Source organism: Ostrea edulis, chromosome 5, assembly GCF_947568905.1.
Source record: "Ostrea edulis chromosome 5, xbOstEdul1.1, whole genome shotgun sequence".
In the NCBI taxonomy this organism is placed as follows: Eukaryota; Metazoa; Mollusca; class Bivalvia; order Ostreida; family Ostreidae; genus Ostrea; species Ostrea edulis.
The window spans coordinates 838,478-940,977 of NC_079168.1; the positions used below are offsets into that span (position 1 = coordinate 838,478).

Below are 102,500 nucleotides of genomic sequence, written 5' to 3' on the forward strand. Positions count from 1 at the left end.
TAACAACAACACGGTATTTAGCAATGACATGGTTTGTAACAATGACACGGTATGTAAAAACAACACGGTATGTAACAATGACACGGTATGTAACAACGACACGGTATGTAACAACGAAACGGTATGTAACAATGACACGGTATGTAACAATGACAAGGTAAGTAACAATGACACGGTATGTAACAACGACACGGTATGTAACAACGACACGGTATGTAACAATGACACGGTATGTAACAAGGACACGGTATGTAACAATGACACGGTATGTAACAACGACATGGTATGTAACAATGACACGGTATGTAACAACGAGGTGAATGGCTATGCAACACTACAGTCCACTCCACTTATATTGAAGTCGGTTATATTGAAATATCTGTTATATGGAAGTTAAAATAAATCCCCCAGTAGCAATATTTGTGTAGATCAGCATTGGTTATATTGATCTTTGGATATAATGAACAATTTAGGTCGGTCTCATGGATTTCATTATATTCGAAGTAGACTGTATTTAATTTTTATTTTTTGGCATAGTGTGGTCATTTGTATCTACGCTTTGTAACAAATTGTTACAAACCGAGCGTGGACTGCACCTTTTATGTAAAAATTAATTTTAAAAAACACGCATGCATACCTACTCACAAACACAATGAATAAAATAAATCTACAAAACTGGTGTCGGTCAGAATCACCCGAGTTTTTTTTTCTTTGCGCATGCTCGACATGTAAGGTTGTGTTTTTCGATCGAGCGATAGTTTTTCACCAAAAACTTGGATTATAGAATTCACAAGACTCAATATGTGGTAGGATATGTTTTAGAAATTACTTTCCTTCAGTGTTATGCGAATTTAAAGTGAATAAAGTTGTATCTTTGAACAATTTAATCAGAATACACAACAGTGCCTGAGTGATTTGACTGTGAACGATACTCATGTAGTAATATTCGATGTTATTAAGATCGGGCTCGACATTCCCCATTCTGATCAGCTGTCAGGTTAGTTGTATTCAAGTCACAGACCAGACCAGACCTTTAGAGACCATCATCTCGGAGATCTATACAACTCAGCCTATGGTGAGCGACTTATGTAGTTACTACACTAACTGGGCACTCTTTATTATATTTATACCACGTAATTCACAACATTGGTGTCAGAAGTCGGTTTTATAAAATCACGCCGATCGTTTACTTTGGCGCCAAATTTGAATTTCTTTATCGAGAAGTTCCTTGTCTTGGTGTAAAACGTTGCACTGGGATATCTTATTCTTGGTGTAAACCATACACTGGGAATTATTTAATACAATTACGTGGTATTTTGCATTTTTGTGTGTGTATTTTTTGTATTTATTACTTTCTTTGTGTATTTTTTGTCATTGTTCTAGTCTACATAAAACATATTTTTTACATGCATACACTTGATTTTGTCGTCGGAGTTTCTGATGATACAATCAATACACATTTGAATTAGGATATGTTTCCTGTTTTTATGTAGACTTAGGCGGTAAAAGAGCAAGATCAGGACTACCCCTAATATTATTTTTGTGTATGATTAGGAGGTAACAGAGCTAGACCAGACTACCTCTAATAATTTGCACCATATTGTATATGCTTAAATGGTGGGTAAAAAAAAAAAATCAAGACTACCCCTATTGTTTAATGTTTTTGCTTAAGGTGGTAAAAGATCACAACCATGACTACCCCTATTAGTACACCCATCAATAAAACAATGTGTGCGGATTTATTGACATCTTATGCCATTGTAGAACCATGCAACATCAAAGGGAAACAGACTATAGAAGATCTGGAAACTGATGCAAACGTACCAAGTTCAATGTGTAAACCTTTGGTAGAAATAGGTGATGTTGAAATAGACTCTTGCTTAGAAACAGATGAAGCAAATACAGAACATGCCATGATACAAGATATGTGGTTAAAATTATAAATAAGAATATTACAGGGTAAATTAAGAATCAAAGATCATGTGTTAGATGTATAAAGAGATAAAATCAGAAAACAAGAAGAAATGATAAGGGAGATGAAGGTAGAGATTAAGGAGAGATATATAGTTATAGAAGGCGTAAACAGTGAGTGTGCAGTATTAAGAAACAGTCTTAGGTTAGCTAAAGACACGGAAATGTTGATCAGAGAAATGGGTGGTAGAAAACGAGAGTTGAAGGAAAGAGAGGAACTGTTGAGTAAGAGCCGGGAAGAAATAGAACATGCACAAAATCATAATGCAGATAAAAAGCTCTTTAGTTCAAACTTAGAATCTGTTGACGAAAAAGATTGTTCACACAGTATCAGACAACATTTACAAAATATAAAACAATATAAAGGGGAAACAATTGATCAATTTGCAGAAAGAATTGAAATTTTGGCTAAAATTGGTTACAACAGTTTACCAGATTATTTCAAGAGCACAGTTACAATTGATGTATTTCTCCAGGGCTGTAATGACAGGAAAGCTGTGATTGCAACTTCAAATAAAGATCCTGAAACATTGCATGAAGCCATTAAACACATGAAGTGTGCCATTGCTGATCAGAATCTGGATACTGAAGCCAATAAGGAAGTGAAAAATGTTACCCTGGACTGTATTGATGAGCCTGTAGAAAGGAAGGATAAATTTGTAACAGAGGAACTAAATTCACCTGAAGAAATTTGTTCACTCCATCAAAATCAACAGAAACTTTAGAAAATAAACTGGCAACATTAGAGGATGAGCAGAAAGAGCACATAATATTAATCAAAGAAATATTTAAGAGATTATCTGAAGACAGACAACAAAGAGACAGATCACCAGAGACCAAACAACAAAGACATACATCTCCATTACCTTCAACATCCCAGAAACAGAGCGAAGGTTATCAATGTGGAAAAAATGGACATTGCGCAAGGAACTGTTCTCAGTCAAGATCAAGAACACCTTTCCTACATTCAATTACATTCAGAAATCGTGCTTTAAACTTTCAGTAGCTGAGGAAGTAGGCCATTCGTCAGCTAAGTCAAACACTCCAAGGCCCCAGCCACATGTAAAATTTAAAACAAATGTAACATTAAGTAACCAAACTCAAAACTAGCTAGTTCATATATTTTGTAGGCAGACACATTCACAAACTGTACTAATAGAGGAGCGTCGGATTGTCTGATACTTCCTTCAGTACATTATGAAATCTTTATCAAATGCATATGTAGGTAGGTAGAACCAACATCTGTTTACATAAGGTCACTTATTGTAAAATTGTTTAAGCTTTAACCTTTTTAGAGTGTCTTTTTGAACCGACGACGCCGTCATACCTGCACATGGCGAGGATCAACACTCAGGAAAAAAATATAACAGGAAAAAAAATATTTTATGGCATATCGGGTAATCATTCAATTTTTTTTAGGCTGTCTTGAAATGTAATGTTGAAATCCATATAATCACTAAATCAATTTGTTTTAATGCAATCATGAATATATATTTTAACCGTGATATTATTTAATCATGCTATATAAGATGGCATTAGTAAATATTTTATGCCTATTTTAAGCAGTTCGTGTGCTGTTTTCAGAATTTTAAATATAATTATTCATTTTTCAAACCATGTTATTCTCACTCAGTTTAATTGTTTTTGGTTTTTAGAAGCTTTAAACGGGAGGAGGGGGAAAGAAAGGAGTTATTAAAATGAAATTAAAATATCTTGGTAAAGATTACTTCATGTTTGTTATTGTCACCTAGCAACAAAATATTTTGAAGAATTCTTCAGATTCTATCTTTTACATTTATCTATACAGGGAAGAGTTTGTTTCTTCATGGTAAAAATTAAACATGTTGCTTTAGGGAAACATTCTCACTTACATTGATTTAAGTTATATTTTATACACACTTGTAGGATGTTGTACACAATCGGATTGTCTGATTGTTTTACAGCAGTTTTAATTACTGCGTGTCATTGCTCACTTTTATCAATGTTTTAAAAGCACAAAACATTTCAACAAGTTTTAGTAATGCAATAACTATAAATAAAATAGGGAGGAATGTATTATTGTGTAGACTTGTTTGGAGAAGATTGAGATGGGAGGAAGGGGAAAAGGAAAGGAATTCAATTAACACAGGTATCAGGAACTTTCTAGGTAAAGACAACTGTGTTTAACATTATAGAATTATGAGGAAGTCGTACTTGTTTGGAGATGATGGGGTTCACTTATCAGATGTAGGTAATGATTATTTATTAGAGGACTTCCGATTGAAAATTAAATAAAATGCATTATCTTGAGTTTAGGTTGATGTATTTTTATTCCAGTGGTTTTGTATCTATGTGTATGTATCTTTTAATCATATAAACACCTGTAGGCGATGCTGTTTACGGTCGGATTCTCTGATTGTTTACAGTTATGCAATATAAATAAGGTGTTTAATAAATAGTTTTAATCAGAGGAACAGTATTGGGCGATTCTATAATCCACACTCCTTTTAAATAAAACGGGGAGGAATGTAGTAATATTCGATGTTATTAAGATCGGGCTCGACATTCCCCATACTGATCAGCTGTCAGGTTAGTTGTATTCAAGTCACAGACCAGACCTTTAGAGACCATCATCTCGGAGATCTATACAACTCAGCCTATGGTGAGCGACTTGGGTAGTTATTACACTAACTGGGCACTCTTTATTATATTTATACCACGTAATTCACAACAGTACCACCGTGTATCCTAATGCAAAACAGTCAGAAATACACACAGTAATCACTACTACTGTCTCAGTCTGGACAGTTTTATATAGACACAACACCTGATTTAGGTGAAGCACTTACGGACGTAACTTTGAGGGTTTTTTTTATCGTGCCAAAGACTAGTTTGCATTGAGGGTTGTTTATCGTGCCAAAGATGAGGGTTGTTTATCGTGCCAAAGACTAGTTTACATTGAGGGTTGTTTATCGTGCCAAAGACTAGTTTGCATTGAGGGTTGTTTATCGTGCCAAAGATTAGTTTGCATTGAGGGTTGTTTATCGTGCCAAAGACTAGTTTGCATTGAGGGCTGTTTATCGTGCCAAAGACTAGTTTACATTGAGGGTTGTTTATCGTGCCAAAGACTATGCAGGCGCGACGTTGTAAATTTCTTCTCGCTATTATCTCGTGTAAAATTCCAAACAAACTTACATGTATGTGAGTGATGTGCGACTTTCACAGAAATAAACAAAGTCCCAATGAGCGTTTAGTTAAGGAACAATCACTACCTATATATTAAACAGTTTAGATTTGACGCGGTACTGAGATTTAAATCATTTGGTAAATGTAGCCAGTAAACAGTTTATCAGATTCTATACTCGGGAAATCATGGTAATGTTAATTTATTCCAAAACATTAAAGCGAAACATTGTTAACGTTTAGAGACAAAATCAAACGTCTGACAGCCCCGTATAGTAACATCAAATTAATTATCATTTACTCCCTGTATAGTAAATGAATAGAAATTAATTATACTGTCCTAATTCTACCCAATAGATAGATAGAGAGAAATAGACGGTTACATATTCCCAGGTCAATATGGTGTACAACATTGTACTATACAGGTAAATTATTCCCCGTGTGTGGGATAGATAATTGACTTTTAATTTCGAAAAAAATCCACGTACAAGTGTTTCTTTATAAATGATGACCTGGACTGTACCTCTCCCGTTAGACAGGTACAATACCTGTATCCCTCTGATCACCTGTAGTACCACAGTGGCGGATCTAGAGGGAGTTAACAGGTGGAAGTACCTACACAGTGGCGGATCTAGAGGGAGTTAACAGGTGGCAGTACCTACACAGTGGTGCATCTAGAGGGAGTTAACAGGTGGAAGTACCTACACAGTGGCGGATCTAGAGGGAGTTAACAGGTGGAAGTACCTACACAGTGGTGAATCTAGAGGGAGTTAACAGGTGGAAGTACCTAAACAGTGGTGAATCTAGAGGGAGTTAACAGGTGGAAGTACCTACACAGTGGCGGATCTAGAGGGAGTTAACAGGTGGAAGTACCTACACAGTGGCGAATCTAGAGGGAGTTAACAGGTGGAAGTACCTACACAGTGGTGAATCTAGAGGGAGTTAACAGGTGGAAGTACCTACACAGTGGCGGATCTAGAGGGAGTTAACAGGTGGAAGTACCTACACAGTGGTGAATCTAGAGGGAGTTAGCAGGTGGCAGTACCTACACAGTGGTGAATCTAGAGGGAGTTAACAGGTGGAAGTACCTACACAGTGGCGGATCTAGAGGGAGTTAACAAGTGGAAGTACCTACACAGTGGCGGATCTAGAGGGAGTTAACAGTTGGAAGTACCTACACAGTGGCGGAAGTAGAGGGAGTTGGATTTTTAGAGAGTAGAAACAGTCTGTATTATTGTGATAAACAGAAAACTACATACTATTACTGTAAATTGTGTAAAGCAATCAGAACTGTCTTTTCTGTATACTGACAATAAACTTAAAAAGCTTAGCAGAATTTTACAGACTTTTCTGTATACTGACAATAGACTTAACATGCTCAGCAGAATTTTACAAACTTTTGTGTATACTGACAATAAATTGAACACGCTAATCAGAATTTTATAGACTTTAGGAGATTCTCACATGTGTAGAGCTATAATACATTGGGTTAAATTCTGTCTCACTTGTTTCATACCGATTGTTAGGCCGTTCTTGGCACACTAATTTTGACTACGGATAACTCCGGGATATGGGGCTGACGGCGGATGTGACCGGTCGACAGGGGATGCTCACTCCTCCTAGTTACCTGATTTCATCTCTGGTATATCCAGGGGTCCGTGTTTGTACATCTCTCTATTTTCAATTTTGTATTGTTTGTATAGTGGTTATGAGATTGATTAGTATTCGCTGTCTTCACCTTTCACCTAGTTTTGGTTTTCCTGGGGGGAGGGGGTCCCTCTCGAGAATTTCTCACTCATATAGTATAGAGATATTACCATTGCCGACGAAGGGCAGCGAAATTTGGGCATATGCTCGGAGCTTATGGCATTTGAAAAGGGGGGGGGATCTTTGCTGTGACAGGGGCCTCATTTTTTGCGTTCTTATCCGAATAACCGCTTCATTTAGTCACCTCTTGCGCCAAGTAAGGGCTACTAGGGATCTATTCTATCTAGGATCCTCACGGACTGGGGTGTGTGTTGAAATTATATGCGACTGATTTCGGAAATGTAAATATAGAGCTAATTAGAAATGATCGGATACCATATATCCGGGATTGAAGTGTTCCTGTCGTTTTAATGGCACTCAAAGTTTGTTTTAAAATTCAACAATTTGAATCCACACGCCAGCTATTTCTTTTATCCGTGAATAAGATTACATTGCTTATTGAAATCATTGTCTTACCAGAGGGCTCGTCACTCAAGCTTTCACTTTCATATTATTCATTCCCTGTAAATGCGATACTTACCTGTGTACAGGTAAACAATAGGTAAATTACCTGTGTAGTTTTGAAGTGTGAGTGAAGCTTGCATCACGCGCCCTCTAGTGAGGAAATGACATGAAATACGTTACATGTTTTTGTATTATTACTCTTTTTTTCTGTTGTAGATTGAGTTGTGGAACAATGAACCTCCGGATATCTATGTACATTTACACGTGTAGGATTAAACTTCTGTTGTACTCGCGTATGCGAGCTTATCCTGTATTGGGTGTTTGAGTTTTACTTCATAAATAGTTTAGGAATATACTGTCCGCTCAATATCTTGAGAACCCTTTGCTTGACAGACATTAAACCTGGTACACTGGTACATCTTGATGAGAAGATGACCCCTATTGATTTTGAGGCTATATGGTCAAAGGTTAAGTGTCAAACTGGACATAGGAATATACTGTCAGCTCAATTTCTTGAGAATCCTTTAATTGACAGACATCAAACTTGGTACACTGTTACATTTTCAGAAGAAGATGACCCCAATTGAATTTGAGGTCACATGGTCAAGGGTCAAACTGGACACAGTAATATACTGACCACTTAATATCTTGAGAACCCTTTGCTTGACAGACATCAAACTTAGTACATTGGTAAATCTTCAGGAGAAGATGACCCGTATTGATTTTGAGGTCACGTGGTTAAAGGTCAATGGTTGAACTGGACATAGTAATATATTGACTCCTATATTTTCAGAATTATTTGCTTTATTGACACCAAACTTGGTTCATTGTTACAGCAAAAGGAGTAGATAACCCCTATTTATTATAAGGTCGCATGGTCAATCCACTCTTGACATAGGAATATATTGTCTGCTCAATATTTGGAATTGATGATACTATTGTCAATTATATGAGGTGTGTGTATAACTCTTTTCAATTTTGCACCATGGGGGCATATGTGTTTTACATATATCTCTTGTTTAGAATTTTCTTCAAGTGTAGACGAATACCATGGTTAATCCCTAGGTAGATCCCCCCCCCCCCCAAATGAAATAGGGTGGGGCCACAATAGGGACTAAAAGTTTTACGTGAGAATTATAGAGATGCACCGTTAAAAACAACAGACGGTCCATGATTAGTCGTGCTATATAAATATCTACAGGTGCTAAAAGTCAGGACCCGGGGTAGTTAAAAGTCGGGACCCGGGGAAGTTAAGAGTCAGGACCTGAGGTAGTTAATAGTCGGGACGTGGGGTAGTTAAAAGTTAGGACTCTGGACAATTAAGAGTCAGGACCCAGGGTAGTTAAAAGTCAGGACCAGGGTAGTTAAAAGTTAGGACCCGGGGTAGTTAAACGTTAGGACCCGGGATAATTAAAAATAAGGACCCGGGATAGTTAAGAGTCAGGACCATGGGTGTAAGGTGAGACAGTCAGAGACCACAATAAGAGGTAAGAGTTTTTCATGGGAATATTTAGAAAACTTCTATCAAGCCGCCTATGACTCAATAGTGTCATTGCTTTAGCCGCTGAAAAGTTACAGCGCTTTCGAGTTGAAAAAATGGAATTTTAAAAACGCATTCGCTCACAATTTTTTTTCCATTGTTATACATTATGTCACCTCACCCTGGGAAGTTCTCATAAAAGATGAGATATTTTGACCATTGAATTGAGAGCAGAAACAACTGAAAAACTACGAAGAATATTGGGTAAAATATTTCCAAAAGGTTTATAATCCTAACATTCTTTATTTTAAATCTATAGTTAGGTTTTGGTTCGAATTGAATGAAATAGTGGGTTGTCCTTAAGAAATAGCAGAGAGGGGTCATTTAAGGAGTGCTCTACATCGTCTTGATGGCTGACTTCCTTTTAAATATAAATATCAGCAATATTTGCCTATTCATTAAAAGAATCATTGCATAGCTCAGTAGATTAGCACGTCGACTGCTGAACTGTAGATTGCGGGTTCGAGTCCCGCAGGGTTCATAATTTTTTCTCAGTTTGGTATCAACTAAAACTGGATTGTTTGACTAAATAAAGTAGATTTCAAAGATTTTAATTTCAAAATAGTGTACATATCCTCCACTTTTCACCCACATCAAATTTCTCTGGTGCTGCAAAATTCCTTAACTATAGGCACATTAGAAAATCGGGAAATAATAGTTGTCGAAATGTAGGGGATACCCTCATCCCCTGATTCTACATGCCTGCTCTTAGGCAGATCCGTTCTGATACAATAGGGTATGTAAGAATGAACGGTATGTAACAACGAGACGGCATGTAACAATGACACGGTATGTAACAATGACACGGTATGTAACAATGAACGGTATGTAACAACGAGACGGCATGTAACAATGACACGGTATGTAACAATGACACGGTATGTAACTATGAACGGTATGTAACAATGAACGGTATGTAACAACGAGACGGCATGTAAGAATGACACGGTATGTAACAATGACATGGTATGTAACAATGAACGGTATGTAACAACGAGACGGCATGTAACAATGACACGGTATGTAACAATGAACGGTATGTAACAACGAGACGGTATGTAACAATGAACGGTATGTAACAATGACACGGTATGTAACAATGACACGGTATGTAACAATGAATGGTATGTAACAACGATACGGCATGTAACGATGACACGGTATGTAACGATGACACGGTATATAACAATGATACGGTATGTAACAATGACACGGTATGTAACAATGATACGGTATGTAACAATGACACGGTATGTAACAATGACACGGTATGTAACAATGACACGAAATGTAACAATGAAACGGTATGCAACAATGACACGTTATGTAACAATGATACGGTATGTAACAATGACACGGTATGTAACAATGACACGGTGTGTAACAATGGCACGGTGTGTAACAATGACATGGTATGTAACAATTACACGGTGTGTAACAATGACACGGTAAGTAACAATGACACGGTATGTAACAAGGAGACGGTGTGTAACTATGACACGGTGTGTAACTATGACACGGTAAGTAACAACGACACGGTTTGTATCAATGACACATTATGTAACAACAACACACCGCCGCGGTTGCCGAGAGGTTAGAGCGTTCGCTCCGCATGCGGTAGGCTGGGCTTCGAATCCCGGCCGCGACAGACCCAAGTCGTTAAAATGGGTAGTGATAGTTTCATAGTCAAACGCTCGGCATCAGGTGTGAATGTCACGGGTCCTCGGAGATGACCTTAAAAACGGATGTCCCGTGTCACAGTAGGTGTGGCACGCTAAAGAACCCTCACTGCTCAATGGCCGTAAGTGCCGAACATAGGCCTAAATTTGAAGCCCTTCACCGGCCTTGTTAAAGTCTTTATATGAGTGAAAAATTATCGAGCGAGATATTAAGGAAGATACAATCAATCAATGTAACAACGACTCGATATGTAACAACGAGATGATATGTAACAATGAGACGGTATGTAACAACGAGACGGTGTGTAACAATGACACGGTATGTAACAGCGACACAATATGTAACAAGGACACGATATGTAACAACGAAACGGTGTTTAACAATGACACGGTATGTAACAACGACACGGTATGTAACAATGACACGGTATGTAACAATGACACGGTGTGTAATAATGACATGTATGTAACAACGAGACGGTATGTAACAATGACACGGTATGTAACAATGACACGGTATGTAACAATGACACGGTATGTAACAATGACATGTATATAACAATGACACGGTATGTAACAATGACACGGTATGTAACAATGACACGGTATGTAACAACAACACGGTATGTAACAATGACACGTTATGTAACAATGGCACGGTGTGTAACAATGACACGGTATGTAACAATGACACGATGTGTAACAATGACACGGTATGTAACAATGACACGGTATGTAACAACGACACGGTATGTAACAATGACATGGTATGTAACAACGACACGGTATGTAAGATTGAGACATTATATAAGAGCGACACAATATGTAACAACGAGACGGTATGTAACAATGACACTGTATGTAACAATGAACGGTATGTAACAACATGATATGTAACAACAACACGATATGTAGCAACGACACGGTATGTAACAATGACACGGTATGTAACAATGACACGGTATGTAACGACGACATGGTATGTAACAATGACATGGTATGTAACTACGACACGGTATGTAAGATTGAGACATTATATAAGAGCGAGACGATATGTAGCAACGATACGGCATGTGACAGCGACACAATATGTACACGGTATGTAACAAGGACACGGTATGTAACAACGAGACGGTATGTGACAACGACAGGGTATGTAACAATGACACGGTATGTAACAATGACACTGTATGTAACAATGCCACGATATGTAACAACATGATATGTAACAACAACATGGTATATAACAATGACATGGTATGTAACAATGAGACGGTATACACAACGAGACGGTATGTAACAACAACAGGTATTTAACAAAGACACGGTATGTAACAACGACACGGTATGCAACAACGAGGTGAATGGCTATGCAACACTTTTTATTTTTTTTGGCATAGTGTGCTCATTTGTATCTACGCTTTGTTACAAACCGAGCGTGGACTGCACCTTTTATGTAAAAATTAATTTTAAAAACACACATGCATACCTACTCACAAACACAATGAATAAAATAAATCTACAAAACTGGTGTCGGTCAGAATCACCCGAAAAAAGGGTGCATTCCCCGCTCAGTATGTAACAATCTGTTACAAAGCGTAGCACAAATGACCGTTAACAAATTTTACGAGGGGTATCTTTTTCGGGTGAACACAGTTTTGTAGATTCCTTTTCATCAATGTGTTTGTGAGTATGTTTGTCTTTCGTGTAACTCCACACTCAACATGTTCAGGACGATACCTAAACCATAGAAATACTTAGATACCTCTTGGATGCGGAGGTTTTGTGGTCTGCGCTTACATACCATTAGTGTAGAGCAAAATTCGCATCTCATCTATCGCAAAATGATACTCAGTCTCTCTCTCTCTCTCTCTCTCTCTCTCTCTCTCTCTCTCTCTCTCTCTCTCTCTCTCTTAATATGCATCTTGTTAAATTGACTTGATTTAATATAGATATCAGTTCAGTGTCGATTATTAATTAATTGGATTTAATTTATTGCATAATTAATGGAAGCAAAATTACAAACCATCTTAATATTTCTATTTTACTAACTCAAATAGCGAATTTCGTTTGTGCGTGCGGACAATACGCTGTGCTTAATGCTGTTGGTGTAGTGAGGGTACATACATCGGTTGCGTAAAAAAATGTATTGGGCTTCCTCGCATCAGAGAATGAAAATCGGAGACAGACTGTTCTCATTACAGACATTCTCTCACCTTGCATACTCTCATTCTGTTGACCTATAATTCACAGCACGAGTTTTATACATTCCATCGTGGAAATACCACGGTGGAAAATCCACCCTGTTCCATGGTGTGTGTTATTTGCCAATACACATAGCTGCCGGTGGCTTTGCTGTGGCTATGGGCGCCTAGGAGGTGTGAAAATGTGCGGCAGGCAAAATAATCATGATAAATGTGGAATTCAAAAAATAAGAAATGACACCCCCTTCATATCTTTATTGTTTTTCGGCATTTGGAAACAAAATGTACAAGAACAAAACCCCACTATTTATTATGTTTTTGAGAAAACTTGGTCTCAGAAATTGTCCATTCATCCTTTCTTCATTACAATATTCTTAAAAACACTGCATAATGATAACGCGTACTGCAGACAATTCCTGTTTAGAATGAGAGTTAGTATACTCAGTAAATGAAAAGCGCACTACATGTAATAGGGATATTCAATAATTTACCGCTGTGCTCTCTCTTCTCTCTCTCTCTCTCTCTCTCTCTCTCTTTCTCTCTCTCTCTCTCTCTCTCTCTCTCTCTCTCTCTCTCTCTCTCTCTCTGTGTGTGTGTGTAATAATATACATCTTGCTAAATTGACTTGATTTAATATAAATACCAGTTCAGTGTCGATTATTGACAAATTGGATTTAATTTATTGCATAATTAATAGAAGCAAAATTGCAAACCATCGAAATATTCCTATTTTACTAAATCATGAGTTAATTACATTTGACCGACACTTATATTCAATGTACTTTGATAGGGAGTGTCTGAATAAAACAATGATCTATGTATAAGTATCCTCCATACATATCCCTTCCATCTTTGCCACAATAAAACTTAGTTACGGTTAGTTAGTTCGGGATTTAAAATTAACAGATGTTTTTGACTTCTTTCGAAAAGTGTGAAATGCATGGGGTCGGCGCGATATCTCAGCTAGTCTAAGATCATGGGTATCTCAAATCTAGGACATTAGAATGGGTAAAGATTGCTGCTTGGCGAAATGCTCGTTATTTAGAAGTGAGAATCTTCGCTGCTACGGCCGTGAGGGCTACGCATTGGAGTGAATTTGTGGTACTTGACCTGCAGCTGGTGTTGTCATCTCTATACTAATTTAGTCAGGTTTCAGGTAGTGTTTAGACTTTAGTCTTAACAGAACACACAGGTAGACAAACTCTAATCTAAACAGAACACACCGGTAGACAGACTGCAGTCCAAACAGAACACACAGTAGGCAGACTGCAGTCTAAACAGAACACACAGGTAGACAAACTCTAGTCTAAACAGAACACACAGTAGGCAGACTGCAGTCTAAACAGAACACACAGGTAGACAAACTCTAGTCTAAACAGAACACACAGTAGACAGACTGTAGTCTAAACAGAACACACAGTAGGAAGACTGTTGTCTAAACAGAACACACAGGTAGACAAACTCTAGTCTAAACAGAACACATAGTAGGCAGACTACAGTCTAAACAGAACACACAGGTAGACAGACTCTAGTCTAAACAGAACACACCGGTAGACAGACTCTAGTCTAAACAAAACTCACATTAGGCAAATTGTAGTCTAAACAGAACACACAGTAGACAGACTCTAGTCTAAACAAAACACACAGTAGGCAGATTGTAGTCTAAACAGAACACACAAGTAGACAGACTGTAGTCTAAACAGAACACACAGGTAGACAGACTCTAGTCTAAACAGAACACACAGAAGGGAGACTGCAGTCTAAACAGAACACACATTTAGACAAACTCTAGTCTAAATAGAACACATATTTAGACAGACTCTAGTCTAAACAGAACACATAGTAGACAGACTGCAGTCTAAACAGAACATACAAGTAGACAAACTCTAGTCTAAACAGAACACACCGGTAGACAGACTGCAGTCCAAACAGAACACACAGTAGACAGACTGTAGTTTAAACAGAACACACAGTAGACAGACTGTTGTCTAAACAGAACACACAGGTAGACAAACTCTAGTCTAAACAGAACACACCGGTAGACAGACTGCAGTCCAAACAGAACACACAGTGGACAGACTGTAGTCTAAACAGAACACACAGTAGACAGACTGTTGTCTAAACAGAACACACAGGTAGACAAACTCTAGTCTAAACAGAACACACAGTAGGCAGACTGCAGTCCAAACAGAACACACATTTAGACAAACTCTAATCTAAACAGAACACACATTTAGACAGACTCTAGTCTAAACAGAACACATAGTAGGCAGATTACAGTCTAAACAGAACACACAGGTAGACAGACTCTAGTCTAAACAAAACACACAGTAGGCAGACTGTAGTCTAAACAGAACTCACAGGTAGACAAACTCTAGTCTAAACAGAACACACAGGTAGACGGCCCCTAATCTAAATAGAACACACAGGTAGAGAAGAATTATTACATAATTCATATCGAAGAATTTTTAGTACCACCCCCCCCCCCCCCCCCCCACCCCCAATAAAAGAAAATCAAAGCGTGATTATTCCATTGATCTTATTGACAATATCTTTATGGTCTTTCGTGATCAGGTCTTCCAACAATCTGTTGCACTTCTCATGGGAACGAATTATGTTCCTTTCTTAGCTCACATGTTGCTATATTCATATGAAGCATAATTTATTCAAAAACTTCTACGTGAGCAGAAAATATCTCTTCCTGTGCCCTTTAATTCGACATTTAAATATATCGACGACGTTTTGTCTATTAAAAATAATAACTTTCATTCAGATGTCGATTCGATATATCCCTGTCATCTCGAAATAAGACACCACAGAGTCGTCCACTTCTACTTCATACTTAGGTATTTTATTGAATGTAGACATTAACAACAAACTGACAACTCAACTGTATGACAAACGGGATGATTTCAGCTTCTCCATCGTCAACTTCCCATATTTATGTAGCAATATTCCATTATCACCTGCATAGGATGTTTACATCTCTCAACCGATTTGATACGCAAGAGTTTGTTCTGCGTATGGTCAGTTTTTCAATCGAGTCAAAAATATTGGAAACAAATTAATGAAGTATATTGAAAAACATGGCCGGAATGGACCGAGCTCGACAAAAATACTGAGTATTTTCATTCGGTAAAGTTTCTGCAAATCTGTTAAACCGGGGCTATTAGAATATATAAAAAGATTGGAAATAAATTAATGAGGTATATTGAAAAACCTGGCCGAAATGGACCGATCTCGACAAAAATACTACTCTAAAACTGATGGAATAGACTCGTTGAACTGGAACTATCTCCTAAAATACTTTGAGTGTTTTCATTCGGTAAAGTTTCCGCACATCTGTAAAACCAGGGCTATTAGAATATATCAAAACATTGGAAATAAATTAATGAGGTATATTGAAAAACCTGGCCGAAATGGACCGATCTCGACGAAAATACTACTCTAAAACTGATAGAATAGACTCGTTGAACTGGCACTATCTCCTCAAATACTTTGAATATTTTCATTCGGTAATGTTTCCGAACATCTAATATACCAGGGCTATTAGAATATATAAAACTATTGCAAATAAATTAATGAGGTATATTGAAAAACCTGGCCGAAATGGACCGATCTCGACAAAAATACTACACTAAAACTGATGAAATAGACTCGTTGAACTGGCACTATCTCCTAAAATACTTTGAGTATTTTCATTCGGTAAAGTTTCCGCACATCTGTAAAACCAGGGCTATTACAATATATAAAAATATTGGAAATAAATTAATAATGTATATTGAAAAAACTGGCGGAAATGGACCGATCTCGACAAAAATACTACTCTAAAACTGACGGAATAGACTCGTTGAACTGGCACTATCTCCTAAAATACTTTGAGTATTTTCATTCGGTAATGTTTCAGCAGATGTGTGCAACCAGGGCTATTAGAATATATAAAAAGATTGGAAATGAATTAATGAGGTATATTGAAAAACCTGTCCGGAATGGACCGATCTCTACAAAAATACTACTCTAAAACTGATGAAATAGACTCGTTGAACTGGCACTATCTCCTAAAATACTTTGAGTATTTTCATTCGGTAATATTTCCGCACATCTGTGAAACCAGGGCTATTAGAATATATAAAAAGATTGGAAATAAATTAATGAGGGATATTGAAAAACCTGGCCGGAATGGAGAGATCTCGACGAAAATACTACTCTTAAACTGATGAAATAGACTCGTTGAACTGGCACTATCTCCTAAAATACTTTGAGTATTTTCATTCGGTAATGTTTCAGCAGATCTGTGACACCAGGGCTATTAGAATATGTAAAAAGATTGGAAATAAATTAATGAGGTATATTGAAAAAGCTGGCCAAAATGGACCGATCTCGACAAAAATACTACTCTAAAACTGACGGTATAGACTCGTTGAACTGGCATTATCTCCTAAAATACTTTTGAGTATTTTCATTCGGTAATGTTTCTGCACATCTGTGAAACCATGCAATTGTGTTAAGGAGGGCCATAGAAATATTTTAAAGGAAAAAAGCATTATAAACAGATCAATTTTTGACAAATTCAGTACACACAACCTTTTGATAGAAAAAAAATATGTATATATAATTAAGTGCATATTGACCTTCCATACATTTTTCACCAGACCGACAGTCTCTACATCAGCTGTATATCACGTGATCAAATATCAAGATAAAATCGTACCGTGCATGTAAATCGTTCCATTGGCACGATATCCAGATATCAATGCAAGTTGAAGTTAATATTACTTCAAAACATATTAATTTCTTAAGTTGAAAAGTGCTGAGAGCAAGTTTATCGTGACTTGTAACATGTCTAATTTTTTCATTGAACATGCAAGATGCGGCGATTTTTGCATATACGAAGTTGAATCTAGCCCGAAAAACATGTTTTCTGTTGAAGCCACAACTTGCTCCCCTAACTTTCCTTTTGCACTGAAGTTCACATAAATCAAACATCTTTCACTCAAAAACCTCGGGGTGTCGTGCCAATGATGAAATTTGTATGTACGGAAACCCTGTTTATGCAAATGAGTTCATTGTGAAAGTCACAATATACATGTAGATTAGGGGCGATATCAAGATCACAATATAATATGGATATTACTTTAGCATGTATGTTATATAAAGAAGAAATTGAAAACATTTCAATATCAAAGAGAATTAATATAACCCATTTGACAGAAACTTTTACACGATTGCGGTTTATTGTTTGACAGCGGTGGTAAATAACGAAAAATATATTTTGACATTTCCAACCGCAAAAGGAATGTAGATATGTACGTCATGACCTTCATCATGACGTATTTGTCATTGTGACGTCATGTAATGTGCCAGTGCGGTAAAGTACATGTTTTACAGCGCTGGTATTTATGAGGAAAGCCTTAACTCAGCCGCGCAGGGCTATTAGAATATATAAAAATATTGGAAATAAATTAATGAGGTATATTGAAAAACCTGGCCAAAATGGACCGATCTCGACAAAAATACTACTCTAAAACTGATGGAATAGACTCGTTGAACTGGAACTATCTCCTAAAAGACTGAATATTTTCATTCGGTAATGTTTTAGCAGATCTGTGTAACCAGGGCTATTAGAATATATAAAAAGATTGGACATAAATTAATAAGGTATATTGAAAAACCTGGCCGAAATGGACCGATCTCGACAAAAATACTACACTAAAACTGACGGAATAGACTCGTTGAACTGGCATTATCTCCTGAAATACTTTGAATATTTTCATTCGGTAATGTTTCTGCACATTTGTGAAACCAGGGCTATTAGAATATATAAAAAGATTGGAAATAAATTAATGAGGTATATTGAAAAACCTGGCCGAAATGGACCGATCTCGACAAAAATACTACTCTAAAACTGATGGAACAGACTCGTTGAAGTGGAACTATCTCCTAAAATACTTTGAGTATTTTCATTCGGTAATGTTTCCGCACATCTAATAAGCCAGGGTTATTAGAATATATAAAAAGATTGGGAATAAATTAATCAGGTATATTGAAAAAGCTTGCCGAAATGGACCGATCTCGACAAAAATTCTACTCTAAAACTGATGAAATAGACCCGTTGAACTGGCACTATCTCTTAAAATACTTTGAGTATTTTCATTCGGAAATGTTTCCGCACATCTGTGACACCAGGGCTATTAGAATATATAAAAATATTGGAAATAAATTAATGAGGTATATTGAAAAAGCTGGCCGAAATGGACCGATCTCGACAAAAATACTACTCTAAAACTGATGGAATAGACTCGTTGAACTGGCACTATCTCCTAAAATACTTTGAGTATTTTCATTCGGTAATGTTTCCGCACATCTATGAAACCAGGACTATTAGAACATATAAAAATATTGGAAATAAATTAATGAGGTATATTGAAAAACCTGGCCGAAATGGACCGATCTCGACAAAAATACTACACTAAAACTAACGGAATAGACTCGTTGAACTGGCATTATCTCCTGAAATACTTTGAGTATTTTCATTCGGTAATGTTTCTGCACATTTGTAAAACCAGGGCTATTAGAACATATAAAAATATTGGAAAAAAATTAATGAGGTATATTGAAAAACCTGACCGAAATGGACCGATCTCGACAAAAATACTACTCTAAAACTGATGAAATAGACTCGTTGAACTGGCACTATCTCCTAAAACACTTTGAGAATTTTCATTCGGTAATGTTTCAGCAGATCTGTGCAACCAGGGCTATTAGAATATATAAAAATATTGGTAATAAATTAATGAGGTATATTGAAAAACATGGCCGAAATGAAACGATCTCGACAAAAATACTACTCTAAAACTAACGGAATAGACTAGTTGAACTGGCATTATCTCCTGAAATACTTTTAGTATTTTCATTCGGTAATGTTTCTGCACATGTGTTAAACCAGGGCTATTAGAATATATAAAAAGATTGGAAATAAATTAATGAGGTATATTGAAAAAGTTGGCCGAAATGGACGGATCTCGTCAAAAATACTACACTAAAAGTGACAGAATAGACTCGTTGAACTGGCATTATCTCCTGAAATACTTTGAGTATTTTCATTCGGTAATGTTTCCGCACATCTAATAAACCAGGGCTATTAGAATATATAAAAAGATTGGAAATAAATTAATGAGGTATATTGAAAAACCTGGCCGAAATGGAATGATCTCGACAAAAATACTACTCTTAAACTGATGAAATAGACTCGTTGAACTGGCACTATCTCCTAAAATACTTTGAGTATTTTCATTCGGTAATGTTTCAGCAGATCTGTGCTACCAGGGCTATTACAATATATAAAAATATTGGAAATAAATTAATGAGGTATATTGAAAAACCTGGCCGAAATGGACCGATCTCGACAAAAATATTACACTAAAACTAACGGAATAGACTCGTTGAACTGGCATTATCTCCTGAAATACTTTGAGTATTTTTATTCGGTAATGTTTCAGCAGATGTGTGCAACCGGGGCTATTAGAATATATAAAAATATTGGAAATAAATTAATGAGGTATATTGAAAAACCTGGCCGAAAGGGACCGATCTTGACAAAAATACTACTCTAAAAATGATGGAATAGACTCGTTGAACTGGCACTATATCTCCTAAAAGACTTTGAGTATTTTCATTCGGTAATGTTTCCGCACATCTAATAAACCAGGGCTATTACAATATATAAAAAGATTGGAAATAAATTAATGAGGTATATTGAAAAACCTGGCCGAAATGGACCGATCTCGACAAAAATACTACTCTAAAACTGATGAAATAGACTCGTTGAACTGGCACTATCTCCTATAATACTTTGAGTATTTTCATTCGGTAAGATTTCAGCAGATCTTTGCAACCAGGACTATTAGAATATATAAAAAGATTGGAAATAAATTAATGAGGTATATTGAATAACCTGGCAGGAATGGACTGATCTCGACAAAAATACTACTCTTAAACTGATGAATTAAACTCGTTGAACTGGCACTATCTCCTCAAATACTTTGAGTATTTTCATTCGGTAATGTCTCTGCACATCTGTGAAACCAGGACTATTAGAATATTTAAAAATATTGGAAATAAATTAATGAGGTATATTGAAAAACCTGGGCGAAATGGACCGATCTCGACAAAAATACTACTCTAAAACTGATGAAACAGACTCGTTCAACTGGCACTATCTCCTAAAATACTTTGAGTATTTTCATTCGGTAATGTTTGAGCACATTTAATAAACCAGGGTTATTAGAATATATAAAAAGATTGGAAATAAATTAATGAGGTATATTGAAAAAGCTTGCCGAAATGGAGCGATCTCGACAAAAATACTACTCTAAAACTGATGAAATAGACCTGTTGAACTGGCACTATCTTTTAAAATACTTTGAGTATTTTCATTCGGTAATGTTTCCGCACATCTATGAAACCAGGGCTATTAGAACATATAAAAATATTGGAAATAAATTAATGAGGTATATTGAAAAACCTGGCCGAAAGGGACCGATCTTGACAAAAATACTACTCTAAAAATGATGGAATAGACTCGTTCAACTGGCACTATATCTCCTAAAAGACTTTGAGTATTTTCATTCGGTAATGTTTCCGCACATCTAATAAACCAGGGCTATTAGAATATATAAAAAGATTGGAAATAAATTAATAAGGTATATTGAAAAACCTGGCCGAAATGGACTGATCTCGTCAAAAATACTACTCTAAAACTGATGAAATAGACTCGTTGAACTGGAATTATCTCCTGAAATACTTTGAGTATTTTCATTCGGTAATGTTTCCGCACATCTGTAAAACCAGGGCTATTAGAATATGTAAAAAGATTGGAAATAAATTAATGAGGTATATTGAAAAAGCTGGCCAAAATGGACCGATCTCGACAAAAATACTACTCTAAAACTGACGGTATAGACTCGTTGAACTGGCATTATCTCCTAAAATACTTTTGAGTATTTTCATTCGGTAATGTTTCTGCACATCTGTGAAACCATGCAATTGTGTTAAGGAGGGCCATAGAAATATTTTAAAGGAAAAAAGCATTATAAACAGATCAATTTTTGACAAATTCAGTACACACAACCTTTTGATAGAAAAAAAATATGTATATATAATTAAGTGCATATTGACCTTCCATACATTTTTCACCAGACCGACAGTCTCTACATCAGCTGTATATCACGTGATCAAATATCAAGATAAAATCGTACCGTGCATGTAAATCGTTCCATTGGCACGATATCCAGATATCAATGCAAGTTGAAGTTAATATTACTTCAAAACATATTAATTTCTTAAGTTGAAAAGTGCTGAGAGCAAGTTTATCGTGACTTGTAACATGTCTAATTTTTTCATTGAACATGCAAGATGCGGCGATTTTTGCATATACGAAGTTGAATCTAGCCCGAAAAACATGTTTTCTGTTGAAGCCACAACTTGCTCCCCTAACTTTCCTTTTGCACTGAAGTTCACATAAATCAAACATCTTTCACTCAAAAACCTCGGGGTGTCGTGCCAATGATGAAATTTGTATGTACGGAAACCCTGTTTATGCAAATGAGTTCATTGTGAAAGTCACAATATACATGTAGATTAGGGGCGATATCAAGATCACAATATAATATGGATATTACTTTAGCATGTATGTTATATAAAGAAGAAATTGAAAACATTTCAATATCAAAGAGAATTAATATAACCCATTTGACAGAAACTTTTACACGATTGCGGTTTATTGTTTGACAGCGGTGGTAAATAACGAAAAATATATTTTGACATTTCCAACCGCAAAAGGAATGTAGATATGTACGTCATGACCTTCATCATGACGTATTTGTCATTGTGACGTCATGTAATGTGCCAGTGCGGTAAAGTACATGTTTTACAGCGCTGGTATTTATGAGGAAAGCCTTAACTCAGCCGCGCAGGGCTATTAGAATATATAAAAATATTGGAAATAAATTAATGAGGTATATTGAAAAACCTGGCCGAAATGGACCGATCTCGACAAAAATACTACTCTAAAACTGATGGAATAGACTCGTTGAACTGGAACTATCTCCTAAAAGACTGAATATTTTCATTCGGTAATGTTTTAGCAGATCTGTGTAACCAGGGCTATTAGAATATATAAAAAGATTGGACATAAATTAATAAGGTATATTGAAAAACCTGGCCGAAATGGACCGATCTCGACAAAAATACTACACTAAAACTGACGGAATAGACTCGTTGAACTGGCATTATCTCCTGAAATACTTTGAATATTTTCATTCGGTAATGTTTCTGCACATTTGTGAAACCAGGGCTATTAGAATATATAAAAAGATTGGAAATAAATTAATGAGGTATATTGAAAAACCTGGCCGAAATGGACCGATATCGACAAAAATACTACTCTAAAACTGATGGAACAGACTCGTTGAAGTGGAACTATCTCCTAAAATACTTTGAGTATTTTCATTCGGTAATGTTTCTGCACATCTAATAAGCCAGGGTTATTAGAATATATAAAAAGATTGGGAATAAATTAATCAGGTATATTGAAAAAGCTTGCCGAAATGGACCGATCTCGACAAAAATTCTACTCTAAAACTGATGAAATAGACCCGTTGAACTGGCACTATCTCTTAAAATACTTTGAGTATTTTCATTTGGAAATGTTTCCGCACATCTGTGACACCAGGGCTATTAGAATATATAAAAATATTGGAAATAAATTAATGATGTATATTGAAAAACCTGGCCGAAATGGACCGATCTCGACAAAAATACTACTCTAAAACTGATGGAATAGACTCGTTGAACTGGCACTATCTCCTAAAATACTTTGAGTATTTTCATTCTGTAATGTTTCCGCACATCTATGAAACCAGGACTATTAGAACATATAAAAATATTGGAAATAAATTAATGAGGTATATTGAAAAACCTAGCCGAAATGGACCGATCTCGACAAAAATACTACTCTAAAACTGATGAAATAGACTCGTTGAACTGGAACTATCTCCTAAAATACTTTGAGTATTTTCATTCGGTAATGTTTCAGCAGATCTTTGCAACCAGGGCTATTAAAATATATAAAAAGATTGGAAATAAATTAATGAGGTATATTGAAAAAGCTGGCCGAAATGGACCGATCTCGACAAAAATACTACACTAAAACTAACGGAATAGACTCGTTGAACTGGCATTATCTCCTGAAATACTTTGAGTATTTTCATTCGGTAATGTTTCTGCACATTTGTACAACCAGGGCTATTAAAATATATAAAAATATTGGAAATAAATTAATGAGGTATATTGAAAAACCTGGCCGAAATGGACCGATCTCGACAAAAATACTACTCTAAAACTGATGGAACACACTCGTTGAAGTGGAACTATCTCCTAAAATACTTTGAGTATTTTCATTCGGTAATGTTTCCGCACATCTATGAAACCAGGGCTATTAGAACATATAAAAATATTGGAAAAAAATTAATGAGGTATATTGAAAAACCTGACCGAAATGGACCGATCTCGACAAAAATACTACTCTAAAACTGATGAGATAGACTCGTTGAACTGGCACTATCTCCTAAAACACTTTGAGAATTTTCATTCGGTAATGTTTCAGCAGATCTGTGCAACCAGGGCTATTAGAATATATAAAAATATTGGTAATAAATTAATGAGGTATATTGAAAAACATGGCCGAAATGAAACGATCTCGACAAAAATACTACTCTAAAACTAACGGAATAGACTAGTTGAACTGGCATTATCTCCTGAAATACTTTGAGTATTTTCATTCGGTAATGTTTCTGCACATGTGTTAAACCAGGGCTATTAGAATATATAAAAAGATTGGAAATAAATTAATGAGGTATATTGAAAAAGTTGGCCGAAATGGACGGATCTCGTCAAAAATACTACACTAAAAGTGACAGAATAGACTCGTTGAACTGGCATTATCTCCTGAAATACTTTGAGTATTTTCATTCGGTAATGTTTCAGCAGATGTGTGCAACCGGGGCTATTAGAATATATAAAAATATTGGAAATAAATTAATGAGGTATATTGAAAAACCTGGCCGAAAGGGACCGATCTTGACAAAAATACTACTCTAAAAATGATGGAATAGACTCGTTGAACTGGCACTATATCTCCTAAAAGACTTTGAGTATTTTCATTCGGTAATGTTTCCGCACATCTAATAAACCAGGGCTATTACAATATATAAAAAGATTGGAAATAAATTAATGAGGTATATTGAAAAACCTGGCCGAAATGGACCGATCTCGACAAAAATACTACTCTAAAACTGATGAAATAGACTCGTTGAACTGGCACTATCTCCTATAATACTTTGAGTATTTTCATTCGGTAAGATTTCAGCAGATCTTTGCAACCAGGACTATTAGAATATATAAAAAGATTGAAAATAAATTAATGAGGTATATTGAATAACCTGGCAGGAATGGACTGATCTCGACAAAAATACTACTCTTAAACTGATGAATTAAACTCGTTGAACTAGCACTATCTCCTCAAATACTTTGAGTATTTTCATTCGGTAATGTCTCTGCACATGTGTGAAACCAGGACTATTAGAATATTTAAAAATATTGGAAATAAATTAATGAGGTATATTGAAAAACCTGGCCGAAATGGACCGATCTCGACAAAAATACTACTCTAAAACTGATGGAACAGACTCGTTGAACTGGCACTATCTCCTAAAATACTTTGAGTATTTTCATTCGGTAATGTTTGCGCACATTTAATAAACCAGGGTTATTAGAATATATAAAAAGATTGGGAATAAATTAATGAGGTATATTGAAAAAGCTTGCCCAAATGGAGCGATCTCGACAAAAATACTACTCTAAAACTGATGAAATAGACCTGTTGAACTGGCACTATCTCTTAAAATACTTTGAGTATTTTCATTCGGTAATGTTTCCGCACATCTATGAAACCAGGGCTATTAGAACATATAAAAATATTGGAAATAAATTAATGAGGTATATTGAAAAACCTGGCCGAAAGGGTCCGATCTCGACAAAAATACTACTTTAAAACTGATGGAACAGACTCGTTGAAGTGGAACTATCTCCTAAAATACTTTGAGTATTTTCATTCGGTAATGTTTCCGCACATCTATGAGACCAGGGCTATTAAAATATAGAAAAAGATTAAAAATAAATTAATGAGGTATATTGAAAAAACTGATCGAAATGGACCGATCTCGACAAAAATACTACTGTAAAAATGATGTAATAGACTCGTTGAACTGGAACTATCTCCTAAAAGACTGAGTATTTTCATTCGGTAATGTTTCCGCACATCTAATAAACCAGGGCTATTAGAATATATAAAAAGATTAAAAATAAATTAATGAGGTATATTGAAAAACCTAGCCGGAATGGACTGATCTCGACAAAAATACTACTCATAAACTGATGAAATAGACTCGTTGAACTGGCACTATCTCCTAAAATACTTTGAGTATTTTTATTGGGTAATGTTTCAGCAGATGTGTGCAACCGGGGTTATTAGAATATATAAAAATATTGGAAATAAATTAATGAGGTATATTGAAAAACCTGGCCGAAAGGGACCGATCTCGACAAAAATGCTACTCTAAAACTGATGGAATAGACTCGTTGAACTGGCATTATCTCCTGAAATACTTTGAGTATTTTCATTCGGTAATGTTTCCGCACATTTAATAAACCAGGGCTATTAGAATATATAAAAAGATTGGAAATAAATTAATGAGGTATATTGAATAACCTTGCAGGAATGGACTGATCTCGAAAAAAATACTACTCTTAAACTGATGTATTAGACTCGTTGAACTGGCATTATCTCCTGAAATACTTTGAGTATTTTCATTCGGTAATGTTTCCGCACATCTAATAAACCAGGGCTATTAGAATATATAAAAAGATTGGAAATAAATTAATGAGGTATATTGAAAAACCTAGACGGAATGGACTGATCTCGACAAAAATAGTACTCTTAAACTGATGAAATAGACTCGTTCAGCTGGCATTATCTCCTAAAATACTTTGAGTATTTTTATTCGGTAATGTTTCAGCAGATGTGTGCAACCGGGGTTATTAGAATATATAAAAATATTGGAAATAAATTAATGAGGTATATTGAAAAACCTGGCCGAAAGGGACCGATCTTGACAAAAATACTACTCTAAAAATGATGGAATAGACTCGTTCAACTGGCACTATATCTCCTCAAAGACTTTGAGTATTTTCATTCGGTAATGTTTCCGCACATCTAATAAACCAGGGCTATTAGAATATATAAAAAGATTGGAAATAAATTAATAAGGTATATTGAAAAACCTGGCCGAAATGGACTGATCTCGTCAAAAATACTACTCTAAAACTGATGAAATAGACTCGTTGAACTGGAATTATCTCCTGAAATACTTTGAGTATTTTCATTCGGTAATGTTTCCGCACATCTGTAATACCAGGGCTATTAGAATATATCAAAAGATTGGAAATAAATTAATGAGGTATATTGAATAACCTGGCAGGAATGGACTGATCTCGACAAAAATACTACTCTTAAACTGATGAATTAGACTCGTTGAACTGGCACTATCTCCTGAAATACTTTGAGTATTTTCATTCGCTAATGTCTCTGCACATGTGTGAAACCAGGGCTATTAGAATATATAAAAAGATTGGAAATAAATTAATGAGGTATATTGAAAAACCTAGCCGGAATGGAGAGATCTCGACAAAAATACTACTCTAAAAATAATGGAATAGACTCGTTGAACTGGCATTATCTCCTGAAATACTTTGAGTATTTTCATTCGGTAATGTTTCAGCAGATCTGTGCAACCAGGGCTATTAGAATATATAAAAAGATTGGAAATAAATTAATGAGGTATATTGAAAAACCTGGCCGAAATGGAATGATCTCGACAAAAATACTACTCTTAAACTGATGAAATAGACTCGTTGAACTGGCACTATCTCCTAAAATACTTTGAGTATTTTCATTTGGTAATGTTTCAGCAGATCTGTGCTACCAGGGCTATTACAATATATAAAAATATTGGAAATAAATTAATGAGGTATATTGAAAAACCTGGCCGAAATGGACCGATCTCGACAAAAATACTACACTAAAACTGACGGAATAGACTCGTTGAACTGGCATTATCTCCTGAAATACTTTGAGTATTTTTATTCGGTAATGTTTCAGCAGATGTGTGCAACCGGGGCTATTAGAATATATAAAAATATTGGAAATAAATTAATGAGGTATATTGAAAAACCTGGCCGAAAGGGACCGATCTTGACAAAAATACTACTCTAAAAATGATGGAATAGACTCGTTGAACTGGCACTATATCTCCTAAAAGACTTTGAATATTTTCATTCGGTAATGTTTCCGCACATCTAATAAACCAGGGCTATTACAATATATAAAAAGGTTGGAAATAAATTAATGAGGTATATTGAAAAAGCTTGCCGAAATGGACCGATCTCGACAAAAATACTACTCTAAAACTGATGAAATAGACTCGTTGAACTGGCACTATCTCCTATAATACTTTGAGTATTTTCATTCGGTAAGATTTCAGCAGATCTTTGCAACCAGGGCTATTAGAATATATAAAAAGATTGGAAATAAATTAATGAGGTATATTGAATAACCTGGCAGGAATGGACTGATCTCGACAAAAATACTACTCTTAAACTGATGAATTAAACTCGTTGAACTGGCACTATCTCCTCAAATACTTTGAGTATTTTCATTCGGTAATGTCTCTGCACATGTGTGAAACCAGGACTATTAGAATATTTAAAAATATTGGAAATAAATTAATGAGGTATATTGAAAAACCTGGGCGAAATGGACCGATCTCGACAAAAATACTACTCTAAAACTGATGGAACAGACTCGTTGAATTGGCACTATCTCCTAAAATACTTTGAGTATTTTCATTCGGTAATGTTTGCGCACATTTAATAAACCAGGGTTATTAGAATATATAAAAAGATTGGGAATAAATTAATGAGGTATATTGAAAAAGCTTGCCGAACTGGAGCGATCTCGACAAAAATACTACTCTAAAACTGATGAAATAGACCTGTTGAACTGGCACTATCTCTTAAAATACTTTGAGTATTTTCATTCGGTAATGTTTCCGCACATCTATGAAACCAGGGCTATTAGAACATATAAAAATATTGGAAATAAATTAATGAGGTATATTGAAAAACCTGGCCGAAAGGGTCCGATCTCGACAAAAATACTACTCTAAAACTGATGGAACAGACTCGTTGAAGTGGAACTATCTCCTAAAATACTTTGAGTATTTTCATTCGGTAATGTTTCCGCACATCTATGAGACCAGGGCTATTAAAATATAGAAAAAGATTAAAAATAAATTAATGAGGTATATTGAAAAAACTGATCGAAATGGACCGATCTCGACAAAAATACTACTGTAAAAATGATGGAATAGACTCGTTGAACTGGAACTATCTCCTAAAAGACTGAGTATTTTCATTCGGTAATGTTTCCGCACATCTAATAAACCAGGGCTATTAGAATATATAAAAAGATTAAAAATAAATTAATGAGGTATATTGAAAAACCTAGCCGGAATGGACTGATCTCGACAAAAATACTACTCATAAACTGATGAAATAGACTCGTTGAACTGGCACTATCTCCTAAAATACTTTGAGTATTTTTATTGGGTAATGTTTCAGCAGATGTGTGCAACCGGGGTTATTAGAATATATAAAAATATTGGAAATAAATTAATGAGGTATATTGAAAAACCTGGCCGAAAGGGACCGATCTCGACAAAAATGCTACTCTAAAAATGATGGAATAGACTCGTTGAACTGGCACTATATCTCCTAAAAGACTTTGAGTATTTTCATTCGGTAATGTTTCCGCACATCTAATAAACCAGGGCTATTACAATATATAAAAAGATTGGAAATAAATTAATGAGGTATATTGAAAAACCTGGCCGAAATGGACCGATCTCGACAAAAATACTACTCTAGAACTGATGAAATAGACTCGTTGAACTGGCACTATCTCCTAAAATACTTTGAGTATTTTCATTCGGTAAGATTTCAGCAGATCTTTGCAACCAGGGCTATTATAATATATAAAAAGATTGGAAATAAATTAATAAGGTATATTGAAAAACCTGGCCGAAATGGACTGATCTCGTCAAAAATACTACTCTAAAACTGATGAAATAGACTCGTTGAACTGGCATTATCTCCTGAAATACTTTGAGTATTTTCATTCGGGAATGTTTCCGCACATTTAATAAACCAGGGCTATTAGAATATATAAAAAGATTGGAAATAAATTAATGAGGTATATTGAATAACCTTGCAGGAATGGACTGATCTCGAAAAAAATACTACTCTTAAACTGATGTATTAGACTCGTTGAACTGGCATTATCTCCTGAAATACTTTGAGTATTTTCATTCGGTAATGTTTCCGCACATCTAATAAACCAGGGCTATTAGAATATATAAAAAGATTGGAAATAAATTAATGAGGTATATTGAAAAACCTAGACGGAATGGACTGATCTCGACAAAAATACTACTCTTAAACTGATGAAATAGACTCGTTCAGCTGGCATTATCTCCTAAAATACTTTGAGTATTTTTATTCGGTAATGTTTCAGCAGATGTGTGCAACCGGGGTTATTAGAATATATAAAAATATTGGAAATAAATTAATGAGGTATATTGAGAAACCTGGCCGAAAGGGACCGATCTTGACAAAAATACTACTCTAAAAATGATGGAATAGACTCGTTGAACTGGCACTATATCTCCTAAAAGACTTTGAGTATTTTCATTCGGTAATGTTTCTGCACATCTATGAAACCAGGGCTATTAGAATATATAAAAAGATTGGAAATAAATTAATAAGGTATATTGAAAAACCTGGCCGAAATGGACTGATCTCGTCAAAAATACTACTCTAAAACTGATGAAATAGGCTCGTTGAACTGGAATTATCTCCTGAAATACTTTGAGTATTTTCATTCGGTAATGTTTCCGCACATCTGTAAAACCAGGGCTATTAGAATATATCAAAAGATTGGAAATAAATTAATGAGGTATATTGAATAACCTGGCAGGAATGGACTGATCTCGACAAAAATACTACTCTTAAACTGATGAATTAGACTCGTTGAACTGGCACTATCTCCTGAAATACTTTGAGTATTTTCATTCGGTAATGTCTCTGCACATGTGTGAAACCAGGGCTATTAGAATATATAAAAAGATTGGAAATAAATTAATGAGGTATATTGAAAAACCTGGCCGGAATGGAGAGATCTCGACAAAAATACTACTCTAAAAATGATGGAATAGACTCGTTGAACTGGCATTATCTCCTGAAATACTTTGAGTATTTTCATTCGGTAATGTTTCAGCAGATCTGTGCAACCAGGGCTATTAGAATATATAAAAAGATTGGAAATAAATTAATGAGGTATATTGAAAAAGCTGGCCGAAATGGACCGATCTCGGAAAAAATACTACTCTAAAAATGATGGAATAGACTCGTTGAACTGGCATTATCTCCTGAAATACTTTGAATATTTTGATTCGGTAATGTTTCCGCACATCTAATAAACCAGGGCTATTAGAATATATAAAAAGATTGGGAATAAATTAATGAGGTCTATTGAAAAAGCTTGCCGAAATGGACCGATGTCAACAAAAATACTACTCTAAAACTGATGAAATAGACCCGTTGAACTGGCACTATCTCTTAAGCTACTTTGAGTATTTTCATTCGGTAATGTCTCTGCACATCTATGAAACCAGGGCTATTAGAATATATAAAAAGATTGGAAATAAATTAATGAGGTATATTGAAAAACGTGGCCGGAATGGAGAGATCTCGACAAAAATACTACTCTAAAACTGATGAAATAGGTTCGTTGAACTCGCACTATCTCCTAAAATACTTTGAGTATTTTCATTCGGTAATGTTTCTGCACATCTAATAAACCAGGGTTATTAGAATATATAAAAAGATTGGGAATAAATTAATGAGTTATATTGAAAAAGCTTGCCGAAATGGACCGATGTCGACAAAAATACTACTCTAAAACTGATGAAATAGACTCGTTGAACTGGCACTATCTCATGAAAGCCTTTGAGTATTTTTATTCGGTAATGTCTCTGCACATCTATGAAACCAGGGCTATTAGATTATATAAAAAGATTGGAAATAAATTAATGAGGTATATTGAAAAACCTGGCCGGAATGGGGAGATCTCGACAAAAATACTACTCTAAAACTTATGAAATAGACTCGTTGAACTGGCACTATCTCTTAAAATACTTAGAGTATTTTCATTCGGAAATGTTGCAGCAGATCTGTGCAACCAGGGCTATTAGAATAAATAAAAAGATTGGACATAAATTAATAAGGTATATTTAAAATCTGGCCGAAATGGACTGATCTCGACAAAAATACTACACTAAAACTGACGGAATAGACTAGTTGAACTGGAACTATCTCCTAAAAGACTTTGAGTATTTTCATTCGGTTATGTTTCTGCACATCTGTGAAACCAGGGCTATTAGAATATATAAAAATATTGGACATAAATTAATGAGGTATATTGAAAAACATGGCGGAAATGGACCAATCTCGACAAAAATACTACTCTAAAACTGACGGAATAGACTCGTTGAACTGGCATTATCTCCTGAAATACTTTGAGTATTTTGATTCGGTAATGTTTCCGCACATCTAATAAACCAGGGTTATTAGAATATATAAAAAGATTGGGAATGAATTAATGAGGTATATTGAAAAAGCTTGCCGAAATGGACCGATGTCGACAAAAATACTACTCTAAAACTGATGAAATAGACGCGTTGAACTGGCACTATCTCTTAAACTACTTTGAGTATTTTCATTCGGTAATGTCTCTGCACATCTATGAAACCAGGGCTATTAAAATATATAAAAAGATTGGAAATAAATTAATGAGGTATATTGAAAAACCTGGCCGGAATGGAGAGATCTCGACAAAAATACTACTCTAAAACTGATGAAATAGACTCGTTGAACTGGCACTATGTCCTAAAACACTTTGAGTATTTTCATTCGGAAATGTTGCAGCAGATCTGTGCAACCAGGGATATTAGAATATATAAAAAGATTGGAAATAAATTAATAAGGTATATTGAAAAAGCTGGCCGAAATGGACCGATCTCGACAAAAATACTACACTAAAACTGACGGAATAGACTCGTTGAACTGGCATTATCTCCTGAAATACTTTGAGTATTTTCATTCGGTAATGTTTCAGCAGATCTGTGCAACAAGGCCTATTAGAATATATAAAAAAAAATTGGAAATAAATTAATGAGGTATATTGAAAAACCTGGCCGAAATGGACCGATCTCGACAAATATACTACTCTAAAACTGATGGAACAGACTCGTTGAACTGGAACTATTTCATAAAATACTTTGAGTATTTTCATTCGGTAATGTTTCTGCACATCTAATAAACCAGGGTTATTAGAATATATAACAAGATTGGGAATAAATTAATGAGGTATATTGAAAAAGCTTGCCGAAATGGACCGATGTCGACAAAAATACTACTCTAAAACTGATGAAATAGACTCGTTGAACTGGCACTATCTCTTAAAAGACTTTGAGTATTTTTATTCGGTAATGTCTCTGCACATCTATGAAACCAGGGCTATTAGAATATATAAAAAGATTGGAAATAAATTTATGAGGTATATTGAAAAACCTGGCCGGAATGGGGAGATCTCGACAAAAATACTACTCTAAAACTGATGAAATAGACTCGTTGAACTGGCACTATCTCTTAAAATACTTAGAGTATTTTCATTCGGTAATGTTGCAGCAGATCTGTGCAACCAGGGCTATTAGAATATATAAAAAGATTGGACATAAATTAATAAGGTATATTGAAAAAGCTGGCCGAAATGGACTGATCTCGACAAAAATACTACACTAAAACTGACGGAATACACTCGTTGAACTGGAACTATCTCCTAAAAGACTTTGAGTATTTTCATTCGGTTATGTTTCTGCACATCTGTGAAACCAGGGCTATTAGAATATATAAAAATATTGGACATAAATTAATGAGGTATATTGAAAAACATGGCGGAAATGGACCAATCTCGACAAAAATACTACTCTAAAACTGACGGAATAGACTCGTTGAACTGGCATTATCTCCTAAAACACTTTGAGTATTTTCATTCGGAAATGTTGCAGCAGATCTGTGCAACCAGGGATATTAGAATATATAAAAAGATTGGAAATAAATTAATAAGGTATATTGAAAAAGCTGGCCGAAATGGACCGATCTCGACAAAAATACTACACTAAAACTGACGGAATAGACTCGTTGAACTGGCATTATCTCCTGAAATACTTTGAGTATTTTCATTCGGTAATGTTTCAGCAGATCTGTGCAACAAGGCCTATTAGAATATATTTAAAAAAAATGGAAATAAATTAATGAGGTATATTGAAAAACCTGGCCGAAATGGACCGATCTCGACAAATATACTACTCTAAAACTGATGGAACAGACTCGTTGAACTGGAACTATTTCATAAAATACTTTGAGTATTTTCATTCGGTAGTGTTTCTGCACATCTAATAAACCAGGGTTATTAGAATATATAACAAGATTGGGAATAAATTAATGAGGTATATTGAAAAAGCTTGCCGAAATGGACCGATGTCGACAAAAATACTACTCTAAAACTGATGAAATAGACTCGTTGAACTGGCACTATCTCTTAAAAGACTTTGAGTATTTTTATTCGGTAATGTCTCTGCACATCTATGAAACCAGGGCTATTAGAATATATAAAAAGATTGGAAATAAATTAATGAGGTATATTGAAAAACCTGGCCGGAATGGGGAGATCTCGACAAAAATACTACTCTAAAACTGATGAAATATACTCGTTGAACTGGCACTATCTCTTAAAATACTTAGAGTGTTTTCATTCGGTAATGTTGCAGCAGATCTGTGCAACCAGGGCTATTAGAATATATAAAAAGATTGGACATAAATTAATAAGGTATATTGAAAAAGCTGGCCGAAATGGACTGATCTCGACAAAAATACTACACTAAAACTGACGGAATAGACTCGTTGAACTGGAACTATCTCCTAAAAGACTTTGAGTATTTTCATTCGGTAATGTTTCCGCACATGTATGAAACCAAGGCTATTAGAATATATAAAAAGATTGGAAATAAATTAATGAGGTATATTATTAATATTATATATTATTTATATACGTAAATAATGTTCTCGTTTATAAGATATGATCTACAGCATGCATATAAGACATACCAGTCGATAAATAAATTATTTTAGATTCTGTTGAAACAGCTCACGGCGGGTGTGACTGGTCGACAGGGTAAGTCCAGGGGTCCGTGTTTGCTCCACTCTTAATATTGTATTTCTGATAGGAATTACATGTGTATGAGATTGATCACTGTTCGTTATCTTCATTTTTTCATACTTCAAACTATGGTAAGTGACGTAAGCTGTGAAATCTCATCAAAGTATTCAACAGTTTGACTAAATTTTCACTGAAAAGACAAAATGAATCCTGAAAGTCTTGTATAGAGAAACATGACGCAAAGAGGGACTTACTCAAATGGGTGAACGCTCGCTTTGCAATGCACGAGGCACTGTGATCGATGACCGGGTTCTACAATACTTGTTCTTGTATTTCAAATTACAGTGTACATTGATATTATACATAATATTTATTTTCAATTGGTATTAAACAAACGATGCATGGTTATAATATTAATATCAGCATCATATATGTAGATATGATGAGCTAAATATGCTATATTTTAGAATTCTGGTCCTTTTTACCCATGTTATGATAAGTAGACGACTTGAAATGTAAACATCAAAATTAAACATCTCTGTTGATTCAGTGCGTATTTTTCAAAAAGTCCGATAATCCAAAATTTCAATTAAAAATGTTTTTTCTGGATCTTATTTACATCTTACAATTCATTATACTTTAACTTTCAAACTACACACACTTAAATACTATTATATTCATTACCCAAATAATTACCCTTCCATTCATTACATACTGTATGCATGCTTAAAGACGAGGAAACACTAATGAAGCATTCCAGAAATCAATTTCATTTCTGTAAATGAACAGCAACGCTTCTCGCTGGCATACATTTTCATGAAGTGTTGCAGTTCATACCCTCATGTATTCTCAAACTATGTGTACTTGACAAAGGCAATGCCTTCTACATGTAGTTGGAGAAAATGCATAAGGGAACACACAGATATTTTTGACAGAAAGATCTTAAACTTTGTATCAATGACGGAAAATAGCCACTTATAAAACTTTCATGTATATATAAAGAATTTAGCGAACACAAGGGATACTTCAACATACATAGGAAATACATTTTTGCATAAAATTGTCAGACAATTAAAGAGTAGATGGACAAAATATTGAAGAAATCCTTTATTTGTAAAATTGAAACTTAGTTGTAATTATCTTATATAAAAAAGAATTAGAAAATGCATGAAGATCCAATAAACACCTGAACATTTTACAACCTAGATAGTGTGAAAAACGAAGAGAACTATATCCAATTGTCATGTGCCTGTTCATTAACAAATATTAATGAATTCTTTGCTATAAAGATTTTCCGAGTACCAGCAGGGACATATGTCTCTCGTACTAAATTGCACGTTTACAATCCATGAAAATCAGTTGTTCATAATATTGTTCATGGACATTCATTGTTGTGAATTATCATAATACATCCAGAATATATAGACTCTAGGTATAATTTGTTTAAAAGTCATGTTCAGCTTATTCTGGCAAACAGAGTTATTTGGAATATATTCTTCCTCGAATATACATGTACTCATTTAGAAAAACCAATGAGGTAAATTAATATTGCTTCGATGGATATCTTGAAAAGTATTTGAAGCTTTATTGAAATGAATTCAAGGCAGTTTGACAATTCAATAATAATTTAAAATATCCAACAATAGACAGGTACTAAGCGTTACTTTTAATTCTAAAGAGGACAATGACATTTAATGTTCATTAATTTGTCCTCACAATTATACATATCTGTTTTCGATTCCTTTTTAGTTAATGCATGAAAATTGAAGATAAGGATCAGTAATCAATCTCATAACTCTTATAAGAAGTGCAACATAGAGAGTTGGACAAAAACATATCACTGGATACACCAGAGGTGGGATCAAGTGCTAGGAGAGGTAAGCATCCCCTGTCGATCGGTCACACCCGCCGTGAGCACTATATCTTGAGCGGACAAACGGATTAATAGGTAAAATGAGTATGCCAATTTTAAGTTCGGCGTAACACTCGGTATGATATTGATATCAATAAATCAGCGGAAGATTAAATACATGTATTAATATTTGTAATCTGGACACCGATGAAATGAAATAGAAGCCCGCGTAGCTCAGTCGGTAGAGCATCAGACTTTTAATCTGAGGGTCTTGGGTTCGAGTCCCAACGTGGGCGTTTATTTTTTAGCCGATTCGTAGTCATGTACCCAACACCGGTATACTTATACATTCCCGCCTGAAATGTATCCACATAATCTTAGTCCCATCTTCCAAGTTTCAGCTTTATGTTCTTAATTCGTTTCAATGAAACGAACATAAATCATTTACCATATAAAACAGCTGTATAGGATAGGAGGCGAAGCGTTCATGATTATTAATACATGAACATCAGTCACATAACCAATATATCAAAACACATTCTCAATACTCCATTGCTACTTCAACAACATGAATTGTCCAATTCTCCGAAGAACACAAACTATAAATAAATCATATTTATTACATTATCAATCAATGTCATATTCAAATTCCAAAAATAACCTTTATTGGGTAAGGGTGAATGGTAATTTATAAAACGAGAAATATCCTGCAAATCTGAGCCTTCCAATGGCACACTCACGTAAATACTGATCCTTTATAGATAACCCCAACACAAACTTCCCATTTCGCCACGTGTACAAACAATGCTAAGGTAACCATGATAAATACATCTATTTGCTACAAACTCGGTTACATTCTAGACACACTGTGTATTAATTGTGAAAATCGTCTCAACATTCTTGAAAAGATTTTTTAAAAGAATTTAGGTCCCATGGGGATTCGGGTTAGACGACGATTGTAGATTCTCAGTACCCGTTGCCTGTCGTAAGAGGCGACTAAATGGGTCCTTCGGATGAAAACTCAAAAACCGAGACCCCGTGTCACAGAAGGTGTGGCACTATAAAGATCCCTGCCTGATCAAAGACCATAAGTTCCAAGGACCAGCCTATATTTTGCAGCCCTTCGCCGGTAATGGTGACGTCTTCATATGAGTGGTAGACTCTGAAGACGGACGTTATACAATATACAATCAATTAATTAAATCAATTTAGCAAAATGTATGCTGTGAACTGTATAGGCAGGTAGTTCTAAAGAAGTATAACACGTTGGAAGTTGTGATATTTATAAATAAGAATAACTTCGTAGCTTTCAAGAAAAAATCACAATGTTTCATAAAATATATACATTTCTGTACATCACCTTTTCTGCAATTTTTGCATGAATAAAATAATGTATTTATTTTAATTCTAATTATTTAAAACACAACTTTTGATTATCTATTACTTATTATAAATCTTCGATGTGTTATATTCGCGAGAACATAATACTCGGTAAAGACCGGTATCGTGAAAATGCACATAAAACATGTTCTCACGAACAAAATATGAAATACAGTCTGCATATAAAACAAGTAATGTTTGGAAGTTTCCCTTTTGTAAAGTGTCAATTGAAACTTATTTTCCAGCATGATGCACGCTAAAGCAATGTTTTATTCAATGTTTAAAAAGAATTCAAGATTACAGAGGGTCTTTACATGGGAAATCTCTGAATGGAAATACCCAGTAAACACTAACAATCTGATAAAATTAACGCACACTGTAAATCAGTTTGTAATGTTGCAATTTTTACATGGTCACATTTTGTACAGAAATACTTGAAAACAGAGAAGTTCGATTTGTTTGTAATACGTATCTTTTAAGTTTTGATAAATTATGTCTAGCGCAGCAATCAAACAAGGGGGACTAGCTCAAATGGTAGAGCGCTCGCTTTGCATGTGAGAGGTACCGGGATCAATACCCGGGTTCTCCAATTTTTTTCTAACTTTTATGTTACAATTATACTACATATGTAATTTAGTTTACTCCAAACCCGCAACAATGAATGGTCCGAAAAAATTAATATGCTATAATGTGGTCCTTCTTCACCTATTGGCCATCAATTGCATCGACCTTTAAAGGTCAATATCTAAGGTAGCTGCAGAACTGTAGCTCTCTGAAAAAATATTTTGACATAACAGAGAGCTACAGATCCACCCTTTATAAAAACCTTCGATTTATGTTGCACCAAAAACAGCGCACGGTTGAGGCCTTATATCGTTGTATTCTTGAGTTGCTGTCTCATAAATTTAATATTTAAATTTTTTTTACATATTTTCCTACTATACTTGTGTCTAAACATACCTTCAAATATTCATTAAAGCCCCATATGACCTGAAAACTCCTAGCTTCAAATGATTTCGTTTGTTGACGTACACATGTTAGGTAACCGGTCAATTAGAATCCCGGTTAATTTCCATATTTCCACAATAACGTCTAGATCCCCACAAATATTTTAGCTAAATATTTTAAATAATCTATCATCCCGGTGCCTTTAAATAATAATCATTCAAATAGCTAAACTCACGGCAATTTTGTCTCCATCCCTGCCACACGAGTGTTAAGAACTTTTGTAGCATTTTCGTGAATCAAGAGCTTATTTTACCTTTCGAAAAACTATATTTTTTAATTTCTATTATAAGTTATTCGTATTGATAATAAATGAAGAGCGAATACATAACATATAATGAATTTTATGAGTAGATACCAACAACAACAGGGTTCGAATTGACCGGCTACCTAACATGAGTCCAGTCACACTGCCATGAGCCCTATATGTATATCCTGATCAGGTAAACGGAGTTATCCTTAGTCAAAATCGGTAAAAACAAAAATGATGTAATAAAGCGTACTTTCTAAATATATATATATATATATCATATAATATAGAGGATGTTGCCTAATACAATTTTACAACCTAGTTAGTGTAAGGAAGGAAGAAAACTATATTCGGTTGTTTTGGTCACGTTAATTAAAGAAATAATGAATTCTTTGCCATAATGATTTTCCGAGTACCAGCAGCGAAAAATATCTCTGGTATTAATTGGCACATAAGCCATGAAAATCAGTTGTTCATAATTATATCGTTCATGGACATTGATCGTTGTGAATTATCGTAGTATTTCCAGAAGATTTAGGTATAGTTTGTATAAAAGCCATGTACAGGTCATATTGACAAAGAGTTATTTGGAATATGTTCCTTCTCTTTGTATATTTCAGATTTACAAAGACATTTAACCTTGTGATTCTTCTCCAGTCGAGGGAACTATATAAATAGCCCCCGTGGCCCAATGGATAAGGCACCGGCCTCCTAAGCCGGGGATTGCGGGTTCGAGTCCCGCCGGAGGTTGTATCTATTTTTCCGTCTTACTGACCAGTACAGTTTTTACCAACAATTTTCTTTTCTTTCTTTCTTTGTTTCCTCCAGATGGAGATTCTTACAAGTACAATGGTAGTGAATTAATCAAGACATGTGCAAAATAATATAAGGAATACAAGTAATTACAAATGGAAGAGAAGAAAAATACAAAAATACCTAAACAACAGGTCACAAGCATACAATATTTAGTTACAGTGTAACTCGAAGTTTGTTATAATACATTGCTGCTGCATCTCTTATAAAACGGAAGTTCAGAAGATGTATTTCTGGAATGTCAAAATCAGGCAAGTTTGAGATCATGCTTCTTGCGCCGAGGATAAATAAATACAAGTCATATTGGGACAGCTCACATAGGTCGGCAGCCAGAGAAACATCAAAGTCTTCAATTACAGTTTCCCATCAGGGATATAGGGTTGTTTCAGAACAGGTATTGGATACGTGCTCAAGCACATTCGTGAAAGGTCTCGGGCTCAATGAGCAAATTTCGTGTGGTACATCCAGAAGAGTTCACACTTTTACAATAAATTTGAATAGAAGAATCTCGTTATTATTGTGCTGAATATTCCACAACAGAGTTGGTAATCGGACAAAGTCAGGATCAGCACGCATGCGTTGTCGTCTGGAAACGGAATGGTAAGTGATGACATAGGATTAAACAGATCTTTTCCACTCTGATTTTGAGAAGGCACCACTTTCAATATATCGAGTTAAAGCGGGGTACAAATTATATTTGGTCAATAGAGGCATGATGTCCTGAATAAATCCGCGATGTTTGACACAGGAGTTCATGATATACGACAATAGACGTGTGAGGAATATGAGCTTTTTGAGATAATTAGTGTCCAGTTTACAAAGACGTCCAACAAATTGCAGTTTCCTGATGTCAATCTCCACAGTAATGGGAAGTAGATCCGGGAGGCTTTCACACATATCCGCTCTGGTTTGCTGATGAAGACCATTGCGTGTTTTGCAATAAAATGTTGGAATGTATTGAGAGTTTCGACAACTTTTCGTCGTAGGTCGCACCAGAGTTCGCATCCATATAATACAGAAGGGAAAACTACCTTCTTAAATAGCTTGGATATAGTGATTGGGTTGAGCTATTCGGATGTTTTAGTGCAAAATGTGTCTGGCGTCCTTTCATGCAAGCATTCGAAGTTCTGCTACTGGGATCAAATGTGGAATTTAGTGAAATTCCCAAGTGCGTGTATTCATTGGAAGAGTGAATAACATTCTTGCCTAGGTGCCAAGATAATGTGTCCATATGATTTGCCCTTTTTGGATAAAAATATAGGACATTGGATTTGTTTGCATTGAATGTAAAACGCCATTTTGTTGAATACTCGTACATGTATATTTTGCGTCCAATTTTATGTAATCTATGCGAGGTGAGCGCAACACAACAAATGTCATTCGCAAGCCTTGGATTAGAGCTTGTGATACTGAAAATACCGATATTTGTACACAGATTTTAAATTTCGTGCAGCAAGTCGTCGATAAATACAAGGTAGAGAAAAGTTGACAAAACACCACCCTGTCTAACGCCTTGTAAAATTGGAAACCAGTCAGAATTGATTTGGTTAACAACGACAGAGAACGATGTGTTTACATGACAATCTTTTATTAGACTCCATATACATGTACGACCCGTGTCTGAATAAATGTATTTTCAACCTGTTGTACTAAAATCAGTGTCAGAGCATCCCCAATCACTGTGAACAATGACATCTTTCAGGGACTTTGATTTAAGTCTGTTACAGTGAAGATGGTCATTGTCTTTACAGCTAGTATTGAAGTCACCACCAATTAGAACATCACCATATGAAGAATAGTGATTAAACAGAGCTTCACCCGCCGTGAGCCCTATTTCTTGAGCAGCGAAACGGATTAATCCGCAGGTAAAATCAGTATGCTAAGTAAAGCCTTACACTCGGTTGATATTCATATCAATGAATTAGCGGAAGATTAGATACATGTATTATTATTTGTAATCTGGACACTGATAAAATGAAATAGCAGCCCGCGTAGCTCAGTCGGTAGAGCATCAGACTTTTAATCTGAGGGTCTTGGGTTCGAGTCCCAACGTGGGCGTTTAAATTTAGCCGATCCGTAGCGATGTACACGTCACCGGTATTCTTATACATTCCCGCCTGGAGTGTATCCAGACTTTTTGACATCATAGACAGTTGCTTCTTCAACAAAAACGGAAAACGGAAATATTCATATCTAGTGATCAGTCATTCAAAAACTTACTTTGTTAAACACCACTCTGATTCCACGCACAAGTACTCTGAAGTTCAAATAAAAAATATGCTAGAGTTCCTCATTGACAATATATTCGTGGTCTTTGGTGATCAGGTCTTCCAACAGTCTGTTGGAATTCCCATGGGCACGAATTGTGCTCCTTTGTTAGCTGACCTGTTTTTATATTCATATGAAGCAGAATTTATTCAAAAACTTCTACGTGAGAAGAAAAAAAAATCTCTCGCTGTGACCTTCAATTCGACTTTTAGATATATCGATGACGTTTTGTCTATTAACAATGATAGCTTTCATTCATATGTCGATTTCATATATCCCTGTGAGGTCGAAATAAAGGACACCACAGAGTCGTCCACTTCTGCTTCATACTTAGATATTTTATTGAAAGTAGACATTAACGGCAAACTGACAACTCAACTGTATGACAAACGGGATGATTTCAGCTTCTCCATCGTCAACTTCCCACATTGATGTAGCAATATTCCATTATCACCTGCATATGGTGTTTATATATCTCAACTGATTCGATATGCAAGAGCTTGTTCTGGGTATAGTCAGTTTTTAAATCGAGGTAAGCTACTGACAAACAAGTTGATGGTACAGGGATTTCAACAGTCTCTATTGAAGTCAGCATTTCGCAAATTCTATGGTCGTTATAACGATCTAGTTCGTCAATACAACCTCGCATTGGGTCAAATGCTGTCTGACGTGTTTCATACCGATTGTTAAGCCGTTCTTGGCACACTGATTTGACTGCGGATAACTTTGTTTACCTGATCAGGATATGGGACTCACGGCGGGTGTGACTGGTCAACAGGGATGCTTACTCCTCCTAGGCACCTGATCCCACCTCTGGTGTGTCCAGGGTTCCGTGTTTGCCCAACTATCTATTTTGTATTGCTTGTAGGATCGTTATAACGACCATAGAATTTGCGAAATGCTGACTTCAATCGAGATTATTGAAATCCCTGTACCATCAACTTGTTTGTCAGTAGCTTACCTCGATTTAAAAACTGACTATACCCAGAACATATAATATAGAGGTTGTTGCCTAGTACGAGTACCTCGTTTTTTAAAAATATCAACACCTAAATTCTTCACAAAACATGGCAAAGATATATTACACATACTGAAAAATATTTTTGAAAGATACGGAATTCAACAATTTAAGCGATTGAATATTGTTTACGTCCTTCTCGAGAATGGTTACGTCACCATTACCTATGAAGGGCTGCAAATTTAGACCTATGCTCAACACTTATGGCCTTTGATCATAGAGGGATCTTTATTGTGCCACACCTGCTGTGACACAGGGCCTCTGTGTTTGTGGTCTAATCCGAAGGACCGCCCCATTTAGTCGCCTCTTACGACAAGCAAAGGATACTGATAGTCCTGGTATTTGTTTGGATATATTCAATTCGTGAATATTAGCCTCCCAAGATTGCCTGGTTCCATTGAAGAAAGGGTGGTATTATCTGGAAATTGGGATAATAGATACGTAACTTGCCCTATATTTATTCCCTTAATGTTTTATTGCCTTTTGATTTGATAGGAATAATCTCTGCACATAATAAAAAAAAATATGGAGAAACTGAATCCCCCTGTGTACAACCTCTACCATTCTTGAGCCATCTTGACAAATTCCTACCTTAGTTAATAGTTACATGTATGTGTCCTCTCTTTCAGGGGGTGACATGTTTTTTTTGTTTTGTTTTTTTCACTTTCGTCTGTCCCACTGTCTGTCACAAAATCTTGTGAACGCTTAGCCTCCAATATACATGTAGCTTATCGGATAGACTTGAAACTTTGTACAATGCTTCATGGCCATTTATAGATGTGTATATTGTCGGGACAGGAGGCTCCAATTATTTTACTAAAAGTTATAGCGGATCTAAGAGGGGTGGAGGATATAAAATAGGTTGTGAAACTTCTCCTATATGGCTTAATGAATAGATTTGAAACTTTGTACAATGCTACAATGCCATTTGTAGATGTACATATTGTTAGAACAAGGGAATCCAATAATTTTCCTAAAAGTTATAGTGGATCTAAGAGGGTTGGAGGATGTAAAATAGCTTGTAAACATTTCTCCTCCTATATGGCTTACTGGATAGATTTGCAACTTTGTACAATGCTTCATTGCCATTTGTAGATGTGAATATTGTCGGTACAGGAGGATCCAATTATTTTCCTAAAAGCATGATTCAAAGATCTCACAACAAAATGTCCCAAATCTCTCCACTTTTTTTTTTTTAAATTCAGTGGTATATCCATCTCTTCCTGGACTTGTATTATTAAATCTTTAAGAGTGCAAGCTGCCTCATTATAACTAATATCACCCTCCAGTCTCACTTTTCTTCTACTGATGATTTTCTAGTGTTATCAAATACATTGTCATCTTCTTAGTTTTGTGAATCATCTTTTAAAGTTTTACTTTGGTATAAAGTTTCATAAACTTTCACATATACCCCCTGAAACTACACTCTGTGTAGTAAAACTTTCCCCTCCATCGGTTTCTATTCTTTGTATAATTGTACAGGTATAGTTCCTTTTTTTGCAAGTTACAAAAGTATTCCGTTGATATTTCACCGTCATTAATTCATTTAACCTTTGCTCTTATCATAGCATCGTTTGATTTTTCAATTCTTATAGCTTCAAATTCTTTATTAAATTCCTAAATGTGAGATGCACCTATTTCCCTTTATTTTTCCTCAAGACAGTGTATTCATTATTATTAACAAATAAAAAACACACAATTTTACAAACAAAAATGCAAGCAATGGCAATTGTGCGTGTTTATCGTTTTCTTTGTTGTTCCTAGTTTTTTCACAAAAGAGGAATGAGTTATCTTCATTGGTGACGTCTCCATGTGAGTGAAATATTCTTGAGAGGGACGTTAAACAATGTTGTCTATGTTTTCCTTTAATTCGGTAAGTGTAATTATAAAATTATAGTACATATCACTGATTGGTATATGCTTAATCCATGTTTTGTTTGTTTGATGTATTATATCCCCTTTGCCGTGAAATGGCTGAAATATTGCCAAAACAGCATAAAACCTTAATCAATCAATCAACCAATATTCATTATTTTTGTACTCTGGCTGCATTTGTTCTGTTTCTTTTTATTCTATTTTGATACAACGTTCATTAAAATTGTAGATGAATGAGATAACAACTAGAAACTGTTTTTATGAAAAACAAATGTATTTCCAGCTCTCCAAATTGGAAGTGCTCCAAATGAAACCTCCCCTTAATGTACTGCATGGTATGGAGGAGAAAGCATGAACAGGAACATAGAGATTATGAACTCCCATAAGCCACATAGGGGAAGTGTTCACAAACTATTTTACACCCTCCACTCCTCAGATCCACTATAACTTTAAGGACAACAATTGGATACTCCTGCCCATACAATATTGCACATCTGCAAATGGCATTGAAGTACTGTGCAGAATTTCAAATCTATCCGATAAGCGATATGGAGGAGAAGCGTTCAAAAACTATTTCAACATCGTCCACCCCTCTTAGATCCAATAAAACTTTTAGGAAAATAATTTCAATATCCTGTCCCGACAATATGCACATCTACAAACGGCAACGAAGCGTTGTACAAAGTTTCAAGTCTATCAGATAAGCCATATAGGAGAAGGGTTCACAAACTATTTTACATCCTCAACCCCTTTTATATTCACTATAACTTTAAGGAAAATAATTGATCCTCTTGTCCCACCAATATGCACATCTACAAATGGCAATGAAGCATTTTACAAAGTTTAAAGTCTATCCGATAAGCCATATAGGAGAAGAAGCGTTCAGAAGATCTTGTGCACCAACGTTATTTACGTCTTTTTTATCATTGTCCATTGGTCAAGAATATTTAGCGATGTGTTGAAGATTGGTTTTCACAAAACGTTGAAAAAACTTCTCAGCTTTGATGCTGTAACTGTTCTATTTCCCTTACGTAAAAATATTTATCTACGATATACCTTATATACGTGATTATATTTGGTAATTAGTTCCTTTATATACTTGGTACTAGTATTGTAATCGAGGAAAGGGATAGGATCTACTTCCTAAATGTAAAACACCTTTATCATTAGACGGGCAATTCTGCTTACTGTATCATTTGTTTTCTGTCACCACATTGAGTACGGGATATACACCTGATAAACGCAAAACACGATACGATAGGATACACGTACGATACGATAGGATACACGCACGATACGATAGGATACACGCACGATAGAACACGAAAGGAATGTCAAGAATAACGTTGCGGGTACTGTACCAATATCGTTAAATAAAGATGTACTATCTCTATTTACATATTCATGTCTTACTTATCCATTATTTATAGACGCGAAAACGTACACATATTTCATAAATTGCCGGCACTTATCGACCACCTGTAGCATACTATTGTTTATGCTTATCAGCTTCTGTTACCCAAACTCTGCTCACCGTAGCTCGTTTTTCGCTCTCATTAACAATCTGAACAAAACAAGAGTGATTGAGATTGGAAATTTTGTCATTTATTACAATACCAAATGAAGAAAGAAATCTTCAACAGAAGATTCTGGGGGAAATCAGTTAATACAATTTACATCAAAGTACCTGCAAAGCTAAATTACTCAAAGTATGATTTCCCCCAAAGAAGACAAAATATGACAATCACAAAATCATCAAAACAAACCCAGAGCAAAATGATACATCAACCGGTCTCACGAAGTGAAGCGTTGTCTTTGACTTTGAAATATCCTGAGTAAACTTTTGTTTAGCTCGAGTCTAATGTTGGCATGGTCACTTTCCATCGAAACACCTTCAATATGATCGTCCAATACTGCAAAAGACCAGTGATAAGACGTTAGAACAGAATTCGAACCACGTCACGTTATTCACCGGTGGTTTCAAATGATTGTAAATAGCTTCATAAGGACTATACACCTGCTTTGAATGTTCTTGATAACGACCTTCACCCCTATATGCCAGACATTTCTATAAATAATTACCCTACCCATTTTACTAGCATTATTCATTCACCGTCAGCTGATGTATCTCGTTTGGCAGATGCAGTAATTCCTGTTTGACAGACAGACGAAGAACTAGATGTATCTCCGATATCCTGTCGTGACGGCCTCCTGTCTGGAGGTTCAACAGTTGGTTGAAGGGAAATGTATGAATGACTTTCCTCCCCTTGGCACCTTTCCATTTCATAAGGTTTGGTGTCATCGATATCGCCAATATCGTGATAAATGTGAGATTGTCTGTTGTTGTAACATACTTTCTGGGTATTCTCTTTTTTCTTTCTGGAAAATTGTGATACACTATATCCAGTGAAAACATTTTCTGTTTATATAAACTTGTTCTACTGCACGACTTGTGTTTTAAGTACGCGTGGTGTTGTAATTCAGGTGATATCCTGATCAAACTTGGGGTGTTTTTTTTTTTATTGTTTTGCAATCGAGTAGGCGACGCAGAATTTGTGTGCAAGTTAAGTAAGTTTTGAAAAATACCTAAGATTTTTTTTAATTAAGTGCATAGTTAATTTGTGTAGTTTTATACTACAAATCTGCTCAGAGCGTTTGCGCTTTTGGTAATTTGGAATATTTATAGGATTGATCACTGTTTGTTCATGTGCAGGTGTTGATACGTACCTTTTAAATCGGAGGCGAAAAAGTAGCACCACTCCCGCAATAATCAGCAGGAAACCAGCCATTCCGCCGATGACTGAATGAAAAGCAGTCAAAACATTAGTAGCTGTAGTTAACTTCATGTGAAGTACAATTTTTCATTGCAATAGTTATTATCGAACTTTAAATTTTACAAAAATTTACACAATTCGCAATTTGATTCTGTTTTACCGAAATGAAGGTTTGTTAAAATAAATTCTTCCAGGTTCTTTATGATGTCGTCGTCTTCTTCTGAAAATATACACACACGAATGGACTCCACATAAATCTCGTTAATTAAGCATTTAACAGAGTTATTTCTCCATGCCATAAACGTTAAAATAGTTAAGTAAAATTATAATAACAGTTACCTGTCACCTCGTCATATGTCACTGATAACGGACCTGTACAAAATTAATTTTATAAAGCGGTTAATGTTTTATAAATACTGGTTTACGATTCCTTAAACATTTCATTGGGTCCTTGCTTTTCCAAATACAAAAGACAAATGAGATGATGATGATGATGACGGTGATATATACATGGATCAATCTTATTTCAGTGATAAACCTTGAAGTTTGATGCTTATTTCTTAATCATTCTCAACATCAAATGTAAAATAATTGAGGCCTTTCAACACAAAGCCTTTTATCTTAAACAATGAAATTAAAATTCGATGCTTCTATACATAATGCTATGTACTCCAGTGGATCTAACAACTAATTCTAATTATATTGTAGCTAAAACAAATTAAAATGAGAAAATAATAATTTGTACTAAGTTAATATGAGAGATAGTGAAATCAATGGAAACTAAGATGAAATTAGACAAAGTACACAATGCTTTCATCGCGCTCACATCTTTACGAGCAAACTAGATATTTCCTAAATCTTACATTCAGAAAGTAGAAACTTTTTTTCATCGAACATTCCTCTTTTAAAATTGTTTTGTATAGCTTTCAGTATTTTCATTTTATCGCGTTCATAGCACGTGGATTTGTTCGTAACCGTGATGTTTGCTATCTCCGTATTGATAAGACGCATCACTGACCTAAAAAAGAATGAGAACACATAAAGCCCGATTATTATGCTATATGGCTATTAACAAATTTCTTCACTTTAATTATAACGTAAAACAATCATGTGACTAGCTCTGAGGAAAACAAACAGATTATTGATAGACAGCATAACTATTATGGTTTGTGAAACTTTCCTCACACGTATTGGATCAATGCAGGCATAACAGCAACTCCTTTTAAGATTGGTAACATATCGTATTGCTGACCTTTGTTCGAATACAAGCACTTCTTACCAGCAGAATATGTGTTGATTGTAAGGCATCAACCCACTGTATGTCCTTACTTTTGCAGCCTCCAGGAATCGCTGATCGGCACACGGCGATGGAAAGCCTAAAAGAAATGGTTTGGCTTTTTAAGCAGCAGCATACCGGTGACGTGAATTTTTTAATAACTATTTAATGTCATTTGGGATATATAATATAGAAAGACAAAGACACCTAAGACAGGGAAGAAAACCCTTGTGAAAGGTGAAAATAACAAACAGTAATCGATCTCATAACTTCCATAGGCAATACAAAATAGATAGTTGGGCAAACACGGACACCTGAACATACCAGTGTTGGGATCAGGTGCCCAGCAGGAGTAAGCATTCCCTGTCGACCGGTCACACCCGCCGTGAGCGCTATATCTGGATCAGGTAAACTGAGTAATCCGTAGTCAAAATCAGTGTACCAGGAACGGTCTGACAATGGGTATGAAACACGTCAGACAGTGTGGGAGGTGTCTGAATCTAATAATAGTTTTTCCATGACCTGATACTAAACGCTTACATTTCAAGCTTAAATCCTTCCTTATGATATTTTGTTCAACAAGACTGGAAACAACAGCCCTCTCCATCATGAATGATTCAAAACACGATACATTGTTTGTTTTCTCCACGCTGGATAGATGGCATCTGACGAAGTCTTTTACTTCACTGATCAGGCAAATAAATTACACATGTATATTGTTATTGCATTAATCATTTGTATATCATTACTACACAACGCATTTGCATACGTTTAGAATTTTCAAAAGGAGAAACAAGTTAAGCAGCTTATTACATACATCGCTTACCTGCAATTAGATTTTTTAACTGGGCATATATCAAAAGATCTCGAATACTTTAAATCATAGCACACGTTGTCTGAAGGGAAAAAAGTAATTAATCAGATGATATTTATACTAGTACCACGCAAGGGGCTGGACTTCATCATTTGTAGATGTACACACAACTCCGTGATATTTAATACAAAAGATATGAATACAAAAAGGTGAGTATCAACTGAATGACATGTGTTAAATTTACAGACCACAAATAGGGACCTGACAATAGTCCCACAGCACATCCACATCATTAGTTAAACACCAGGGGATTTCGCGGTCGTAGTTCCTACAGTAGTTTGATTGGTTATGTCCTAGGACGTCATAGTCATGTCGATGTGGTATCTGTTTTGACCAGGACTGGCAGACAACGCCTTTAGAGGTTTTGTTCTCAGTCCCTTCGTACATTTGGCCAGGTATTCGACAATCTAGATCAATTTGAAACAGTATATTACATTATATCTCTCCAAATCTGTCAAATCAAACATCCATAAACATTATCAATGATTAGCCGAATATGCTCTACTGATATGCAAGAATATAAAAACATTTCAGCTATCAAAGGAGCACGATGAGTGCTCATGGGAATTCCAACGACCAGAGAAACAGTATATTGTTTGAAAATGGGAGGGGGTGTTGCTACATGTACGTACTGTAGCAAAATGTGCCATATTAAAAATATCTATATTTCTAATGTTGCCTTTTGGTATCTTTATACATTTTATTTTTATAATTTTAAAACAATCTCTTTTGATATTGGGGAAAGCTACAAACTATCGTACACTTGACGTTATCAGTTTGTAGAACTGCAGTATATACATATAATAGTGTAAAAAGAAATATACGAGTGGTAAAAAACAATGCACTTGTACCGCAATGATAACTGGTGAGTGGAAGGCTGTGTACACTTCGTCCTCTGAGAGTCTCGGGTTCATTACAGAGTGTGGCTACAGAGTCTCCCTCTTTATTTTCTAATCCTAGAGTGATCTGATGTGTTTTCACAAACTCCATTAACCACTTCATTCCACAATCACATCGCAGTGGATTGGAACCCAAATATCTGATATGTAAATGGTAGTTTCTTCATCATTTAATTTAAAATATATATGAAGAAAAGGACAATTATCAATCTTAATCATCACATACAATTTTGTAGGTCTTGTTCCATTTAAGAAACAATTTTTTTGTAGTTCTCCTATTTGGTTTCCGTCAAGATACCTGAAAAAGGTAAAATACATTTTAAAAATGGAGTATACATTTCTCATGCATGCAATAAACTATAGTGTCACTCAAAAGTGTGTGACAACGTACACTCTGTCTAGAAGAGGAAGAGACTGGAATGCTTGCACTTCTACTCGGGTCACCAAGTTTCTGTTGAGAACACTACAAGGGAAAATCGAAGATAAAATGATGATTTTCAAAAAGAAACAAAATTAGGCACATTTGCAAAGAAATCTGTTTCTACAAAATAGCCATTCTATTTAATGCATGTTAAATACAGATTTAAAATTAGTGGGGAGAAACTAAAATCAATATGATGCTATACTGTACATGAATTTCACTTTTGGTAGATCGTTGAAGGTTCTGGACCGGATTTCAGTAATTTCATTGCTTGATAGATATCTAAAAATGATATAATAAAATTCAGTGTCTCCAACACATACAGAACTTAAATATTGAAATAAACATTTTACTTTCGTTATCTAATTTAAATTTATTTTCAATGGGACATGATGCTCTGAAATTGCTTGCAATTCTTCTAGTGAATCTAATCCATCAAAGAGCCTGGCAGGAAGCGTCTTTAGACGATTTCTGCTGAATGACCTACAAGAGATAAAATTTATCATACAGAAAGAATTACATGTACACAGTATTTCTTTGTAAAACAAAACGTTCAGTTTTTTTAATGTTAAGTAGTTTTTATACAGAAACCGCAGCTTCCGAAGATCGCGTAGAGCCAAGTTTCCAATAGTTTCTATGTCATTATCTTGTAATTCTCTGTAAATAAAAAAAGAAAGAAAAGAAAAACAACACAATTTCATGAGTCATTGTGCAATAGTTGGAATGCAATTTTCTGTTTTAAAATCGAAAGTACCTACAGTTTTTCCAGTTCTGTTAACATCTGGAATGTGGTATTACTAATCGCTTTGATTTTATTACTGTTCAAGCGACTGCAAAAGTAATAATAAAATGATACCCCGTTAATTTGATGTTTTAACGTAATATTTAGATTTCAAAAAGCTACATAAACTAAACATTTGCTGAAAGGTCAACAAAAAATATTCAAAAATATGTAAAACGCAACTTTTATAGTGAGCAGATTTTAATATACATGTAACCATTGTCCCATTGAGTTATAATGGTTCTGATCGTTGAGGTAGCCTAGTGGTTAATGCGTTCACTTGGCAATTATGGAGGGTGGGGTGGTGGGTGACCCAGGGTTGATTTGTTTATCCAAGGACCAGAACCAGATCAAACTTGAGAAATTTAACACATTTCCTTCTCCAACCCAACATTACAAGTGAAAGTCACGGGTCTGTCAGATATAGCGTTAAATGTAGATCCCGGATCATGGGTGACGCTGACAATAAAGAACGCTTACTACTACAGCCCTAACTCGAATTTGACAGACCTTCACCTACAATCTAATGAAAATCAGACTTCTTAGATCCGCGCCGTATACTCTTCATAAGTAGATCTGACATAACCCGATTAGGGGTCATGTTCAGATGAACTTTATATCAGCCAATCAGCGCGTCGGCTTTGAAACCGTCGGTGTTTACAATTCAAGGAAAACGGCTGCGATTGTTTGGCTTAAAAGAAAACACATCACAGTTAAATGTGACGTCACAATGTACCGTTTACGTCGACTGGTGTAATATTCCTATTCCATCCCTATTCATACATAAATCACAATTCACAATTAATTTGATTTGGGTGTATTTTATCTCGTACGTTTTGTTGTTGTATAGACGGAATAGATTAGGCATTATTGCGGAAGTTTAAAATTCCTTATGTGAGAATATACAATTTTATAGTGTGAAAGAAACTTCGTGGAAGAGAGATTACTGCAACTTGTTTACGAATTGCCGGGAACCGCCTGAATAGCCATCATTGTCTGTATGGCGCAATATGACTGGCTGATAGTTCTTTTGAATATTCCAAGCAAAAAGTCATGTGGACATGATCCCCTATGGGGTTATGTCAGATCCTATTATAGCAATTGTGAGTGTATTCTAGGATCTGATTTTAATTAGATTGCTTCACCTACAGCTGGTGACGTTTCTGTATAAGTGGAGAAAAAAATGAATGGGGCATAAAGTAACGCACAAACGTTCTGACGTATTAAGATAATAATAAAAGGACTTAGATTTACAATAAACTGACGTATAAAGATAATAATAAAAGGACTTAGATTTACCATAAACTCACGTTTAAAGATAATTTTTTAATAAAAGGACTTAGATTTACAATAAACTGACGTATAAAGATAATAATAAAAGGACTTACAGTTTTTGTAGATTTTTCAGTTCCTTGAAAGCGCTGTCTTCTATTACCTCAATATCATTCTTACTCAAATCTCTGTGAAAGGGGAATTTATGCTGATTTTACTCTAGGTATAGGATAATGATAGAAAACTGTTTATTCGAGAACTACTCGAGCACTGTAAAGCCGTAGTCCTTTCTCTCACATAATGGACAGCTTTTGGCCTTTCTCCCACTTTAAATCATTGATTCTACTGTTATCATGATGGACGGTCATTGGTAAACACATCTTGCAAGGTCGTTAGAAGCATTAACATCTTTTTTCAGTTAAATTATGGTGAATTGTTTGTTTAAAAAAAAATGGATTGTTCCAGGTAAATGGATTTGAATTTCATGTTGAGTTCAATGAATCCTTGTTTTTCTAAGGTTCGTGAGGAAGAAACCTTTCCTCAGTGCCAAACATACATATAATGTAGGAGTAATAACATAATTTGAGAGGAGTGAAAACAATTAAAGCAATATTCTGAAATTGATAATAAAGAGACGCTTGAGTTTCTCATCGACAATATCTACTTAGTGTTTGGTGATCACTCTAAGAATCTGTTGGAATCCCTTTGGGCCCAAATTGTGCTCCTTATTTAAATGAAAAGTTTAAATCTCTTGCTTGACCTTCAGTTCGACATTTAGATATATCACTGTAGCGTACAAAGGAACAAGATGTTTGCAATAATGAACGGTGAAAATAACGAACAGTGATCAATCTCAGAACTACATGAGTTGGCCTGTCTTCTGAATCAGTCTGATGTTAAGCATCTTTACTGGTGATATTCGTGTCGAGTTACATTATTTTATAACATGATTGAACTTGTCTTCTGAAATGAGCTTAGTCACTCACATGGAAAATACAGTCCCTGAAACGTTCTACTTTCAAACTTGAACGGTGAACGAACGCAAAATGAACGGTGTGTGAACGCTGAACGCAACTTGGTGAAAGGTGAGCAAATGAAAACTTCTACTTTTATCACATACGTTCCTTTTTTTTCTTTTTTATTTTGTCCTCGTTATAAAGATCAATCTTTTCACTTTGGATTTCTGAATGACAATGCAAAGACAAAAGTTTGAACGTTGAATGAACGGTGAACGTATGGTGATCACGTTGTGAAAGGTCAACGCAAAACTAAGAACATGAGCGAACCGAAAAGAGTAAAGAACGTCTGAAAGACTGTAAAGTAGCATCCAAACCCTTACTGCATGTCATAAAGTTATATTCAAAACTTTTAACTACTGTCCTAGGACCTATATTGAAATTTAAAAAAAACAGTTTTGCACATCTAGAAGATATGCCAAGCCATGCAAAAGTCACAGACAAGGGGAGGGGGAGCTTGTATAACAACAATATCTCTGGCATTTCTTTAAAAGTACTTTTCAAGTACAGAAAAAAGACATTGCGTTGGAATGTAATTGAGACATTAAAAAATCGCTGACAAATGAATTCTGGCATATTTTATAATCGTATCGCAAATAAAGCGGTAAAATAATGTACGCTGTATATCTGGATTCTTTTCAAAGCTTGCGTTTCTGATAATCTCAAACCCTGTTTGACAAATTAAACGACTTAATAAAGTTGCACACGCTCACATGGATATCAGCCGTGTTGTCATCTGGAAATACTGACGCTTGATCGTCTTCAGCTCGTTGTATGACATTGACCTGAAAGGTTTTGGAACAGAACAGATACAAGAACATCAAAGTAAATTATTATTAATTTTTTTCGTTTTTATGGCCTTTCATTGAGTTCCGAAAGTGGAGTTATCATAGTATAGTAGTGTCTATGAAATGAAACACATAATCATATGACTCATTGTCTTGGAAAGAGGAAAAACTGAAGATACTCACAGCACTGTCAGTACTCGCAGAGAGCAAAGAGCGTCTCGGTGCATATCATTTATTTCATTGTCGTATAGATACCTAAAATAATCAATACTTAAATCGCATGTTTCTAAAAAAAAAAAATCTTTATTTTTGCAGCAAAATTCTTTTCTTGCCTAAACCGCTGTAATGTGTTTTTTGCGTAGGTTTCGAGTTTAAAAGCGATGAAATTCAAATCCTCCGATACGTATATTTACTTCGATATTTTACATGCCATTATATGTGACGTCATATGCGACCTCGAGCAAGAAGGTTTGAAAACAGTTGTTAGCCATTTCACAAACATACTAGATTTAACGATTTAAAAAAAACCACCAGTTATCACATTAACGGATTGTAAATAACATTGCACCAGGGTGCGTTGTGCCGATTAAGAATGTACTAGCTGATAGTAGAAAGGAATTTTTTTCCTTCAATTTTTCGAAGATAGGTGTGAGGGGTTGATTGATTGTGGTTTTATGCCGTTTTGGCAATATTTCAGCCATTTTACGGCGGTTGACTAATTAAATTATGTTTGGTTGTGAGTGTTTGAGTTTCCCTGACGGCTCCCAGTGGCTCACTTTTTCGTACATCGGGAATAGACATGGATTATTTTTTGTCGGCGTAAGGACTTTGCCATAAAAAAAAGCCCTAGTCGCCTTTGTGCATGTACTTTTTCTAAAAGCAGTTGGATAGAGACCCAGATAAACTGCAAGAAAAGGGTTATATTGAAGCTAAGCACTGCTAGGCCTCCAGCATATGCATTTTGTTCTGGTCTTCAACACACACTGGCACCAATTGGCCTTCACCTTGTAACAACATATAACTTGTGTTCCTAGTTTCAACTAACTGGTAGATTTACCAAAAAATTAAAGATAAAAGATATTTGAACTTTCAATTATGAATAATAAAATATTGTATTTTCTCACTTTAAATTGAATTACATGTATAATGCTTCACCCCCATCCCACCCCCCATGAACAGTATAACGCCGAGCTCTCACTTCTTAAGGACTTGTAGATCACAACTCACAAATAATAATAATGATAAAATTGCTTTAATTCATCAAAATAAAGTACTTTGATTTCCACGTTAAATTTATTTTTGAAATGCGCCCGTGACAGTAGGACTAGTTGTCAACGATGTAACGTATCATAATTTGTCTAATCCAAAAATGAAAAATAATTGCACTGTTTATCTTTATACCACCTTCACACTCACGGATTTTTCTTACGAGTCCTTACGGATCTCCGACTTGTAGTCAATTGCAAGCATTCGTAAATCACTCGTCGGTATCCGTTAATAACTCGTCACAACTCGCACACACTCGTAAGGATCCGTGAAAGTAGGGACAAATTTTTTGACGTGTCAAATAAAAATTCACAATTGTCCACGGATTTCATTTTCCTAAATAACCCGTAAATAACTTGTAACAATCCTAAGTATCGTAAAATGGTCGCAAGAACACGTAAACTGCTCGTAAGAATCCGTAAAAGACTCGTAAATTTTTTTTTTTACGAATCTTTACTTTACGAGTACATACTTAAACTTTACGATTAAGGTATAAAAGACGTAAAATCTGACAGTTTCTTCCAGTTGTTATCAAGACATCAAAGAAGTTACACATCTTGCATACAATATACATACATACTCTTACAAGTAATGTCAGTTGTCGAATGTTGATACAAAGCCAATTGCGAACATTTTTTAGTCAAAAACGTAACTAACTCCTAACTATTCGTAACAGCACGTTATCAACGCGTTAACAGGTCGTGATTTACACGTAAAAGCTAAGCTAAATCGTAAATGTCCCTAATATACTCGTAACAATCCCTAAAAAGCTCGTAAAATGTCGTAATTTCCTCGTATTTATCCGTGTTCACTCGGAACAAATCGTAAATGTGTGCCGTAAATGCATCGCAAGAACTCGTAATAAACCGTAAATGGCCCGACAATATATGAGAATTGATGAATTTTCATCTGGACCAATGCTAGTAATTGTCGTTTAAAGCTGTATGGTCCGAATTACAATATTTTTTTTCATCTCGTAAAAACGCTATTAAATCATCGCACGTATGTAGTTATGAGACTGTACGACATATCATAAATTATTTCACCTGTTTTAACCCAAATAATTTGATTTTAAATCGATGTTTACAAATAACCGCGTCACTCTGCCATTTCAAGTGACAGTCACGTGACCAGTTCAAACTTTCAGATCATCGATGGTATTATCTGTGTAAAGCTGTGTATTTTGTTATAACAGTACTGTACCATAAGTTTAATAGAAATAAAAATATCAAATACCTCTTAGTAATTCGTTGTTTTACGCTCTTTCAGCCTTAAAACTAGACAGTTGCGTATGAGTTAATACATCATGTTGGGATTCCCCTGACGCGCGTGGGTCTATAGACGTCTATTATGGGATGATTTATATATGTAGCCACTATATTTACTTTCTAAATAATATTCGCACTGTTTTCTTTTACATGCAGATGTTTTCAAGCATGTAATTAAGGGAAAGTTAATAACTTTATAAAGTAATTAACCTGCTTTAAAGTAATTATGTACAAAAAAAATACATGGACATCGGGTCATACAGCTTTAAAACGTTCTTAAACAGCTCTTTAAAGTGTCTATATCGTAACAATCCGTGTACTTTTACGGATTTGTGGAATACGTAAGGATTCGTAAGAAAAATCTGTGAGTGTGAAGGTACCATTAAGGAGGGGAAAAAACAATGGCAATTGCAGATCTTTAAATAAATAGCATTACCAAATGGTGTTAAGACAGCGATATATAGGGGATGCTTACTCCTCCTAGACATCTGATTCCACCTCTGGTGTGTCCAGGGGTCCGTGTTTGCCCAACTATATATTTTGTATTCCTTATAGGAGTTATGAGATTGATCACTGTTCGTTATCTTCACCTTTCATGTTAACATTATTTACTCGCAATTGCCGATTTCGTACTCGCTTTCCTCGCTACATTTGGGTATTTACATCACTATTTGTATGTACTGGTGGCTAAAACATATACCATTCGGGAAATTCCATATAACACTATCAGTTAATCGAAGAAGGTCGCATATAACGTCACTGTACCACGTGACTACCTAACTAATAAACGAGACTTTGAAATCGGGGAATGATTTAAGTCCGTATTGTGGCTAATTATCGCAATATTTCGGCGAACGAACTATTAGAATTAATTACTATAACCACAAGAAAGACAAAGCACATATTTTAAAAGTTGTATATTTTTTTTAAACATGCGATATGTCCTTTGACAGATTTTTATACAGTTCGCCAATGATGAATTACTTATAAAAGAGGTGCATGGGCCACATCGCTCACCTGAGTCTCATTTGTCCTGCTACTGCTACATAGTTGTGTAGATTCAAATTTTTATGTCCCCTCGACTACACTGTGTATTATCGCTCACCCGAGTCACCTTGGTCCTACAGTTGTGATTTTAAAATGATTGTTTTTCAAACTTTGTTCCCATGAATAATGTTAACCCCATAGTGTGGCCCCAACCTAGCTCCAGAGGATCACGACATAACTGAACTTAGATTTATAAACGTCCAACATGAGGATTCCTCAACACCTGTTATTCTTAAGAAGAAGGTTCTAAAATAGTGCTCTATGTATTTGCACGTTAAACTTTGATCACTAGTGTAACTTCATCCTACTCCCAGGATGTACTCTATGTCAGGAGCTTACGTGTAAATTTCATCTTTTCTGGACAGTGGATTTGGAGAAGATTTTAAATGGCCCAAACCTAGTTGTGCCTTCATTTGATTTTTCTCCCCTTTCAAGGAACATGGACCTTCACTTACGTGAATGCACTTCATCCAGGTGCGATTTGTTCAAAGTTTGGTAGAAATTTGCCCAGTGTTTCCTTAGAAGATGAAAATGTGAAAGAATTACCGACATACAGACGAGACAGACGACAAACTAAAAGTGATCCAATAATAGCTAACAATGAAAAACGGGATATATTTTTGCCCGTTCGCTTGTTTCCTAATATCATTTATTCACATATAATGATACTGGTAGACAATAGGTAAAATATTCTTTGAATTAAACGCTACAGTAAAAATACCAACAGCTTTTCCAAAGAAGTGACATTTTGAAGTTTGCCCTCTGCTATTTCACTGAGGTTGTTTCTTCCTAAAAACCTGTAATGTTAAAATCATTTATATTGCAAACATTACATATGCTATGGTCCGTCTTTTCTCTCTCTCTCTCTCTCTCTCTCTCTCTCTCTCTCTCTCTCTCTCTCATCCGTGGGGATCCGGGTCATTCAATCTTTCTCTCACATTGTGAATTTCTAACTCCATCCAAGCCCGAAGAACGTTAACGTTTTCAGGCAATATTTATCTTTTCAACAACAAAAAACTGCTATCGCATAGGACATAATAAACGATTGATTGTATATTGTTTAACGTCCCTCTCGAGAATTTTTTACTCATATGGAGACATCACCGTTGCCGGTGAAGGGCTGCAAAATTTAGGCCTATGCTCGGAGCTTGCGGCCTTTGAGCAGGGAGGGATCTTTATCGTGTCACACCTGCTGTGACACGGGACCTCGGTTTTTGCAATCTCATCCAAAGGACCGCCCCATTTCGTCGCCTCTTATGACAAGGAAGGGGTACCGAGGACCTATTCTAACCCGAATCCCCACGGGACCATAATTTAAAAAAAACCAATTTGTTAATTTATTTTGTAAATCCGGACCAGAAATCTTAAAAATTGTGATATTATCAAACTAATACATTATCAAATACATAGGTTAAAGCTATATATTCTATTGGATAATTCATTAGTTTTAACGCTAGTAAATGGAAATAAATACACTTTTTATATTTTATCTGATACATGTAATTATGTGAGAATGGAGTTACTTTAATCAGCATTAATGGTCACAAATGATAAAAAATAGTAGCAGCAGAACTTTAGCTCTCTCCGAAAATAGGTTTAGCAAATCAATGTGTACGTATATCAGGGGATTCCCCCAGAAATATGTGCATTACGTTGAAAGTTTGCTGATGACATATTTCTACAAGTATATGCATGTAACACGCAGAGTACACGTAAGTATTAGAACTTGCAGCTTATATTTTCTTATTTCTGTTTATTTCAGTGGCAGTGTGTGTTTTTCTGAAAGCTGAAGATTTATAGCAAATATAATATTGATGTAAAGAAATGATTTTCATTAAAAAATAAAATCTATACATTTTTTTTAAAAGACTGATATTTATTTTCAAAACACGCCCAACGAATAATAAATATAATAGAGCTCTTTTTGGGAAACAAACGAGAAAGTAGTGAGAAGGAATTATTGAATGCTTACTTTTTCAGTTGTTGAAAATATTTCGGAGCGTAAAACAAATAAGATTGTCTGATAGAAGTTTTTATACTTGAAATATACAAGTACACGTAACACATGCTAAACAAGAAATGTCATGTAAACATGTACATTAATACTAACCTCTAAGCTACACTTACAAGTAGGTGTACAAGTTAGTTTGCTAAACCTCTTTAATATTGGAACAGATCAGAGAGCTACAGATCCACCCCTTATAAACACCTTTAATTTATGGCGCACACAAAAATGTGCACGGTTGAGGTTTCCTACCATTGTATTCTTGTATTATCGTCTCTTAAATTTAATATCAAATATTCAGTAAAGCCCGATACGACCCAAAAACTCTAGATTTTCTCTTTAGTTCATCTCGGTTCAAAGATGTCAAATGAGAAAAATATGAAAGAAGGAACCATTGATAAGCATGGTAAAATGTGAAGCTATCTATGCTATAATAATATTGCAAGCTTCTTAATAATATATTTCGAAAATTATTTTCAAAGCAGATGTAAGAAGTTATGCAACAAAAAAAACCCAAAGAACATGAAGTATGGGAGACAACACAGCCTTCAATGTTAAGGGCCAGAGTGGAGGAAATGTGTCCATCAACACGGGAATGTTGCTTTTGTGACAGACAGGATTTTTATATTATTTACTGCCCAGACTGTGGACCAGCAGCGTACTACTGTGAAGAGTGCTGCACAAAACTCCACAGTGTAGTACTGTTTCACAAACCATGTGTTTGGAAAGTAAATGACTTTCAATCATTTACTATTTTATTGCATTTTTGTACTTAAAGAATATTTGGGATATTAAAACAAAGACTTAAAATGGTATACTCAGTGGTACAAAAGATACCATATTAAAGGTGAATATTGCATTATTCATATCTTTTCATTTTTGTATAATTTCTTCATTTTATTTATTCAATTAGAATGATATATATGTCCCACATCACAGTGCACCAGAAACTTGCATTGAAAGGCAAGACCATAAACAATGTCCATCTGCCTACACCAAATTTCTTACTGTGATAAGTCTTTCAGGTAGTTACATTTCTAATAGTTGTGTTGTTGTTTTGCGTGTTGTTGTTTTTTTTATCTGTTTACAATTTTTTTTAAAGTCATTTTGTAATTAAGGTCTTCCGTAGCAACGGAAGACCTTCTACTTATTGTGCTGGTTAAGATTATTCTTATTATTCTTTTTTTTTTTTCCTAGACGCTAACTTTGAAGCTTCATATCTCGCTCATTCCTCAACCGATTTTGCTCAAATTTTCAGCTTTAATACATTTTACTAAAGACTTTCAAAATACTTTTAAACATTTTGGATATTTTCTTCCGTTTGCGAGTTATTTCCCTTTTAGTGAAATTTTAGGGGCTTTGGTTTCCAGATAAAGGCTCCGAGACTATAATAATTGGAGCAGAGAAAACACTGAATTGGTAAAGTAGAAGCATTGTAGTTGTGCACATCATATTTTGTTTTTTGATTTCGCCATTTAAAATGGCGATAGAGAGGGGTCAAAAATTAGGACGCCTGAAAGAGCGAAAATTTGCACATAATTTCCTTTGTATCTTTTAAACTAAAAATATTTTGTTAAGACATGTAAAATAAAAGTTGTGTAGAATTTCAAGAGCTTTTATTTGACACCAGTAAAAGGGGGCTGGCCCCTTAAATTAGGGATCTACGGCCCCTAAAAGTTTTCGCTTTATAGCTCAAAAACGGCAAAGAATTCGATATGGTTTCCGATAGAAAAGTTGTTCTTTAACATCTTATTTATCTCATGAAATTGTTATTTTGTTCGAATCTTGTGTTATATTAGAGTAAAAAGCTATACCCGTAAACAAGTAGCCATTTTCATTTGGCAAGTGAGCGAGAACTCTTCATGCGTATAACTGAAATAAACTTGCTAAAAATAACATACCTGACTACAATAGATACTAATATTCATTTTAAATAAGGTTTTTAACATGCTCTGTGGTTCAAATACAAATTATTTAATGATACATTTCTCTTTTTCTTTCGTTTTAACATAAACAAACCTTCAACAACAACAAAAGGAGAGAGATAAATTATCTTTTATTTGTTTCATATTAGAATTAAAATAAGTAATATACATAAAAATAAAACGTTCAAACGTAAAATAAATCATGGTCAATAACTGCAAGCTGTTTACATTCTTCACGGTCAGCGTTGTTTATACAGTTATGTAACCCAACTCTCGCCTCGCTCGCAGGTGGCCAGAGTGACAAGCTTGCATAATCAAAACAAAAACATCGAAGCTAACTCGGCTTTCGTCCATCGCATAAATAAACACATCAATTACTGGAAAATTATGTTTGAAATCATTTTGAATCCTTTTACATTATATCATACTTAATTAACAATTATATTATGTTTTATTTCAATTATAAAGTAATTGTAAAGATGCTACCGCAAACATTTCGAGTTAGTGATCAATGGACCTCATAATATTTGTGTCAAGTTATACATACATTTAAAAAAAAACTACACCATTTTCCTGATTATTTATCGGGTTGTCATTTTCCTCACAATAAGTTTACGGTAAGGGTATGTGACGTTTCTAATTGTCAGAAAAAATCATACTAAATAAAATGAAGTAGTCTTAAGTTTTATTAACTTATAATTGTCTGCATACAGAAGGATTTATTTGTCGGTTCATTTCATTTCATCTAAATACAATCATGCGTGCAAGTAAATGCGGTTTTTATAAGTGAAATGAAAAAGGCAAGAGCGCCCCAAATATATATATACATCTCAAGCGTCTTATTGTGTTTAATTTTGGAGATTCATCACATGTGGACAAGCAATCTGTGATTTAACTCTACTTTAGCCAGTTGATACACAAGCTTTCTGCATTCTTTACAAAGTGAAAAAAATGGATCCTTTTTGTAAGCATAACAAATAATTTATAAACTTTATTTTTTAAATCACGGGTTCTTATCATGATTATACCAACTCTAAACATGTATAGAAAATCATCAGAAATCCACATCGAATCAGTCTCATTTCATTCAGTCATTAACTGCAAGCATTTTACATACACACCGGGGTTTGTTCTTGTTTACAATTACGTAACCCATGGCTCGATTGCCCGAGTTCGGAGCCATCGCATGTGTACCAGCGATCAGCGGCAATACATGTACACACGACATATGGTCAAGTTCGAGGTTTTTATGTCACACAGCTCCGACGGAAGACCTCTCGTTGCTTTGCAACGAGGTTTGCTCTAGTTGAATGTCTTATTGTGCATATTTTCAAGATTATGTGTATCCTTAAAACAGTTTGGCTTTAAATTATTTCAGGACATCAGCATTGGATTATTATGCAATTTTGCAAATGTGAGATGGAGTCTGTCGCTTTGGTCAGGTACAGACTTTGGCCATCTTCCTCTGAATCCCCCCGTGTTGCATTTGATTTTAAATTGATGGAATTGGCTGTGGTACTTCAGCTTGAAGGTCATTTATCTTTGAAATCTTTCTGTGATGCCATTATTCAATCTCAAAATGGATTCCCTGTGATGGTGCGACCAGATGAGGTAATCATTTTTATTTTGTATTTGAATTTGAGTTCAGCAATAACTGCATAATTGGGGTCATGATAGAAATGTGGGTTAAGATCTAACTTCAGAATTTTGATCAATGTTTTTATTTATTATAAAATGCTAATACATGTACATTCATTTTAATGCATGTTGCTAAAGTAAAATTGGTTTCCAAAGATATTCTAAAAGAGAATAAAGTTGTAAACATTTGGTTATGATAGTTATCGGAGCAGCTTTAATAATTGTTTATTTACATGTAGATTTGATAATTTTACAAAAGTCAAATTGCTGGTATGTATTGTAAACTACACATTTTAACATGGATGTAAAATAATTCCAAAGACTTGGACATAGAATGTAGAATGCATGTCAATAGAGAATGTTACGGTGATATTGTAGTATTGTACTCTCATTTCTGTGCAATTCTATTATACAAATTGAAAGTTTAGGTGTGTTGCTAAGGAAAATTTGTTGTTATGGAAACATGGTCAAATCTGATGTCTTCAGTGGCTCCAACATGTCAATAGAGAATTTTATTGCGATATATTTACATTAAATTATCACCTCAGTGAAGTTAAATAGTACAATTTAAAATTCTTTGTTTGTTGCTACATGTAGGATTGATGGATTGATTGATTGAATATTGTTTAACGTCCCTCTCGTGAAATATGGCTGTAAAATTTCGGCCTATGCTCAGAGTTTATGGCCTTTGAGCAGGGAGGGATCTTTATCGTGCCACACCTGCTGTGACACGGGACCTCGGTTTTTTGCGGTCTCATCCGAAGGACCGTCCCATTTAGTCGCCTTCTACGATAAGCAAGGAGTACTGAGGACCTATTCTAACCCGGATCCCCACGGGATTGTAGAAGGGAAAAGTGGTTGCTATGGAGATATGATTAAATGTGATGTCTTCAATAGGCCTGACATATCAGTAGAAAATTATATGGTGGTATATTTTTTTAAATTAAATTCTCACTTCATCGCAATGTAATCCTACAACTTGAAATTTTACGTTTGTTGCGAAGGACACTTGGTTGCTATGGTGATATGGTTAAATCTGAAGTCTTCAATAGGTCCAAAATGTCACTGAAATATTGTGGAACATTATGAATTGTATTCATTTTTAGTGAATATAATCATTTCAATTCACACATTGTAAATATTCGTGTTTTGGTGTGTTATCAATGGGCCCAAAAGAGTTGCCTAGCCTACATTACTGTGTGCGTTTCCGATTCTTTTGATTTTTGTTTTGAGTACACTCATGTATTCAAACACAAGCTGAATAGCCTAAGTTTGCTTCGGCGGTATAAATTGTTGCTTCATTCGGAAGTCGTGCAGAGAAAACGTCGTTTGTGATTACTGCAGCAGCAACGACTTTGCTTTGGTCTTTTGAACCGTCTGTATAGATATCAATTGTAGAATGTTTGGATTGTTTTATGTCGGGTATTTTTTGTTGTTGAAAATAACGGAATTTGTTTCGGAGTTTTTATATTCAGAAAGTGATGTGTCTACTTTGGGTTTTAGTAGTTTCATTTTTGTCGTGCGTCCTTAAATTAGATTTTCTCATGACGCGTGATTTCAATAACTGTGCATCCCAACGGAAGCATAAAAATTTGAAATGATATGAAAATGCTTTCATTTTCACCCCGGTAATAAGTACGAAATCTAAGCTCCAGAACGTACTTCACACTTGAGATATTCCGAATGAAGAATTAGAATATTTCATTGGTCAACTCACATTGCATTAATCAATGAAACCCAATGATATATATGTCATTAAGGCGGGTAAAAAAAACTGGGAACTAGAATTTTCTCGCATACATGTATATCCCGATTTTCCCGAATTTTTTAAAATTCTATAAAAACTTCCTAATCAGGGAAAGATAACAACCTTTCTGCAAAGTGATGTGAATGATAATATTGCCAGTAACCACGGGTAAAAATCCCAAACGCAGAGTCCCTGAAATCAAGCATCGGTCCTGAAATTGAAGTAGAGATTGAGAAAATTCGAAAGGTGAAAAATTTCAACAAAAATTACTTGCACTTCATTCTTGGCTAAGATTTGAGGAAAATGGAGATAAATTTATTTCTTTCAGCGTTTGCACAGAACATAAACAAGAGTACCGCAAATGGTAAAATATACGCCCGTCGGACAGTGAAATTCAACCTGGAAGCATATTATACAATCTGAATTTATACAACACACATTCTGAATAGAAAAGCCTTAAAGTGGGTCATGGTGCACAAATCCATGTGAACTGATTATGTATTTCTCTGACTAAATTTCAGAGCAATATCTGTGACCATATAAAAAGAAATCTGGAAAACTGTTTGACCTACTTCTACCCCTAAAGTACTGTAGGTTAAAGTGAGCCAATCCAGCTGAAGTGTTAATTGCACTTGGCTTCCTCCGAGTGGAAGCTTTTGACTAAATAGCAGGGCAATATCTGTATCCATAATGAAAACAAGCCCGGAAAACGGTCTGACTTAACTATAGTCCAAACGTAGACCAATCCAGCTGAAAATGCAAACTGAACTTGTATTCTTCTGACAGGAAGCCTTTGACTAAATATCAGGGCGATATCTGTATCCGTAATGAAACAAGAAGCCCACAGGCCTTATCGGTCACCTGAATACTAGTGAAAAGGTATCACTACTTTCATGGGCTATGAAATCTAGGGAAAATTTCCTGTTCTGAATATCTAAGTTAAATTCTAATGTTCAGCAACAGTATAAAACAAGATGTTTTCTTAAAACTTCACTGCCCCCAAAAATGCATACACTGATGAAAGGATTTAAATAATAGGTGTATTAGCATTAAAACATCAAAAGATATGACTAATTTGGACTCATCCTAAATTCAAAACCCTGGGTTTTGATTGAAATTCACCATTTTTTTGTACATCCTTTTCTGCTATTCCTACGTATGCATTTAGATTTTATACACTATCAGCAAACTTACTCATAAATACTATATACTAAGTTTGGCCCCACCCTGGGGTCAAAATGCTTACTCTGGGGGAAATCAAATTTACTATTTTGGTACAAGACTACCTGCTCTATCCATTTAGTTTCAATTTAGTAACAAAAGCACTAAAGAAAATGTTATTTAAATGTTTTACACATAAATACTATATAACAATTTTGGTAGAGGCCTTCATGTTCTACATCACTATGCATTTAGTTTTTCTTACATGTCTGTGGTTCTTGAGTGGTGCATGGCCGTTCTTAGTTGGTGGAGCGATTTGTCTGGTTAATTCCGATAACGAACGAGACTCTAACCTACTAAATAGTTCACCGATCTCGAAACTGTCGGTGCAACTTCTTAGAGGGACAAGTGGCGTTAAATGTTTACACATAAACACTATATAACAATTTTGGTAGAGGCCTTCATGTTCTACATCACTATGCATTTAGTTTTTCTTACATGTCTGTGGTTCTTGAGAAGATTTTTGAAAATTGGTCATTTTTAGACAGTTTTTGCACTGCCCCTAAGGCCCCAGGGGTGCAGGAATCCTGAAATTTACAATTTATGTTCCCTTTGTTCCAAACATGTTTCATACCAAATTTGAAAAGATTTGGAATGATAGTTATCAACAAGAAGCTAAAAATGGTCAATAGTTAACGCACGACGGACGACAACCAATTGCAATAGGTCCTAAAAAGCCCAGAAAACTGTCTGACCTAATACTATTTTTAGTCCAAAAGTAGGCCAAGGATGGACCAATCCAGCTAAAATGCAAACTGAACTTGCATTCCTCTGATAGGAAGCCTTTGACTAAATATCAGGGCAATATCTGTATCAGTAATGAAAAAAGCCCGGAAAACTGTTTAACCTATTTTTTCCAAAAACGTACGTCATGGATGGACCAATCCAGCTGAAATGCAAACTGAACTTGTATTCCTCCAAGAGGAAGCCTTTGACTAAATATCAGGGCAATATCTGTATCCATAATGAAAAACAGTCCGGAAAACTGTTTGGCCTACTTTTAGTCCCAATGTAGGTCACGGACGGACGGACGGACCAATCCAGCTGAAATTCAAACTTAACTTCCATTCCTCTGAAAGAACCTTACGTGTAAATTTCAGGGCAATATCTGTATCTGTAACGAAAACAAAGTACGGTAAACTGTTTGACTTTCTTATATAGCCCTAAAGTAGGTCAAGGATGGACCATTCCAGCTGAAATGCAAACTCACTCTTACAATTCTTGAGGGGTATATTGTGACCAAATTTCAAAGTTGTACATGCATCCGTTACAGAAAAAAATTCGGAAAACATTACCCTGGACGGACGGACAGCCAGCCAGCCGGACAGAGCCATAACATAATACGTCCCGTCTAATGACGGGCGTATAAAAATAAATGGCATGATTAAAGTAGCTAGGAATATGAACTTTCAGCATTCAACTTTAAGCAGATACGGAAACTTGGCGGATCATAAACTTATTTATCATTGTGTGTGGATTGGATGGTTTCAGAAAACTTGCATTGTACCACTATCAAAATTCAAATCATTGATTGATCTGTTGCATGAACTTGAGAAATTTTTTATCTGAAAATTATTTTTGCAATATGAACTACGAGTAAGAATTTTCTGCAAGAAAATTATTTGATGGCTTGTTACAAGTTGTAATAAAACGCGAAATATTTATTCTCTAGAGAGGGGTGACAACATTAAGTCTTCCTTACTGTTTGTAAGGAACAGTCTGTCTGTTTGTACCTTTGTTTGAAAGAATGATATCTGGACTCATTGATTTTAGCATGGGACTCATTATTGTAATTAAGTAGAGTCCGCTGGATTCATGATAACCATTTTCAAGAGGAGATGATTACAACAATAGGTACCATCTATTCAAGACATGCTTAAACAAGAGTACCGCAAATGGTACAATATACGCCCGTCGAACAGTGCAGTTCAACCTGGAAGCATATTGTACACTCTAAATTGATACAACACACATTCTGAATAGAAAAGCCTCAATGTGGGTCATGGTGCATCAATCCATCTGAAATGTGAACTTACTATGTATTTCTCTGAGAAGGTTGTGACTACATTTCAGAGCAATACGTGTGACCATACCAATAAAAAAAATCTGGAAAACTGTTTGACCTAGCTGCAATAATGTAGCCCTCTCCGATTTTTTTTCTTTGGGAGGGGGGGGGGGGGGTCTACAACTCCACTGGATCTCCGTAATGGTGCAAATGCGGGAGTGATTCACTCCCGCAACATTTTCGATCATTCTAAACATTTGCTGACTTTCTTTACGTAAATAGAATGATATTCTATGTTTCTTAATCATTATATAAATTTATAACCTGCAACTTAAGATCAATTCTATGTAAAAATCAAAGAAATCAGATAGGGTCTGGCCACTCAATGTCACAGATTTCTTTGATTTTCACAGTATTAACTTTACTTGCACCATCTTACATAATTTCAACCCCACCACCGAATTTCTACCATCCGTTGCCATGGAAACCGACAGCAGTCTATGAGGGCTAATTGAACTGCAAAATTCAGCCCGTTTTGCCCATGTTTTGTCCTTGTGGTATATAAAAAATTGAAAAAGACAACTAATTTTCTCCATAAATCTCGATTCCCCATAAAATTCCCTCCTTATTTATGATATCTATATCCACCTATGGTAAAGAGTGTGTGACTGACCGCTGTACCAATGTATTATAATTTGGCACTTTGCCAAAAAGTGATTTTTTTGTTGGATTTCATCGATGAATTTAGATAATTTGGAAAATACATACAGCATAATCAACTGCCATCAAAGGATGTCCATATCAAAGACTCTTAATATATATAAAAAGATTAATGGTGAAACGTAGTGCAATTGATCTGTAGTAGCATGAAAACTAGATTTGGGCATTTTGCCAAAACAGGATTTTTTGTTGGATTTCATTGATGAATTTAGATAATTTGGAAAATACATACAGCATAATCAACTGTCATCAAAGGATGTCCATATCAAAGACTCTTAATATATATAAAAAGATTAATGGTGAAACGTAGTGCAATAGATCTATTGTAGTACGAAAACTGTAGATTTGGGCATTTTGCCAAAACGGGATTTTTTGTTGGATTTCGTTGATGAATTTAGATAATTTGGAAAATACATACAGCATAATCAACTGTCATCAAAGGGTGTCCATATCAAAGACTCCTAATTTATATAAAAAGATTAATGGTGAAATGTAGTACAATTGATCTATTGTAGTACGAAAACTGTAGATTTGGGCATTTTGCCAAAAATTCATACTAATGACAAATAATACAACCTACACCATTTTCAGTTAAAATGAACAATATGAGCAATTGATATTTCAAAAATAAACATGGAGAAGTTTAACATATTACTAAATATTAGTTAGAGTGATTAAAAAAACCCATGTAAACATAAACTGTAATCCAGTAGGACCCCCCTCCTCCCCAAACACCAAGTAGATTTTGCAATCATTTCCATAAACGAGCTATATTACATGTACTGTATTGTCATGTAAACTATTATCAATAACTATAAAAAGTCTTCTCAAGATATTGGGTAGATACCAATAAATTGTTCATTGTACTGCCTTGTATTTGTTGACCTTTGACCTGGAAATCATTAGGGTCATCTACTATTCATAACCAACCAACATATGAAATATCATAATTGAACAACAGGCCCAAGATATTGGGGGGACACCATTGCATAGAGTACTAGCTACATTGCACCTAGTCATTTTCCGCCACACTCAAAATTTTTTCAGTTTTCTGGTGGTGCCCAGTGTTTATTGGTGAAAGTGAGAACCCAGATACAATGTACCTGGGAAGAGACCACCGACCTTCCGAAAGTAAATTGGGAAACTTTCTCACTTAATACCAGCGCGAGCGGGATTCGAGCCCGCGCAGACTGAGTCCGTGTCATTTTGAATGCTATGCTCCAACCACTCGGCCACGGAGGCCCTTGTCATTTTTAATCTTTTGACCTGAAAATCAATGGGGGTCATATACTACCAGTGACCAACCCCTGTATGAAATATCACTATCAATCAAAGGGTTCTGAAGAAACTGGTCAGACATCAATTGTACAGAGTATTGTATTGCACCTGGTGACCTTTGGACCATAAAATCAATAGGTGTCATTTTCTACTGCAGAAACTGCATGAAACTTTAAAATTTATTGAAGTTTGTTCAGTGTTACTGTAATCTATGTTGACATACCAGTAATTAGTAAATTTATAATATTAACACAGAACAACTCATTTTTGCAAAGTTGTTTATTCAACAAACATGGATCACAATGTTATCCAAACAACACAATCATCTTTTTTTAAAAATCATTATAATAGTGATTTTCCTTCAACTGTTCAGTAATGAATCCTTATTCAGTAGGCTCACATAAGACACTTGCAGGTTAATTTTGCAATGTTTTAGTTACATTAGTCTTCTGACACCAAAACTTGATCTTAACTAAGTCATGGTGTTTCCTTAGAAGAATAGTTTACTGAATCAGGATGGACTTGTGTCGTGAGGTGTGTTCATTGACTGTAAAACTCGCAGTTTTTTTTCCATTCTCAAGAGCTCTTCTTTGTCTTCTATATCACATAAGAGTCATGGAATGCATCTTCTGCTCTTCAAGTTCTAAAAAATGTGTTGAACAAATATTGAAAAGTTCATCTAATTTTTCACATTTTCATACAGTACACACCTAATTCAATTTGATTAAACTAAATTTACATGTACAAGATCATTCATGATGCTAGAATAGTAATTTTACCACTTAATTAATTACTTAGTTGATAGATTATCATGCCCGCCCACCCGCCCCTAAAAAATCATCTGTGAAATAACATAGATTTATATATCTGGCATTAAATTATGCACTTCTGTTGACAAAAACTCGTTTGTCATCAATATATTTCTCAGAAAATAAAAATTAAAAAATAAAATCTTCCCAGTCTGCCCCATACTTTTTGGTGACCCAGGATGATAATCTTACTAATTAAGTTGAATTGGCCTAAAGGATGTTATGTTTTGATACAGTTTGTATACATGTGTTTATGCTGTATTGAAGAGCTATTAATAGTGTTAATACTCATAAATTAACAAGATGTCCACAAACCTTATTGGTTACCTGAGTATTAATCAAATTTAAAAAAAATCAAAGTATCACTATAGCTCTAAGGGCTACAAAATCCATGTTATACACTATATGACTCTTTTGTACCCACATTCACAACCCTGTGCTTTCAAAATTCGCAATTTTGGTACCCCTTTCTGTTTTTCCTTCATAAGCATTCAGCTTTATTTAAGGTAGTTCCACCCTCCTGTGATGTCATAATATTTTGCGGAGTCAATGATTTAATAAGATTTATGCATAACATGAACATAAATTGTGTTCGAGTCTTTTTCAATAGTTATTGTAAAAAATCTTGTATAACCATAAAATATTTCAAACGTATATGACTAATCAATGAGCTACATTTTTCACAATGCTATATGAGTTATTTCCCCCTGATTACAGGGAGCTCGCATCACATTACTGTCATTCGATGGTGTCAAGTAAGGAATAAATAGAAAATTTGCAATTTCTGATTGCAATCAATTGCCAGTTAAGGAATTTTTCTAAGAATTAAGTGTAATGACTTGAAAACAGTATAAATGAACAAAATGTCTTAGTCACTGATTACATGTATGTGGCCCATGTGTGTTTTTCTTGCAAGCAATGTATGGTCATGATGTAACAAAGTATGTAAATATTAACTAGTCCTCAATTTCTTTAGATCAGAATCATGATGTCCTTAGTATATCAGCAATTCTTCATTATTAATTTCTATCAATATTTTCGACAACCAAACACAACAAAACATGCAATAAGATATGCCTAAAACACATGTACAACCAACGCATACATGTACATTATCAATTTATCGTTTCACAATGAACAACACTACTTGTTGCTAAATGTACACCAGATGCCAATAAACAAAGCATGTTAATTATCTTGAATTGGCATCTCTAGTGTAAAATTTTTGTTAAAATTTACTTGTTCAGAATTTTCAGGCATTATTATGAAGTCACCCCCCCCCCCCCCCTCCTTATCACATGTATGCTTTCATTGTGCTCTTAATTCTAGGTGTCTGTTGTTTTAAAAACAAACTGCTACTGAAATCCTCAGTATCAATTGCATAATTTGGACACAAATAAATGTCAAATACACTTATAACCCCCCCCCCCCTTCCCCAACTCTACAATTTAACGAAGTGTATATCTGAAAAAGTTTTCTCCATAAAATTGAAGAAATCAAACCCTGGTTCTAAAACAAAATTCTCAATTTTGGTATAGAGCATTTTTAAAAGTACCGTCAATCCAGAGTCCTTAGATTTACAATCTATGTTAATTCCCCTTGTCCCAAAGATGCTTAAAAGAAATTTGAAAAGAATTGGAAGGGTGGTTATCAAGAAAAAATATTAATGTTCAATTAACGTCTTATGATGACTGACGCACACAAATAGCAACATGTAGGTCACTTGAGTGATTCTCAACATTGACCTAATTAGAATTAATCATTTTTACAAAAGATACTGAGCTCATACACATGTGTACATATATATGTGCGTCATTGACAACAAAACAACTAGTCTTTTTGAGTATGCTAATTAAGTGAAGTAATAAATTGTGATGAAAACGTTTCAAGTCATCATGTCGCATAAAAAATGGATGGTCTCCTGTGATTATTCTAGAGAATTCAGTTTCCATGCAGGCTCTATAACCAAGAAACTAAACCCAATGTACCACATTCCCCACATCTATTAATTTGTTTTAGGATTTATAATACTGGGATTCAAATTTGAATTTCAAATTATGTATTCAATGTGTATGCATTAATGCTGAATATTTACCTCCTAAAAGTCAGCAACTTGGTCAACTCCATCTTTAGGTGATTTGCACAGTATGATGCTCATACAGCTGAAACACAGAAAAGCACACATTAATTACATAAAATAGTGGTCATGTACTTTGGCCAAAATATGTGATTATTGGATGAAAAAGTAAGAATTCAAAAGTATTTGAATATTTACAATTTACATTTAATATACAGAGATGAGAAAACGTTAAATCATAATAGTATTTGTGTGATTTCTTCTGTAGATTAGAACCATCACATATTAGTGGGGGTTACCACAGGTAAACAAACTTGAAAGTAGCCTGGCTCACCAATATATATGATTTTAACAATCTTTATCTAGAATGCACACAGGCATTCACATGTTTGTTTTTATTGTAAACTTGACAGTCAGAGAGAGAGAGAGAGAAAGAGAGAGAGAGAGAGAGAGAGAGAGAGAGAGAGAGGTCATCACTTAGGATTACATATATTAAGCCTAGTCCTTTTGAAAATTTCCACATGAAACATGATTTTATAAGTATTCCCCAATTTTTACAGATCCTGAACTCTGTGTAAATGTGATAGGAAACTCCCTGAGTGAATGTTAGGTTGGGGACATACTTAACTAGCATTCTATATTGTACACCCATGGCCATGCAGTAAATGACAGGACTACTTACAATGTTCAGTCTACATGTATACCACTATAGCTGACTAGCCTGGCTGGCAGTATAAAATAAATTGGGGTTCTCATATGTTTACTATAAAGCCAAATTTTCTGATACATTTTATTCAGCCTTTACTTTAGAATTTGGATTCTAAATCAAATAGAATACTTACGTCAATACAAGTTCCAACACGGCAACAGGCAGGGCTTTTTCATATTTTCTATGAATATGTCTGTCAGCCTTCTGATTCCCTGGTCATTTTTTTAGTCGGATGTGATGCAATAAAGCGTTAAATTCCACAACATTTACTTTTTCTACGAATACGTAGACGATTGGATGCTAGAGTCCGGTGACTATGGCAAAGATCAAACGGATTTGTATTCCATGAAATACATGTAAACCGGAATCCTTTACCACAATTGAAGATAAAGATCGTGGTAGTGAATTAAGTGAACAAAGAGCATCTGATATTGATAAACTTCTGAAGAACAAATTGAATAAAAACTCAATTTCCACCTCCTGCCATACTGAAAACAAATGAAGGCTGTTCATATCTCCAATACAAGAGAGTGTTACAAAGGGCAATAACTCTTTCTGGTGTATTTTGGTTTGTGCACCAGAGGAAACTACTGGTTTATGTGTTTACCTTTGGTTTCTCCACAAATGTGTTTCTGTACTTTTTAAAAGTAAGATTCAATACATTTTACTAGCATGTGAGTTTACACCAAATGACTGGGCAAATATAGTTTATCCCTCTCTAAAAATTACATATATCAAACCCTTATACATCATAAAAATAATTAATTCTATTGTTTTCAAGGATTAAATAAATACAAAAAAAATTCTAAAAGCTAGAACCTAGCTCAAAATAATTTTTACAATTGTTGTTTTTATAAACAATAGCGTTTAATTTTTGATTATTCAAAATATAACATACATGTGCATATCTTGTCCAGCTGTTGTTAGAGGATCGGTTTCCATGGCAACCGTTGCTAAGTCAAACCTTTGCATGTCCTTTTTGTTTTATATCTATCATAATATTGTTACACACAAAGTTTCATAAAAATCTGTGACATACCGTGGCCACTGAATTTTGATAGTTACATAGAATCAGTCTTAAGATTTGTGAGGTTCTTTTCTACCGTTTTCAACAATTTCGATATATTCCAATTTCTCGACTCATATTTGTGCGCAATGTTTGATTTATTGAAGTTTCAACTTCCGATTGTTAAGTTATTTGCATATGCCATATAAAGTAGTATTTACATCAATGGACAAGTATGGAGGCGAAAGCTATTTCGTAGGTATTTTAGATTTAATATCCAGTCAAATCAAAATACTGAAATGCGCTCAGCTGACTTCATGAATGCTGTCTGTAATATTAATGAGCAGGAACAACAGTAAAAAAAAACCCAGTTCATGCGTTATTCTTTATTCTCGCACAACTAAATAATACATTTCCTGTAAGGAAATAACAAATATTGATTGGAAACAATGTCCTGAAACTTTTCAACATATTCAAATATAAACTTTATATGATGTTAAAAACAAAGGTCACCAGAATAATTTTGGTCACACCCTGAACTAAAACCCTTTCCTTGGATCATCAAATTTACAATTTTGGTAAAGGACACTTGCTCTTTCTTTTAAATACCTATAATCAGAATTTAGTATCAATAACATTACCACCGCTGTGGTGGTCTAGAGGTAGAGTGTTCGCCCTGTATGCGGACGGTCGGGGTTCGAATCCCGGCCGCGACAGACCTAGGTCGTTAAAACAGGTAGTGACAATTCCATCGCCAAACCCTAGGCATCAGGTGTGAATGCCAAGGGTCCTCAGAGATGGCCTTAAAAACGGATATCCCGTGTCAATTTAAGTGTGACACACTAGAGAACCCTCACTGCTCAATGGCCGTATGCGTCGAACAAAGGCCTAAATTTTGCAGCCCTTCGCCGATCTTGGTTACGTCTCCATATGAATCAAAAATTATCGAGAGGAACGTTAAACAAGATACAATCAATCAATAGCATTAAAGGCTATGTTATTCAAATATTTTACACATAAACACTTTATACCCATGACCAGTTTGGCCCCCACCCATCTTCCCAAGTCAAGGGTTTCTAATCCGCTACGCTCCGGCCCCGACCCTGGATCATGAAATACTCTACATGACTATGAATTTTTTTCTTACAGATGTGATAATGTAGAGAATATTTTTGGAAATGTCAAGTTTTGGTAGAAAATGTGAAAACAGTTGTAATGGTAGTTTTCGGTAAAAAGTGTTCAATTGTTATTACGCAATGAAATATTTTTAGAATACAACTAAAATGAAACAAATCAATAGTTTGATACATGTATGTCAAATAATAATAGAAAGGAAAAACAACTGGACAGAAAAGAAAAATACACATAACCACATACACTAACTAACAAGTGTCACAGATATTAATGTCAAAACACACCAATAATGCAGGTCTATATAACAATTTACTTCCATTTCATCACCTCACCAGAAACATGCATCTCTATGACTTGTACTACAGAATCCAGTGCATGATTATCTGTATATAGCAATCAAACCATGAAAGTGGAATTATTTTTTGTAATCAATAATGAAGTTGATTTCAATTCAAAATCAAGTTGGAGAGAATGTGAATCCAAATAAGTCGGATAAATACATGTATAACTGAAAACAAAATTTAGGAAGTTATTCAAAAAAGATGTTCATCATACATGTGCAATATTAATAAATTTGAAACTGAGTGCTGCGTTATCAACAAGAGTGGAAAAAGCTCATTTTTAACATGAAAGTTAGTGCAAGAGGATATACTAAATCGAATATGATAAATTATACTAACATATATGCATGGATTTATATTTAAGCATTGTAGTGATTGTTTGTTATATTAAATCTAAAAACAACCTCCAAGAGTTTGTACACAGGCACATTAAACACTGTACTCATCAACATGTGTGTATTACACTCCTTGTGCAAAAGCTCATAGTCATATTGCAAAGGAAACTCAACTGCTTGTCTGTGCTGTGGACCGCAAACCATTTTACATTCATGCTTGACACAATGGCAATGTTTATCAAACACTTGTTCTAACTATATGTATTTCAGTAAACAACCCTCGTAAAATTCCAGGCGGTGTTTAGAAGACTTGAAACCGGGGCATTGTCTTCCGTAAACGCAGACCTACCTTTTGTCTTTTCCCTCCCCCAAGACCATTATTTTCAGTCTCACTTTTGAAACTAAATAACGAAATCAAATTTGATTGTATTGACGATGATTCTGAAGAATATCTTGGTCGTTTAGAAATAGTAAGGTAAGCCTAAATTACACTGTTGCATCCTCTAAATTCCTGCATGACCTACTTACATACATGTATATGATCGGGGGATCGATGTGTAATCAGTTACGCAATATCGTCCCTCAGAGACACCGAGCTCTGTCCTTCTGTCAAAACATAATCGTGCATAAGTTTTTTCTCGTTCACGATCGACGCGGATCAAATAAAAAATTTTTTACTGTGTTGCACACATTTTTGCTGTGTCGGACAAAATGTTTACTGAGTCGGAACAGCAATTAAAACACAAATGGAAAACCCTCATGACTCGTGTATAGCTTAATGACGTGGCTTCTAATTATAGATTGCACCAGACAAAAGTATAGCTTTTCTTGACCTCCAAGGGCTATGCGAAGGTAACAATGCAAAAAGGTTTCATGTACAGATTCTTATCTATTTTTAGATTTTGAATTACTTAATAATCATTTTAATTATTACAGACGCAGATTCAAAAGGGAATTTTAACTGAAGAATGACCTGCTTCTGTGTTCCCCTTTCCCCCAGAATGAGGACAAAATGTCACCTTTTTATACACACTTTATCCACTGTCCCACGAACTGTATTTCCAGGAGGAAAATGTCCCTGTGGATATGAATGGTATCCCCGTACTAGATCGTTTGCAAAATTACGACTACTTTAAACACGACTTGTTTACTACAGCGATGCATAGATTTGCCTATAGGTGGCGGTAAACCGGAAACGTGATGACGAAAGCAAAATCCAACTGGCGACAATAAACCGCAGCTACGCTTAGCGCTCTAAAAACGAACAGCAGAGAGTAAATTATTTCTGCAACCATATGATTTCCCTTTCTTTGTCGGAGTGACTCGAGTGACTACATTTTCGCGCAGATTGTCAATGTTTAGGTTTTTCAGTAGATCCACCTACGAGATATCGTGATAACAAGCACGGCGGAGCAGACGAAGAATTTTGCATACTGTACATGATGTTTAATGAAAAACACCTTTATTAGACATGCCCAAGCAAAAAGTTGGTACTCCTTTTGGTATAAACAACATTTGAGACTAATACACGGAGCTTATTATCGGTTATTCATAAAATTAGTTTGCACCATTATGGAGATCCTATGGAATTGTAGCCCTATCCCGAAAGCGTCAGAATGAAAAAAATCGGATATGACTACATTATTGCAGCTATCTTTGACCTACTCCTACTCTTAAGGTACTGTAGGTCATAGTGCGCCAATCCAGCTGAAATGCAAACTGAACTTGTATTCCTCCGAGAGGAAGCCTTTGATTAAATTTTAGGACAATATCTGTATTCGTAATGACAAAAGTCCGGAAAACTGTTTGACCTATTCTTAGCTCAAAAGTAGGTAAAAAATGGACCAATCCTGCTGAAATGCAAACTGAAATTATATTCCTCTAAGAGGAAGTCTGTGACTAAATTTCAGTGCAATATCTGTACTCGAAGTGAAAAAAAGCCCAGAAAACTGACCTATTTGTTTTCCAAAAAAATATATCAAGGATGGACCAATCCACCTGAAATGCAAACTGAGTTTGTATTCCTCCAAGATAAAGCCCGCGACTAAATTTCAGCGCAATGTCTGTATTCGTAATGAAGAAAAGCCCGGCAATCTTCTTGACCTATTTTAAACCGAAAAGTACGTTAAGGACAGACCAATCTAACTGAAATTCAAATTGTTCTTGTAATGCTTCAAGAGGAAGCCTGTGACCAAATTTCGGGGAAATATCTGTATCCATAATGAAAAAAGCGCGGAAAACTGTTTGACCTACTTTTAGTCCTGATGTAGGTCACGGACGGACATACCAATCCAACTGAAATGCAAACAGAACTTGTATTCCTCTGAAAGGAAGCTTATGTGTAAATTTCAGGGCAATATCTGGATATGTAACGGGGAAAAAGTATGGAAAACTGTTTGACCTACTTATAACTTTAAGTGGGTCAAGGATGGACCAATCTAGTCAAAATGCAAACTCACTCTTACAATTTTTGAGGGACAAATTGTGATCAAATTTCAAAGTTCTACATGCATCCGTTACGGGAAAAAAATCCGGAAAACATTACCCCTGACAGACAGACAGCCAGCCAGCCAGACGCACGGACAGCGCCATAACATAATATGTTATATAATGAAGGGCGTATAAAAATGACAAAGATGTCTGATGACTTACAAAAAAGACAATAAAAATGAATGTCAATATATCGACGAAATGTTGGAAAGGACCCATCTCAAATGGGCAAAGAAATTTCTTTTATACTGTAGAGAACATATGAGATTGAATCACTGAAAAATGACTTCCCCAACTTTTACTTATCCATACGCACCATGTGGTTACTCATTAACAATGAGAGAAAATAGCGTTTGAAAAATATTCGATCGATCTACATGCATATATCGATGGAATATTTATCAATGATTATCATATAATGCCCACCATAAATAAGTATACACTCACCAAAATAAGTTACTCACGCATATAAAATATGGGTTACATCATTGATACAGATTTGTTGATGCAAAATACATAGCTCTTACATATAAATAGGTGACGATAGGCTTTTAACTTTTTACATCCTTATTTTTATTAAAATACTTCATTTTCTGAATTTTCTAAAAAGAGCTATTATGCTTTTCAACTTGAAACCATTTCAAATCAATTACTTATGCATATCATTGTGTATTTGATGTGTACTTTTACAAGACCCTTTGATTTTTCATAGTAAATAAACCAATATCACAATTTAACAGACTTCACCAAAAACATTGAATGCCCAATTGCATTATTGTTTCAAATATATTGAAGTTGTACCCATAACTTATTATTTTACTGAGATAAATTGAAAGTTATTCACAGTGAATCCAGCTCTCTTTTATTATATTGAATGTATTTCATGCCAAAATGTGTAAAAATCTTATGTGTATACTTATGTTTGGTGGGTAGTGTATTTCTAAGGAAAAAAAAATAGACACAGTATAACGATAACTAGGCAATAACCTATCATTGGGACAAATGCTGTATGACGTCTTTCATACCGATTGTTAGGTCGTTCTTGGCACACTGATTTTGACTACGGATAACTCCGTGTACCTGATCAAGATGTAGGGCTCGCGGCGGGTGTGACCGGTCGACAGGGGATGCTTACTCCTCCTAGACACCTGATCCCACCTCTGGTATATCCAGGGGTCCGTGTTTGCCCAACTTTCCATTTTGTATTGCTTATATGAGTTATGAGAGTGATCACTGTTCGTTATCTTCACTTTTCATCACTTATTTCAAATGCACCACGTTATCTTTTTATGCAATTAGAATTTAAAACATTAGTGATGAAAATACCGTTAGACAATTTCATATTTGTATTAGTTTTGATAATGAACAAGCATTCTGAGAGTATTGCATAGCAATACATAGTCCCCTACCGGAGGCAAAAATTATTGGACTGCATCAATATTCAAAGTTCGTTAAGAGACCAAGGTTATGGTAAAAGGGAAGATTGGGAAACCAAGATGGGAATGGTTGGAAATCAACTACTTTTCAGGTACAAAGACTAGACAAGGAAAACTTCAAAATCGATCTGTAACTTGTAATGACAAAGCAATCATCATGATGTACTGAATATCAAATGAATATCTGTAAGCACATTTAAAAAAGTCCGGAAAACTAATAATTCATGCTATTTTTCTAAGTCCAAGGGTCATAACTTAGTGAAAAATCAACGGACCTAGACGAAACTCGAACTTGATCTGTAACTTGCTATAGCAAAGCAATGTACCAAATATCAAATGAATATCTGCAAGCACGTCAAAAAAAAAAGTCCGGAAAACTAATAATTCATGCTATTTTTTCTAAGTTCAAGGGCCATAACTTAGTGAAAAATCAACGGACCGAGACGAAATTTGAACTTGATCTGTAACTTGTTATGGCAAAGCAATGTACCAAATATCAAATGAATACCTACAAACATTTTTTTTTAAAAAGTCCGGAAAACTGATTTGCAGGACTGACGGATGTAGCGCAAACCTTAAGTTCCCTTCGACTTCGTCGGTAGGGGACTAATAATCACACACACACACACCCTCTATGGACTAAAACAGAACCTCCCATTTAGGACTAAAGCAGACACGCCCATTAAAGACCCAAAAATAATACCGTACGGTTTCTTCACGGATCACTTGATGTGGGCTGAGCTCATCTATAGTCGTTGTTATTTACCTGGCAAAAAGATCAGGGTGTTATGTATACTTTTGATATACACAGGGCATGTCTCAGGGCTGTCTGCAGAGTTTCAGTGGTGATAGTGTTTGTACAATGGTTGTATCTCTAACGGTAGCTAACACACAGTCTACACTCTCTCTTTCTCTTACTCTCATTCATTGGCTGAATGAATAATTTCTTTTAAAAATATAAAGTATCATAAATTGATAATATAAATTATTTCAGTAAGTTACAAGATTTAGAAATTAATGTGGAAAGTATTGTTTGATTTCTGATTGTGTAATTCATAATACATGTATATAGAGGAGAAAAGAATACAATTATATTAAAATTACATTGTTGATAATTGCGAGAAAATAGCAGTCGTGGACAGGTCCATGCTATCAAAACTCTGGTATACTGGGCTTTCTCAAGATTAAAGAATGCCTGTACTAATTGACTGTTATTGCTATCAAAACACCTCACTGGGATCCCTCCAGACCACAGTCTCTGCAGATGTCACTCCACCTGAGATCTATTGTTAAATGTTTGAATGATAGGCGGCTTACCATTTGGGGGTGTTAACTTAAAATGGGGTCTTCAAGAACTAAAGAAGACACGCCCATTAAGGACTAAAACAGATTGAATTAAGAAATTAATAGAAACATGTAAATACTGGTAATGCAGTAAAACATTTTTTTTTTCATACATATTAATATCTTAAACTTGAATAACTTCTCAGCTCTCGGTATAATTAAATTATTGAAGGGAGGCGCTGAAACAAATTACTTACAATACAGTCGTGTTGTTGGGAATGTCGGGTGGTACAGAGAACAGCTCTCTTCCATCACACATTACCAATGTCCCATTACAGGAACATTTTTCTGGACAGGCAAAAGTTCTGACTATTAGAAGTCCAAAAAACGCAAGAATCGCTCTTCTCCATAGCATGATGTGTTTTTAGCGACTAACAAGCTAATGGAAAGAGGAAGAGGTTAGTGCCCGATATTCAGGTATTTCACTTATAAAATATGCATATCCTACATTTTCTCAACCAATTGTATCATATCAAGATTGAAATGTCAAAAATCACATCCTCTCTAACGGATTATTAACAAATTTTTTTTTTTTTTTTTTTTTTACGAAATACAAGGACACTACACGATGCACGACAAACACTTCCCCTTTTCCAAACCGATAGATCGGTATTTGAAAGTACTATTATAACTGCGTAATACAATCTGAAGTGAGATCTTAACTATGTGTATAAAAGGAAATCACTTCAAGTTTTCCAATGTTAGCTTACATTATTGCGTATCGAGTGCTTTGTAATTTGACGAATGTTTACTTTGTATACAGGCCTGGGGTAATGGTAATGTAATGAGAGCCTATCTCAGTGTAGTGGACCATTTTTGCATTATACATGTAAGTGATGTAATGAATTACTTTTAGAAAATATACTGTAATGTACATTACATTCCATCAAATAGTTGATGATAGTTTGGAGGTTTAGATTAATTCATTCTTCTAGACCTTATGAACAAAAAGATGAACTTTATGTATATTGTCTTTAAGAGTTAATAGTATTTAATGAAACAATACTTTAGTTCTAATACCCAAGGGATAGTAAGTCAACACTAATGCGTTTCCTAATAACATTGATGAATATTGTGTGTGCTTCATAGGAAATCATACAGCTTACATAGAGGCAGGTCCCTTGTTAAACCCATGGTTGTCACATCCACAGATGTATATTTCTTAATTTTAGGACCACACCTAGCTGGAAGCAACGACGCCACCATTCTAAGCCAGATACTTCATGCTAATGCAGAGGATCTGAAGAGCTGGTTCCATGAAGATTTTTGTTTTTGTAGACTGGGGATTTCGGGATTTACTTGATATTCTTTTCGAGTTGGGAATAAGAGCTGAAATGACATGTCTTCTAAATATTGAATATATATAAGATTAATTATATAAACAAGTTAGATTTAATATCAAAAATTTAATATTATATATTGATACCTTTGAACTACGCTTAAGGGGAAGTTCGTTGATGTTCGGATGAAGTCGTTAAAGAGCCCGATGTGGTTGTATCTATAGTCACCACGCATTCAACAACCAAAATGGCGAGAGGAGGTTTTTCATCCCCGAAAACTTCTCCTTTGGCTTTAGTTCAGTCCAGGTATGCATGTATATCAAATACTTTACATATGTTGAATTTCTTATTTTGTTTTATACCATATTATGTATATAACATACAAGATTTGTTTTGATATAGAACTATGAAAAGAGAAGGGTGGGCAACCCTGACAGGGTGCAGGACGATTGATGAGTGCTTGAATATGTATGTTCCATGTAGTCCAGCCCATCTGGATCTACTGTGCAAGTTTCGTGGCCAGATCCACTTGGTCTTTATATGCAACAGTTTTTAAAGGAATATTTTACTTTGAAACATAAAACTTTAATATCGCGTTCTGATTTTTATAAACTATAGCAAGTCAATTTTTATCAGAATTCTGTATTTCTAAGTAGTATGAACGTATAATATCCAGTATTAAACAGGAAGAATTTAAGGAAATCTACAGACTTTTGGATATTAACGGAAACTCCGATCTCATACAAAATTTTGAGGATGCCTTGTTGAAGTCGAATGGTAAAGATGACAATGAAGATAATGGACGGATTTTTCCTACATACAAATTGTATTTTTAATCTTTTTTATTTTCTTTTTAGCATGTGAAGCCCGTGGGGATCCGGGTTAGGTTTGGTCCCCAGTACCCTTTGTCGTAAGAGGTGACTAAATGGGCCAGTCCTCCAGATGAGACCGCTACAACAGAGGTCCCGTGTCACAACAGGTATGGCACGATAAAGATCCCTCCCTGCTCAAAGGCCGTAACCGCCGAGCATAAGCCTAAATTTGCAGCCCTTCACCAGCAATGGTGACGTCGCCATATTAGTGAGAGATTCTCTATAGGGACGTTAAACAATCAACATTGAACAATCGAAATAAAAACACCACAGAGTCGTCCACTTTTGCCTACTTAGATATTTTATTGATTGATTGAATATTATTTTACATCTCAATCAACATTGAACAATCGAAATAAAAACACCACAGAGTCGTCCACTTTTGCTTCCTTCTTAGATATTTTATTGATTGATTGAATATTATTTTACGTCTCTCTCGAGTATATTTCACTCGTATGGAGACGTCACCACAGCCGGTGAAGGGCTGTAAAATTTAGGCAAATGCTCTGCGCTTACGGCCATTGAGCAGGGAGGGATCACCTGCTGTAGATGTGACAGGGGACCTCGGTTTTTGCGGTCTCATCCGAAGGACCGCCCCATTTAGTCGCTTCTTACGACAAGCAAGGGGGTACTGAGGACCTATTCTAACCCGGATCCCCACGGGATGATATATTTTATTGAAAGTATATACTAACGGTAAATTAACACCTCAACTTTATGGCAATCGGAATGATTTCAGTTTCTCCATCGTCAACCTCCCATATTTATGTAGCAATATTCCATTAGCACCTGCATATGGTGTTTATATCTCTCAACTGACTCGATACGTAAGAGCTTTTACTACGTATGGTCAGTTTTTAAATCGAGGCAGGCTACTGACAAAGAAGTTGATGGTGCAGGGGTTTGAACAGTCTCGTTTAAAGTAAGCATTTCGCAAATTACAATTATAACGATCTAGTTTGCCAATAAAACCTATCGTTAGGTAAAAAAATAAACAACTGATGTTACATAAGCCTTAAAGCTGTATGGTCCGAATTACAATATTTTTTTTCATCTCGTAAAAACGCTATTAAATCATCGCACGTATGTAGTTATGAGACTGTACGACCTATCGTAAATTATTTCATCTGTTTTAACCCAAATAATTCCATTTTAAATCGATGTTTACAAATAACCGCGTCACTGCCATTTCAAGTGACAGTCACGTGACCAGTTCAAACTTTCAAATCATCAGTGGTCTAATCTGTGTAAAGCTGTGTATTTTGTTATAACAGTAACGTACCATAAGTTTAATAGAAATAAAACTATCAAATACCTCTTAGTAATTCGTTGTTTTACGCTCTTTCAGCCTTAAAACTAGACAGTTGCGTATGAGTTAATACATCATGTTGGGATTCCCCTGACGCGCGTGGGTCTATTTATAGACGTCTTTTATGGGATGATTTATATATGTAGCCACTATATTTACTTTCTAAATAATATTCGCACTGTTTTCTTTTACATGCAGATGTTTTCAAGCATGTAATTAAGGGAAAGTTAGTAACTTTATAAAGTAATGAATCTGCTCTAAAGTAATTATGTACAAAAATAGTACATGAACATCGGGTCATACAGCTTTAAGTTACTTAATAAGTTTTGTAATCGTTTTCCTAAAACAAAGGCGATAATCTTGTAATCTGTATTAGTCAAGCTAATTGGTCGGTAATTTTTTATATTTGACTTATCTCCCTTTTTGTGTATAAGCGATAGAATGGACATTCTTTGAGTAAAAGACATCATGCCCGTCTCATGGGCCATTTTTAATGCATTATAGAAAAAAAGCTTGATATCGTTCCAGAAAATCTTATAAAACTGGTGATTTATTGTTTTTCATTATTTTAACAGCTTCCGAGCATTCCTCTAAAGACGGGAATGAGTCGCACATTTTTTTCTCGTCTTCGCTTAAAAGCAGGGCTCTTTATTTCGTTTAGAAATTGTTTGTTTTCATTGGATTCCGTGTTGTTACTTTCATAAAGATTTTTGTAAAAGTGTGTAATGTTTTTCAATATATCGTCATTGTTTGTGTAAGTTTTATCATTTTGTTGTAGACAATTGATCGCGTTTGAAATTTGATGATTTTTTTCTAGTCTGAGAAAATATGCTGTATTTTTTTCCCCTGATTCTAACCATTTCGCTTTTGATCGAATGAATGCTTTTGTTTTTTCTTTATAATAATTTTCTATTTCAAATTCTAGTTTTCTTTTTCTGTTCTAGTTTGTGTATTTTATTACGTCTTGAATTGCTATTGTGCTTTGCGAAGGATATAGAATAATTTTTTATCAATATTTTAATTTTTTCCCATTTTATTTGATCATTATGAATAGCATTTAAATCACTTTTATTACTAGCGAGTAAATCTTTAATGTTCAGTAACAGGGATGTGTTTAACTTCCAGTAACCCGGACCTCGAGAGTTAATATTCGGTGAGAAGTCAAAACGTATTGCTAAATGATCAGTTGACCTATTGCCATTTGAATTCGGCACCTTTCTTAAGAAGATTTGTTGGGTTTCCAGATTAAAAATTTTTGAAATAAATATATAATCTATCCTGCTTTTAGCATTACCATTCCCGTCGCACCACGTATATCCATTTTTTCCATTATTTTGTGCTTTCCATAGATCTTTAAGATCTATTTCTTTTAAAATATCAATTTAAAACTTTGAACTTTTATCTTTAAATTTTTTGTCTCTATTTTGTCTGTCGTCTGAAGAAAGACCACAGTTAAAATATCCCACTAAAATGATATTGTCCCTATCAAGAGTATTTTTGCTAATCCAGGTTTTAAGTCTTTTATAGAAGTCTGTTCGAGCATTTTCATTGTTTGGGGCGTATACATTTATCAGACAGTAAGTATTATCATTATGTTTTATGTTTGTAAGAATTTGTCTGCCGTCAATTGATCTATGTACATTAATGATTTCACAATCAAAGGTTTTCTTAATCAAAATTGACACGCCCCTACTATGAGCTGAATCTGAAAAACAATGCAAGGATTTGCCTTGCCATCTTGAATGTAAAACTTATACGGTACCAATTTTGATGCACCAGATGCGCATTTCGACAAATAATGTCTCTTCAGTGATGCTCAACCGAAATGTTTGAAATCCGAAATAACTATGAAGTTTTAGAGCTAAATATAGCCAAAAACAGCGTGCCAAAAAAGTGGATCAAATTTGAAGACATTTTGTTCACAATAATGGGTTTCTTGCAAGAAAACAATATCAATATTATTTTCTCTTACCCCGTTATAAATTTTGACCCTTTTATCATAATTATTAAGGCCCCTCGCATTGAGGGATATACATTTTATAGAATCAACATTCATAGCAAATGATGCTTATGAATATTAAGCGTTCCTTTTGTAAATGAAAAGTCATATAGAAGGGTAATCAAAACTGCTGTTCTCATTTGGAGTTTGATTGACTGTGCTTGTTCGAAGCCGCTTTGTTGGAGCCTGCTTTCCCGGTTTTTCCGGGTTTTTTGGTGTGTGAAGCGATCCGATGTAGGATTGATCCCATAATATTTTGTCCCGGTCAATCGCTTGGACTAGTATGCTCGGTTTGCACTTTGTCAAGCCCTGTGCCCCAAAAATTGTCATAAGTTGTTTCGGCAAAGATCGAGTTTTTTGGAGCGTTGTCAAGCGCCTTTGCAAAATGTTCAACTTGGGCAGCTCTTTTGTATAGTATTTCTTCCATGGCTTGTTCTCCAACTATCAGGTGGTACAGTTTTGTTACCAATGAATTTGGCATCCCGTGCGGTGGGCGCTTCCCTGATTTTTTCTGCGGCAACAATGTCACCCGAGCGTAGGGCTTTAACACACTGGAATGCGTGCTCGGATGATTTGAAATTTTCATTAAAGACATTTATGTCGCATGGATAGAAATTGGACAGTGGGTCTTCTTAACCAAAGAAGGGTATTACTCCACTTTGCTTATGAATGTAACCCGGACAAGATTGTTGCCCAGGCTCATGACCTTCCGACAGGCAGACCTTGTATTTGTTCTGACGGACATTCCGAGCTGAAATGATCTTTACTCCAGCAATTTGTGCATAATTTTGTGTCTTTTTTGGGTTGACCTCGATGGTAAATTTTGCATGACAGACCAGCACAATAGCTCTTTTTGGGTACCTTCTTTGAGTTGTTCGATGTAAATGAATCGGTTGCCGTTTAGTATTCCAGTCATTTTTTGGTGAGAGGATTTATTTTATGTTCATATTTCATTTCACTTTTGGGTTTGACACCGAGTTTTATCAGCATTTGTATGATCTCTTTGTCGTCCACTGAAAGAGGGACCCCCAGAAATGACGACTTTGAGCACATTGTCAGATGGCGAGGTCGAATCTGAGGAATACAGATTGAAGTCGTATACATTTACCGACTTGTGGTGAATCTCAAAACCTTGAATAAGCAGAGTATTTCTACTGTCTGCGTATTTAAGATAAATTCTCCACAGATCTCTGTCAAGTTGGATACAAGTTATGTTCGGTCCGACGATCTTTTCAATATTGCTCATAACTTCAAAGTCTGTAACCCTTTCGGATTTGTTTGCTTGCAACTCACCATTTTTTAGATATACAGGTTTTGTCATTCCTGCCATTCCTTTCCGGTTTTTGTTTTCAATCGTTGGAACAGATTAAATGACAGAAAAAGTAAACAATGACACACTGAATATAACTCACCATATAGGAGGACGAGCAATCGTTCAGGTGTAACAGTTCACAGGTATTCAAATCTATTTATAGTGTCCTAAATCAACGAAAAGTTCACATGTAACTTTCAAATGCACAGATTATATAGCTGCTAAACACAAAATTTAACTTTTGGCCTTAATAAACCAAAAGAAAGTCGTCAAAATCGTCAGAAGACAGAGCAGGTTTCGAAACACGTCCTTCTCCCGCTGAGTCACGTGACTCAACTCTTAACAGATTTTAATCGGACCTATATATCATAATTTTTAAATGTGTTTTGCATTTTATGTCTGATTATGTACTTACATGAACCTAAACATATATTGTATATTATCATAATTGTACATTATAATTAATATTATATTTTTTGTGGTACGACAATCTTTATTTGTACATGTATAGCATAATATATTTTGTATACGGGAGAGGTTGTCTAAGTTGCTAGAAATTGTAACCAATCCTTTTGAATATTCATACAATAAAATTATATTCAAATCAAATCAACGAAAAATGTATTTTGGTAATTCGTACCATTGTGGATTCGGAATGATGAATGCAAACGACGGTAAATGACATTCAGATTACTGTAAGAATGCAGGATCAACACAAACTAATTGATGAACAAATGAATCTCGCACTAAAATCGTCAACCCAAAAGCTTAGTGAGAGAGATGTTTCTGATAAAGATGATGCACAAGTTTTCAAGGTCATTACGTTTCGTTTCTTTTTGAAGGTCAAAACGTATTTCCCTTTGAAGGTCAAATTTCATCCAAAATATCAAAAACATACAGCTTTATGAAATCCGTGCTAAAGAGTCTCTGTAATGATATTTTAAAAATGAAAAGTTTAAAATGATTTAGAAGTTTGAAAGGTCAAACCAATAGCCGCAATTTGGGCAGAATACAAAATATGGCTGTAATTATATAAAGAGTAAAAGAGTTCAAGGGCAAAGTCTTGAGTGGTTGATTGAATGTTGTTTAACATCCCTTTCGAGGATATTTCATTCATATGGAGAGGTCACCACTGCCGGTGAAGAGCTGTATAATCTAGGCCTATGCTCGGCGCTGCCTTTGAGCAGGGAGGGCTCTTTATCGTGCCACACCTGCTGTGACACGGGACCTCGGTTTTTGTCGTATCCGTCTTGAGTGTAACAACAAAGAATATCTCCTCGGGTGAGTATTGACAATCTGACTTATCCTAGATTTATGCACGTGAAATCATTCAATATCCACTGTGAACTGGATACTAAGCTGAAATTAATTGACGAAGGACACAAAATCGTTCAGACTTTCCCTTTCCCATTTGATTTTTATGTCATCGATAAACCTGAACAAACTTGAGGGATTTGATGGGAACTTGTACAGTTCGAATCCCGTTCGCGCCGGTAAGTGAGAAAGTTTCCCAGTTTACAATCGAAAGGTCGGTGGCCTCTTCCCAGGGACAATGTATCTGGGTTCTCTCTTCCACCAATAAAAACTGGGCGCCACCAGATAACTGAAAAATTCTTGAGTGTGGCGGAAAATATCAATCAATCAATCGGAGAAGATGCCGTGTGATTCTGTAATTTCGTCCATCTCAAAAAGGGGAGGAAGTCCCCATCCTGGTTGATGAAGTGGATGCCGTAATTGGAGTGGTCAGCCGTGAGGACGTGACCCTAACTGACGATGGCTAGATTGCACGGTCCAATGGCAGAGAATTTTCATCGTACTTATATTGGATACTAGTATGTTAACGACTTTTATTTTTAATATATCCACAACACAGGCACATTTCAATAGGCACACCGCCGATAAAGAGTGCAGTAATCGGCCGAGTGAGGCAGATTTATTGTTGGGGTGGGGGTGGGGGGTGGGCACCATCACAATGGCGGTAATTCCAGTGAAACTTTATCTTATTATCTTACCCCTATAGCAAATAGCCCAGGAACCTGCAAACTGAACTCTGCTTTTCCTGAAGGTATTTTTTCAACGCGGTATTATAGAAGGGTAAATATTTGACAAAAGAGCGCTAAAATCAGACAGATAGATAGGATTGATATATATATATATATATATAGTTTGTAAATAAAGAATTCGGTATTTGATACAGTAAATACATCCAATAATAAAAGTCAAGAAACACAAAACTCGAATAACATTTCACTGTTAGCGCTTTCGGCTTTAATGATTGGCATTAAAGCCGAAAGCGCTAACAGTGAAATGTTATTCGAGTTTTGTGTTTCTTGACTTTTATTATTGGATATATATATATATTTCAAAGGTGTACCTAAGGGTTTGGCTACGCGAATCCGCCGCATCTGCTCCACTCCTACTATTTTCCAAGAACAAGGAGCAATCCTCAAAACTCATCTCACTAACAGAGGATATGATCCTTGCAAGGTACAATCCGCGATTGATGAGATGTCACTACAGGACCGACAGTCCCTCCTCCAGTATAAAGAAAAACCTCAGAATGACAAGGTTCCATTGGTCACTACGTATCATCCCGCCCTCTGGTTTTTTTTTTACACATCTACCCTAGACATGATCAGTACGGGAATGTCTGATGTTGATTCAATTTCCTGGGCTGCCTATTCTTTGTTTTTGTTTGGAGTTGGTCCATTTTGTTAACTTATTCAAACTTGTTGTTTACATTATCTTTCTCGCAAACTTTGTTCATCTCTTACTTCGTTTACATAACTTATTTTCATTTATTTATTTATTATTTATTTATTTTTTTTGTATTTGTTACTTACTTTTTATAAATTATGCATGGTTAAAATAGAATCTCTCTGGGTACGAGTTAGCTTTACTATTTGTCAACGTAATTGGGTTAACTCGTTCCACTTGAGATTAATTAAGTTTATTGTTTTTCTTTTCGGACATTTTGGATCAGCTCTTTGGACGAATAAGGCATGTCCTAATTCGCTCCACTTTTAACATTGATTGGCAAGCCTAAAGACCAAAAACATGTAGTCTGCGTTGTAAATACGTTTGTAGATTAGTGTAGTTGTAGTGCTAGATGTATTTATATGTAGTTTTTGTTATTATGCTCTGTTGATATTGACCACATTATGTAATTGTTTTCGTTTGTCCTGAAGAAGGGACGGGTCGTCTCGAAAATTTGACAATCTCGTTGTTCGTGTCGTTGGTCATTTTAGTGCTTTGTATAATTTTTTGTATTTGACCTTGTATCCATGTTGTGGATCCGACACTTTGAGGTATCGGGTGTTGTTGGAACTTTAGTGCTTATATATATATATATATATATATATATATATATATATATATTCAATAAATTCTTTTTTCTTGGTATCGGGGTAGAATAAAGTCAAAAAATAAAATCCAGTACTCAAACACTTTGAGGTATCGGGTGTTGTTGGAACTTTAGTGCTTATATATATATATATATATATATATATATATATATATATATATATTCAATAAATTCTTTTTTCTTGGTATCGGGGTAGAATAAAGTCAAAAAATAAAATCCAGTACTCAAACTTTTATCTATACCGCTTTCGCTGCGGGCTCGTCAGTAGATTTTTAAACAATGTAAACAAGTTTCATTATGACGTCATCCCCGTGACGTTATGTGGGCAACGTTAAACATAGTATATATACATTGTATAATGTTCTGACGTCACAATCGTGACTGTATTATGTTTAACGTTGCCCACATAACGTCACGAGGATGACGTCATAATGGAACTTGTTTACATTGTTTAAAAATCTACTGACGAGCGCTATAGATAAAAGTTTGAGTACTGGATTTTATATTTTGACTTTATATATATATATATATATATATATATATATATATATATATTATATATATATATATATACATAAGATAGAAAACTTTTTTCAGTTTGATCTGTGCATGTCATTAATATACACGTGTAATTTTTTTTTATAGATGTTGGTACAGATTCAACAGTCACTTTTCAAGTAATTTAAAGTTTGGTGTAATAAAAAAAAACTTGTTTCCCCATCTTCCCAGGCCAAGCGTTATCGGTCCATTCCGCTTCCCACAAACGGGGAAGCAGAGTGGAAATGATTAAAAACCTATGATGACAGAAATTGTTTCGATGTATTTTAATTCAGACATGGTTTTGTTGTGCTATTTTCCGCCACTCTCAACAATTTTTCAGTTGTCTGGTGGTGCCCAGTTTTTATTGGTAGAAGAGAGAACCCAGATACAATGTACCTGGGAAGAGACCACTGACCTTCCGAAAGTAAACTTGGAAACTTTCTCACTTACCGGCGCGAGCGGGATTTGAACCCGCGCCGACAGAAGTGAGAGGCCGTGTGATTTTGAGCGCGATGCTCTAACCCCTCAGACATGGTATTTTCTTCTCTTGGGGGGGGGGGGGGGGGGGGGGGCTGTTTTCCATCTGGTGACGCCCAGAAAAAGGGAATATCTCAAAAGACAAAAATGAAGAGTCCTAGAGTATGCAATTGAAAATTGATGAAATTCAATTTTCTTTTAATAAATATATTTTTTAAAAACATGAAAAATGAAAGACAATTAATTGTGTGTTGTGACTGTGGGTTATTACTGATGTTTTATTAAATGTATATACATGTACCGAAAAAATCACCAGGTGTGTTATTCCACAAACTACATTGCCACTGGGGTTTATTTGGTTATAACTTTATTCTAAGATGAATTTTTGAATATTATGAAGCAAGATATGTTTATTTTCTCTGTGTAGAATTCAGACATGAAAAAAATGACAAAACTCGAGTGAAGACCAGTAATGGACAAAATGATGAAGAAATAACACCAGGCTCCGGGATCATGAAACTGTCTTCGTGTTCTGAAGTGTTACCAGAACATTGTATGGAATGAGAGTACCAAACCCCCGTATGCGTAACCCGGAAAGAGTTTACCCAAGATTGAGCGGAGGTATAAATGTCTAGGTGTTGCGTGATTGGCTAATATCAAGAGTGAAATTATTTGGAATTGAAAGAAATATTATAGAGGTTCAAATTAATTGTCAGGATGAAAAATTATCGCACAAAATCGAGAAATGACTGAGGAAATTACCATGGTAGGGGTGTGCTTAAAATGAAGTGTGTAATTTACTGCAGATTGCTATGTGTTGTAAAAAAGTACAAATATGGCCTATAAAAGGCACGGGACCCTATATATTTTTTGTCATTTTTTATCAACACTTGGAATGAACTTTGAAATGTTTGCGGTCATTTGTTTAAAATCGATATAGTTAATTAGTGAGAGGGCCAAAGGTTAACATTGAGGTCTATGGGAAATGAATTGGTACTCTTTTCCCTGTATGCGCCAGCCTTGTCGCTGGACTGAAGACTTGATCCCGTGGCGCCACTCTTCTCGCTGGACCCGAGACTTGATCCCGTGGCGCCAGTCTTCTTGCTGGACCCAGGACTTGATTCCGTGGCGCAAGTCTTCTTGCTGGACCCGAGACTTGATCCCGTGGCGCCAGTCTTCTCGCTGGACCCGAGACTTGATCCCGTGTAAAATCATGGCACACCCCTCGTAGTTGTAGTTACGCGAATAAAATTCATCATTATCCCAAACAAAGATTCATAAAGCAGGGCAGAAAAAAATCCCTGAAGCATATCTAAGGGGCCCCTCGGGTTGCTCTAGAACTCGTTACGCCCACACCATTGCCCTTGTTTTATTGACTTACATCCCCACCCCAGTTATTTTTCTTCCGACATTCGTGGCTAGATTTGAATATTCAACTTCTGAATTTCCAGTAAGAATGACAACTCTGGAAGCGAATTTTGACGCGTTTTCTTCTTCGAGTTATCGCACTTCATACTGCAACGGTTAACGTTATTCAATGGATGAGGTTTGACATTCTGGTATTTTCGTCCCCTGATCTAACAGTCAGAGAGATGCCCTAGATCCACTGAAGGCCTGTGCGGCCCACATCCCTTTCTTTTTAAAGAGTATTCTCTAACTTTAAATTCTTGAGATGGTATCAATCAAGTATCTTTAACACTTCAGCAGGACCCTAGAATGTATTCAAGCAATACACGAAGAATCGATGTGTTGTCAAAGTTTGTTTTATTTGAAAAATTATAACAGGAGTTTTTATATTCATTTGACCTAAAAAAAAAAAAAAAAATATTAAATGCATATATTCTGTCTTTGGGTAAATAGAAATTTCTGAAAAGAAGCATTCTGTGTCAGCCCTACTTAAATAAAACGCGGTCGCAGCATAAATCGTTCTCCCCATTTTCAATCACGCTATCTTACTCAACTCAGCCTATTCAGCCATCAAAATGCTGTATTTCTCCAACCGCCAGCTTTGAAGTTTGGAAAAGATTAATGTCTAAATTAAATTTTCACCACCCTGTGTTCGGCCGATAATCTTCGCTGTTTCATAATCTCAGACCGCGATGCGGCTAATCCACACGACGCTCATACCCTGGCTTATCTGTAAACTGCTGAAACTGTTAACAAATAGGGGATAATGTGTATTGGGACTATCGAAAAGGGGGAAAAACATTCTGGCGCATTAGCATGCAATATCCCCGGGAGATCACGAGTTTTGGGGAAATAAACAACTTATAATTTACATTATATAATTGCTGTTAAAACAGGAGCTTCCTAAAGCTTTCTCAAAGATGAGGTATGCATGATAAAATGTTTCCACGACCACAGTGGTTCGGCATTTCACAAAATGAAGGGGGTGTGTTCAATTTCTTCACAAGAACAAAAAGTTAAGAATTATTTAATTACTAAATGGAATTATTACGTACACTGGGGGCCGGGGTGACGTTCCCTGAAGCCAAAATGCTATTGTGTAATTTGTGTGTGTGTGGAGGGGGGGGGGGGGCGCTGGTCAAAGAGAGGGGACCCTTACACTCCTCTGTGTATAAACCCTTTTTCTGCTTAATAAAAAAATGAAAATATTCTCAAAGAAAGTTTAGTTCATCTGAGACAATATTAACATCATATGATGTTACTGTTACTTGTTTCTTTCATTCAATAAATTGATGGGATTGGGCATCAAGCTTGGTCTATATGAGCCCTCTCCTCAAAGATGTAACTTTATGATGTAACTTTGATTCGCTTTTCATTGACCACTTGTCTACGTCATACTTGAATGAGGCAATCGTTATTTACAATGCGCATTATTGCGCTGTGTATTCGATCGGTGCTAATTAGCTCCATAGAAAATCGACAGTGATATTAAAGACTAACGATGTCTCACATTTGGAAATCAAACAATATCGCAAATCAAATAATACTTTAGAAGATAAATAAACATGGCTCATGGGGCAGGACTAACAAGCGTAATTTTGTATTATTCAAAGCCTTGTTAATATCATTGAATATAGTCTGGTCTGATGGATCGGGAAAAGGGAGGGGCTGTCATGGGTCACCTGCAATACAAAGATAGGAGGACGGACAGTTTATTCTGTCATGGCTATAAAATTGTCTTTATCTTCATCATATGGCATCATTAACCATCTGCATACTCGAGCATAACTCTTTACATGCGATATAATTTGTCTATGTAGCATTGTTCTATATTTGCGTTGGCGGTGGCCACTTCGTTCCTCTGCCAGCCATGTTTCGTTTGTCACGGTGGTACAATCTCTCAGATAATGCTCGATATCAGTCACTATTAGGACTATGGGTACTAATCATTTCAAGATTTACTTGTAAACAGAATAGCACGTAAGAATGTATATTGGGAAGGGTAAGGCTTACCCCAGTTTGTCATTTGCACAGGACAGCATACGTTATCTGTAACAACCCAACCCACTGAATGCCCCCACCCCCACCCCACCCCACCCACCCCGATGCAGGAAGTGACCCATATTTCACTGGGGGTGGAACCGAACATCTGCCCTAAGTGAAGGTTTCCTGTCATGGATCCAGGAATTTCTGAAAGGGGGCAGTAAAAGGCTGGGAGTCTGGGGACTGCTTTGAAGCCTTGGTGAGGACCGTGGAAGATCCCTTAAGCTACTGAGTTCTGGCTAAAATAAGATGTATGTAGTTTGGTGGTTTTGAACACATTTGTATATTGAAAGGGGAATAAATTTGTGATAATTATCACTTGACACTACTGAAAAGGGGGTTACGCCATCGCTGTATTATTCACTGCAATGTGATCCTCCATCACCCCGCCCCGGATCCCACGTGACGTCAAAAGATGTGAATATCTCCCCATCTCTTCTCAATCTCAAGCTGACAATTATGAAAATAAGACAGGTACATAAAACTCTCTTAATTGGACTGAAAGTTGACGATGAAGATACTGGACAGTGGTGATGTATAAATCCGTGGACATTATCGTGAAATGTGGAATGTAAACGATTTTGATGGGCATGTGTAAAACACGGGACCAGAAACAGCACAATAAGATACAGCTTGACTATCAATAGGGGGAGGCTTATGTTCTTGTTAGATACCGAGTAAAACGGAAACGCCATGTAAACTTAGATCATACTCCTATTTCACACAGGGTAACACGTGACAGGAGGACACGTGATATGGGATTACTAAAACTATACAATAGTGAAAATTGCTAACATGATAGATTTTTATGAAACGATAACTTCAATGATAAACTAAATCTATTCTATAATGGGCCTTATTTCAATGATAGGACTCTTAACTTTTAACACTAACAAGAACGAATTACTTAGTAATGGGTCATTAGCTTCGATTTATTATTTGCTTTTTACTACCACAATGTCTAAGAAAATCTTCTGAAAGAAAGATGAAACATTTGATGCTGAAAAAAAAATCACAATTACAGAATATTAACATAAAAACTGGGAGTAATCACAAGGTTTACGAACTATATCACTACTATTAGTTTCGTTCTCTGGTGTGCTCTACGTGACCAATACATGTTTCTACCATTTTGTAATAAAACAGGTGAAGTTGCATGTAGATGTTTATTATACATTTATATGAACCATTATTAATATTATCAACCATCAGAATTCAGTTTATAGCGTTCGTTTTTCAGCTGTCGAGACTCGCGGGTTCCCCTGTGTGGGATAGGGAGTGCAGATCTTAGTTTAGATGTTATTTCCGTTTCATTCAGTCTCTGTTACAATGTACCTAACACAATTAAATTAAAAGCACACACACACACCCTCCTTTTTAAAATAAATAGTTTGTTTTCGTTATGCATTTCTTGTTGCTCGTTTCGTGTTTTACTTATACCCAATTTTAATAGCTTTTGTTCTTTAAACAATTGTTTTGTACATTGTCAGCGAACACTACCCATTGTCTCCATTCTGTCTACAAGGTCATTATCGTAAAATGTTCCAAGAGAGGGTTTCGCTCTGTAATTGGAACAAAATAAACGAAAGCCTATTAGTTTTGTGGTTTTAAGAAAGTCAAGTTATTCTGAACACTGCTTTTATTTCAGCTGTTACTCTTGACGAGTCTCATTTTATCATCTTTTATACGTTTTATACCACTCTACCCAGGGGAAGGTCATAAGGGACCTTTTATCAAGGCAATCAGTTGATGTAGGACTTCCAATTTCCTGTATATCGACAAAACTTTCTATACGTGTATATATATATAAATGCTTTTGAAAAAGGAAAATGGGTCGACTTGGGTTGTGGAAAACCTCCACTGTCAGCACTTGAGGAATTATAGACCAAACCTACACGAGATTAGTGACAGAGAACAATGGAACGATAATGAAATACTTGCAATTGCCTCTAGAGAATTGGATGTACTGACCGATCAGAGCTCGATAAAAAGCATTCCTTTTTGGGGATTACACAAATGGCAAGAAAAAAGAAAACAGGGCACGGTATAATTTGATTTTGTGTATCCCATTAGTACCGAGAGATTGGTTGTGAGTGCACAAAACTGGAACTTAATCGGAATATTTTTTTTTCCTCTTTTACCATTCATTTTATGAGCCAATTCATATTATGTTTTATTTACTAAATCAGCTTTACAATAGAATAAATGTTGAAAGATTATACGTTATTGTATTTTATTTCTTTTTTTTTTTTTTTTTTTTTTTTTTTGGCATACAATTTTATGAATCACTAAAATATGTCTATTATCTTTCGTATTGCAAAAAAGAACTAATGTAGCCTTGAAAATTTCGACAACAGGTGCGTGGAGGTAGAATCAAAGCGAGAACTTCCTGAAATTTAATGAACCTAGAGTCACCTGTCACACAGGTAACATTGAAACAGCCAATACACGCTCGAATTCCGTCATACGACAGCTGGCCCGCGCCGTTGTTACGTCAACCAGAACGAGGTCTGTGGCGGAATTTCTCCGAAGTGTCCCGCTTAATACCTGTGATCAGAAGTCCAGGGGTAGAGCAGATGGAGGGAGTATCGCTGAACAGACACGGTTAGAAATGTGTCTCTCGACAGCTGGAGCAATCTACAGGGAGCACCTTGAGCGTGAACAGGTGCGCGGTGGGCTCTGCTGGAAAATTGATTGAACACAAGAAAGAAAGCAAGTAATTATGTTTACCCTTATCAAGACTCTAAAGGGAGCGTAGAAGTTGAGCCTCTTTACATCGATAAATCTGAATTTGAAGACTTAATAGGGAAAATGTGTCCCATTTAAGTCGATTTGTTAGATTGACATCATGCTAAATCCGGTAATGTTGACGAATTCCAAGACATCAATCGAATTTCCCCTCCAAATAAATCCAATCCGAATATTAGAATTTACTTCTTATTTAAATAGGGTGGGGTTTTCCCTCAGCAATTCGGTAAGGCTTTGTCGCTTAAAAATATTGAGTTACTGTCCCTGGTTCGAATATTGTCAGAATTAATAATTGCTAAGTTGACCGCTTCTAATCTGAGAGCAATTTTTAATCAGAGCCTCAAAACATCTAAACTATATGTGCGTAAAAACATATTAACTCTGTGTAAGTCGATCCTTGAAACTTCATGTGTTATATTTATGTAACTTGTTTTGATTTTCTAATGATATCTTGGGGGAAAATTCAAAATATTGGGGTTTTTGTTCCCCAGCCATATAACGAAACTGCAGACTACATGTATGTGATTTTTCTTTTTCAACAAAAACTCTACGCCTTTAGAGAAAATCCATATCTCAGAATAAAAGTCAATGACCTACATTCGCCATCCTTATCTTCAACTTGTGTTCAAACTTAATCTTCAATCCTTCACACTGTTCTAACACTTGCTGTAAATATGATTTTTATGCTTTTTATTATTGTCGTCAAGGTCATTTGTTATCGCGCTGTCGTTTCTGAGAACACGCGGAAGAGGAAGTGGATTGATATCGTTGACATATTTGATTTAAGCTTACCTGGAGCTAAAAATAAAAGGAGTACAAATTATGTATCACACTTTTTGTAAAAATATCAAAGGTATGCTGCATGACTGACAGAGAGAGAGAGAGAGAGAGAGAGATAAAGATCGCTCAGGTGTCACGTACAATAATAAGCGTAGCAACACTGGGAGAGGCATCTATGTGGCAAGATGTAGTCTGAGTTAATAAGATGTTTCATCCGAGTTAATTAGATGTTTCCAACAAATATTTCAGTCACTAATTTTCACATGCAGGAGTATCAAAACAACCCTCGCCCTAAAACACGGTTTTGGTTATCTTATGATGAGAGATAAGGCATCAAGCCACAAGGCACTAAAAACACGGTGGTCGAAATTTCCTTGGTCCGTACGCAAACAGTCGCCTGACATCGCGAATTGGAGCTTTTCTGTGACGAATTGATGATAAGCTATCTCTGAAAATCGTGATAGATTCATAGCCAGCTTCTCTTTAATCAATTCGTTAAAAGCAAAATGGTTTATTAAGTTGAACTTGTGTTCAATGTCTCCGATGTTGGCGCCAAATATCAAGAGAACTTGTGAAGAAAGTTGTAAGCTGTTGCAATATTCCGGTATCAGACGAAGCACGGTATCGACATAAGCTAAATAAGGGGTGGGGAGAAGATTGCTGCACTGGTGTCATTAAATATTGATTTGAAGGTCACAGTAGGAGTCGTTTTAGAACACACACCTC

At 35.4% G+C, this 102,500-nt stretch overlaps 1 protein-coding gene, 2 long non-coding RNA genes and 4 other non-coding genes across 12 annotated transcripts; 5 read left to right on the top strand and 2 right to left on the bottom strand.

The window, feature by feature from the left end:
* The first annotated feature begins 37,355 nt into the window (after window positions 1-37,355).
* Trnak-uuu (transfer RNA lysine (anticodon UUU)) lies at window positions 37,356-37,428 on the top strand. The gene has a single exon. It is a non-coding gene; the product is annotated as a tRNA-Lys (tRNA).
* A 1,600-nt stretch (window positions 37,429-39,028) lies between these two features.
* On the top strand, window positions 39,029-39,101 carry Trnaa-ugc (transfer RNA alanine (anticodon UGC)). Its single transcript has one exon. It is a non-coding gene; the product is annotated as a tRNA-Ala (tRNA).
* Window positions 39,102-40,444: 1,343 nt separating this feature from the next.
* Window positions 40,445-40,517, top strand: Trnar-ccu (transfer RNA arginine (anticodon CCU)). Its single transcript has one exon. It is a non-coding gene; the product is annotated as a tRNA-Arg (tRNA).
* Window positions 40,518-42,565: 2,048 nt separating this feature from the next.
* Trnak-uuu (transfer RNA lysine (anticodon UUU)) lies at window positions 42,566-42,638 on the top strand. The gene has a single exon. It is a non-coding gene; the product is annotated as a tRNA-Lys (tRNA).
* Window positions 42,639-47,324: 4,686 nt separating this feature from the next.
* Window positions 47,325-83,998, bottom strand: LOC125649445 (uncharacterized). 4 transcript variants are annotated; one of them, XM_056166963.1, is made up of 22 exons: window positions 83,841-83,998; window positions 60,149-60,220; window positions 56,026-56,097; window positions 55,768-55,839; window positions 54,155-54,226; window positions 52,744-52,815; window positions 52,577-52,642; window positions 52,397-52,468; window positions 52,196-52,267; window positions 51,956-52,027; window positions 51,791-51,862; window positions 51,517-51,704; window positions 50,854-51,072; window positions 50,618-50,687; window positions 50,332-50,477; window positions 49,795-49,891; window positions 49,379-49,533; window positions 48,855-48,887; window positions 48,676-48,735; window positions 48,469-48,541; window positions 47,855-48,120; window positions 47,325-47,654 (listed from the first exon to the last, which is right to left on the bottom strand). In XM_056166963.1, exons 1-22 carry the CDS (start codon window positions 83,996-83,998, stop codon window positions 47,536-47,538), a joined length of 2,298 nt encoding a protein of 765 aa, XP_056022938.1. In that variant the 3' UTR covers window positions 47,325-47,535. The 4 variants fall into 4 exon arrangements, with proteins under 4 accessions (XP_056022938.1, XP_056022937.1, XP_056022939.1 ...); XM_056166962.1 differs by having other exon boundaries at window positions 52,571-52,642; XM_056166964.1 differs by lacking the exon at window positions 54,155-54,226 and having other exon boundaries at window positions 52,571-52,642.
* On the top strand, window positions 62,453-85,756 carry LOC125649447 (uncharacterized). 3 transcript variants are annotated; one of them, XR_008803472.1, is made up of 5 exons: window positions 64,196-64,596; window positions 64,732-64,964; window positions 84,407-84,472; window positions 84,816-85,229; window positions 85,326-85,756. It is a non-coding gene; the product is annotated as an uncharacterized LOC125649447 (long non-coding RNA). The 3 variants fall into 3 exon arrangements; XR_008803471.1 differs by having other exon boundaries at window positions 62,453-64,964; XR_007360696.2 differs by lacking the exons at window positions 64,196-64,596; window positions 64,732-64,964 and having other exon boundaries at window positions 84,341-84,472.
* LOC125649444 (uncharacterized) lies at window positions 72,227-76,248 on the bottom strand. The gene is made up of 3 exons (XR_007360694.2): window positions 75,691-76,248; window positions 74,867-74,933; window positions 72,227-72,605 (listed from the first exon to the last, which is right to left on the bottom strand). It is a non-coding gene; the product is annotated as an uncharacterized LOC125649444 (long non-coding RNA).
* Window positions 85,757-102,500: the final 16,744 nt, after the last annotated feature.

Coding starts and splice junctions, on each gene's coding strand:
- LOC125649445 (XM_056166962.1), bottom strand. CDS start 83,998: ATGCTATGGAGAAGAGCGATTCTTGCGTTTTTTGGACTTCTAATAGTC. Junction 52,028..52,195: donor CTACCAAAAGTGAAATTCAT/GTACAGTATAGC, acceptor TTTCCCTTGTAG/TGTTCTCAACAGAAACTTGG. Junction 49,534..49,794: donor AATCAACACATATTCTGCTG/GTAAGAAGTGCT, acceptor ATTCTTTTTTAG/GTCAGTGATGCGTCTTATCA.